General features: G+C 47.6%; 6 protein-coding genes and 2 pseudogenes across 15 annotated transcripts; 4 read left to right on the forward strand and 4 right to left on the reverse strand.

The window, feature by feature from the left end:
- Positions 1-13,382: 13,382 nt before the first annotated feature.
- On the forward strand, positions 13,383-45,891 carry Sys1 (SYS1 golgi trafficking protein). 4 transcript variants are annotated; one of them, XM_059261875.1, is made up of 4 exons: positions 13,383-13,577; positions 13,768-14,004; positions 15,739-15,806; positions 38,257-38,370. In XM_059261875.1, exons 2-4 carry the CDS (start codon positions 13,843-13,845, stop codon positions 38,300-38,302), a joined length of 276 nt encoding a protein of 91 aa, XP_059117858.1. In that variant the 5' UTR covers positions 13,383-13,577; positions 13,768-13,842; the 3' UTR covers positions 38,303-38,370. The 4 variants fall into 4 exon arrangements, with proteins under 4 accessions (XP_059117858.1, XP_059117857.1, XP_059117860.1 ...); XM_059261874.1 differs by lacking the exon at positions 38,257-38,370 and adding an exon at positions 16,740-17,255 and having other exon boundaries at positions 13,387-13,577; XM_059261877.1 differs by lacking the exon at positions 38,257-38,370 and adding an exon at positions 45,778-45,891 and having other exon boundaries at positions 13,388-13,577.
- On the reverse strand, positions 23,262-26,846 carry Tp53tg5 (TP53 target 5). Its single transcript, XM_059261878.1, has 5 exons — positions 26,710-26,846; positions 26,337-26,411; positions 26,013-26,143; positions 24,011-24,507; positions 23,262-23,383 (listed from the first exon to the last, which is right to left on the reverse strand). Exons 1-4 carry the CDS (start codon positions 26,755-26,757, stop codon positions 24,036-24,038), a joined length of 726 nt encoding a protein of 241 aa, XP_059117861.1. The 5' UTR covers positions 26,758-26,846; the 3' UTR covers positions 23,262-23,383; positions 24,011-24,035.
- Dbndd2 (dysbindin domain containing 2) lies at positions 26,923-48,510 on the forward strand. Of its 5 annotated transcripts, XM_059261880.1 has the most exons (5): positions 26,923-26,996; positions 38,257-38,402; positions 45,778-45,924; positions 46,118-46,255; positions 47,853-48,510. In XM_059261880.1, exons 3-5 carry the CDS (start codon positions 45,786-45,788, stop codon positions 48,050-48,052), a joined length of 477 nt encoding a protein of 158 aa, XP_059117863.1. In that variant the 5' UTR covers positions 26,923-26,996; positions 38,257-38,402; positions 45,778-45,785; the 3' UTR covers positions 48,053-48,510. The 5 variants fall into 5 exon arrangements, with proteins under 5 accessions (XP_059117863.1, XP_059117865.1, XP_059117862.1 ...); XM_059261882.1 differs by lacking the exon at positions 38,257-38,402 and having other exon boundaries at positions 26,940-26,996; XM_059261879.1 differs by lacking the exon at positions 26,923-26,996 and having other exon boundaries at positions 38,297-38,398.
- On the reverse strand, positions 40,328-40,945 carry LOC131909940 (large ribosomal subunit protein uL22-like; annotated as a pseudogene).
- A 7,218-nt stretch (positions 48,511-55,728) lies between the features above and the next one.
- Positions 55,729-67,093, forward strand: Pigt (phosphatidylinositol glycan anchor biosynthesis class T). Of its 3 annotated transcripts, none has more exons than XM_059261885.1 (12): positions 55,730-55,955; positions 56,064-56,241; positions 57,763-57,890; positions 58,176-58,276; positions 58,443-58,529; positions 59,043-59,130; positions 59,236-59,333; positions 59,425-59,590; positions 60,176-60,379; positions 65,549-65,714; positions 65,817-65,900; positions 66,460-67,093. In XM_059261885.1, the coding sequence occupies exons 1-12, from the start codon at positions 55,769-55,771 to the stop codon at positions 66,710-66,712; spliced, it is 1,740 nt and encodes a 579-aa protein (XP_059117868.1). In that variant the 5' UTR covers positions 55,730-55,768; the 3' UTR covers positions 66,713-67,093. The 3 variants fall into 3 exon arrangements, with proteins under 3 accessions (XP_059117870.1, XP_059117868.1, XP_059117869.1); XM_059261886.1 differs by having other exon boundaries at positions 60,179-60,379; XM_059261887.1 differs by lacking the exon at positions 60,176-60,379 and having other exon boundaries at positions 55,729-55,955.
- Positions 67,094-82,842: 15,749 nt separating this feature from the next.
- LOC131908723 (small ribosomal subunit protein uS5-like) lies at positions 82,843-83,720 on the reverse strand (annotated as a pseudogene).
- Positions 83,721-124,641: 40,921 nt separating this feature from the next.
- Positions 124,642-130,327, forward strand: Wfdc2 (WAP four-disulfide core domain 2). Its single transcript, XM_059259752.1, has 5 exons — positions 124,642-124,742; positions 125,249-125,392; positions 126,004-126,132; positions 127,694-127,840; positions 130,167-130,327. The coding sequence occupies exons 1-4, from the start codon at positions 124,664-124,666 to the stop codon at positions 127,837-127,839; spliced, it is 498 nt and encodes a 165-aa protein (XP_059115735.1). The 5' UTR covers positions 124,642-124,663; the 3' UTR covers position 127,840; positions 130,167-130,327.
- A 1,083-nt stretch (positions 130,328-131,410) lies between these two features.
- Positions 131,411-134,827, reverse strand: Spint3 (serine peptidase inhibitor, Kunitz type 3). The gene is made up of 2 exons (XM_059259753.1): positions 134,570-134,827; positions 131,411-131,694 (listed from the first exon to the last, which is right to left on the reverse strand). The coding sequence occupies exons 1-2, from the start codon at positions 134,643-134,645 to the stop codon at positions 131,504-131,506; spliced, it is 267 nt and encodes an 88-aa protein (XP_059115736.1). The 5' UTR covers positions 134,646-134,827; the 3' UTR covers positions 131,411-131,503.
- Between the last annotated feature and the right edge of the window lie 4,915 nt (positions 134,828-139,742).

Raw genomic sequence — 139,742 nt, forward strand, 5'->3', positions numbered from 1 at the left:
AAAATAGCCAACTCCTACAGCATTTGATTCAATGAGATACATGTAAGAGAACAATGTAAACATTTTATTTGTAAGTGTATGAATTTACAATAAACTGGGATGTATGATCCTTACAGCTATTTAAACAACTATTGAAAAATATTAGGTATTTGTTCTGGTGGGAGCTCCACCTCAGCCCCTGGCACCCTGGCATCCAAAGAGTCTGGAATGTTCTGGTGGAAGGTCCACCTCAACTCCCCTCTCCCCAAATCTCTTTCCACAAACCTGCCCCTCAAAGCCTGCCAAACACTGGCTCCTCCCCCAGAGATGCTCAAGACCACTCCCATAGGGTATTTAAACTGCATCCTAGAAAATAGACATGTTGTTTTCTGGTCTCTCTTCCCCGTCTCCTCTCTGGGGGGCTGGAGAATCACCCAGGAACGCTTTACCCATTAAACCGGGGCTTTTTCTAATTAGGTCTGATTTGGTCTGATTTGGATTGCTTCCACGGCAGAGAGGCCTAACAGGGTGCAAAAATCTTTTACTACTAACTTAAAAATGCAGCTTTAAAACGAGAGTAATTTGAGGAGAATACTGCCAGAGCAGATTGAAAATTCACAGGCCAGTTCATAGTTAGCAAAAGTTCTTTGCAAGACTGTCCCAACCACCTGAAACTATGGACTTCATTATCCCTTTTCCAAGTTCTGAGAATCTCTTGGAAGGGATATGAATATGTTTTGATGCAGTTATTCGTGGGTTTAAGGGAACTGAACCAGGGCTTCTTGGATTAGGAGCAGAGAGTATGTACGAAAAATCCCAATGAAGTGTGAATAGCTTTGGCAGAAACACTGCTCTGGGGAGGCAGACACGGGTGGATTACCTAAAGCTTGCTGCCGGTCAGTCTAATCTACTCATCCAATTCCAGACCAATAAGAGACCCTGTCTCAAAAAAAAAAAAAAAGTGATGGTCCACTCCTTTAATCTCAGCACTCAGGAGTCAGAGGCAAGCAAATCTTTGTGAATTCCAGAGTAAGACTCTGTCAGGGGGAAAAAAAAAAAAGAAAGAAAGAGCAGAATAGCTCCTAGGGAATGACAGCTGAGGTTGACCTCTGACCCCCCCCACACACACAAACACACAATTTGTAATAGCAAATTAAGGTTTTCCCAGTGTCCTACATGGAGCTGAAGTTTAAAAAGGCAAAACAGAAAACCAAAAAGAAAAGAAGAAAGAGCTGGCCAACACAAAACCTAGTTTTAAAAACCTCTATTATTATTGTTGTTATTATTGTGTGTGGAATAAAGGGGTGGTGCACATGTGTGGTGATGAAAATGTGGGGGTCAGAGGGTAGGAAGGTGGACTTGGTTCTCTCTTTCAACCTTTGTTCAAGATTCTGGATGGAATTCTGAAGTCATCAGGCTTGTACAGCAAGCAGTTTATGCACTGAGACATCGTACCAGCCCCTCACATAGTTCTTATAGTCAGAAGTTGGTCCCAGGAATTGCAAGGATGGAGGAAATTTGTAAGCCAGTTTTTCCCAGGCTCCTGGGGCAATTAGAACAAGGATGGAGTCGTACAGCACATAGTCAGCTGTGCTGGTTTCTGCTTCCAGTTCCTTATTTTCTATCCCTGAGTTGGAGGGAGTCCAAGAAACATCATGGGCCACATACTTATGTCATCCCCTAGCTTCATTTCAAGCAAAAGAAAGTGATTTGGAGTATCATGAGGCAGCCTCCTCCAACAGAACTAAAAAAAAAAAAAAAAAAAAATCAGCTGAGACACAGCCTGTGGCAGGGGTGTTCTTTCTTCTCTCAAAATGAGCTTAAGACTCCATCAGAGACTCCAAGCCCAAGGTTCTCCAAACTGTCATTAGCTGCTCCGTCTCCTGGAAGCCCTGAATCCCACCTTCTAACTTTCATTTCTCTTCCACAATGTCTAGTGTTCCTCCTTTTGAGCAATTGTCCCTGCCCCCCCCCACCCCCGTGTTAGAAGCAGACACTACCCTGCTGTGCCCCCATGTCCTCATATGCCACTTGGGAGTCATTGGAAGAATGCTGGCAATATGGTGCTTAGCCCAATACCTTGCCCATAAACCACTTTTAATCAAAGAAGTTTCCCATGTAAGCACATTGAGACATTCCTCTCCCCATTAACAGCCCCCACACAGCAAACAGGTCATGTCAACACTGTTTTCAGACAGCTAAGGGAGTGGATCATGGCGCTCTCTCTCCCAGAATGGTGCCAACTCTTTCTGATCTTCCTCACTCCACACAAACCTCTCCCCAGTTCCACATAATGACAGCCTGGACTTTCCAGAGTTTGTGGAATGTCCAGCCGCCGCTGCCTTGCATAACCACAGAAACTGGAAACATTCTGGTCAGAAGGTTCCTTCTAGACCACTGGGTCCAACAGTACCCCCATTGTGAGATAGGCAAACCAAGGCCAGCCCTGGGAGTCAGCCGCCACCAAAGGTATTTGCAGGTTCTGAAAATAGCTCCTCCAGTTACTCTCTGTGCTTTGCCTGAGTTTTTCCTCGTCTGACATCACGGATCTGGTTTTTCACTTGTTTGTCATCTGCTTTGCCTGTCAGATACAAGTTACGTGAGGCAGAGTTACTATTGCCTTGCCCACGGATGTATCTATCCATATCACCTGCTGGGGTGGTGGCGCACGCCTTTAGTCCTAGCACCCGGGGAGGTAGAACCAGGTAGATCTCTGAGTTCGAGGCCAGCCTAATCTCCAGAGTGAGTTCCAGGACAGGTTAAACAGAGAAATCCTGTCTCAAAAAAACCAAACCAAACAACAACAAAAACCATTCCGTCCTGCAGGGAAGCTCTTTAATCAGGAAGGCAAACAATGCAAAAATAGCTCCGGGAAGTCCCTGAAATTGACCAGATTCACTAGGCCCCGCCCTGCCAGAGTGAACAATGAAAGCAAAAGAGGAGAGCCGAGCTGCCCAAGAGACTCAGAAGATCAAAAGCTGCAAAGACGACTCTGAGACCAGAGCGGCTGTCTAGAAGAAACAGAAACCAGCTGAGCTTCCTGGAAGAGGTCTAGACCAGAGGCATTTGGAAAGGACACGCTCCCACCTGTGGAGCTGTCTGCAGGCTGTACAGTGTGCTCCAGGTTTCCCAGATTTTGTGAGCTGTCACCCGTGCTGGGGTGGGCCTTGGTCATGCAGCTGCCTTTGAGTCATTTCTGCTCCTGTGAGCAACCCCTCCCCTGTGTTCCTGTGAGTGACCCCTCCCCCTCCCCTGTGTTCCTGTGAGTGACCCCTCCCCCCTCCCCCGTGTTCCTGTGAGTGACCCCTCCCCCCTCCCCTGTGTTCCTGTGAGTGACCCCTCCCCCTCCCCTGTGTTCCTGTGAGTGACCCCTCCCCCCTCCCCTGTGTTCCTGTGAGTGACCCCTCCCCCTCCCCTGTGTTCCTGTGAGTGACCCCTCCCCCTCCCCTGTGTTCCTGTGAGTGACCCCTCCCCCCTCCCCTGTGTTCCTGTGAGTGACCCCTCCCCCCTCCCCTGTGTTCCTGTGAGTGACCCCTCCCCCTCCCCTGTGGTCCTGTGAGTGGCCCCTCCCCCCTCCCCTGTGGTCCTGTGAGTGACCCCTCCCCCCTCCCCTGTGCTCCTGTGAGTGAACCCTCCCCCCTCCCCTGTGCTCCTGTGAGTGACCCCTCCCCCCTCCCCTGTGCTCCTGTGAGTGACCCTAGGAAAACCATTGGCTCACCAAGTTAGACTTTGGTGGTGTCTGTACTTTGGTCTGTTTTGGGATCCCTGTCTAGGATGAGTAGACGTCTCCTCAGGAAATGTTTTGTCACATGACAGCACTGTGAGCTATACTCTGGGATAACATCTTCTCTCTCTAAATCCAGCTCTTGGAAATGTAAGGGACCTCCTCAAACACCTCCTTAAATGAAGGCAGATGCTGAGGCACACACCTTCAATCCGAGCACATAGAAGGCAGAGGCAGGAGGATGGAGAATTGGAAGCCATCCTGGGCTGCATAGTGAGACCCTGGCTAGGAAAAGAGATGAAAAAGGTTGGTGGAGAGGAGAAGTGGACTTCAACCGAAGATTAAAGGAAGACATACACACTATCGTGATTATCTGGGCTTGTAAACTTACCTATAGGTTTTTTCTTTCTTTCTCTTTCCTTCCTTTCTTTTTTTCTTTTCTCCTGAGACAGAATCTCTCCACATAATCCTGGCTGTCCTAGAACTCACTATGTAGATTCATCTGGCCTCAAACTTACAGAGATCTGCCTGCCTCTGCCTCCCAAGTGCTGGGAAGATTGAAGGTGTGCACCACCACACCTGACCCTTTTTCTTCTCTTCCTCCTCCCCATCCCTCCTCTCTCTCCTCCTTTTCCCTCCCCCCCTCCCCCTTCTACCTTGGGACTTGCTAGATTCCTGCTTTCACTGCCAGATGTCCTCTGTGTTAGCTCCAGACCTTCAAGCCTGCATGGTGTTTATTGAGAAGCTTCTCTTCCCTGGGTGTGTGCTTCTCATCCTTCTGTTAACTTACTTGGTCTCTCTCCTCTAGTCTGTACTTGGGGGACAACTATTTTTTTTCATGTTTTTTTTTAATTAAAAAAATTTTTTTATTTTATATACCAACCACAGTTCTTCCTCCCTTCCCTTCTCCTGCTCCCCCTGCAACTCGCCCCACCCCCACCCCCACCCCTCATCCACTCCTCATAGAGGGTAAGGCTTCCCTCTCTTAGGTAGTCCACAAAGCCTAGTATATCAAGTTGGGGCAGGACCAAGCCCCTCCCCACTGCATCAAGGCTGAGCAAGCCATCCCACCTTAGGGAATGGGCTCCAAAAAGCTAGCTCATGTACCTCGGAGAAGTCCTGGTCCTATTGTCAGGGGCCCCACAAACAGATGGAGCCACACAACTGTCACCCACATTCAGAGGGCCTAGTTTGGTCCCATGCAGGCTGAGACAGCTATTCTAACTGGCTTCTTCAATAAACATCTATTGTTCCTTGGCTAGGTCTACAACTGAGACCACAGTATGTATTATCAGTCAGTTTAAAGAGTGGACATCCAGCTTTTAACATCCCTTGAGCAGAGAATGTTAACATCACCCTCATCTTGATCTCATGAAGTCAGTAGTTTTGTAGTGGATAGCTGTTCTGTCCACGACCTTGAAGCACTGCCCCTAGAGATGCAGCAAGTAACTGTTCCACCTGCCTATGACCTTGAAATACACGTCCCTAGGGTGTGGCCTCTCAGTGACCCTTAAGACCTGAGAAGCGCATAGGCATCGCTCTCTTGGCTCCCTTATGGGACTTGGATGCGGGACTGATTCAGGCGGCCGGAACAGCGTTCCAGAACCTGTGTCAATTCTGTTCTGTACAGTGAGTTTTTCTCCTTAATAAATTCTTTTGCCCATTAATCAGGCTCCGTGGACTTCTCGTTATGTAGTTTATCTCTTATTTTACACATGTGAAAGGAGAAGTGACAGCCAAGCTGTAATGAAGCTTCCCCAGTTGACCTGCAACCCCGCCGCCGAGCGCCACTGCTGTTTACCACATCTGGGGCTGTGGTTCATGCAGCAAAAGCTGACGAGGACAGGATTCAGACCCACGCGTCTCTGATTCTATCTGCCTTCCCGTTCTGACCCACTGAATTTGCAGCCCGCTTTCTGCTCTAGATAACACACATGCACACACTCGCATCATTTTAAAGGGCTGGTGTGCTAAAGCACCTCTTTCTCTACCCTTCTCTACCCCCGAGCTACACCTCACGGTTGCAGTCATCCAGCAGCTGAGGAAAACAAAGGAAATCAATGAGTTGTCTTGGAGGCAAAGCTTCACTGGCAAAGTCATCCCTTGGATTCTGGCCCTGAGCTAATCCCACAACGCCGTCCTGGTGCTGAGTGCTTGACACAGACCATCACCTGGGCACTTGTGTGCGGTGGGCATGATGCCATGCAGTTCGCACACCCAGCTCCTGGAGCTGAGTGCAGTGGGGATCATAGGACAGTGACCCAGGCATTTCGCTGAGCTTCCCTTAGCCTCCAAGTTTTCCATGTTCCCCTCAAGTCCTCTTCCCCAATTCAGCTAGTCAAAGAGGAGGCCGTGCATGTGTGCTGCAGATGTTACTGAAACCATTACTCTTATTACTAAGAGCTGTTGGTGCAGAGAAAGGTACTAGGGAAGTGAGGTAAAAATTACAGCCAGAGAACTTGCTTGCCTAGTGTGCATGAAGCCTCGGGTTCATCCCAGCATCAGACTATAGGGAGCATAGCTCTCTACAGTCCTCCACCTGCCTGGCTCTGACCTTCGTCTTGTGCACATCCATGGTGACTCATCCCATGTCAAAGGTTCTTGCTTTTTTCTCCATCTATTTGCTGACACCCAGCTGTTAGAAACACTGACTACAACGTCTGGCTTGTCCTTGCCCTGCCTCACATTCCTCACCTTTCAAGATGAATTTGAAATGCTACTTCCTCAGAGACATCTTCTTCTAAGACCAACTTGTTTCCCTATTCAGAATTTTTTGTACACAGCTTCCTTTGAATTATTGTTAGTTTGGAGAAGGGGGCGGGATGACAGACAGTAGGAGTGCCATAACAGGCATGTGACATTCAGAAGCTGATCTGGTGGGGCAGTGGGCTCAAGGGATTGATCTCAGATCGTCGTGGGCTGTGCACACCGTTACCCGCTGAGCCGTCTCATTAGCCCTTCACACTTCCGTGTTCAGAGCTCTGTGTTTGTGTTTGTGCTCATGTCCTTGTTCTGTACACTTCCCCTCTCCCACTCTAAGGCCCCCGAGGAGGAGGAGGGGGAGGGGCTGTTTTCTGTTTTGCACTCATGCTGTGTCCCTCAGCCTAGCACAGTGCCAGCTACTTAGTAAGCACTCAGAAATCCTTGTAAGGACATGGCAAATGAATGAACAGATCTTCTTCCCTCCCCCACTGTCACCTCGCCCTCCCTTCCCTCAAATTCTGTTCCTCTGTTCACGTCCCCGGGGGGGGGGGGGGGGGGGGGGGGGGGGGTTGTGAGTTGATAGGGTCGGGTGCCTTTACCAGCTGCTCTACCTCACCAGCTCCTTCGCATTTTTCATCGCTCGATGTTAGATATTATATTACCGCCCAACTTGCTTGTCTGTGGTTTTCATGAGGCTCGCATTTTCCTCTTCATTAACTTTATTCATTTATGCCATCTGAACCAGTTCTTGGCAAACAATATATGCCCAATGAATATTTATCAAATAAAGGAACAATTTAAAAAAAAAAAAAAGAAAAGAAAAGTCTCTCTGTGAGTTTGAGGCCAGCCTGATCTACACACTGAATCCCAGTTGGACAGAGAAACCCTGTCTCAATAAATCAAAAAACAAACAAACCAAAAACCATAAAAAACAAAACAAAAATAATGGAAGAAAGTAAAGTCTGAGTGCTTAAAGCTAAGAGCATAGAGTCATTTCTAGGTGGGGACAGGGAGTTACGTCTATGACGGGGTTAGGAATGCTAAGACCAGGCATGATAGCACATGCCTGCAATCCCAGCACCTGAGCAGCTGAACATAAAGATGAGTGAGGTAAACCTGGACTACATAATGAGTTCCAGGCCAGCGTGGACTATACAATGAGACCTTGTCTCAAATCAGCTAAGAAATCGTGTCATGAGGTGGGGAGACAATCGTTTGAGAATTTTTTTTTTGTTTGTTTTGTTTTGTTTTTTTTCGAGACGGGGTTTCTCTGTGTAGCTTTGCTCCTTTCCTGGAACTCGCTTTGGAGACCAGGCTGGCCTCGAACTCACAGAGATCCGCCTGGCTCTGCCTCCCGAGTGCTGGGATTAAAGGCGTGCGCCACCACCGCCCGGCGAGAATATTTTGCTTCTCTTCTTTCCAAGGCGTCTTAGACATCAGTTACTAATGTCTGGAGTGGAGTCCTGTATTTAAGAGAAACGGTACCATATAACCAGAGGTCCCGCCACCTGTTAGCATGCCTGGCATCACCCACCACCATGGAGAGATGGTTTGCAGAAGACTATCAGTCATCAGGCTTAGAACACAGAAACCTGTTTCTCCACTCCTCTGGTGTACAGGGAAGAACTGGGAATGTGTGGTGTGAAGGCAGATGCATACACACTCCAGGTGTTTCTTGTGTTACTGTGGTTTTGTTTGCTTTGCAGCTCTGGGGACAGAATCCAGAACCTTGTGCTTGTTCATCTAGGACTTTACCTCTGAGCTCCACTTCGAGCCCTTGTGGTTCTGAATTTGATTATTCCTGCTGAGGAGACCCACCATACGCCAGCTGACTGAGTGTTTTCCTTCCCTGAGCTGCAGTTATCTGTGAAATGGGGACAATATTTATGCTCACCCTGCTGGGGAAAACAGACGAGGTTATGCAGGTGAGAGTTTTATGTGAACTGCAACGTCCAGGGCACTTCGTGAGGAAGAGGTGATTTCCATCCGATTGACTTGGGTTGGAGTTCAGCTCTGCCCCTTTCTGGAGATGTGGCTTTGGGCAATTAGTGCCATTCTCTGAGCCTCAGGTTCCTTCTCTGCTAAGTCTGAATATTAACAGTAGTTACTACTCACAGGCTTGTTTTAGAAGTCAAATAAGGACCAAATGAGATAACAGAAGCCTGTGGCGTACAGTAGATGCCCAGCAAATGTTCCTCCTCAAACACGTGCACACACATAGCCCTTGATGCAGCCAGAGTAACAAAGTGTTCTCAGTTTGGAGGAGCAAACAGGCAGCCAATGAGCTCGCTCTCTAGTTTCCATTCTAAGAAAGGAACTCACTGGCCAGAGGCCAGACTAGTCAGTGATGTGGAGAATAGGAATGAATGCCAGCCTCCCACATGGAGTTTCCAAAAAGTGTGAGCACAGTGTTGCATAACCCATCTCCGGAGAACTTCCACAAACTATTCCCCAAAAGGAAACGTGAGCAGAGCTATGGGGCAACCTCAAGAGGGAGGAGGGGAGCTGAGGTGTGGGGCTGGGACTGGGAAGAGAAGCTGCTGGCGGCCCTCTTGGTGCAGGCCTGTAATCTGAGCTGTGCCAGAGGCTGAGACAAGGATCACAAGTTCAAAGCCTGTCAGGAGTACAGAAAGAGTTCAGAGCCAGCCTGGGCCACTTAGATTCTGCCTTAAAATAAAAAGTGAAAATAGAGCCAAGGAAACAAGTCAATAGTAGAGCCCTTGCCAAGCATGAGCAAGGCCCTAAGTCCAGTCTCCAGTGCTAAGAGATGGACAGACAGACACAGAAGGAAGCATATTTATTGAGCTTTTACTATGTGCCAGGCTCCAGGTTCATTCTGTCTGATACTTATTATATAGTAAGATCCTTGTCTCAACTCCGAAAGCTTAGGTATTTCCACTCCCACATTCCAAAGGAAGAAATAGCAGCCGTAATTAATACTGCCAACATTTACACAACAGTGACTGCTTATCAGGCTAAGCACACATTTGATCCTCAGTACAGCCCACAATGGGAGTACTACTGTTATCCCTGTGTTATGGAGGAGAAAACCAATAAGACTCGGGGGGGGGGGGGGGGCAGGGAGAGGAGGGTGGTGAAATAAATTCTCCAAGGTTACCCAACAAGGTTGCAGTAGAGCCAGGATTTGACTTTAAACAATCCCATGTCACCTGAGTGACTGACCAGGGTAGATCAGAAGCTGACCCTAGTACTAATTGCTCTTACATGCTTGTAGTTAGGCCCCTGTGTGGGACTGATGTAAGTCACCAAATGACCAGACACTCAGAGAACAGTTTGTCCCAGCTTGTGGCTGTTCAACACTTCTGCTTCTGACCCAAAGTCTGAATTTTCATTCATAAGTTTGTAACCACAGACTTGGCAGTGTGGGAAGGACCCTTGGGGACCAGCTATTTTACAAATGGAAAAAAACCCTAACCCCCAGGGAGAGCCAAGGACACATCAAGGTCACAAAGAAACTTTCTGTTTGATGGAGGAGTTTGTTTGGGGTCAACTACAGATAATCTGTGGTTGCCAAATATGTAGCTCTGATTCACTCAATAAAGACGATGACGATGATGATGATGATGATGATTGAGACAAGATATCTTTGTGTATCCAAACTTTCTGAAGTTCATGATCCTATGTCAGCCTCTAGACTCCAGAGTGTAATGATTGTAGACATGTGTCACCATGCCTTGCTTGGGATTGGCTTTAAATGCATAGATTTTTTTTTTTTTTGGTGGAAGTATCATTCAATAGCACAGTGTTTGTATAATGTGTGAAGCCCTGGGTTTGATCTTTAGCACTGGACACACACACACACACACACACACACACCAGGCTTTTGGAGGTCAGGGAACAAACAAGTCACAGGAGTCAGCTCCCTTCTCTCACTGTGCAGGTCCCAGGAACTGAACTCTGGTCTTATGGCTTGGCAGCGAGTGCCTTTGCCTGCTGAGCTATCTAATCAGTCCTGAGACGCTCTGCTTTAGTAGAGGAATCCAAATATGCCGTTTCTCAAGGGGTTCTGACGTCACAGGGTATTGCATTTGGAAGTTGGAATCCAGTCCCTGGCTTTTCCTTCATAATTCGAAGTATTAGGGCCCATCAAGGGACTTGCCCAAGGTCATACAGCAAGCCTGTAACATTTCCTGGGCCCTTTGATCAAATTTCAAAAATAGGCTAAGGAGGCTGGTGAAGACAACCGTCATGGTTCCCTTAGCTCTTGGTTTCCTTGTTGGAGTCAGGTTAAGACATAGGATGGTGGCCATTTCCCGGACTCAGCAAGGTGGGAACCCAAAAGCTGAACCTTCAAAGGGAAAAGGAAACAGCAGAGCAGGAAAGGATGTGGCCAGCCAGTGGGGCTTTCCCAGAGGCAAGCGCTAATCTCCAAGAATGACATCAGACGCTATCTATCTACACAGTCCTAAAGCTACCTGTGAGTCCTATTTCAGGATGACAGGGAGCACTTTTCCTGTGGGGGACGAGATGGGGTGGACTGAACCCAGCTGTGACGTGAAGAGGGTGGATCGAGTATGGATAGACCTGCCTGTGGGAACTACAACAAACCTCTCCATTCTGAGCTTTCTCTAGACCTCCTCTCTCTCCTCTCCCTCATTCCTCCCTCGCTGCAAGGCTGAGTAGAGGAATTTACGCTCCTTTTCCTTCTCCTACAGCACCATGCTCTTTCCTCCCTTCTGTTAGCTGGAAAGAAAACTGATGTTTGCAGTCAGAGAGCCTTCATTTGAGTCCAGCCTCAGTTTCTCTCTCTCTCTCTCTCTCTCTCTCTCTCTCTCTCTCTCTCTCTCTCTCTCTCTCTCTCTCTCTCTGTTTGTTTTGTTTTTCAAGACAGGGTTTCTCTGTGTAACTCTGGTTGTTTGGGAACTCACTTGGTAGACCAGGCTGGCCTCAGAGATCTGTCTGCCTCAGCTTTCTGAATGTTGGAATTAGAGGCTTGCACCACTATGCCCTCCCTGCTCAACCTCAATTTGTTTACATACGACCATCTTGAGCGTTGAGAATTACATAGCTCATATGTGTACTCAGCAGTCTCACAGACACTGGATACTGTGAGGCAGTGAACCAGAGGAGTCCAAAAACTTGTGCTGAACTGTATTGAGGTACCTAAACTATGGTTGGGCAATCTTTGGGCTAGAGTCCAAGTAAATTATTATTTTCCAAATGATAAGAAAAGTCTGAGCCGGGCAGTGGTGGCGCACGCCTGTAATCCCAGCACTCCCAGGAGGCAGAGGCAGGTGGATCTCTGTGAGTTCGAGGCCAGCCTGGGCTACAGAGTGAGTTCTAGGAAAGGTGCAAAGCTACACAGAGAAACCCTGTATCAAAACACACACACACACACACACACACACACACACACACACACACACAGAGAGAGAGAGAGAGAGAGAGAGAGAGAGAGAGAGAGAGAGAGAGAGAGAGAGAGAGAGAAGTTGCATACCCTGGCCAAAGCTTTGTTTCTATACTTTTGTCTGAGGTTTTATCAGTTCGAAGTGATCACATGGCTATCACTGGCTCTTCAGAAACTCTGACTGGCAGGTATACGGGGCTTTCGTAAATTTAGTGCAGTGTAAACTAGACGTTGGAAAATGTTCATGTAGTCCAACTTCTCATTTCATAAACGGGGAAGCTGAGGTTAAAGAAGGGAGTTGCTCAGTGATCACCCAGCTAGCAAGTGGCAGAACCAGCTGAGAGCCCACACACTTCCTAGAACCATTCACTTCCCTTCTTTGTGCTCTTCTATGAAGTTGGGGAACTTGGATCTTTGGGAACAGAAATCGAATGAGTCATGGGTTTGCCTTTGCCCTTTCTCTGCTCTTGATTCACTCAGCAAATATTTACTGACTGTCCACTATTCAGTCTCAGAGAAGGCGGAGATAAAAATGAACATGGAAGTAGGCAAGGTCAGGTTTGATGCCAGCGGTGACTTAAGAAGCTGTGTTTTCGCTCCATTGAGTGGCCACCTCATCACCCACTACTCTGCCATTTAATGTAACCATGTATGAGTGCAGGGCAATGTCTCGTGTGTCCAGATCTTCCCAGCCTCACCCGGATTATAACGCCTGTTTTGTCGGGTGTATGGAACACACCTTTAATTTCAGCACTTGGGAGGCAGAGACAGGCAGATCTCTGTGAGTTCGAGGCCAGCCTGGTCTACAAAGCAAGTTCCAGGACAGCCAGGGCTACACAGAGAAAACCTGACATGAAACGAACCAACAAACAAAAAGCCTGTTTTGGCACTAACTTTGTCTTTAAGACAGTATGTTGCCTCCCTTCTCTGGCCTTTAGTTTAAACATCAGTATAATGAGAAAGTGGCCAAAAGAAAATATGCAGAAGAGCCTGAAAGTTCTGGATTAACGAAGGAAAGAAAACAGAGAATCTAACATGAAAATAGTCAATGTTTAAACTTATTTTTCCCCTTAACGGGGAGAGGTGGTGTGTGTGTGGGTGTGTGTGTGTGTGTGTGTGTGTGTGTGTGTGTTCCAGGTGGGCCTGGAATATAGCAAGTTCCAGACCAGCCAGGGCTACATAGTGAAACTGTCTCAAAAAAAAAGTTCTTTTTGGTTAAATTTAATTTGTTATTATTGTGTTTGTGTGAGCACAACAGTCAGATGACAGCTTGCTTGCAGGAGGGAGTCAGTTCCCTTCTTCCAACATGTTGGTTCCGGGGAGTGAACGCAGGTCCGGCAAGCCTTTAACTCGCGGAGCCATCTCGCCATCCCTTAAACAGAGAGTGTTTTTTATTTTATTTATTCCTAGACTTTCCACCCCTTTCCCTCCTAGGAATGGACCTGCTGTTTTTTTAAATCGTCCTCTAGGAGGACACGCAAGATTCACGGTTTTATGCCTCACTTCCGTTTGCCTTCAACCTTCCTCCTGCGCATGTGCACAGTTTACTTCCTGGCAGCTCTCGGGAGCCTCTTGGGTGATGTAGTCCGGGCTGCATCCACTGCGCCTGCGCGCTCTCAGTACGGCCCGTCGGCCGCCGTCCCCGGAAACGCTTCCTTTCCACGCAGCCGCAGGCCGCAGCTATTCGGCCTCTCTAGGCCGGCAGGTCCTCCGCTCCATGGTCCGGTCTGTCAGCGCAGTTTCGGGAATCCGCCGCTGAGGCCCGGCCGCGCTCGGACGCTTCGATCCTCGAGCCGGTCGCGGGTGAGTGAACCCGGGAGGAGCCCGGCGGACGGAACGGGCAGGGTTTCCCCTGACGCCGCGAGTGGGTCCGCCCGCCCCGCTTCCCCCACCTCCAGGAATGGTATCGCTCCTGGGTCCCAGGCCCTCCTCCCTCCCGCGGCGTTGCCAAGGCGACGGCCGGCCGGCTGAAGCTCCGTGTGTATCCCCGCAGGTAGCCCGGCGAGCGCGGGCCGATGGCGTGGCTACGCTGACCGGCGCGGGCGGCTGCCGAGCCCCGCGGGCCGGCATGGCGGGCCAGTTTCGCAGCTACGTGTGGGATCCCTTGCTGATCCTGTCTCAGATCGTGCTCATGCAGACGGTGTACTACGGCTCGCTGGGCCTGTGGCTGGCGCTGGTGGACGCGCTGGTGCGCAGCAGCCCTTCCCTGGACCAGATGTTCGACGCGGAGGTAGGCCACGTTCTCATGTTGTGGACCTGAGAAAGAAGGGGTTCCAGCGCCCCCCCCCCCACCTGTACAATGGAATGACTGAGGGCAGGGGGGAGGCGGATGAGTTCACTCTCAGGTGTGTCCAGTCCTGTGATAATGGGAAACGACGTACTCATTTACAAAGTTCACGCTCAGGAACTGCGCGTTTGCGTTAAGTGAAAAGAAAAAGAAAAAAAAACCTCTCGTAGGGTTTTAAATAATTTTCCAGTTTTGTGTTGGGTTGCACTCGTAGCTGGCTCTGCAGCATAGCCTGAGGTTGAACACACATGGCAGATATTACAGACCCAGGCAAACATGGTAAGTCTCCTTCCTGAGACTCTCCAGGAAAGTGACTACAGTTCTCTCAGCTCAAATTTTCAGGGGCCACGGTAGGAAAAGGACTAAAAGGGCATCTGGGGTGGTACGGTGGGAATGTTAGGACTTGGTGTCAGATGGGCATCATATTTAAATTCCACACTGTTTGCTGTGGGACTTGTGGTAAATGTTACCTCTCCTGTCTGCAAAATCATGCTATTGACATTAGGTGGTAAACTGTAGTGCAAAGAGCCTGCCTGTGTTTAGAGTCCAGTCTAGCTGAAGGAAGCTGACAAGTTGTTTTACCTTTCCAAGCCTTTTCTTCTTCTAGAAAGTGGGCAGAAACATCCTGTCGTGTCACCCATGGTAGAATGTTAAAAGTCTCAGAGGGGCCTAGCAATAAGAAAATGCTTTGTGAGCTGTGTGTGTGTCACACCTTTAATCCCAGCACTTGGAGGCAGAGGCAGGTGAATCTGAGGCCAGCCTGATCTACAGAGCAAGTTCCCGGACAGCCAGGGCTACACAGAGAAACCCTGTCTCAAAAAACAAAAACAAAGAAAATGCTTTGTAAGTTATAGTGGAAGCCTAAGAGGTTGTTGGGAGAAGCAGCTGTGATAGATGGTAATGAGCAAAGTTCTTATTTCAGGAGATCTGGGATGGAGTCCTTGCTCTTGTGAGTTACTCTTTGCATTGGCCTTTGGATAACTAATCATTTGAGAAGAGACAGTAGTAGTGTTGTGAGATCATGAATATCAAAGGCCTTTGCAAGGTGAAGTGTGGTTCAGATATTTAGTACTTAATAGTACTCTGTCAGTGGTAAGTATTGCACACATACTAGATGCTGAGTGGTAGCACTTTGTGGGAGCCTCCATCCTTCTTGCAAGGGTATATGGAAATCAGGCTTTGTTGCAGAGGCTTTGTTGCCTGATTCACACAGCCTGAGTTCTAGCTCAAGGTTCAGCGAACAGTTTTTGGTTGTGGCCATTCAGCTCTACCCTTATAGTACAAAAGCAATCATAAATAGATCAGAAAATAGTTGTGAACTGTGTTTCAATAAAACTTTATATACAAAAGCAGATGCCTGGTCTGTGGAGCCATAGTTTGCTGAACATCCTTTTAGACTTGACTCTTGCTATTTAGTCACTGCATCACCTCGGGCAACTTCTCTGAACTCTTGTGTCTTCTTTAGGAAAAGTTCCTTCCCACGTACCATGAGGCTCAAATGAGATCATGGCAGATGCGTGTGAAAGAACCATGTTGGGAAAGGGCTTTGGTACGGATGCAGAGGGTGTTGTCTTCTGTACTCTGGGATGAGTGCCTGTGTCATAGGCTGTTTGATAGGATCCTGGGGCTCGGCCAAGTCACTTCTCTAGCATATTTCCCTTTGTGATTCCCCCTCAGATCCTGGGCTTTTCCACCCCTCCAGGCCGGCTCTCCATGATGTCCTTCATCCTCAACGCCCTCACCTGGTGAGTATCACCAGCTCTACTGTACATCTTTTGGGATCTGACTGGAACTAACTTCCTACATTTAAGCAGGAAGCAGGCTGACACTTCTTGGGAATGGTAAATGGGTGGGAGAGCCTATTTCTGTGGACTGGCCCTGTCATGGGTTTCCATTGTGTTTTGAATTAAGTTCAAAGCTCACCTGTCACTGTGTGTGTGCTGCTGCCTGATGGTGTGAGTTGAGAGAAGAATTAGACCAGGAGAGTGGCTTCTAGGAGACCCAGGCTCGTTGTGTATATTTCAGGGGTTTGGACTAGATAACATCCAAGGTCACTCATGACAACTACCTATCTTTTGAGGATCAGTTTAGCATAGGGACCAAGATCTTAGACTGAAAGCAGATTCATCTGGCTTGGACTCTTCCACTACCTTACTGCTAGTGTAGTGACTTTGGGCAGTTTTATCTCATTTCCTCATCAGTAAAGTGGGGCTAATCTGATCACTTACCTCCTAGTTGTAAAGTACTGTGTTAATTCATAGGAAGTACTTCAAACAATCTCTTGTACATATTATGACTTTACATTAAAGATGGGAAAATGTCCAGATTTCTGGCTTCTCTTGAATAGAGGGAAAATGGATTGATTCCAGGCTCTAAGATTCACCTGGATGCAAGTAGCTTCTGTCTGCATTTTACACAGAACGTGTAGTTTCTGGTACTCCCCAGTCTGTCCCACCTGTCCCATTCCTGGGTGGCTGTGGGTCATCTAACTTGTCTTCCCCACACTGTCAGACCCACTCGTGATGTCACCCAGCAGCTCTCTCAGCATCCGGTAGGATAACCCTTGTTTCTCACTCCCTTGCTTGCTTCTGACCGCTGCTGCCATTCTAATTGTCCCCAAGAACCCACTGTGAGGCCAGCACCACCAGTGACAACTCGCTGCTGTCCTTTCCCCACAGTGCCCTGGGCTTGCTGTACTTCATCCGGCGAGGGAAGCAGTGTCTGGATTTCACTGTCACTGTCCATTTCTTTCACCTCCTGGGCTGTTGGCTCTACAGCTCCCGTTTCCCCTCGGCGCTGACCTGGTGGTTGGTCCAAGCTGTGTGTATTGCACTCATGGCCGTCATCGGGGAGTACCTGTGCATGCGGACGGAGCTCAAGGAGATCCCCCTCAGCTCGGCCCCTAAATCTAATGTCTAGAGTTGGGCCCTTCGGACACTCTGCTGGCATTTGGCCCCCTGTCACCTTGGGCTGCTCAGACCTCCAGATGGGGTCCAGCCCGAGTCTGAGAGGAACCCTGGAAATGTGAAGTCTCTTGGTGAGAGATAGTGAGGTCTTGTCACACAGGCAGGTAGCAGACATGATCACAGCTGCAAGAATGGCCTCTGCCTGCCGGAGCCTTGATATCTGGAGGCCAGGAAGGGACCTCATTGAGGGAAATAACAGATTTGGACCCATGCCACCCTTGAGCCATCACACTGCACCAGCCTGTTATTTTAAAAAAGGAAAAAAAAAATCAAGGATATCTGATTGGCGCAAACCACACTTCTGGTCGCCTGTCTTACCCTCTGGGACAGCTGGTACCTTTGCCATGTTGCCAAACCACAGTGATTCTGTGTGGAGAAACATTTGGTTTCTGGGTTCGTAGTCACAGAAAGAGATGTAGGTGCAAAGTACTAACTAGGCTGCTGACAGAGCACAGCAGATGAAGCATCGGCACGAGAGAGATGCAGAGCCTGTGCCCCGTTAGACACACACGTGTGTTTGTGTGTCCAAGAACCCGTGACTGACTTCCTGCAGTTCCCTGTGGACTCTACCCTGCTGCTGGCTCTCAACACAGTGGGCTACAGGACCCAGAGAAGAATCCCATCATCCCCCTCCCCCAACCTTAGCTTCATAATAAAAGCCACTGGCTGCTCTCTAGGAGTGACCAGGCACCAGCTCCCACTGGACCTCAGTTGTGGCAAGAGTTTCTTTTTCCTGTCTTATTTGAATTCTGCTGTGGGGGAGGGTGCCTAGCTTCCCATTGCAGGCTCCACTGATGGTGCTGGAGGCGATAGGAATTGGCTGTGAAGGCTGGAGTTTGCTCCTAGAGTGCTTTCCTCTGTGAGGCGCTGGCAGATGTCCTTCCTAGATACTTCTGCCTGTATTTATGATGTCATTATTACGACCAAGAGAGATGAGCTGTGCACAAGAGCTGTGAGGAATTAGTATTCCTTCTTTTCTGAGCCTCCGAGGTACTGCTCCATTCAGGTACAATACTAAATGCCACAGTAAGTATGGTAGCACCTAGTTACCCTAATACTTGGGAGGCTGAGGCAGAAGGATCATGAGTTTGAGGCCACCCTGGGCTGCATGATTAAACTCAGATGTTGCAGTGAACCCATCTCAAAAAACAAGAGCAAAATACTGTATCCTGTTCTCCGGCAGCACCTGCCTCTACGATGCCTAGGGCAAATGGCTGTTCCCCTGCTTGTGATCCCTGAGCATGTACAGTGGCCTACACTTACTGTGAAGCAGGCAGTACTGCTTTGGTGTCTGCAGCGTGCCCAAGAGAGCTGAGTCTCACAGCTAAAGAGGAGTTTTGCATCCTCTCTGGGAAGCCTTTCTTGCCTCTTGGCTCTCAGCCTTGTAGAATAGGGAGTTGGAGCTGGCGGAATGAAAGGCCTGGGCAGATGCTATGAGTGAGCCCCTTGGTAACTCAGGGCTGTGCCTACACTAGCTGCAGGGCCTAGGCCAGCTGGGTTGATGGATTTCCTTCTAGGTAACGCCTCAGGCATATAACTACAATGAAGGGCTTTAGAAAATTCAGTGTGGCTGCTGTCTGTCTTGAGCTGTGGAGTCTGTTGCTCCAGGCAAGAACATCTCGAGCATTTTCTTTCAGCTACTTATGCCAGCTCCTCCTGCGTAGCTTCTTTGATGAGAAGCCTATGTCTTTTGACTGCTGATTTGATTTTTGGCAATTGAAAAAGCACTGAGAGGAACCAAGGTGACTTTGTTTTTCCCTTTACCCCAGTAATATAATGGTTGAGCTGACAGTTGACTAAAAACTACATGGTCTTCCCCAGAGGGCATGGAGACAGGCATATCTCCGTAGCCTGCTGGCCATTCCGCCTAGCTGAAATGACAAGTTTCCATCTCATTGAGCTACTCTGGCTCAAGGCAGTAGGCAGAGTGATAGAAAACAACATCTGGATGTCCTGCTTTGGGCCGCACACATGCACACCCACACACTCAACCTGTATACACCACACGTGTAACCCACACAAAGTTAGGACTTTAAGATGTGTATAATTTCTGAAGCAACAACATGAATGGTTTCTAGAGATGAGTTCCAGTCGGTGCAGTGGCAATGACGTTTTGTCAATGTAATAATAATTGCATCTGTTGAGTGCTTAACAGGTGTCTTATCTAGCAGAGGGCCAGGGACTTGTTTCTTCTCATGTGACAACCTCAGTAGGAAGTCCCAGCATCCATATCTTTCTGTTTGTTTGGGTTTTTTTTGGGGTGGGGTGGGGGTAGACAGGGCTTCTCTGGCTGTCCTGGAACTCACTCTGTATACCAGGCTAGCCTTGAACTCCAGGAGATCCACCTGCCTCTGCTTCCCCAGTGCTAGGATTAAAGTTGTTATCCACCCTGGGCTCCATCATCTATACCTTACAGATGAGGAAACTGGAACTTGCTGCAGTTACTTGTCAGCCTCTGGGCTCTGGAAGTGACAATGGTGAGCTCATGCTGCAGATGTCAATCATTAGGGTGTGTAAGTTCTGATTGGTTCAGCAGTCTGTAACCTTATACCTTCAAATCTCAGTCTTTCTAAGTTAGGTTGACTAGAGCTTTATAGACATAACTAGCTACTCAAGAAAAATGAGTAGGCAGGATACAAATTAGGATCATGGGTTACCAAGTAACGTGGGAACGCAGGCCAGGTGTTTCTTTCCAGAAAACGGAGCCTACACCTAGATCAGAAACCTACCTCCAGCTTCCTAGTGAAAGAACAGATCTCTGTGGAGAGCTCAAGTCTTGACCCTGCCTCTCCCTTCACTCGACCTGAATTCAGGCCGTTTGGAGAGAAATGTGGAGAACTGTGTAATTGCCACTCAAAACAGTTTATAACTGTTATAACAGGGGTGTATGGCTCAAAGTACACTAAGGCCTCATTCTAGGCAGCCCTGTCTAGATCAACTACATGGAAGCCGGAATGCACTGGCAGACATCTTGGAGGGAGGAGTTTTGAGGGAAGACCTAGACCCTCCTAAGTCCTGAAGGGTTCATAACTCAGAAAGGCTCTTCTGGAGGCGGAGTTTCTTGGACTCTCCTCTGTGGCTTCAGAGTGACTTCCTTCTGATAAAGGGTAGTCACATCGTGGAGCAAAGTGATAAAGGCTAATGAAGACAGTACTGAGGCAGGAGAGTAATGGAAGCTGAGTCGCCTGGCACTCCCTACTTGAGTCAGGTAGCAGGAGAGAGGACTAGAGAGCTGCAGAGGGTCACAGGAGAATTGCTGGGTTGGAGGCCAGTTTGGCTAGGGTTAGGTGTGTGTCTCACTCTCCAACCCCCACCCCTGCAAAAGATAACGGTGTAGTGTTTCCATGTAACTGTACATTTCTTTCATACTTCAGATGGTGCAATGTCAGTGTGGTGATGGAGACTATACAGTATTGTTCAGGGAACAAGGAACGTCTACATATTCAGTATGGATGGACATATTTATCCAGTATTTCCCATTTACAGCTGGTTGAATCCCAGGGTACAGAACACATGCATGCAGAACCGACCCAGGGCTGTGGAGGGCAGATTGTCCTCATTTCTTTGGATTATGGGGGAATTTCTTAAGATATCACATTCAGCACAGTATTTGGCAGGTAGGAAGTGGCCCATGAGTCTAAGTTACAGCCTTCCTCCCACTTTCCCGCTTTACAGTAGAGGAGCCTGCTTTCTCCTGTCTGCGGTACCGCAGGGTGGTTATTATTATATACTCTCAATCCATGGAGGTGGGGACCACTGTTTCCTTTGTTTTGTGGGCTTGGAAGTTAACAGTTCACCCCAACATCACCCAACTGCCAAACCACACCCGTCACCTGCTCAGAAGCCTCACGTTCCATGCGTTTGAGTAAACTTGATCCAGGTATTTGGGATGTCTCAGGAAACTACAGCTAGTCCCCTGTTTGCAGGCACTTAGGCAGCGGCTCTCAAGGGAGAAGCGGAACCAAGACTGGCATGTTATGGTACAGAACTGTGAAGGAAGTTTAGGGAAAGGCTGAAGTCCCCCCAAACTGACTTCCCTACATAAGCCTCATCACTTCAAGTCCCCTGAAATGGGTGTTAGTGTCCTTATTTTTTGAGACAAGGTTTCACTATGTAACCTTGGCAATTGCTATATAGACCAGGTTGTCCTTGAACTCACAGAGATCCATCTACTTCTGCTTCCAAATGCTGGGAATTAAAGGTGTACTACTGCTCCCAAGCTAGTGTCCTTTAAAAAAAATTGAAATAGTGAGCTGTGGTGGCACACACCTTTCTTTAATCCCAGTATTCTGGAGGCAGAGGCAGAGGCAGGCAAATCTGAGTTTAAGGCCAGCCTGGTCTACATATCAAGTTTAACACCAGCCAACGCTATGCAAAGAAACCCTATCTGAAGAGAAAAAAAAAAAAGCTAGGAATCTGGCTCTGCATTTGTTCCCCTGTGCAAGCCTGCCTGCGTGCCTGTGTGCCTGTGTTTGTGTATGTGTGTGTGCGCACACATACACAAACACAAGCACACACACAAAGCAAAGTTCAGAGATCCTGTGACTTAAGTTGTTGAGTTGATGCTCGAGTTCGGTTTGATCTCACACACATTCACACATGTGCACCCCTCCAGTTTACTGTTAGAAAGCTATTTCTGGGATACTTTTTCCTCAGATAATGGATTTTACCAAACCCAGAAGAACCTCAGACTTAAGTGGTTAAATCTGGGAAAGTGGGCAGTGGGCTGTAAGCTGATGGCAGTCATGTCTAGGGCATGGGGAAGGCTGGAAGAAGTTCTGTTGGGAGGTACTTCCCACCCATGCCCTTCCTTCCCTAGACCATGTTAGACCTCAGCCTCAGCCCACCTCTTCTCTCTGGGTGCAGGGTGGAAGTTGCCAACCTTGTCCAGGCCTCTGAACAGGCTGCCATGAAGACAGAGCTTGCTGCCACTGAGGGATGGTGATCCAAGGTCACAAGTTCACACAGGTTGATAAACAGAAGGTTGGAAGGAGATTGAGTAAAAGTTTACCAGGGTTGATGGGACCCAGAATGGAGACCACCAAGCAGGAAAACAAAAAAAAGCTGGAAGAGTGGTGATTGGGGAAGAGGTTGCTGGGAAAGGACAGGGTGCCACAGAAGGGCCACACAGAGTGCTCAGATACCCCTGGGCTCCACCCATAGGAAGACACATGAACTGAAGGGGATGGCCTCCTCCCCAAGGCTGAGCGGAAGCAGTATAGTGGGGCAGTTCTGGTGCCGAGTTTGGCTCTGGCTGGCCCATGATCTGAGGCTGCCCCTCCAATATAGATGGCAGTGCCAGGCTTAGTAGGAGGGGCAATGTGAGAGGATGGTTAAGAGTCCTATCTTACATCAGTCCCCCTCCCAAATGAGATCTTACACCACTGCCCTGCCTCTCCAGAAGGGATCTGTGGCCCTGCCCTTCAGTGGCTCAAAGGCGGGGTACCTCACCTGCAGGCACACCATTGCTGCTAGCCTCAGAAGAATATAAGAAAGATTCCAGTCTTTATCCAAAGAAAACCTGGGTTCCCCTGACCGGTCTTCTCAACTGTGTGGACAAGGCCCACAGCTCCTACTGACAAGTAGTGATCCCAATCAGATAAAGTCAGCCAGGGCTCAGGCTTGAAGGTGACCATTCTGTTACACCTGAGCTGTAGGACACAGTGCCAACTCCCTACCCATCCTGGTTTTTCCATGATCTGTGACCCAGGAAGACCAGTTATTGACACCACATGCATTGATGGTCAGTGGTGAGCTGGATTCTGGGATGACTCCATTGGCCTAGGTGGGCCCTCCATGTGACTTTTTCCTCTCTTGGGAAAGCAGGATGGAGATAAGCCAGGAGACAGAGGGTAGACTCTGCTCCGATGACTTTCCTCTAAGCAAGCTGGGCTAAGTCACTTGCTGTCTAGGTGTACAAGTTTCTGCCTCTCCTTGATCACAGGGCCATTGTGAGGCACCTGTATCCGGGGACAGATGGTCTCTGACTTCATAGAGGAAGTGTACACTGCTCTAAGGAGCCAGCTTGTTGGGGGAGGGGAACTTGAAGGATTAAAACTTGGTAGCTTTTCTGTTCTGGTTTTAGAAAGTGACTTTAGGAGCCTAGGGATGGACCAGGGTAGCAGAAACCCATGACAGACACTCCCTCCGCACCTCCCCCCTGCACCTCCCCCAGGATGCCTGTCCTCCATGTTTATGTGATTGCCAGCCTTAGACAGGTGGAGCCAGTGGTAGTATTGTTCAGTGGCATATGGGAGATTTTATTTGTAGACTCACGAAATTCCCTCCTATTTAGCTGATTGCAGGATTTCTACTTCTCTTCTTACACTTCAAATTGCCATCCAGGGTTACAACACCTGCCAGCAGAGATCTCCATGTTAGTCATAAAAATCACCCCCAGGGGGCACCGTTGTCCAGTGAATGGGCACAGGGCCTGGGAGCTTGGGTTTTTGTGGCAAGTTGGAGCTATCTCATCAGGAGTCAGTCAGCCTCTTCCTTTCATGGATACCTCAACCCATGAAGGGGAGTTTCTAGTTGTCTTTGCTTTGTTTAAGAAGTTTTCTTTTAGCATAAGTCTTATTTAAAATATGACTAAATCGATTGAGTTGATTTGGCCTAAGGGGAGGAGATGCAGCAAAGCCCAGTGTGGATGCTCCCCTCCTCCCTAGCTTAAACACTGAGATTCAGGGCCACTGCGGTGGGTCCCACTCTCCCGGGATCTCCTGACAATGAGATGACACATACTGGATCCCACATTTCCATTGCACCTTCCCTAGAGCTCAGAGCCACACCAAGATGTATCCTCAGCCCAGCTGTTAACCTGCTGTGAGGTCTAGTCCATGGTTTCCTCTCTCTGGGTGTGGAGCCTCCCGGTATTGCCAACCACGGTCATGGAGACCCAAAGCCCTGAGTCTGGGGCTCAGATGTGGGCCTAGCTGAGTGGCTGCATCTCCCTGGCCTGGCAGTGGTACTGTCATACCCACCTCATGTGGATGGTGCATAGGCAGCTCAAAGGGACGCAGAGCAGAAACGGGTACAGGAGCGCTTGACGCAGCGTAGGGTAGACGATCTGCACATGATCCGGCGCCCTGGGAGGTGGATGCGTGTGGGAAGCCCCTCAAACCAGACTAACTGGTCAGTTACATCCAGTGGTTTCTTGTTCATCGTGGGAGCTCTGTGATGGTAGGTCTTCAGGAAGACAATTCTGGGCTTCTTAACATGTGGCTTCCTCTTCTGGGCTCTGGTATGCAAGCCACAACTCTTGGATATCTTGGGGACTTCAGACTTTGCCTGCTTTTTTCTCTGTGGCACTACTGCAGGTGACCCCTTTGACCTTTGGTTGGACAACCTTTGGTTGGACGTTTTTTCCTTAGGTTCCTCTATGGATTTTGCTTTCTTAGATTCCGGTTTCTTCTCAAGGGCTCTAATCCCTTGGAGCTCTTCATTATTTTGTTTCCCTTTCTTGCAGACATCAGTGTCCCTGACAGGGAGAGGAAAGGTTATCAGCAGAGCAAGGGTCCTTCTATCCCAGTCCTGAGCAGTTGCTATGTTGCTGGTTCAGGGAGCTCATTAGTGCTAGAGATAGGCTGAAAGAAATGTCTCTAGTGCCTAGGGGTAGACGGTAAGATTAGTTTTGGTAGAATGGATGTGAGACAAACATTGGCAAGGCAGAAGGCCTGACCAGTATTTGAAGAGCCTAAGGGTATATATGTTGTTGGCATCCACTGCTACACTAGGCTTCGGTCTCAGCCAAGAGGGAAGACTGTCCAGTGTTCCTTTCCAATTATATTCTAAAAAACCATAGGGTTCTGAAGAGACTTCTCCAGTACCCTCGCCTGAACTAGGTCAGAAGGCAGGATAAGGGCAAGGTGCCCCTCACATTGAGATTTACAGACCTTTTTTTTTTTTTTTTTTTTTTTTTTTGGTTTTTGAGACAGGCTGGCCTTGAACTCATAGAGATCCGCCTGCCTCTGCCTCCCAAGTGTTGGGATTAAAAGCATGCACCACCACCGCCTGGCTCAGGACAAATACTTTTAAGAGATGTTTCTGTGCTTTAAGAACTATGGTGGTCTGTGACCCTGAGCCTCTGGTTTAGGGCTTCCCGGTTGCTCAGAAGCCACATCAGAGAGAGAAACCTTATGAAGGAAGCCACAGCTTTCACACATGGAAAGAGTTCATCAGGAGTATAGTACCAGATTGAGCCAGGCAAAGCTCCAGGCTAACTGATCCTAGCTGATGACATTGAGGGCCACTAGGTGCCTTTTGTCAAGATCTGCCAAGTAGGAGGCAACAAAGCTGCTATAATCTGGAGAGCAGTCTTTGGAGATAGCCTGCTAGAGTCACATCATCTGGATGGGGTAAAACGTTTAATCTCCCAGAGCCCGGGATCTCCATCATAAAACTTGGATAATGTCATGTACCTAGGATTGTCGGGAAGAAGCATCTAAGTGGGATGTGTACATGTGTAACATTCTAAGCAGAGTGGCTGACACTTAACAAGCACTTATATAAATGCTCCCCAAATTCTAGAGTAACCCTTGAGTAATCAGATTCTGAGCAAGACACATGTATCTTCAGATTCAGAGGGCAGTCTATGAGTCTGCCTCTGGGTTAGGCTGTCAGGCACAGGAGGAAGAGAAAGCTCTGTGCATACACACTCAGTACCACAGTTATAGATGGCCCTTAACTAGATGATTGTGATCACTGTTACAGCCACAGCTTTGATCTCAGGCAGGAATGACTTCAAACAGGTACTCTGCCGATTGTCAGTTCAATAAAGATATAAATCCAAGATAAATCCCTTCATCTCTTGAGCTTCAGCCCCTGTTAGTAAAACAGCTTGTATAAATACTCGTTGTACAGAGCCCTTGTGTAAAGTAGGCCACTGTCCCCCCATTCCCTCACCATAATGTCTGCTCCTAGGAGAGACAGCTGTTGGATCCATTCTGTGTGTGTGTGTGAGGAGAGGGTGCGGACGGGGCTCACCTAGAGGAGATCTGGAGGATCTTGGGAACTCTGAGCATTGAATTCCAGCACCTTCTGGCCAGGCTATGCAGTTCTTGGATCCGGCTATTCGAGCTCTTGAGTAACTTCAAGAGGGACAATTTTTTTAATACCTGCCAGGGTCAAGAAACCAGAAAATTAGAGGCTTCAGTCCTCCTGGGATAGCCTTCCATGCCTTATCTGTGGCTTGGCTCAGCTCAGGGCTGAGTCTTCTGGCTCCCATGGGTCACTGGGTCCAGTACCTGGGGTAACATTTCAAGAGGGAGTTCGGCTCCCCTAAGCAGGGGCTAAAATGGAACATCTCACCATTTTAAGTCGGTTCCGCTCAATTAGTTTGCTGACAGGCTGATTTATCTTGTCCTGCAGTTTCTTATCTTGCATCTGAGGGATAGGAAGAGAGGGAGAATAGCATAGAAGGAATCCCCTTGCATGACTTATACTGTGTCTCTCCCATTGGGCTGAGCAGGGTTTGACCAATCCTCGACTGGAAATCTGGTCACTTTGGTTTTAGAACAGAACTGAGACCATTTTAACTCTGCCCTGAGACCATTTTAATTCTGCTGGCCTCCTTTCACCCTTCACCTTTCCCTTTTCTGAAAGGCTCAAAAGCCTGTCCTTGGTGTGACTGGATCCTCTGGTAGGATCCTTCCTATGCCTGGGCTCCAGTACAAAGTCTGACCTTGGAAACCACTCTATTCTTGGGCCTCTTCTTTTTAGATGGGCTCATGCTGGGGCTGGAGGAGCGAGACTGGACCCAGCACTGCCTGAACCCTGCCCCTCTCACTTCAGCCAGCACTTGGGCTGAGTAACATGTGATGGCGCTGGAGCTGCCAGGCAGGGGAGCTGTGACATCACTGAAATGTGTGACAGCATCAGGGCTGTGTCTCTGGAGGGTCAGAAGGCCACTCCTATCAGGAGAAACACAGTAGGTAACAGGCAGCAGTGTACATGATCACAACCTTTGAGGTAAGACAGTGGATGCCTCCTTTTAGAGGAAGAAGCTAAGATTTAAAAGATACATAATTTACCGAGTTCACATGGCTGGTTGGTGGTAGAGCTCGGAATATAATGTAGGTCTGACAAGTCAATTCATGAAAACTGGAGTTCCCAAACTGCTCCTTTATCCAGCCACACCACATACGTTGCCTGGCACCTGCTACATTGGGTGCTGTTTATAATTCCTAGAATAAAGTGAGCTTCCATCAGATGAGATCAGGCACAGCTAGGGTGACATGGCTGGGAACTGACTTACACTCTAGTGGAGGCGAATAGCCTCAAATAGTACGTGTGCTTATTAAAAGTTTTCCTGGTGGAAATCTAGAAATAATCTTATAATCTTATAGTGCTCTTTAGTATAAATTTTATCCTTCAGTTACTGTTTTGAGTTTTAAAAAATCAATTATTTTGTTTAAAAAATAATGTGTGTGTGTGTGTGTGTGTGTGTGTGTGTGTGTGTGTGTGTGTGCTGGTGGATGTGCCTGCAGAGGCCAGAGAGTGTCATCCCTTGGAGCTGGAGTTACAGGCAGTTATGATCTGCTTGGGTGCTGGAAACCAAGGGTCCTTTGTAAGAGCAGTACATGCTTTTTTTTTGTTTTGTTTTTGTTTTTTGGTTTTTTGTTTGTTTGTTTGTTTGTTTGTTTGTTTGTTTTTCGAGACAGGGTTTCTCTGTGTAGTTTTGGTGCCTGTCCTGGATCTCGCTCTGTAGACCAGGCTGGCCTCGAACTCACAGATCCGCCTGCCTCTGCCTCCCAGTTGCTGGGATTAAAGGCCTGTGCCGCCACCCAGCAAGAACAGTACATGCTTTTAACCACTAAGCCATTGTTCCTGCCCCTGTTTTGTTTTTGAAGGAATTGTCTTGCTGTGTTGCCCAGGTTAGCCTCACACTCGTCCTCCTGCCTTAGTGTCCTCACTAAGTTGTGTCACAACTCGGCTGATGTTTATATTACTTTTATCTTGCCTAAGTCTTCTTCCTGTGTATGGCTGGGATGTGGTTATGTCTAAACAAATGAGGTACCCACAGAAGTGTTGGTGTTTGCATTCGAACTGAAGAGTCAGAAAATGAAGATGTCGAACAACAAATGCTGAAGGTTTCTCTCATCCTCCACTGACCTGACTGGCTTTGCTTTACCAGTGTTTGCTCCAGGATTTTCTTTCTTTCTCCCACCACCCCACCCCACCCCACCCCACCCTTTTTTTTTGTTTTGTTTTGTTTTTTGTTTTTTTGTTTTTTTGGTTTTTCGAGACAGTGTTTCTCTGTGTAACAGTCCTGGCTGTTCTGGAACTTGCTTTATAGACCAGGCTGGCCTCCAACTCACAGAGCTCTGCTGCTTCTGCCTCCTGGGTGCTAGGATTAAAGGTGTGTCCAACCATGCCCAGCCTTTCAATTACTTTCTGAAGGCCAGACCGGTGGCCAGTCATTTTCTTCTGTAAAGGGCCACTACTGTAGGACTTTCCCGCTATAGTTGTAACTGCCTACTTTAGTTGTATATAAAGTAGACACCCATAGTACATAAGTGAATCAACATGGTCTTACTACAAGAAAACTATTTATAAATACAGCTGATGAGCTGAATTTGGCCCATGCCAACTGGGCCAAATCAATAAAACAATACACTTAAACCCACTTTGTCATGCTTACCTCTCCAGTGAAATACTCCCACTGAAGTTAATTTCAACTCAGTAGTTGGTGTCACTGGACTCAGAGTAGAGAGAAAATACTCAGGAACACGCCTTTATGCATCTTATCCACTGCTCCGCAGGTCTGCAGGGTAAAGACTCTCAGGATGACATACAAACGATGGCTTTCATGGTTACCTTTGTGTGTGCTCAGTATCAGTCATGTAATTATAAGTTTAGTCATTTAACCTTTGATGATGGCTGCACTTAAGAACCAGCTTGAAGAGTTTCTCAACATGGAGGGGTAGACTTCCTGAGCCTCTGAGTCAGATTTAGCATGTCACTCAAAGCAGATGGACCTAAGTGCATGGATCAAAGTAAACAGGGATAAGAAGGATAAAGATAGGGTATGTTGTATTAGAAAGTGTGATTGTGCAAGCCTGGAGTCCCAGCTTGGGAGCCTGGGGCAGGAAGATCAGTTCAAGACCAGCCTGACTACACAGAGAGACCCTATCTCCAAGACAAGACAAAACAGGGCTGGAGAGATAGCTCAGTGGTTAAAAGCACATCTCTTAAAGAGGACCTTAGCAGTTCCCAGCACCTGTGTCGAGCAGCTCACAGCCACCTGTAGCTTCAGTTCCAGGGGGTTCTAACACCTCTGGCTTCCACAGGTACCTGCACTCACATGCGCACACACATACATGTAATCTTTTTCTTTAAGGCAGGTGCACCTGTGCGCACACACACACACATACACGTAATCTTTTTCTTTAAGGCAGAAGTCTGGTTTGGGAAATACTTATCAGGATGAGATTTGGGCAGAGCCCGGAAGGAGATGGAGGCTGTGTAGTTGGCTATGTCAGAATGATCCAAAGAGCTTGTGACAAATAGCTTCTCAGGTGCTGTCCCACTCACTGACCAGTCTGACACCCAATCAAGTTTGGTTCCCACTCCATACTAGACTTTCTTAAAAGTCCTGTATCAGTAATATGAAGGTGTGTGGGGATGTTAATCTGCCTCAGGGAAGATAACAAGGGGTAATTAGGAAGGAAGATATCAAGGACAGTAACTTTGTGCCCACTCTTCTGTGGATCCGAGGACTCCTTGGCCTCTCTGCCTGCCCAGGTACCCTTCTCCTTGCTAGTGCCACTGTGGTGTTTGCCAAATGGATTGTACTAGACTGCACATGCTCTAAGGCCTTGGTGCCTGGTAGCTTCATGAGCTCTGTCAACTCCACAGGTGGGATCTGCTGTGGGCACCATGGACAGTAACTGTAGGCAGAGCATGCCCCCTTTCTGTGTGCTTTCAAGCCCATGGCCAAGGAGAAAGGTCCCTCTAGAGTGCAGGCCCCTCAAGGGCAGGAGTTGTTGTCTGTTTCACTTATTGATAACCCCCAGGACCTAGAACTGTGTCTGTTCGGATCGTAGACCATAATCAGGGTAAAAACAAAACAACTCTCCCCAAATATTTAACATTATCTATGACTAGGGTAAATGTCTATGGGAATTAGCGAAGGAAATAAAGAAGTTAGCCAAGTAAAGGATATGAGGTGGGCAGGGCCTGCTCAGGGCCTGCTCACAAGAGGGAATTTAGAGATAGGTGTGCAATGGAGTTCTAAGTCATTGTGTTTTACTGGGGAAGAGAGTGGGACCAAGTATGGCAGGGCGGACCTGGAAAAGTGAGCACGACTTACGTGCTCTGTGCTTAGGAGCCTGGCTGAGAGCCTAGGAGTCAGCTCTGAGAGCGCCAGGAGGGCTCAGTCTGCAGACACCGGCTGGATTGCGCTGGGGCAAGGCTGACAGCCTTTATTATTCCTTTGTAGTTCATCCATCTTTTAAAAGGTTTGTAAGAGTTTACCCTTACAGGAGGTTGAAGCTTATTTCAAAATTAAGTAGCTGGATATGGTGATGCACACCTTTAATCCCAGCACTTGAGAGGCAGATGTCTCTTGAGTTCAAGACTATCCTGGACTACACAGTGAGTTCCAGACTAGCCATAGCTATGTAGTAAGACCCTGTCTCAAAAAGAAAAAAAAGTTAAGTAGAATGCACAGTAATTTCCCATAACCCTCCCAGCCTTGTATGTGAGTAGCCCCCTCCTCACCCCATCAACATTACCAGTTAAGTCTCTGACAGACATACAGTGTGATACATTAGCATTATCACCCAGAAGCCATCCTTTATATTAGGGTTCCCTCTTGCTGTTGTCCACTGTATGGGTTTGGATGAATGTTTAATAACATGTCCTTGATATTACATCACACAGAATTGTCTATTTCCCTAACAATCCTGTGCTCTACTGTATTCATTCCTCCTTCTCCACCAAGCACTGGCAGACACTGACCTCTTTACTGCCTTCCAGTATGTCCTGTCAAATAAAAATGTCAAAATAAAAAATATGTCAAAATAAAAAATAAGTATCTAGCCACGTTTTATGGGCATTTCTTTAATAACAGCATTTAAGCAAACTCTTTTTAGTGCTGAATAATGTTATTTTCTGTAAGCATCAGTTTATTTATCCTTCACCTACTGAAGAACTTCTGTGACTCCAGGTTTGGGCAATTATGAATAAAGCTGCTGTGAACATCTGTGCTCAGGTGTTTATGCAGACAGACGCTTCCCACTCCTGTAGATAAATGCCTGAGACTGCAACTGCTGATCATCTGCTTAGTTTTGTAAGATGGCTCCGAACTGTCTTCCTAAGTAGCGGTAACTCAACCTTTACAGCTTTTGTTTTGTTTTGTTTTTCAACACAGGGTCTTGATACATAGCCCAACCTAGGCTAGAACTCACTATATAGTGCAGACTGGTCTCAAACTTGCAATCCTCCTGCCTTAGCCTCTAGAGTGCTGGGAATGCCAGGACTCTAGATGTGAGCCTTCACACCCAGCTTAGTCAATTCTGTCACTCTTTCTGTCACTCCACACCTTCTGAAGTTAGAGCCACCTGAGCAGTTCAGACCCAGGAGACCAGAGTACAGTAACAGTGGTTCATGAGCAGTTTTCCATATTCCATCTTGTTTGCTCTTTCCATTTACACAGGGAAAATACAAGCTTTCACGGGGGAGAGAAATCTACCCAGTGACATAGGCGGTAAGCCTTGAATAATAAACACAAGAAAGCTCTTAAAAATAGGAATAGTGAGTGGTGGCACACACCTTTAGTCCCAGCACTGGGGAAGCAGAGGCAGGAGGATCTCTGTGAGTTCGAGGCCAGCCTGGTCTCCAAAGCTACACAGAGAAACTCTGTCTCGAAAAAAAAAAAATAGGTATAGTGAAGTTGGGCAGTGGTGGTGCATGCCTTTAATCCCAGCATTAGGGAAGCAGAGGCAGGCAATGTTATGAATTATTGCGCAGGGAGGGGGAGACCCCAAGGGTATCCTGTGAGTGCAGGGAAACATGCTGGGCAGATGCATGCCATGCAGGTTTTTACATCTAGACTGCACATGCTCTGAGGCCTTGGTGCCTGGTAGCTTCATCAGCTCTGTCAACTCCAGGGGCTGGGATCTGCTGTGGGCACCATGGACAGTAACTGTAGGCAGAGCATGCCCCCTTTCTGTGTGTTTTCAAGCCCATAGGCCAAGGAGAAAGGTCCCTCTAGATGAGGCTTTTACATCAGGACACAGGGCAGTGCCAAGGGGGTGGGATTTTAAGGTCAGAATATTAACATTCCTCCATTTTGATTATTATAAAAGAGGTGAGTTATGGAAGCAAGTGAGGGGACAAGGGCGCTGAACTCTCAAGGCTACTTCAAGCAGACAAGGGGCAAAGTGGGGATGGGGGAACCAGGAGTCATGCATGGCAGGAGGTGGGAGTGAAGAAGCATTTAGTTAGCTGTCATCATGGAGATCTCAGGTGTCTGTTCCTTGAAGTTGCTAGGAAAAAAAAAAAATAGGTTGTCATCATTGGCCTTATGAGCTGGCCTAGTCATGGGAAGAGTGATAACTGCCAGAAAGAATGGAACAGAGAAGTGCCCTGGTTGTAAAGAAGAGGCAAGAGTGAATGAGTGAGACACGAGAACAGGTACGCCCTTCATTGGAACATCTTGGAAAATCAGGTTCCAGTTGCTGGGCAGGTGCCTGCCTGAGCCTGGAGAGATGGTACCAGCAGTGAATTGAAGGATGATGTGTTCTTTAGGAGTGCAGGAGCCATCACATCTGCCATTTCTCTGGAGGTGGGGGTGCATCCATCCCAGTTGGTATCCTCGGTTGGGGGTTGGCATCCTCAGAGCTGGTGCCAGCTGGTGTATCTGGAAAGCCCCTTGGCCCAGGCAGGAGAAGGAAACTGCAAAATATGCTTGAAAATGGCTGAGGTCAAAATGTCTCTGAAGACTGTTAATTTTTATCAGACCAGATTTTTTGATGCAGTAACAGAACTTTTCCCAGGGATATGTAGGTATCTGTAAGCCAGCTGGAATAGATTTTTAACAGGAAACTTACTAATGAGCTATCAAGGTGCTTGTAGTCTTGGGTCATCAAACACCATCAGATCTTAGAAGGATAAATTTAAGAAGTGAGACAGCTTTCCTATCTTCATTTAAACAAACCAGGATATACAGAGAGCAGTCAATAGTAAAAAGTTACATTCCTGGGAGAGGGGGACCTGTGAATGTTATATAGAGAACTGAGAAAGCAGCTAAAGCAAAGCCTGGCTGTCAAATGGAATCGGAGATCTGAGAAGGATAAATCATATCTGAATGTAGACCAAGCAGCTTTCGAATCTGTTAAAAATGACAGGGACCAGTCCATATCCCGTTAGCTATACCCTGGTCTCCATATCATTGGCAGAAGTATTAGAAGAGCATCAATCTTCAGCCCTTCAGGACCATGAGGTGGGAGTTTTCCCATAGAAGAGGGACATAGGAAAGACTGACTTTATTTTATCTAGGCAAAAGGGGTGCAATCAATTCTCCGATGTCCTGCTGTTTGTCCACAGTCTGGGTCAGGTCCTGGCAGCAGGTGTCAAATTTAGGCAATTTGCCCAGAGGTCAGTGTTGCCATCATCCAGATGAAGACATCTTCTTCAGAGACCTTGGGTCACTGTTAGAATCTGGAAGTCTCTGTCTCATATAATAATCTTTTTTGATTAACATTTTAAATGCCATATTCTGCAGATCTCTGAGCATTTAAGGACTGACTATTAGGTATGAATGGCTAACTGTCAGCCAGTATTCCCTAAGTCTCCCATATCTTAGCAGCTTCCATACGGCTAGGACTTGCTGTCTCCTGAGAAGGCAAAGAAGAGTAACAGGAAAGATCCCAAGGCCGAACGGGAACAGGAAAAAAAGGGCTTGTGAGTCAGGGTGCAGCCCAACTCTGAGAAGAGGACCCTCTGAGAAGAGGAAAAGGACCTTCTTGGTGGACCAGAAACTCCATCCTGATTGATTTATATATATTTATATAGAAATAATAATTTCTTAAGGTTATACAATACCTCCCTTGTTCTGCATAAAGGTCAAGTGTCTTATCTTATTGCAGAACCATTTTAATTAACAAACATCAATGGGCATTAGATAGCCAATTAGTCCTCTACGGTAGGGGGTTTCCTTTTGACCCAGCATTTCAGCCTATTCTGGATAGGGAACATGGGACGATGTATTCTCTTCTGGAACAGCTTCGAGCTGGTATTGGGACGTTGTTGTCAGGGCCCAAAAAAAGACTGAAAGGCCAGTCAAAGGCTGGGCAATGGGGCATTTGTCAGAAGCATTTGGTTATCTGACCTGGCTATAGAGGCAGGGAACAATTATGTTTGGCTGGACTGGTCTACATCACATAGACAAGAATCTCTGCCAGCATCTGTAACAGGGAAAGTGCTGCAGGTTGTGGTCCACAACTGCTGCTTCAGTGTTTCTGCCAGCCTGCTGAAAATAGACTAGAGATGAGAGTTAAAATGTATGAATTTATTTGGAGCCTTTTGGCCCATGGTCTTAGTAATTGGGAAGAGCAGGAGTCCCAAGACCAGGAGAGAGAAAAAATACCATCCTTAGAAATAGACAAGTAAGGAAAAATAAAAGTTTTAGATAAATTAGTATCATTAATCAATACTGAAATCCATATCACAGAAGAGCAGACAATGGATATCTGCAAGACAGCAGAAATAGACTCATACCCTTGAGTTCTAGCAGAATTACAGATTTATGTTTTTTTTTGTTTTTTTTTTTTTTTTTTTGGTTTTTTCGAGACAGGGTTTCTCTGTGTAGCTTTGCGCCTTTCCTGGGACTCACTTGGTAGCCCAGGCTGGCCTCGAACTCACAGAGATCCGCCTGGCTCTGCCTCCCGAGTGCTGGGATTAAAGGCGTGCGCCACCACCGCCCGGCTACAGATTTATGTTTAAAAGTATATATAACTGGTATTTATATCCTGAATCATTTATCCAGAGACCCAGTACATGGCATTTTAAAAAGATTTAAGCCAGGCGGTGGTGGCACACGCCTTTAATCCCAGCACTTGGGAGGCAGAGCCAGGTGGATCTCTGTGAGTTCGAGGCCAGCCTGGTCTACAGAGTGAGATCCAGGACAGGCACCAAAACTACATAGAGAAACCCTGTCTCAAAAAAAAAAAAAAAAAAGATTTAAAATCTCTTAAGCATTACTGTTGCCACATTATCCTGGCATAGGAGCGTGCTGCCCTTAGTAAAGATGGTAGTGAGGTCATATGACCTGCCTGTTTTGACCTTATTTAAGATGGCAGCTTGGCCATGTGATTGCCCATATTTAAGATGGCACTGCCTGACTACATAATCATATCTTTTTTTAATAAACTGAGCAGATAAGGAACAGATAAATTGAAGCATTTAAAAGTTTGTCAGAAAGAAATATAGATGGCCATATCAATCATACATTTCCGTTTGCACATAGGAAATAGACTTTGTGAAAGAAAGATGGAGAAGTAGCAGTGCAGCTTGGTGGGAGAGAGGGACCCGCCCCTGGGCTGTGGCATGGTGTGAGCAGTCTGAGGGGAATGAACCCAAGCAGTGGTGGGGGCGGGGTGGGGCATAGGCGCATTTTTCCACGAGGAGGTGTAAGTCCTAGTAGACTGACCTCCGGTGTCCCAGAGGGTCAGTGAGGGCCAATAATAATGGCGCAAGATAGCCAAAGGACTGTCGTAACAAAGGCTATGGGCTGTGGAATTGAGTGTGCACAAGCTGTCTCCATATGCTGTTGCATAGGGACGGATGGGGCTTAGAGCCTGAAAGATGTGGTACCAATGAGCAAAGCTAGACGAATCCTCACTTGTGGGAAAATGACCAGAAGGGAAGAGAGGAATCTTACCAGTTCGGTGGGATGAAGAGTCCCCGGCAGTGCTCCAGCCTGAAAAATGGCAGGTAGTACAGGATCCCAGAGCTCCTCAGACTCCCTGTGGGCAGAGAAAGCAGTGGGATTGCCTGGCGACATTGGGTGCCAATGTTATGAATTATTGTCCAGGGGTGGGTGGGTGGGGGGAACCCCTGAAGTATCCCGAGTGTGCAGGGAAACATGCTGGGCAGATGCAGTGGCAGGCTGGGCAGATGCATGCCATGGGGGCATGGCAGCAGCAGCAGAGGCCAGTAATTCACAACCCATGAATGGACGCTGCATCCACGTGGAGAGTTTATTATAATAGAGAGATGAAGAGAAAGATAGAAAAGAGAGAGACAGAGAGAAAGAGAGAAGAAGGGAGAGAGAGAGGTTTAGGATGCATACCTCGTGGGAGGAAAAGTGGAAGAGAGAGAGAGAGGAAGGGAAGGAGTTTTTCCTTAGAATGAGGCTTTTACGTCACAACGCAGGGTGGCACCAAGGGGGTGGGATTTCAAGGGGTGGGTCAGAATATTAACAGGCAGATCTCTGTGAGTAGGAGGCCAGCCTGGTGTACAGAGCAAGTTCCAGGACAGCCAGGGCTACACAGAGAGATCCTGTCTCTAAAAGTAAAAAAACAGCCAGGCAGTATTGGTGCATGCCTTTAATCCCAGCACTTAGGCAGAAGGGGCAGGTGGATCTCTGTGAGTTCAAGGTCAGCCTAGTTTACCAATCAAGTTCCAGGACAGCCAGGAATGTTACACAGAGAAATCCTGTCTCTAAAAACAAACAAACAAAAAAAGTATAGTGAATAGTGAATAGAACATATCATTTATTATCTTAATTCTTTTTCTATTCTTTGAAGACTTCATACACATACACAGGGTATCTTGGTCATATCCACCCCATTGCCTCCCTCTCAACTCCCCTGGGACTCCCTCCCTAATTCATCTCCCTCCCAATTTAAACACCCTCTCTGTTCTTGTAACACATTGAGTCCACTTGATGCTGCCGATATGCTCATGGGTACAAAGTCATCTCCTGGGGCCTGGACCACCTACCAGTGGCCCCCTCTGGTGTATGACTGAAAATGGCTCCCATAGGCTTGTAGTTTTCCATGCTTAGTCCCCAACTGATGAGCTGTTTGGAAAAGATTAGGGGGTGTAGCCTTGTCAGAGAGGGTGTAGCCTTGTAGGAGAAGGTGTGTCACTGGGAGTGGGCTTTGAGGTTTCAAAAGCCCATGCCAGGCCAGGTGTCTGCTGCTGCTTGTGGTTCAGGATGAAAAACTCTCAGCTGCTGCTCCAGTACCATGCCTGTCTGCTTCCCACCACAATGGTAAGGGGTGAGTACCCTCTGGAACTGTAAGCAAGTTAACTGTTATTGTAACCCCAATTAAATGCTTTCTTTTATGAGTTGCCTCGGTCATGGTATCTAACACCACCCCAAAGGAAAAAAGACTCTTGGTCATGCATCCATGCACCATAACACTTGTGTGGTTTGTCCTTCACTTTTGCTGAAATTAAAATATAATTACATCTTTTCTGCCCTCCTATGTCCCCTCCCACCTTGCTCCCTCTCAAATTCATGGCCTTTTAAAAAATTATTGTTACACACTATATATATGTATACAAAAATACAGCTTGCCAGTATATGACTTTAAGGCTGACCAGTTGGTATTGGATAACCAATTTAGGGGCTCATTCCTAGGAAAGACTATTTCTCCCACTGTCAGCATTGCTTAGGTTGTTTTGTGTCAGCGGGCCTTGTGAGATTTGTTTGCCCTTTCCGGGTTAGCATGCCTGTTGGTGTTGTAATTCCTCAAATGTCTCTTAGGCAGCCGTGCTGTTGGAGTTTCATGGGTAAAGCTTCCTGTCATTTCCTGGAGACACAATCTCAGATTTCTGGTCCTTTGGCACTTACAATCTTCCTACCTCCTCTTCCTTGATGTGCTCTGAGTCTTTCTGTTTTTCGAGACAGGGTTTCTCTGTGTAGCGCTGGCTGTCCTGGAACTCACTCTGTAGACCAGGCTGGTCTTGAACTCACCAAGATCTGCCTGCTTCTGCATCCTGAGTGCTGAGATTGAAGGTATGTGCCATCACAGCTGGCCTTCTGAGTCTTAGGTATAGGAGTTGTGTTGTAGTGAAGTCATGGATCTTACAGAACCTATCCCACTTTACTAAACTAGTTTAATTCCCAACTGCATTCAGGACCTTGGCTCTGAACAGTATAATACATCTGGCAACTCTGAGAGATAATCTTTCTCAAACCAAAGAGGAATTGAAAATATGTTCAATTTTCTTTGAATCTATAATCATTTCAAAATTTTACAAATAACTTTAGGCTGGCAAGATGGCTTTTGGGTAAAGATGCTCGCTGCAAAGCCTGACAACCTGAGTTTGATTCCTGGAATCCACATGGTAGAAAGAGAAAACTGAATCCTGCAATTTGTTCTCTGATCTCCACATGCGCACTGTGGCAAGCTGTAAGTAAGTAAATGTAAATTTAAAAATATTTTTAAACAGTGAGGAAAGGCCCCTGTCTCCACAAGTCTACTGGCAGGTACAGGTTGAAAGCACCTCACCTGTGACTGAATACTGAACACACAAAGGTGGAATGATTGAGAACAGAGTTCAAGAGCAGAGTCCACAGTAGAGTGTGATGGCACACACCTGTAATTCCACAGTCTTGGGGGCAGAGGCAGGAGGATTGCTACAAGTTCCAGGCTGGCTAGGACTGTATTGCAGAATGCTCATAAAACAAACAGAACAGAGTCAAAATCTTTGTGGAATTCTGTATAGAAATCTAGCGGTGGTGGCACACGCTTTTAATCCCAGCACTCGGGAGGCAGAGGCAGGCGGATCTCTGTGAGTTTGAGGCCAGCCTGGGCTACAGAGTGAGTTCCAGGACAGGAGCCAAAGCCACAGATAAACCCTGTCTCAAAAAACAAACAAATATATATATATATATATATATATATATATATATATATATATATATATATATTCTGATTTTATAGGATACAGATAATAAAATAGTGATAATGAGGAGCGGGGGAGACCAACCACTCAGTCAATAAAGTGCCTGCTGTGCATGCATGAGGGCCTGAGTTTGGAGCCACAGCCCCCATGAAAGAGCAAGGTGTGGTAGCCGGAGTCTAACCCTACTGCTGGTGGCAGGGAAGGGGCTGCCACAAGTGGATTCTTGGGGCTCACTGGCCAGTCAGGCTAGCCAGTGTGTGAGATCCAGATCTGGAGAGAGACCCTCTCTCAAAAAATAATGTGAGTAGGTGATGGAGGAAGATACCTGTTGTTGACCTCTGGCCACACATGCACACCTGTGCATAGCACACCTGTATGTACATACTTGTATTCTCATATGTACACACACACACACACACACACACACACACACACACATACACACACACACACACACAGAGCAATAGTGAAGCAAACCAGTTATCTATTCCCACATTTTAACAATTCAACATCTGTCTCCATTAGCTTGTTATTTATAGCCCTAAATATTTTTGTTTGTTTCTTTGGTTTTTTTATTCTATTTTTATTTTTCAAGACAAGGAGTCTCTGTGTAGCCCTGGCTCTCCTGGAACTCTCTGTTGACCAGCCTGGCCTCCAACTCAGAGATCCACCTGCCTCTTCCTCCAGAATGCTGGAATTAAAGGCATGTGCCAACACATCTGGCCTACATCATTTTTTACTCTAGATATGCAATTGTCTTTTTTTTTTTTTTAAAGTAGAGTTTCATTTAGCCCAAGCTGGCCTCAAACTCACTATGCAGATGAAGGGTGACCCTCTGATTCTCCTGCCTCCACCTCCAAGTGTTGAGATAACAGGTACAGGTACCAGGCCCAGTTTTTATGCAGTGCTGGAGATGAAACTCAAGAACCTGTACATATCAGGCCGACACTCTACCTGCTGAGTGACATCCCCAGCCCTATTGTGATTCTGTTTAACTTTTTCATGTGTTTCAGCTTACGTAGCCTCTGCCGAATTGTCTTCAAATCCACCCATTTCTCCCTTAACTGTGTTGAACTTATTGATGAGTCAAAGGTGTTCTTCAAATCCTGAGCATGTCTGTTTCTAGTGTTGCATATGATGTGTGATAGCTTCTTGCTCTTTGCTAAAATTCTGCTCATCTATATTGTATACATTTTCCACAAGAGCTTTCCATGAATGATCATTCTCTTAAATCTCTGTCAGACAGCTACAGCATCTGGGCCTCAGGTCTGGTCTTCCTGATTACTATGACTCTTTTTTTTTTTTTTTTTCCAACAGTCTTGTTTCCCTGCTCCATCATTTTAATAAACCTTTCCAGCATGATAAACATCCCTCCCACCAGGGTGGATGGACAGGCAATCTGAGACAATGCTTAGACAGATGACCAGAAGACCTTTACTTTTTCTGCATTTATTTTATGCGGAATTTATTCCCGTGCCATAAGTTTTTGTTTCTTCAGTTTCTTCTGGGATATCTTCTTCTTCTGCGCCACCTCCTCTTCTGGCTTTGGAACAATTTGTTCCTTTTCAGTGAGGATCATCTCGATGTGGCAGGGGGAGCTCATGTATGGGTTAATCCGGCCATGAGCTCTGTAAGTCCGTCGGCGCATCTTAGGTGCTTTGTTCACCTGGATGTGTTCAATGACTAGAGAATCCACATCCAAACCCTTAAGTTCAGCATCACTCTCTGCATTCTTAAGCATGTGCAGCAAAAATTCAGCACTCTTTTTAGGTCACCAGCCCTGTGTCCAGCCCCACTGTTTGGCCTGGGCACACCTACCGACTCCACCGTTATATCGCCGGAAAGGCACACATTGCTTCTTTAAAGTGACATCTTTCAGATATTTGGTGGCTTTTCGGATATGCATACCCTTGATGGCCTGGGCAGTTTCACGGGTGTTCTTAAAGTGAACCCGAAGATTTGAACCTCTTGATTTGCATGATTTCGTAGGGTTTTCTGGGTCAAGCGAGTAGCGAACCATCTTCACAGGTCACCTTAGGCCGCCTACAGGAAGAGCCTGATTACTATGACTCTTGACAAAGGGTTGTTGTTTTTGGTTTTGGTTTTTCTGGAAAGGGTTTCTCTTTGTAGCCCTGGCTATCCTGGAACTTGCTCTGTAGAGCAGGCTGGCCTTGAACTCAGAGCTCCACCTTCCTCTGCCTCCCAAGCGCTGGGATTACAGGTGTGTGCCACATTTTCGGTTTTTGAAAAAATGCTTCCATGTGTGCACTGTGATTTTTGACCAGTCTGTGGACATAGGATGGTAGGCACAATGCCATTTGTACCTGGAAATTTCTGTCTTGTGCTAGGCCATTGGTGTGAGGGCCTGAGTTGTCTCTGTCACTGTTCTGTCATCTGGATTCCCACAGATCATCTGCCCCTGTCTGAGCCACAGTGGGCCGAAACAGTTCAATAACATTTTAGCTAGTTCTTCTAACTCTTCTTACTTTCATGCATGGAGATTTCATATCCCCTCAGAAGGAAATCGGTGCCTGCATTCTGTGTCTTCTTAGAGCCTCCTGTCCTTTGGAATTCACGTTAATTAGTTGCTTTGCAACCTCAGTTCTCTGAAGGTTGACAAAAGCTTTGAAGACTGTCCAATTGTCATTAGTGTGGTAATGCTCTTCCCAGCCTCTGCATCCCAGCTGGAAGCCAGAGCATCAAGCCATCTACTTTTACTGTTCTTTTCAACTCTCTTGGCCATTCCATTCCTTGCCAGCCTGGGTCATTCTTCTGGATGACACACTTCCAGTGTAGCTCACTGAATTAATTTCACCTTGGATGTCCCACTCTGCCAACCAGTTTTTGGCAGGTATCTGGCAACAAGAAGGGACAGACATCCCTAATCTTTCATCATCTTTGATTGAAAATAATCTGTGGACCAACTGATTGTTTACAATCAGTTATAGACTGAACTCCCAGTTTATACTTTCCTCTCTTCTCACTACTACACTTTATTAGTTAAAAAAAAAAAAAAAAGGAAAAGAAAAGAAGAGAAAGAAAAAGTCTCCGGAGTCCTTCTTCCAGAGATGAGTTTGAAAATGGGGCAGGGTGGGAGATGGTGTTGTGAATCGGTGATATGTGACCGCAGTAGCTGAGCTCCAGCCCCGTCCTCCAGACATGGCCCCGTTTTTCTGTGGTGGAAATGAGACCAAGTATCTACTCCGTTCACTAATGAGACTAAAACTCAAACAGGACAAAAGAGCACACCAGGAGCTGTGGTGACAGCCGTCCGTCTCAGGAGGCGGCCTGCCCAGGCCCACAGACTAGCTGGAGGACCTTGAACAGTCCCTCTACCTCCCTGTAGCTGTTTCTCTGTATGTAAAGTGGACATACTAGCATTTACCTCCAAGGATTAAGGGTTAATATATGTAAAGCACTTATTGTAGCACCTGACACCAATAACTCCCATAGAAGTGCTGACAATTAGGACTCCCTTCCTAAATGTCACAAGTACATGGTAGGATGCAGCTCTGTCCCTTTCTCAGAACCCATCCCAACCAAGAGAGCATTTCCAGTGTAGCCGGAGGCCTGCACTAAGCATTTTGTATGAATTATAAGAGGGGGGATTAATTATTCCTAATGGACAGGATCGAGGATCGGAGATGTGTTTGCTGAGGTGGGTTTACGTCTTAAGAGGGGTCTGACAGCAATCAGCACCCACACTCTCAGCCCCTTCACTCACTGCTGCCCCTGAACTAGCTCCACTGGTCGCGGAGGAGGAACTTGCTTGCTGTAGTTACTTCACAGGGTTCTTCTCAAGTCTCGTCACAGAAGAGCCAGTGCCTTAGGATTGCTGGAGTACGATCTCTGTAGGGGAACCCAATCATCATGCTTCTCACAGCCATCCCTTTGCCCATGCCCTTCCTCTTCCCTGCTTTTCAAGACTTCACTTAGAAGCTGAGCATGGAAACATACTTGGGAGGCAGAGGCAGGCGGATCTTAGTTTGAGACCAGCCTGGTTGACCTAGCAAGTTCCAGGACAGCAGAGCTACACAAAGAAACCCTGGGGGTGGGGGGTGGGGGGAGACAGAGACATAGAGAGAGACAGGGAGGGGAGGAGGGAGAGGAAGAGAGACAGAGAGACTGACTTGCCACACCAGAGCCTAGATTTGACTTTAACAAAGGAGGGGATTAGAACACTTGTGCTCTGCACTGTCCAAGCTGACTGCTGTGTGAAGAATGTAGCTAAACTAGAGAGGACACAGGAGAACCTGATGGAGGCTACTACAGTGGTAGCCAAAGCCAGAGAGTGGTAGAAACAGGAATGGTGGATTGAAAAGATACTTAGGAAACAGAATTGACATGAAATGGAGGAGTATTTCAATATGGGCTTCAAAGGAGAGGGAGATGATGGCTTCCAGACAGCTTGACCCCCAACACAGATTTCTAATGAACACACACAGACAGACCTACAGACAGACAGACAGCAAAGGGATGGGTGAGAGAGAAGAAGAAAAAAGGGAACAGGCTTAATCCAGGAGCTGCTATACTGGACACTGCTAGCACTGGTCTGAGCCAGGAGGTGCTGTAAAGTGGGCAGTTTCCATCTGGACCGCCACCCACGCCTGGCCGGACGTCTGGCATCTCTGCTAACACCTCGAGGTGTTGGCTCCCTGCCGGCGTGTAGGGTGCGGCACCGGCTCATCCCCTCCAGCCCAGACCCGCCTAGTGCGCTGACCAGTAGGGCGGCGGCTCAGTATGGTCCTGGGGCCAGCTGAGCGAATCCAAGGTCCCGGGGTCGTTAGCCGCAATGCACCTGTCTCATTGGGCGGCAGCCGACCCTCGCTTCCCCATCCCGCACCTCCTGGAAAAGTACGCGCGTAAGCGTGGCCAGGTTGTTCGAGGTGCGGAGAGGCGGGCAATGGGTGCGTGCGCGTGGTCGTTGCGTGGGCGCTGCTCGCAAGTCGGAGCGCATCAAGTGTGCGTGGGCCAGAGCCGGCGCGTGTGCCCGCCGCTGCTGTGCGCTGGGCGGGGGTGCCGCAAGCGCTTAGGGGCACGCGCAGCACCGCGCAGGCGGTCGCGACCGCCCGAGCAAGGAGGGATGCGTGCGGGAACTTTTCGCCCGCCCCGCAAGTCCGGGTCGCGGCATTCCGTGGGGCTGTCCCCCGCCGCCGGCCCCGAGTGCCCGCCCCGCCCCCACTTCCGCCTCCCGCCTCTTCCTCGTTCCCGGCTCCCAGGGCCGCCGGTCCCCAGGGAGCCCCGCAGGCATAGCCCCACCCGGCCGGCGCTGCTCGCTCCCACGCCCCCGCCGCCGCTTGTCGGGAGCGCTTCCAGTGAGCCAGCAGGCTGCGGGCGCTGCAGGTAGGGGGTGCGCGGGTTGGAATCAGGTGTGGCGGACCGGGGCCACGCAGCACGGGAACGCGGGGCGCCCTCCTCCGCCCGCCCCGTCTTCGCCCACGCGCCGGTCCCCTTTTAGGGAATTCTTTGCCTCTTGCTTCCTCGGGCGCGGGTGGGGCCAGGGCAGAGGGCGTTCTCCATTTTCCTGGCTCCTGCCTGGGTCTCAGCAGCCTGTCTCCAAATCTCCACTCTTCCTAGTACCTATGGTCGCGTAAACAAGTACTTAGCTCCCGATCTCAGCTCCGCGGCCCCTGGTGGGCAATCTCTTCAACCTGGTAAGACCACAGCGTCAGGGGGAGGGGAGAGGAGAGAGGCGTCTGGGTGGCCCCGGTCCGCGGCAGCTCGCCACCCCTCCCCGCAGCTCTGCAGACCGCCCCTGGGGCCCTGGGTATTTTTAGCGTTGTGACCTGGGCGGCAGCTCTAAGAGTCTTTCTCTGGAGTCCGCGTCAGCGTCTCCCTTCTCCAAGGCCAGCCGGCGGCCACATCAGCTCCTGGCACTTCCTTGGCCATGCCTGGCTCATTGATTTTGGGTTCCTCATGAGTTACCCCAGTGCTTGAAGACCTGGCCAAGAGCTGGGATACACTGTGTCCAGATGAGGTTTTTGGAGGATGACAATTTGGTCCTCACCCTAGACATTTTCCTGCTCCTGGGGATGGGTTCAGAGCAGTGTACCAGGAATGAGAGTGAACGTACAGGGCTGTGGTGGTCTGCAAAATTCAGCACTGGGAGTCCAGAGGCCTGGTCTGCACTACCCAGGCCCCACCCTTCTAGTTGGTACTTGGTAGCAGGGGAGGTGGTAAGCCAGACAGATGTGAGAGAGAGGAGGAGGACAACTCCCACAGATCGGAGGAAAGGTGGCCAGTTCTCTAAGCAGCTTTTCTTCATGGAGTCTTGCCATGCAGGGTTACAAGTAGGTAGGATAATGCCTTCAGGTGGGAACCTGGGGCCAGAAAGATAGTTTTCTCAGGGGCAGAGGCAAGCCGGGAAGTTTAGGTCTTTGCCTTCAGAGAGAGGATTTGGAGATAGTGAGGACCATGGTGATGGTGTGTGTGGAGAAAAAGAGAAGTGTGGGGGAGGAAAGCTGCTGGAGTCTTTCTTTGGGTTTTGAAGGGGTGGGAAGAACCAGAGCTGCAGCACCCTGTTCTTCCCTGGCCTTCCGAGGGGAGCGGGGTCCATGAAGTGGCCAGCCCCTCCCGGCCTCTCAGAAGGGCATTGTCGGCAGTTAGGCGGCCATTGGCAGCCTGGATTAACAGCAGGCTCTTGCGGTGCCTGGAACCGACATCCCCTTTGTGGAACCAGGGCCTGCGGCCCTTCCTCTATGAGCTTGAAGTCTGTGGGATGAGTTTTGTTTCACAGAAGGGAAAGAGGCTGCCAAGGCCAGCGCGCTCCAGACTGGAAGCAAAGGCCGGGATGCTGGCTCCCACAGGGCTCCTTGTGCCTAAGCCCCCACTTCTTTCTCTCTCATCCCCACAACTGTCTTTGTCTTACTTCTTTACCCCCCAGGGGCTGACATGGACCCAAATCCACGAGCAGCCCTGGAGCGCCAGCAGCTGCGTCTCAGGGAACGGCAGAAATTCTTTGAGGACATTTTACAGCCAGAGACAGAGTTTGTTTTCCCGCTATCCCATCTGCATCTCGAGTCACAAAGACGTGAGTTTCAAGTCCTGAGGAGTAGAATTAGGGTGGGTTGGGGAAGATGTCCCTCTGGCTCTCAAATCTTGGGGGCTTTCTCCCTTCCTGTTTTTGTGGCCCAGTAAACTGAAATGGGGACCTTACAGGCAAGTCTGACCGTCCTCTCAGCTTTAGCCTGGTCTGCCTGCCCTAAGCTCTCTCTCATCTGCAGCCCCCATAGGTAGCATCTCGTCCATGGAGGTGAATGTGGACACACTGGAGCAGGTGGAATTTATTGACCTTGCGGATCAGGATGGAGCAGATGTGTTCTTGCCTTGTGAGGATTCACCACCAACTCCCCAGATGTCTGGTATGCCTCTCTGCTTTGGGGACCTGGGTACCATTTGGCCAGAACTGGATATTTGGGCCCAGAAATGAGGTTGCACATCTGAGCTAGGAAAGACTCTTAAGTAGAAGCTGGAAGTGTGTGTCTCTGCTAGAGAAACAGCTGGCTGTTCTGATTTAGGGAAGTTGACCCTCAGGAGGAACTGGTCTACGAACGGCTAACTAATCTAGCTTTTAAATTTTTATATTTGTGAAATTCATGTAATTATTATAACTAAAATAATGTAAAACGTAATGATCATGTTAGACAACCTAAGCGATTTTAGTCATAATACTAAATTTTACCAAACAGTTTACTGGGTTCTTAATATTGCACATATTTTCTCTCGATCTTTTTTTTTTTTTTTCCGAGACAGGGTTTCTCTGTGTAGCTTTGCGCCTTTCCTGGAACTCACTTGGTAGCCCAGGCTGGCCTCGAACTCACAGAGATCCACCTGGCTCTGCCTCCCAAGTGCTGGGATTAAAGGCATGCGCCACCACCGCCCGGCTTGATCTTTTTTTTTTTTTTTTTAATGATTTATTTAAATTCATTTTATGTGCATTGGTGTGAAGGTGTCAGATCCCCTGGAACTGGATAGTTGTGAGCTGCCATGTGGGTGCTGGGAACTGAACCCAGGTCCTCTGGAATTGCAGCCAGTGCTCTTAACTGCTGAGCCATCTCTCCAGCCCCTTTCTCGATCTTTATAATGTTCTATGAGGATAGGGAGTAGACTCTTCATTTCATAAAGAAAGAAGTTAGAAGCCGGGTGGTGGTGGTACACGACTTTAATTCCAGCACTCGGGGCAGAGGCAGATGGATCTCAGTGATTTGGAGGCCAGCCTGATCTACAGGGTGAGTTCCAGGACAGCCAGAGCTACACAGAGAAACCGTGTCTCCAAATTAGAGGCTAGGGATTGAGTTCAGAAGCATAATATATATAGTATGCTTGCCTGGCAGGTACAAGACCCTGAGTTTGAATCTAGCACTGAAAAGAAAAGAAAATTAGGCTCAGAGAAGTTCGGTCACGTAGGCAGGAAGTGGAGAAGCTGGTATTCAAACTTTTATCTGGCTCCCAGTCCTGGAGGCTTAACGTGTAAGACACACACTCTTATTTAAAACTGCTGCCGAGACTTCTAGCTTCGTCTAATGACAGGCCTCAGGAAACAGAAGCAGGATGATGGTGAGTTTGAAGCCAGCTACAGAACAAGATCCTGTCTGCAAAAAACCAAATTGCTATTATTTTCTGATGGCCTCAGATGTTCGACAGGCATTCTTAAGATTTTACTGTAAAAACTTAGAAATGTAGGTATCCTTTTCACAGGAAGGACAGAGTCCTTCCTTGATAGGAAAAATGACTTGCCTACAGCCATTCAGGAAGAAGAGCTCTTGGGTTGATTCCAGCACATAGGATGGTATAGTGATATGGAAGGGGCTGGAGGTCCTATCCTGGCTCCTTACTGCGTGGGAAGTAATTCTGGACAGGTGCCCACCCTTCTTTGTACTTCAGTTTCTCTGGCCAGATACATCTCTGAGTTCTCTAAAGCCCTGTGTGTGGTCCTAACCAGCTCTTCTCTCTGGGTAGGAGTGGACAGCCATCCAGAGGGGCTGAGCCTGCCGGTACCCACGCCAGACAGGACCACATCCCGAACCTCCTCCTTGTCCTCTGACTCGTCCAACCTGCGCAGTCCAAATCCAAGTGATGGGGGAGCAGACACACCCTTGGCACAGTCTGATGAGGAGGATGGGGATGATGGAGGGGCAGAGCCTGGACCCTGCAGCTAGCAGTGGACCTCTTGAAGACTGATCAGTCTGGCTGTTCTCAGTGGGAGGAGGTCCCAGGCCCAGCAGAGCACATGGAGAAGACCGGACACTTTCCTGGCCATCAGCACAAAGGGAGGAGAGGATGGCGGATGGTGGACCTGAGAATTAGCCTTCCCCCGCTTTCTGCTAACTTTCTCCTGCTACAACCCTCCCACCAGTGGTTTTCTTCTGTGGTAGGACTTCCAAATGAGAAGCGGGAAGATGAGGTAGGACAAGATGCCACTGCTTTCTTAGTACCCCTCCTGCCCCCACATGACCTTGTAGTCTTCCCACTAGAGTCTCCTAAGTCAGTGTCTCTGAAGGGAGTTCTGAGGAGTTCCACTTGGCACGCTGTGGGGTTGTACTGCAGTAATCCTGCCTCTTTAAGTCCTTTTCGGAAGAGGATATAGTATAAATAATAAACTATAATATACCACTCATTTCAGCTCATTCTTCATTGCAAAGTTACCAAAGCTACCGTCCTTAACTAACCTCTGCCACATCTCCATCATTCATTTACTCCATCTAGTCAAGAAAAACTTAAGACTTTAATATCTCTGCGAGGCAGTTGGAATAGAGTTCTGAGTAAGATGAAGTACTTTATTGTTTTCACAGAGTTTACTGTCTGTGTTGGAGAAAATCGGGTAAATATAATTCACAGTATAGTAAGTAGCATGATCAAGTCCTCTTCTGGTATCAGGAAACAAAATTGAAGAAATAATTTAAGCTGAGATCTGAAGGACAATTGGGAGTAGCCAAACTGGGCAGAGGGAGAGGGATCCCATCCAGGAAGAAGCTGCAGCTTGTAAACAATAAATGGAAAGAGAAACTGGATGTGGGGGCATGCATGCATGTATTCTCAGCACTTGAAAGGTGGAGGCAGGAGGATCAGGGGTTCAAGGACAGCTGTGGTGTCATGACATTTGAGGCCAGCTTGGGTTTCATGAGACTCTGTTTCAAAAATAAAAAATAAAATTAAGCAGAAGAAGAAAAGACTAAGAGACTAGCGTAAAGAAGGTTAAATGCATTTAGTTTGGATAAATTGTTGGATTTGAAAATATACAGGGAGAGGTAAACTTGACAAAGGTCAGATTGTGAAACGCTTTGAAGCCTGTATTAGGTTTCAGTTTGACAGCTAGTAAAAGATCATGACTTAAGATACAAAATTATTTCCTCATACTAAAGAAGTCCAAACCATGGGGCTGTGGAGAAGCTCCATAGGAACTGAGCACTGAGCTGCTTTTTGGCTTGTTTTCCCTAGCCACCCAAGGCACATGACATCAGTTCTTGCTCGTGTCTCCTATTTAGGATGGCTGACAAAGCATCAGCCAGCATGGCTTTGAAAATGGCAGAAAACGAGAAGAAATGGAGAATGGGCAAAGAGGGCACAGCCTGGGGTCTGCTCTCACCTGAAAGCTGTAAGAAATGGTACCCCTTCTGTTTCATTGCCCAGAATTTGGTAACAGAAAATGTTTGCGTTTAGACATTTTCTAGACGCTTTGACACAGCATTTTCTAGAAGAGAAGATTCTAGCTTTTGGAAAGACAGTAACCTTTTCAAATCACTGAGTTGCCAGTGCGTTTAGATTCCAGTACCAGCTGACATGAAAAACACATCTGGGGGAGCCTAGATACCCCTTTTCCTAGGGCACTCTACTGTCTCAACCAGTCAGGGGTTTCTACTAAGGAGCAAGAGGATAGTAGCCATTAGCAGTGTGCGTGGTAAGAGGTCATGTTAAAGAGTTTGGACTTTATTGGGAATAATGAAGGATTAGAAGTGGTTGTATTAATCTCAGAGATGTGAGGAGAGCCGGGTGGCAGTGGTGCACGGCAGAGCTAGGCAGATCTCTGTGAGTTCAAGGTCAGCCTGGTCTACAGAGCAAGATCCAGGACAGGCACCAAAACTACACAGAGAAACCCTATCTAGAAAAACCACACACACACACACACACACACACACACACACACACACACACACAAAAATTGAGGAGAAAGACTACCGACCCAAATCATCATGGCCAAATTAATTAAAGCAAGCAAGCAATTAAAGCAAACTTTTTCTATTTGTGTATACAGGCTGTCTCTCCCTATGGGAGGGGTTCAGAAGGTCAGCTTTGGACATGGGGAAGATAAGGTTTTTATAGCTCAGGGGTATGGGGTTTCCAAAGGGGGATTTGGCAGGCAAAGACCATAACAAGGTGGTCATAACAAGGTAGTCATAACAACAGGTAGTGATTGCAACCTTTTGAAACAAAAGTAGGGTTGCAAAAATGGTCATTACAACTTTTTGAAACAAAGACATAGTTGCCATTTCCTGGATCAGGCAGTGCAGAACCGTGTGTAGTGAAGGTTACAGGTGGGGCACAGCCCAATGCTTGAGAAACAGGTTTAATCATAAATAGGAATGAACCTTACTTGTCTTTACTGTAAGATGGCTTTCAAGCCTAAGATGGAAGCAGGCTGGTTCATCAGTTGGACTTGCTTGTTTAAAACATAATTCTGGCTGCAGTTTAGAGAATATACTGGAGAAGGCAGGCTCTAGACAGACAAATAATAATACAGTAATGTATGAAAGCAATAATGGTGGTCCAGTAGGAAGTGGTGATTACCTTTTTTAGGCTGGAGCAGGATGTAAACAAAATATGACATTAATTGTTCCATAAATATTACATACTGGCATTTAACAGCTGTAAAACATACAGTATTGGCCAAAAAGAGAAGAAAAAAGAAAAATTCGATTCTGTCGTGGAGCTTAGTGTAGTGGAGCCCAAATACAAATTTGCAGCTATGACTAGTGGCACAAAGCTGCCAGCCTATTCAAAGAGGTCCCCAGGGAGTCTCCCTTGAGGAAGTGACATTGGAGCTGAGATCTGAATAACAAGTAGGAACAAGCCAGGGAAGAAAGAAATACTGGAGGCCCCTTGTGGCATACTGATTGGAAGGGATCAATGCCTGGAAACCAGATGATTGCATTCACCTAAATAAGAGATAGGAGCCAGGGTAGAAGTGCTGGGGTAGACGAAGGTGGAAGATTCAGACTTCAGAGGCTAACCTGGAAACCTTCCTAATGGGTGAATTAGAAAGGAAGGGGACAAAGGTACCAGCATTGTGTGTATCTCATCCTATAGGACGGTTTGCAGGGTTTGGGCTAAAGATTGTAATAAATTTGTTTTAGATGTATTGAGTTTGAGTGTTTTTGATACATCGAAGACAACATGACAAGCAGACACCTGGGTCCATGAGTGTGGAATTTGAGTTAAAGGATTAGACTGAAAAACTAAACATAACAAGTATGCATTCATCAATGCATGGGTGGGAAGTGAGGCCATAGTGAGAATGAACTTGCCCAGGAAATGTCGAATGAAAGAAATTTATTTATTTGTTTGTTTGTTTACTGTGTGTGCAGAAGAGGGTGCCAGATCTCATTACAAATGGTTGTGAGCCACCATGTGGTTGCTGGGACTTGAACTCAGGACCTTTGGAAGAGCAGTCAGTGCTCTTAACCTCTGAGCCATCTCTCCAGCCCAAATGAAATAAATTTTAGGACGCAGCCTTAAGGATCTCTAGTTTACTTTTTACATTAAAAAGTCATTAAACGTGCTTCCCTTCACATATCAAACTACTACCTGCAGGACCGGTGGTGACCTTTAGCCTAAATCCAAAGCTCTTCAGGCTGAGTGACAATCTGCTTACAGTTTCATTTTTTTCCCTCCATGAAGCCATTGTAAGTTACTATTCCTAAGGATACTGAGAAATTGGTGGCATCTCCAAGGAAGCTAGAGTGTCCTTCAGCTTTTCCCTGTCTCTATGAACTTGTAGCATAAATACCTTCTGCCCAAAGGTCTCTGGGTCCAAGCTGAGATCATCTATTAAGTTAGGCCTTAGGTTAATCCCTAGAATTTCTCTAAGTTGCCTATGACTTTGCTGCATACTGACAAGAGTCCCTGTTTGTGCCCACCTTCCCTGAGCATAGCAAAGCTCTACCTCTCTTGATGGGCCTCTGAGCCCAACCAATCTCTGACAGGGCTTTTGGGGACCACCACCACTCTTCAGGATGAATGATGAGAAGCTGTACTTGCTTGGTTACCATCAACATTCCAATAAATCCTTAGTTTTCTAGACACACAATGCTAAGATTGTGGAGTTTGGAGCAGGAGCCTCTTCTTGGGGGAGGGATCTCTAGCACTCTTGAGAAATAGACCTGTTTGTAAGTCCCTGGGAAATCTCCAGTTGAGCTAGTATGAGTCCCAGCTCTGTCTGGAAAAGACTAGGGTCAATGGGACCACAAGACCACTTCCTGGTTGGGACAATGACCTCTCCTTCTGCCAAACCACAGGGGTCTGGCTAGCCTTCAGAGGCTTCATCTACAGCTGACTGTTTCCTCAGGCTACACAGTATCCTTGGAGACAACATGCCGATTTAGAGCCAACTCCAAATTAAGGAGCCCAGCGTTCAGTCTTCCAAGCCACAGTGTGGCTTCTTTCTATTGCAAGGCTTACTGGGTAGACATCGAATAGACTCTGGAGAGGGAAGAAGACTAAACTCATCTCTGCAGAACCTTGTGCTGTGGAGGAAACAGAAGGGATCACAGGTCAGGAGAGTCACTAAAACCTTACCTTGTAACAGTCCCCAGGAGTGTGCAGAATCCTTCAAACAGCATGGTAATGGGAGGACAACAGTACTGTGGTATCATGTCTAATTGTTCATTTAGATATGACTGAGTATTCCTACAATGTGCTGGCATTTGTACAGACAACAAAAATACCAAGGCGACCAAGAGCTCTTCTAGAACAGACATGCCCCAGATAGTGGACGTAGAACACAGTGAAGGCCACAGTACAACTGCACTGGTGTGCTACAGGAGCAGGGCAAGTCTTCCCAGGAGGTGGGTGCGCTCTGATGATGAGGACAATTTCAGGAGGAAACAGCATAAACTGAAATAACCATGATGGCATCTTCCTTTGTAAGAAATCATTTGGAGGCTGGTAATGTAGCCACTTTTTCTGGCTCCAACACACACTGTGAACTTAAATTATTTCAGTTTCCATACTTTAGTTTCCTTATCTATTAAATGAAGATGGCCCTCAACTGATAAAGTCATTTGAAGAGATAGGGCTATTAATCTCCAACATGTTAACAATGACCCTGAAAGGTAGGGTTATTTTTTGTTTTGTTTTTTGTTTTTGTTTTTTGTTTTTGTTTTTTTAAATTGTTCCTTTTATTTGTGTATGTGTATCCATGGAGGCCAGAAGAGGGCACCAGATGCCTTAGAACTAGAGTAGTAAGCAGTTGGGCAATCAGGGTGGGTGCTGGGAACTGAACTCAGGTCTTCTGCAAGAGCTGTAAGTGCTTCCAACCACTGAACCGTCTCTCCAGCCCCCTGAAAGTAGGTTTTTACAGATAAGCAAAAGTGACCCTCAGGTTGGTTGATTCATACTTATGCAGATTAGGGCTCTGAACCCTTCCCTGACATCTAGTCTCTCCCTTGCTACTGCAAGTCTAATGGAATCAAAAATGCTAGATGTGGGAGAATGAAGTAATTTTTTCAATAATTATATATATTTTAGTTATGTATGTATATGTGTATGCATATGGATTTGTGCACATGAATTCAGGGGCTCTCAAAGGCTAAAGGCATTAAATCTGGAGCTGGAATTAGAGGTGGTTGTGAGCCATTGTGGGTGCTGGGAACCAAACTCAGGTATCTGGAAGAGCAGTGAGTACTCTTAGCCAACAAGTCATCTCTAAAGCCCTAAAGTCATCTTTTAACAATTCATTTTTGTTGGAGTCTATCTTGGCAGGCCTTCTTATGACCAAGTTTGGGCTCTTCCTGGAAATATAGTTGTGAGATTCACCCAAGAGTCTGTTGACAATCCTTCATGAATGTGTTTCCCGGAGGGCAAGTGGAAAAAACAAATCAGTTTAATATTGGAACAGCCACAGATCAATAATAAAGTTAAAAAAAAAGTATACAAAAAAGGTAACATCTTTCATGAGAGAAGACACATGAATGAATGACAAGAACATGAACAAGTGCTCAGCACCATTAGTGAGGAAAATGCAAAGTGTCCCACAGTGAGACCATCCAGATAGCTGAGTCCAAAACCTAAAAATACCAAATGTTTAGTAGGATGTGGAGCAACCAGAACTTGGTTTTTGGGTTTTGTTGTTGTAGTTATTTATTTACTTACTTACTTTGGTTTTTTTTGAGGCAGGGTTTCTCTGTGTAGTCCTGGCTGTCCTGGAACTCCCTCTGTAAATCAGGTTGGCCTTGAACTCAGAGATCCTCCTGAGTGCTGGGATCAAAGGTGTGCGCCACCACTGCCCAGCTAACTTGCATATTTTTAATAGACAAATAAAATGACAGATTTTGGAGAAAGGTCCATTTCTTACTAAACATTAAACACATTCTCTTTTTGATTCAGCCTTCCTGCTCCTAAATATTCTTCCAAGGGACATGATAGACCTAAATCTACACAGCAACTTGTATAGACTATAATCAACTTTGTCCACTATAACCCAAACTGCCAAGAACTCTGAGGCCCACTAACAGAATGGAGAAACTGGCTTATCCACACAATGTTATCACTGCATAGCAATAAATAGAAAGTCTTAGACACGTGGGAACATGAGGCCACACAGCACTGTGTCCCTGGAGACGACAGGATGATGTAGAGCCAACTCCCATGAAGCTATGCTTTCAGTCTGCACAATGTGGTTTCAAAATCATTTCGTTCGAGAAAGAACAGACAAAAAGTTACTACGTTTAGTCCTAGAACAGATCAATCTATTACAAGAACATTAGTTGCCCTTGTTCTGGAGCTAGACATTGAGAAGGAAAAGGTATTAGCCACTTTCTAGGAAGTGGGACTTTTGTTTGGCTTTTATGTTTTAAGTTTGGGGGTTCCCTCCCAACCCACACTGCTATGCTGGGTATGAACTCAAGGTCTCATGCATGCTAAGCACTCTACCACCACTGCGTCAGTTACATCCCCAGTCCCAGATCTAAGGAACATTCTATATCGTGTAAGATTGGGGGTTACAATGGTATATTAATCCAAAGCCCAGATGATTTTACAAGAAAGAAATGTGAATAAAACCGAACTCTTGAGAATGGAGTACATCTCTGTGTGAAATTTACTCTGTAGTGGCATCAAAGCTAAGATAGGTGAGTGGACTTGCTGGTGTTCACCCATAACGTGTTAATGGAATGAATGTACATGATTGGAGAAAAATGTTTAACAGCTGCTCATTCTTTCAATTTTGCCATACAGTTTAAATTACTTATAATAAAAGACCACGGGGATGGGGTTGTAGAAGTTGCTCGCTAGGTTTAGAGCCAAGTTAACAGACACGACGTTTGTAGCTCACACCTGTAATCCCAGCCCTCGGTACTGGGGTTTCTCAGTACGTTCCTTCAACTACGAAATGGCCATACTGCATATTGAGCACTTCCTAGTGGGTGGAAACACCTCGAGGTGCGTGGGCCCCCAGGCCAGCCGCCTCTCCCCGCCACAAACCCACACCCCTTCACGCGGGGTCGGCAATCTCCAGGATTTGTAGCCGGTCACAGTGTCCCTCCGGTAACCACACTGCGGTTTCCGGGTCGTCACCGGAAGTCCTTCCTCACACGCTCTTCCTATTGGATGCCGGCCTTGGTGGGCGCGGGCGCTGCTGGGAGGCGGAAGCGGCCGCAGGCATGGCGGCGGCCATGCCGCTCGCTGTGCTGTTGCTGCTGCTGGTGGTACGGGGCTGCTGGGGCCACGCGGAGCGCCCACGCGACAGCCTGAGAGAGGAGCTTGTTATCACTCCGCTGCCTTCCGGCGACGTGGCCGCCACATTCCAGTTCCGTACGCGTTGGGATTCGGATCTGCAGCGGGAAGGAGGTGAGTTCAGGACCTGAGAAAAATTTCTGACACCTCACTGAGTTGGTAAAGCGAGCGGTATCTGGGGGCGGGGCCTGGGTCGCCACTCACCTGCCCTGGTTTCTTCAGTGTCTCATTACAGGCTCTTCCCCAAAGCCCTGGGGCAGTTGATCTCCAAGTATTCTCTGCGGGAGCTACACCTGTCATTCACGCAAGGCTTTTGGAGGACCCGATACTGGGGGCCACCCTTCCTGCAGGCTCCCTCAGGTGCAGAGCTCTGGGTCTGGTTCCAAGACACTGTCACAGAGTGAGTTCCCATTTTGGCGACTGTTACAGGCCATGGAGGGAGTGTGGCAGGGGAAGGTGTTGTTATCTTGCTTTGCCCTTGGTGATTAGCTACTGTAACGGGTGGCGATCCCACCAAGTTGATTTTGGAAGTAAGGAATGGTAATACAGGGCTGGGGAGATGCCAAGTCATAAAATATTTGCCACTCAAGCTTGAGGATCTGAGTTTAAGTTCCAGAACCCACCTAAAAAGCCGAGCTGATGATGCAGGTCTGGAATCCCAGGACTGAGGAGGAGGTGGGAGACAGGAGGAACAGGTTTGCCAGACAAGCCAGTCTAGCTGAATCAGTGAACTCCAGGTTCAATAAGAGACTCTAATCACCGCCCCCCCCAAAAAAAAAAAATAGAGAGGGAATGAAGATGACAAATGTTGACCTCTGGAGCTGTGTGCATCAGTGTGCATGCATGTGCAACACAAAGAATTACATTAACACAGAGTGATGTTCTTTACTTTGCTGAGTGAACGTTCTATCCTGAATACTTTCAAGTCTGAGATACTATATGCATTTCTCTAAAGAGGCAAATAGCAGGTGATTGGTGCCTATTATTGGCATGTAAAGCCACAAATAATTGGCAAACTAGGTGGTTTTTTTTTTAAGACAAATATTCATTTGTATTTTAAAAAATAATATTGGTGCCTAACAAAACATTTGTGGGATAGCACACTGACTGAAGGAGTAAAACCATTGATGAAGCACTGGCGTGAGAAGGGTGTTTCAGGATGTTTCATTTGCCTCTTTTAACTACCCATCAGGATCCATAGCACAAATATTACCAGGTTTAGAGCAATGACAGGGAGAGGTAGTGTTGTGGCAGATCCGAGAAAGCGCTTGTGTGACAGTCTGAAGTGGACAGCCACCACTCAGTTCCTATGGATTGCTACCATATGACAGTGGAGGTCTAATGTACTCAGACTGTCGCTTTCAAGAGAGATCAGACTTTAGCATGAAAATTGACTTTTAAATATCAACAAGTAATTTTAAAATTTACTGAATGCTATATGGGTCGGTATTATGCACACCAAATGAAGCATGGCTCTTAGGGCTGCCGCCACCTAGCCATCTCCTAAAAGAGAATTGAGTAGGGTCTTGAGTGCTCAGACACACAACAGAGCAAAGCAACAGTGTGCTTGAGGAGAGCAGAAAAGGCTCCTTGGAGGAGGGGGACAAGAATGGGGGCAGAACTTTGAAGGCAGCAGAAATCCATGAGCAGAGTGTTCCCAGGCAAGATGAACTACTTGAACAAAGACCTGCGGAGCTGCCAAGATGCTCAGAGAAGAGGCTAAGGAGGTAAGGTGAGGCAAGGGCATCACTGAGCAGGGGTCGTGATGTTCTGACTTCCATCGTCTGGTCACGGTGGAGATACGGCCTCGTTGTACCATGGACTTGGCAGTTAGCTGTGGCTGTATGAAGGAGGTCACACAAGATCTGGAGTTTCAAAGGTGTAACCACGGGACAGTAAGTCGGTGTGTGTCTCTGTCTAGTGTGGACAAATCTTGGAAGGAGCTCAGCAATGTTCTCTCGGGAATCTTCTGCGCATCCCTCAACTTCATCGACTCCACCAATACTGTCACTCCCACTGCCTCCTTCAAACCTCTGGGGCTGGCCAATGGTGAGATAGCCCGTGAGGTCTGTCTTCCTTGTACCTTCTACCCCAACATTTGCCTCCTTCGCTGTGGCCTCCTCTCCCACAGCTGAGCTAGATCCTAGATCCCATGGGTGTGCAGGTAGCTTCCTAAAACTCCTGTCTGCATTGCCTACTCTGACTGGAGGTGGGACCACTTGGCAGTGGTACTAGAGTGGCACAGGGAGAAGATGGGGCCACCCACATCTTTGGAGGGTGGCTCCTGGAGAGTAGGACCCAGGTATACTCTCGGTAAACCTCTGTCTCCCTCAGACACCGATCACTACTTCCTGCGCTATGCTGTGCTACCTCGGGAGGTTGTCTGCACCGAGAACCTCACCCCATGGAAGAAGCTCTTGCCTTGTAGTTCCAAGGTGAGTGTGGGTGGGTGGGTGGGTGGGAGTCCCACAAGGTGAAGGGAGTTGGCAGGTGTCCCTTCACAGCCTGGCAGCCAGAGTGTATTTAAGAGAATCTGTGCCCCATGTCAAGTGCTCCATGTAGGGTACTGACCAGCCCTGTATCTCTTCCTGTCTCCTCCAGGCAGGTCTCTCGGTGCTATTGAAGGCAGATCGCTTGTTCCACACCAGTTACCACTCCCAGGCAGTGCATATCCGTCCTATCTGCAGAGTAAGCCGTGGGGAATGGGGATAGGTGTTATCCAGAGGCTCTGAGAGACAGTACAGGTAAATCTGGCTGATTCTGGCTGAGTGAGTAGCGAGAGGCAGAAGTGGTACTCATTATGTGGGGCATTGGCTGTGCACCAGGGTAATTGAGTGGTTGCCTGGGAAGCACTCAATAAATCTCTATCGTGGAGCACAAAGTCAGGAACAGCACCGTGTGATTACAACTACTGGCTCAGTCACTCGCCAGCTGGCGTGACCTTGAGGATATCATTTCATTTCCTTGAACTCACTCTCTCATCTGTCACATGAAAATAATAGATTCTACTTTGGGAGTGGTTGTAATAGTTCATCAAACTGATGCTCATAAAGCTGTTGACATGGGATCTGGCTCAGGGTCAAGTGTTCCGTAGGGAAGAGTAGCAAGTCAGTAGAAGTGAGGATACACAGACAGAGTATGTCCAAGTTAGTCGTTGGGGCTGTGTGGATGGATGACGGCTACCATTGGCCCTTATGACAGGATGCTCATTGCACCAGCGTCTCCTGGGAGCTGAGGCAGACGCTTTCAGTTGTGTTTGATGCTTTCATCACGGGGCAGGGGAAGAAAGGTAAGCTGCCTTGGCACGTCATCTCTGCCCACCTGTCGAGGTCCTGCTCTGTCTGCACGGACCCAACCACCCCAGCCCTGGTTCAGCCCTGTTCTTTCTTCTCAGACTGGTCCCTCTTCCGCATGTTCTCTCGGACTCTCACAGAGGCCTGCCCACTGGCATCGCAGAGCCTAGTTTACGTGGACGTCACAGGCCACAGCCAGGTACCCAGGTGTTCAGCTGCACACTTACCCTTCTTCCCCAACGTCAGCCTGCCCCTCTGCTTGCTTCTGAGTGCTGCTCTTGTGTTGCCAGGACAATGGAACACTGGAGGTGAGCCCTCCTCCCACCTCCACGTACCAGGATGTCATTTTGGGCACCCAGAGGACCTATGCTGTCTATGACTTGTTTGACACAGCCGTGATCAGTAACTCCCGCAGCCTCAACCTCCAGCTCAGATGGAAGAGACCGCCAGAGAATGGTGAGTCGATTGGGGGAAGGGTGCAGACCCTCGGATTTATGTCTTTTCTTCAAGTTCATAGGGCTTTAGACCCAACTCTGCATTCATGTTACTGGTTCTAAACCCACCTCTTCTAAACTTAATGACTGGGTCAGTTCCTACCTGCGCTGGGCCTTAGTGTCTATAACAGACAGGGACATTAATACCTAGTGATGGGATGTAATAGAGTTCATTCGTATATTTAGCTGGTGAAATAGTTTTGAACTGGTGCCATGTGCTAGGCATAGAGTGATAAATAATACTGTCTTATTTACCACTTTTACAATGTAAAAGAATAGCATTAGTTCATTACAGTTGTTTCCAAAAAGAAAGGGAGAAACACCCTGAGAGTGCTGCTGTGGGCAGGAAGGGGACACAGTGTTGCACACGTGAGCACGAGGTAATAGTCATCATCTTATCCTTGTGATCGAGGAAAGCTGGATGATTCCAGAGCCCATGCGTCCCAGTTCTTATGGCAGAGCTTTCCCTACCTTTCCCTGCTTTGGGACTCTGAGTATGGCTCAGGGAGCTGGGGAGGGAATTCAATGTTGATTCTTTTTCTCTTAGCAGAAGCCCTGCCCGTGCCTTTCCTGCACGCGCAGCGGTATGTGAGTGGCTATGGGCTGCAGAACGGAGAGCTGAACACACTGCTGTACAATTCCCACCCTTACCGGGCCTTCCCCGTGCTACTGCTGGATGCTGTGCCCTGGTACCTACGGTTGTATGTGCACACCCTCACCATCACCTCCAAGGGCAAGGAGAACAAACCAAGTGAGGAGCTAAGCCCCAGCCATTACACACACACACACACACACACACACACACACACACACACACACACACCCCAGTTCACCTCAGCTCCTTCTCTCTTCAGGACTGACCTCCAGACTTCCTTCTTAGTACTTCCCAAAGTACCCCTGAAGGCCTGTGAAGGTGGAATAGAGGGTTAAGAACGGTTTTAAAAATACAGCAGAAAGCTTCCAGAAGTAACTTACAAGGCAAAAGCCATACTTTTGTACCTCTGGAATTTGTGCTGCCAATGGTTTTTAGAGCATTCCAAGGGCAGCAGCTTCCTTCCTTCTCACTTCCTCCTCCCTGAACCTGTGAGCACGTCCTTCTGATTCATGACAAACAGAGTCTACAGAATGGGTTGTGGAAGCTGAGAAGCTGGCAGGGGGGGCGGATATATGTCTCTTCGCTTTCTTGGGAGAGTAAAGGGGTTGACCCCTTGTCATCTTGATACACAAACACATCACTGTTAAGCCAGAATTTTTTCTTTCTTGTTCTTCCCCTAAATCATTTATTAATGTCAACATTCCAAATTTGAAAGGTCCCAGACATTTGAAAATTCCATCTCTCAAAAATAGCCAGTTCCTTTTAAATTTCAAAGTCTTAGCCAGGTGGTGGTGACACACACCTTTAGAGTTTCAAGCCAGTCTGATCTACAGAGTGAGTTCCAGGACAGCCAGGGCTACACAGAGTGAGTTCCAGGACAGCCTGTGCTACACAGAGAGAGTTCCAGGACAGCCAGGGCTACACAGAGAGAGTTCCAGGACAGCCTGTGCTACACAGAGAGAGTTCCAGGACAGCCAGGGCTACACAGAGAGAGTTCCAGGACAGCCTGTGCTACACAGAGTGAGTTCCAGGACAGCCAGGGCTACACAGAGAGAGTTCCAGGACAGCCAGGGCTACACAGAGAAACCCTGTCTTGGGGGGGAAATAATTTAAAGTCTTTCAACTGTGGGCTCCTGTAAAACAAAAATAAGTGCTTCTCAGTTCAAGACAGAACTGACACAGAACCAGACACAGTCACAATCTGAACAATGCAAACCCAAACTCCAGCGGTATAAACAATACAATGTCCAATGTCTAGGATTCACTCATAGTCTTCTGGACTCCTCCAAAGGGCTTGGGTCACTTCCCTGGCTAACCCCCTGCAGCACACAGCTTGTCCTCTAGGCTCCAGCTGCTCCCCTCCACTGCTGCTGCTGTTCTTGGTGGTCATCCCATGGTGCTGGCATCTCTAATGTGCTGAGATCTTCTACTGACACTGGGCTACATTTTCACCAATATCTTTCTCTTGGGCTCTCTTCAGGGACTTCAACCCTGTCACATAGTGCCAAGCCTCAGGTGTTCTCCATGACACCTTCATACCTTCAAAACCAGCACTACCTAGGTGACTCTTTGGTTTTTTGAGACAGGGTTTCTCTGTGTAGTTTTGGTGCCTGTCCTGAATCTCACTCTGTAGATCAGGCTGGCCTTGAACTCACAGAGACCTGCCTGGCCCTGCCTTCCGAATGCTGGGAATAAAGGCCACCACCACCGGCACCTAGGTGACTTTTTTTTTTTTCTTTTTTCAAGACAGGGTTTCTCTGTATACCTTTGCTCCTTTCCTGGAACCCACTTTGTAGTCCAGGCTGGCTTCGAACTCAAAGAAATCCACCTGCCTCTGCCTCCCAAGTGCTGGGATTAAAGGCATGCGCCACCACTGCCCGGCTTTTTTTTTTTTTTTTTTTTTTTTTAACATGGGGGAGACGTACTGCCAAGAATCCTGTCTGCCCTCCTTTTTTATTTTATTTTATTTTAAAATTTTATTTATTTTTATTTCACGTACATTGGTGTTTTGCAATGGGTGTTGGGTCTCAGGAACTGAAGTTACAGACAGTTGTGAGCTGCCATGTGGGTGCTGGGAATTGAACCAGGGTCCTCTGGAAGAGCAGTCAGTGCTCTTGACCACTAAGCCATCTCTCCAGCCCCTAGGTGACTTTTATATGACCAAACTTAGTTGCCTAGCACAAGATACAACCTTGGCTGCCTCTGGAACACAGCTTCTGTGTGCTGACTCTAAGAAAACACTTCCTAGAAGACATCAGTCACCTCAGTGATGCTGTTTGCTTTATAGTCACTGCTAGTTCTTCAGCCCAGATGGCCAACATTTATTGTCCCAGAAAAGCAAAGGCTTTACTTTAGTGGCTCTGGTCTCTTGTTACTCACGGTCAGTTCTTCAGCTCCAGCTGACCAGAACCACAGATTCTTCACACAAAAGGCTGGGCAGAGTCTTTGCTTCCCTCTAAAACATCACAAGCCAGGCCTTTATTGTCTGCACTGCTTGCAACCTTCTTATCTTCCAAGCTCCCACAGAACATCCCACTGAGCTCTCAGGACTCGGTGACTTTTCTAGCCCAAAGTCCTTCCACAATCCTCCCAGAAACAACACATCTGTCACAGCAATCCCCGACTCCTGGTACAAACTTCTGTCCTAGTTTAGGATTTCTGTTGCTGTGATGAACACCATGACCAAAAGCATATTGAGGAGGAAAGGATTATTTGGCTTACTCTTCCACATCATAGTCCGTCACTGACAGGAACTCAAACAGGACAGGAGCCTGGAGGCAGGAGCTGATGCGAGGCCATGGAGAAGTGCTGCTTACTGGCTTGCTCCTCATGGCTTGCTCGGCCTGCTTTTGTATAGAAGCCAGAACCACCAGCCCAGGGATGGCACCACCCACAATGGGCCTGGCCCTCCTATCAATCACTAATTAAGAAAATGCCCTGTAGCCCGTACTTATGGAAGCATTTTCTCATTTAAGGTTCCCTACTTTCAGGGAACTCTAGTTTGTGTCAAGTTGAGATAAAATTAGCCAGCACAGAGGGAAAGTTTAGAATTTGGTTTTTTTTTTTTACACACCTTTAATTTCAGCACTCAGGAGGCTGAGACAAGCAGATTGCTAAGTTTGAGGTCAGTGGTCTATAGAGAAAGTTCCAGGACAGCCAGGGCTACACAGAGAAACCCTGTCTTGAACCCTGCCCCCAAATAAATAAATTAAAAATTAAAAAAAAGAAATTTTGTTATTTTTTAAGGAAGTATTGACAGTTGCTGATGCTTCCTCCTGAGTGTCTGGTATAGCTCCAGAGCGCTGTTCTTTGGAGGCGAGCGGTACTGGTACTGATGACGAAGAAGGAGGCTGACATCAATCCCAGGGACAAAGTGAAGGACTTTTGTTTGGTTGTTTGTTTTTTTGTTTTTTTGGTTTTGGTTTTGGTTTTGGTTTTGGTTTTGGTTTTGGTTTTGGTTTTTTGAGACAGGGTTTCTCTGTGTAGCTTTGGAGCCTTTCCTGGAACTAGCTCTGTAGCCCAGGCTGGCCTTGAACTCACGGAGATCCACCTGCCTCTGCCTCCCGAGTGCTGGGACTAAGGCATGCGCCACCACTGCCCGGTCTGAGGAACTTTTAAGTCATGTTTCCTATATTTTCAAAACTGTATTTCAGACACCTTCTGTGGATATTTTATACATTCCTCAGGGGAAATTTTGTACCTTTTTTTGCTACTAGAGTATTGGGAATTGAATTTGAAACTAGGGCCTTCTACATGCTAGACAAGTGCTCTCTGTTAAATTAGACCCCCAGCCCTCTTTGTTTTGTTTGTTTGTGGTTGTTGTTTGTTTGTTTGTGGAGATAGGGTCTCCCTGCCTAGCCCTGGCTGGCCTGCTGGGATCGCTGTTATGCTCACCTTTCTTCTGACCTGTACACTTGGAAACAGAGTCTTGTGAAGCTGCTCAGACTGGCCTTGAACTGTCGTCTATCTGCTTGCCTTAGCCTTCCAAGCAGCTAGGAGCACAGGCCTATTCTTTCAGGCTCAGTTGTGTTTTATCTTTGACTCTAGAGAATTTTGAACACACCCAAGCACAGTAGGTTCCCACCTGCCTATCACACCTTTAGTAGTCTCCAACTTCCTAGCTTTTTTTTTCTCGAGACAGGGTTTCTCTGTGTAGCCCTGACTGTCCTGGAACTTGCTCTGTAGACCAAATTGGCCTTGAACTCACAGAGATCCACCTGCCTCTGAGTGTTGGGATTAAAGGCATTCTCCACCACCACCACCCAGCTTTTTCTTTTAAATATTGGTGCTGGTGGTGGAGGTGGCTGGAGAGATGGCTTAGCAGGTGAAAAGCACTCGCTACTCTTTCTTCTAAGAGGACCTAAGTTTGGTTCCTAGCATCCACATCAGGCAGATCACAACCACCTGTAACTCCAGCTCCTGGGGGAATCTGATGCCCTCTTCTGGCCTTTTTAGGTACTACATTCATGTGCACATACCCACTCACAGACATACATACATAAACATAAAACAAAACAAAAATAAAATAATAATTTAAAAAGAACTACTGAAAAACATGATTGTGCTGGAGATTGAACCCAGAACCTCGTGCTTGGTAAGTGCTAACACCAATCTATAACAGTTCGCAGCTTTTTGTTTTAATCTTATTTTTTAATTCACTTACAAAGTAAGAGGTCTTCTTATGGCTCTCTCATACATACTTTTTAAAAAGTGCTCTTTGCTAAAACTGGGTCGTCTGTTATATAACGTGTGTAAGGAATGTTCGACATTCTAGATTTGTCCTTGTGCCACTGTTTAGTGTGAGCTGGTGTTAGATTTAGAAACTTGATTAGATTTATGGCCTATATTTTTGGCAAGAATTCCCAAATGACTCTGTGAACTTCCTCTTGTATTACATCAGAGAGTGATGTCTGGTGCCCCAGTTTAATCAATTATTTACTTATTTATCTATTGGTTATTTATGGGAGGGTCTTTGTTCTGGGATGTGTGTGAAGAGGTCAGAGGACAGCTTGCAGGAGCTGATTTTCTCCTTCACCATTGGGTTCCAAGGGTCGAAGCAAGCAAGGCTGTTGGGCTCAGTAGCAGGTGTCTTTACCCATGAGCCTCCTCCCTACCGAGATGCCCCAGTTTTAGTGATGTGAAGATTGATGGTCTGCAGCGTTCATGGCAGCAGCCTCTTTTGATATCCTGGAAACATGTTCTCCCTTTTCTGAGAACTCATTTCTTCCCTGGCTTGACTTCCTTTTGGTCCCAAGGCAGAGGGGGAGGAGGTATAGTTAGTGTGATTTTAGGAACAGAGTCTAGGTGGCTCTTGCTTCCATCCAGGTTACATCCACTACCAACCTGCCCAGGACCGGCAGCAGCCCCACCTCCTGGAGATGCTGATTCAGCTGCCAGCCAACTCCATCACCAAGGTCTCCATCCAGTTTGAGCGGGCCCTGCTCAAGTGGACAGAGTATACACCAGACCCCAACCATGGCTTCTACGTCAGGTAGGATCTTCCCCAATAGGCTGCATGTCCCCCACTTTTGCTCTGACCCTTTGGTGGAAGGAGTCAGTAAAGAACTTAGTCCGTATGTCTGCTTTTCTGCAGCCCATCTGTCCTCAGCGCTCTCGTGCCCAGTGTGGTAGCAGCCAAACCAGTGGACTGGGAAGGGAGTCCTCTCTTCAACACTTTGTAAGTGTGACCACGCCCTCCTGCTCTTAGGTCCTCAACTGCCTACTGGGCCTTCCAAAGTCATGTGAGATTTAATCAGCCCTTGTGAAAATCCTAGTGGTCTGTGAAATGTGTGAAGATGTAAAAAGGGCTTCCAAGTTGCTGCTGCTTAAACAAATAGGAGAGACTAGTAGCATTAACAGCAGGAGAACTACTTACTGAGTGGCAGGGACTTTAGAAAGCACCTGACATACAACCTGGCTGTCCCCCTGGCTCATAGCCCGAAGGGTAATTGTTCCAACTTAGAGTGGTGCTGGGGGCGGTAGTATAATAAGTTACTTATTTTTGTGAGGACACCTGTTTAGGCTGAGACTAGGCTAAGGCAGTAGGCAAGGTAAACCCTTTCCTTCAGTGCTGGTGGCTCTCCTTTGAGCAGGCGCACGCACGTGTGTGTGTGTGTGTGTGTGTGTGTGTGTGTGTGTGTGTGTGTGCGCATCTGGAGTCTGAGACTCAAGGTGGGGAGACAGGCAGGGAGGGAGGAACAGCCAGTCCCATCTCACCCGCTGTTTCCCATCCCTAGGTTCCCGGTGTCTGATGGCTCCAGCTACTTTGTGCGACTCTACACAGAGCCCTTGCTAGTGAACCTGCCTACCCCTGACTTCAGCATGCCCTACAACGTGATCTGCCTTACATGCACTGTGGTGGCTGTGTGCTACGGCTCCTTCTACAACCTCCTCACCCGGACCTTCCACATTGAGGAGCCCAAATCGGGTGGCCTGGCCAAGAGACTGGCTAACCTCATCAGGAGGGCCCGTGGTGTCCCCCCTCTCTAATACACCCCTTCTTTAGCAGCTACAGCTGCACCCCCACCCGCTCACCCCCGTCCAAGGGAGCAGGGGCAGGACTTTTTCTGCCATTCCTTCTGTCTCCAGAGTTAGCTTTTGAAGCACACTCCCCCTAGCCCTGGCCTAGAGCTGTGGTGTCTGTTTTGGTAGCCTCGAGCCAAAGGTAGCATTGAAATGCACATTTCCCTTCTTCATCTGGAGTAGCCACACTTCTGCCCACAAGTGGCTAGTGCTGCTGTAAGTTGGACAGCCTGCGAGACATTTTCATCATTGCAGGATGCTCTGATGGCCCAGGTAATGGGATGCAGAAGAGCTTGTGTTACTGTGTGGAGGGTTGAATTTACTGTTGTAATAAAGTGGCTGCCTTCCTAGGTCGTTGCTTCCTCCTTGAAGCTTGGGAATAGTTCTCGGCTAAAGCTTCTATATGAGTGCTCTGCCCACCCGTGCCAGAAATTCCTCCTCATCTTGTGTATTCTCCCCACCCCTCTCAAAGTAATTCTCCAACTTTGGGTTTGGCTGGGAGGTTTTCTGTAAATAGAATCTATGATCATGAAAATGAATCCTATCAGCAAGGGCAGAGGCGGGAACGGCTGGGGCTCACTCTGGCGCTTGGAGATGTTTGATGTTAAGGACCACTCCTTAGACCACCCACAAGCTCTGAAGTCAGCCCATTGGCTGCAAGCTTGCCCCTGCCCACCTCCCCTTGTTAGAGAACTCTGGGATCCTAGAGAACAGGTCCTTAGGCAATGAGCCCCTGCTTTTCCTCCAGCACACTTGAGCTAACTTGTTCTGTCCACCCTACCCCACTTTTTCTCCCAACATGGCATAAATGCACTGCTCACTAACCACGCACCCCTTAACTGCCTGGTACACTCTCTTCCAAAGCCAAATGAGACATTGCTTCCTCTGGGAAGTCTATGACACACCAGGATGTCATCAGTGCCCTCTGCTTGTCCCACAGGCCCTTGCACTTATCTTGTCCCTTGTTATCTGCTCGTGCCTGTCAACTTCATTAGACAGAGTTTGCTGCGTAGGGTCTTTCAGGAGGACGTGGCCCATCTCAGTCAGCAATGGCGAGCATCTGCGTGAATTCTGGTCAGGGCCACTGGCTGAGCCATTTTAGGTCTTTTGCTAGCCTAGGCAGGTGAAAGGAGGGGAAGGTGCTGGGTTAGTCCAGACCGGGGCAAAAGCAGGTTGGTCTACACATTTTTCCTTGCCCTTTCTCCCCAAGTAGCAAATAAGCAAGCTGTGAAAGGCATGAGTGTAGCTGGGCCAGGAGCCGTGCTTACAACCTGTAATCTCAGTGCTCCAGGCTGGAGTAAGGATTGTGAGTTCAAGGCTCAATCAGGCTACGTAGACCCCATCTTTAGTAAACATAGAAAAAAACATTAGCACACATCTTTTATCCAAGCACTAAGGAGGCAGAGACAGGTAGACTAGCTAGGAAGGAGGACCCTAGGAAGGGCACATGGATTGCCCAGCAATGGAGAAATGGATGAGATCTACCTGAGCAAACTGGGGGTGAGGGAGGGTAATGGAGGGCAAGGGACAGGGAATGAGAGCTTAGGGGAGCTGGAAGTTTGAGCTGGAATGGGAACAGAGTGGGGGAGCAAGGAAAGAGATACCGTGATAAATGAAGACACCATGGGAAGAGGGAGAAGCAGAGTGCTAGGGAGGTTCCCAGGAAGCCACAAGGATGACTCCACCATAGACTATTGGCAATAGTTGAGAGGGTCCCTGAGCTGACCTACTACTCTGGTGATCAGATGGCTGAATACCCTAACTGTCATCATAGAACCCTCATCCAGTGACTGATGGAAGCAGATGCAGAGATCCACGGCTGGGTCCCAGGCGGAGCTCCAAGAGTCCAACCAATTAGAGAGAAGAGGGATTCTATGAGCAAGGCATATCAAGACCATGATTGGAAAGTACAGAGACAACCAGCCAAACTAGTGGGAACGCATGAACTGTGGACCAATAGCTGAGGAGTCCCCATGGTACTGGACTAGGCCCTCTGGATAAATGAGACAGTTGTTTAGCTTGAAATGTTTAGGGGGCCCTCCAGGCTGTGGGATCGGGACCTGTCCCTAGTGCATGAGCCAGCTTTTTGGAGCCTAGTGCCTATGGTGAGACACTGTGCAGCCTTGGTGCAGGGAGGAGGGGCTTGGACCTGTGTCAACTGAATGTACCAGGCTCTGCTGACTCCCCATGGGAGACCTTGCCTTGGAGGAGGTAGGAATGGGGGGTGGGTTAGGGAAGGCTGGGGGGTGGGGTGGGAGGAGGGAGGACAGGGGAATCTGTGGTTGGTATGTAAAATGAATAAAAAAAATCTCTTAATAAAAAAAATGGACTTCTCAGCACCAGTCAAAAAGAAAAAAAGCCAGCCTGATCTAGTAAGTTTCAGGACAGCCAGGGCTGCATAGCAATACCTTGTCTCAAAAAAAACAGAAAAAAAAATTTAGGTGAATGGCTCTCAAAAACTAAATGGTCTTGGCAGCCAAGTGGTGTGGGATGATGGCCAAGTCAGAAGAACATGAAGTAGGCCTGATTCATCATTAGAAATGACCTCCACATGCTGACAGCACCTGTATGTCGTGTTCATTTCTCCAAGGATTCATTTCCCCAGCCGCCTTCATCTGCTGCCCTTCCCCATTTGGACAGCCAGAATCCCCACAGCTGAACTTCTCACATCCCTGTTCCACACCAGATGTGTTCACCCATAGTCCTCTATGTCTGTCGGTGACATTCGTCCTCTTTCTGTCTGTCCAGCCCCTTGAGTCGTCTTTGATCTCCATATCCTGCGTGCACTTCAAAATAAATTCAGAATCTGACGCCTTTGTGTGTGTGGGCGCATATCGAAGCTAGATGTCAACAGCAAGTGTCATCTTGCACTTTTTTATTTTAATTATTTTCATGTGTATGAGTGTTTTGCCTGCATGGATGTCTGTGCATCACATGCATACAGTGCTCACAGAGACCAGAAGAGGTATCATATCCTCTGTGGTGAGTTATGGATGATTGTGAGCCACCATGTGGGTGCTGGAAATGAAAGCCAGGTCCTCTCAAAGAACAGCCCGTGTTCCTAACCCCTGAGCCATCCCTCCAGCCCACCACCTTGTTTTTTGAGACAGCGTCTCTCACTGCCTTGGGATTGGTCAAAGCTGGCTAGGAAACGCCCCCATGAGATCTGCCTGTCCACATCTCCCCAGCACTGGGATTACACATACATGTCACCATGCCTCCTGTACATGTCTTCTAGGGACTGAACTCTGGTCCTCACGCTGACTCAGCAAGCCCTTTACCAGGCCAGCCATCTCCCAGCCTTCCGGCCTTCTTTTCCCTTCCACTATCAAGTTTTCTAAGGGGTGTTCCTGGTCACACCCTATCTCTAGCTCCTCCTTAAGCCCCAAGCTTGTTCCTTTCCTGGTTATTCTCCACTCCAGCTCTCCCTGCCTTGTCACATATGGGAATGACCTAAGGTCACACAGAAAGCTCCCTGCTAAGCAAGTCAGGCCAAGCAGTTGTCTGTCAGCTTTGGGGTCTTGGTGTGTGCTTCGGGAAGCCTTGCGTGAATATGTAAGGAGTGGGTCAAGTCCTGTGTGAATGTGTATTATTGACAAGGACCAATACCTCAGGCTGGTGGGAAGGGGCAAAGCCTTCCCCTGGTCCAAGTGTGAGTGTTGACTGAGTGTGCTAAAACTAGCAACTGCTGCTTCCTCATCCAGAGGACTGCAGCCTGAGACTTCTCCCCTACAGAGACCTCCTACCGAGACAAGCTCACCCCAACTGGTTCTGCACGGGAGAAGCAGGCTGAGGTTCCGGGTTGCTGTGTAGTTGGTGCTGCTGCATGCCTTGCCCACCCAACCCTAGCTTCCCTGTACCTGTGTCTGCCCTTTCTTTACTCCCTTGTTGCCCAGTCATTTCCAGGACCAAGCCGAGCCGCACATGGTACCCTGGCATCCCCGCTCTGCCAACACCGGAATGACCATCTATCCCAGCGCTTGGGGCAAGAGCATTTCCTTTAAGCTCACTAAGGCTTCTGGTGTGGGCCTGACGATAGCCTTCTCCAACAGAGTTGGCACAAGGCAGTGGCATCTGGGGAAAGAGCTAGAGGTGCCCCCAGTCAGCCCCTTGGGGTGTAAGATGGGGTGGCTGGAAGCGTGAGCGAAAAGTGCTTCTGTCCCTGACAACTCTTAAGAAAGGGTTAGGAGGTAAGTGAGGAGCCTGCAGATACGAAGTAGCTGGTAGAAGCCTTTCACAGCTTTCCCCGTGCCTTGTAACCCACTTCCACTCTGTTTATCAGACATCAGCGTTTATTACATGCCTGCCAGGACCCTTGCAGGACGCAAAGTGGGTACTTTGTGGATTATAGGAATACAGGAAACTCTGCCTCTGCTAGCCTAGCACCCCCAGCATTAAGAATATAAGGAGTACCAGTTAAAACGCAAACAAAGCATTCTGTGTTTCACACTGTACGCCTTGGAGGAATTAAGCTGCCAGGCCAGGGTCGTCAACAAGTGATGACACATGCCTCTTATTGAGCATATGGTGACCAGGTCCTGCGCTAAGGACTTGACATGTAACTTGTTCTCATAACAATCCCACGGGGTATGTTCGTTTACAGATGAACCTAAGGGCTTAGGGACCCATAAGCTGTGAGGGATGAGACAGGAATTAGAGCTCAGATGGCCTGATTTGTAACCTGTGCTGCTCACGCAGTAACCCTTTCGGGGGGAGTGACCCCTGTGTCCTTTGTAGAGAGGAAGGTGAATGACTGTGCTAATCCGGCAGATGAGAATGTTTTGAGTCAGGAGGTCCATTGGGTCGGAAGGAGGCATGGAGAACTGACCTGGGAGGCCGTCTGGTGGCAAGAGCTGCCCCTGCTAGGTGCTCTTAGGAGGCTCACAGGGAGCAGTGCAAGGCCCTGTGCACCTCGGGGCTGGAAGGGCTTCGCCCTGGCCCTTTCCATCCACAGCAGGACAGAACAGGAGGCACAGAAGTCTGGGTTGAGGCAGAGCCCCTGCCTGGAGCAGGAAGCGCAGGAGAGGGAGGAAGGGCGGACCCACCTTGCTTAGATTATCTCATACTTTCCAGTCTCTGCCTGGGCCTGTGCTCTCCCTCCACTGCCCTGCTCATTTTGTTCTACGTGCACGAAGACCTCACTGACTTCTTCCCACTCCTTCGGTGATCACATCTTTAACCGGGCTTCTACAGTCGCGCAGTAATTAGTTCGCTCACTGCTGATGCATCTGTATTTCTTTTTCCTATCCATTCTTTTTTATTTTTTGGTGGATAGGGGGGATTGTTTCGAGACAGGGTTTCTCTGTGTAGCCCTGGCCTCAAACTCAGAGATCTGCCTGCCTTTGTCTCCTGAGTACTGGGATTAAAGGTGTGCGCCACCACCGCATAGCCTCTGTCCATTCTTCTAAGCAGTCAACAAATACTTTATCTAGCACTGACTGTATGCTAAGCATTGTTCTAGGCCCTGGGGACCCGACCAGGAACCACACAGGGAACTTCCACACTCAAGTTCAGCAAAGGAGGCAGATAATAAACACAGGTGTTATAAAGAAGAATAAAACAGGATTCACATGAGAGGGCATGTAGGAAAGGCCTCTGAGGGGGTGATCGGCGAGCAGGGATGACCAGCAAGCAGGGATGCTCCTGTCTATTTGATTTAAGGGTTTCAGCTTGGGCTAAAGCCACAGTGGGTTCCATTCACTTTGCTTCCCCACTTTAAGCCTAGGCCACTGCTCATTACTTGCTTAACATGTTCTTCTTGGTGTGATTTCACAGGATCCAAATTGGTCTTTGTAACATTGAAGTGTGTCCCCAGACACCAGTGTCATCCCCAAGGACAAGAGTGTCATGGAAATGACAGTGTGTCCCCGTTTGTGGCTTCTGTCTGATCTTACATAGCTGTTTCCCTTATAGTAAGAGCAAATGTCTATACTAGGTGCAGGACCAGAAGTGATGATTGGGCATGGGAGGGCCCCCCCATGCCAGGTCAGGGCAGACCCCTGGTCATTGTCAAAGAATGTAACAATGGCGCTTGTTCAACCTTTAAAAGGAAGGAAGCTGACACATGGATGAGCCTTAGGGATCTTATGCCAACTGTGGGGGGGGGGGGGGATGGAGTCCCACCCAGGCTCGTGGAGACTCCCTGACCTTCAGCCACTCCCTCTGCATGCTCTTCTAGCGCATGTTTCCTGCTAGGCAGGAAGAGCCTTCAGGGGCTTGGAATGGAGCCGCAGGTGGCAGAGAACAGTAGGCCCTGCTCAGAGGACAAACATGCCAACTCTCCAGAGTGCCGTTCCTCCTGGCTCCTGGGAGACACCCCCGCCCCACCCCTGCGAGGAGGGAAATCTGCCTTTTTGTTTTCATCATCTTTCTGAGGACACAGGACAGTGACCTCGAACTCACAGAGGTCCGTCTGCCCTGCCTCCTGAGTGCTGGGATTAAAGGCATGGGTCACCACTGCCAGGCCTATTTGAGGGCTTTTCTAATACTATCACACCCACCTGGCAGAGAGCAAGTTGCTGCTTAACTCTGGGGTATCAGTGGCTCATAGTTCTGGGCCGGGATTAGGGGGCTGGGACATACACCTGCCGCTGAAGGAGAAGGGGCCCCATTTCAACCAGGCCTCTGGGAAGAATCTTGCTTTGCATTTTCTAGATGAGCAAGGGGATATGAGTGGAGTCAGAAGAATGGGACTCCTTGTCTTGGAGGTGGGGTCACTCTCTTTGGAGGGGCTTGCGGGGGGGCTACTGAACAAGTTTCATACGCCAGCACTGCCTTCTCCAGAATCCCAGTCTTAGACTCACGACTGTAGATGAGTCTGGGAGATCTCGAACTGGAAGTGACTCCTTGGGGCCTCGGTTTTCTGCAAAGTGAGTGGGATGGATGGCATGGTCCCTGAGGGAGACAGAATGCCTCCTCTCCTTCTGTTATTGTTGGTCTCCAGCCAGAGCCTTCCAGCTAGCTTCTCAACATCCCGGGAGAGACAGCAGCCCTTTGTCTTGGTTTATTTATTTAATTCGGGAATAATGTGTTTATTGTCTTGTATGAATGGCCGCACTTATTTTAAAGGCTCCAGCCATACCGACGGGTATAAACAGGAGCACCAGCTGTGGGATGGCACAGATCTGCTCTGTGGTTTCCTCTCACCGAGCTCATGTTCGGGATGGGGATCTGCCCTGTCCATTTTCCTTCTTCCGTCGGTGTCAGTGTGTTCGCTTTGATTTCTCTCTCCTGAATCTGAGCTCTGTTGTTCTTATCCCAGCCCCACAGCGCAGTCTGAGGTTTGCTCCTGCACGCTGCTCTCCAGCCTGAAGGCACTCTGGGGTAAAGGCTGTAAATCTCAGCTTGGTCAGATTTAGAGTCATCTGGGAGACACACGTCTGGATGTATCAGTGGTAGCAGGGAGGGCGTTTCCCGAGAGACTTAACTGAAGCAGGGTGACCTGCTGTAATGCTGTAGTGGATGACTGTGAGGGTGGAGGGCACTGGGGTCCTTGATGAAGCAGACAGGAGAAAGTGAGCTGAACACTAGCATCATCACTGTTTCCAGACTGTAACTGTTACACCATCAGCCACCTCACACTCCCACCGGGCCTTCTCCATCCTGACAGACTGCATCCCTTCAAACTGTGAACCAGAAGAACCCCTTCCCTGGGTCGCTGTTGCCAGGCACTTTGTCACAGAAATAAGAAAAACTGAACAGTGCAAAGGGGATTCCACTGGCACGTCTTTTTACTGTGACGTGCTGTCTGGGCTGTTCTTGGGGGAGCTTTTTCCATGTTCATTTTTTCAGTTGACTGCTTTGGGCTGTGGGCTATGTGTTTTCACCGGAGTTCCCTGGCACTTTGACTCATTCAGTCCAAACCTCTAGCCCCGGGAAACCACAACCCTGTATCTTTTTATCAAAGCTGAGACATTAAAAGATTGGGTGGTAACAGATTTTCTAAGGACTCATCTTTTTGCACTCAATCAACTGACACTTTCCTCTGGCTTAGGGGCTGTCCCGTGACAATTATACCGTGTTCACTTTCTGTTTGGAGCTCTGAGCTGATACGGGCCCAGTTCTGGTTATCTTGGCACCAGCATGCTCTGAGAAAGTTACACAGCTGGCCGAGGGTACGTGTAGGCGTTCCTGGCAAGATTATTGATGTTTTTAATTCTAGGGACCAAATCCAGGGCCTCCAACATACGAGGTGTAAACTCCACCACTTACACATCTCTCCTCTCTATAAAGACCACGAGGGTATATTGTATAGGCCTCTGTGTCAATAAGAAAGTCTTTTTTTCTTTTTTTTTTTTATTAAAGATTTTATTTATTTATTATGTATACAGCATGTATGCCTGCAGGCCAGAAGAGGGCACCAGATCTCATTATGGATGGATGTGAGCCACCATGTGGTTGCTGGAAATTGAACTCAGGACCTCTGGAAGAGGAGTCAGTGCTCTTAACCTCTGAGCCATCCCTCCAGCCCCAATAAGAAAGTCTTTTTTTTTTTTTTTTGGTTTTTCGAGACAGGGTTTCTCTGTGTCGCTGTGCGCCTTTCCTGGGACTCACTTGGTAGCCCAGGCTGGCCTCGAACTCACAGAGATCCGCCTGGCTCTGCCTCCCGAGTGCTGGGATTAAAGGCGTGCGCCACCACCGCCTGGCAAGAAAGTCTTTTAAAGAATCTTTAAGTTGGTTAAAGATTTAAGGGTGTGCACATGAGTGCAGAGCCCACAGAGGCCACTAGCAGGAGTCAGCTCCTTGGAGCTGGAGTTACTGGACGGTTGTGATCAGTGCTGGGATCCCAAGCAGAGCCTGAGCCCCCTCCCCCCCCCCCACTCCACTTCAACTCCACCCCCATTTTTAAGAATCTTGACAGTCTCTGCATACTCAGAGGGGCCTGAAAATGGAGATGAGCCCTTCTCTAGCAGATTTTTGCTGTGGCTTTTGTTTAACGGAGAGAAGTTGAATAAGATTCACAGAAAACCCACCAAACTTTAGGAAGTGTTTATGGAAGAGCTGTCATGTTGGACTGAGCATCGGGACCTTGGAGGCCCAATGGATTCTCTTGGCTCTACTAGGTGCGAGCTGTCCAGGCGCTTTCCAATGCGGGGTGAGGTTTGCCGCCCCCTCCTGGTCTCACGGGGGAATGGCAGTGTCTCAAGCTTGGCCAGGCGCGCTAAGGCGACCAGAGGCTGTCAACCATCACCAAACTGGCCTTTCCCGCCATCAAAGGAGTGCTTGGGCTGGCTGCGCGCCATCTTGGCGGCCTCGGTTCCCCATTTTTGGTAGAAGTCTCACGTTTCCATCCGTAGCTGGTTGGTAGGCGGCTCGGAGGAATAAGGTAAGAAGAGGTGGTTGTAGCTCAACTCACAAAACAGGTGCAGGCTCTTTGCCCCATCTGCCGGGCAGAGAAAAGAGGCCCCCTCTGTCGGCCTGAGATAAGATCCAAACTTTTCTCTCGGGAGCTGTGAATTATTTATCGTTTTCAACTCTAGTCCTCTGTGTTCTGTAATCTCAAACACCTGCTTTAATGTTCGGAGAGGGGCGGGGGGCGGGTTGCTTTTATAAATTCCATTTTGCACACTCAGAGATTCAGAGCCCAGGACACTAATTCGCCAAAACCCCAGGTCCACTTGACTGTGGAAAATGCTCTTTTTCCTTTCTTTTTTTAAGTTCCAGGACAATTTTATTAGAGTTTGAGACTAACAACAGGCAGGCAAGCTGTAAGCCTTGGCAGCTGCTCAGAGGAGAGAAGATGGAAAATCACGTGACTCGGAGCAGCCTCCCTGGACGGAGGTGGGAGGGGGTAGCTTCAGAGAAACAGTGAGAAAACCCAGAGCTCTGGAAGAAGACAGAGAAAGAAGAAACAGTTACACTTTTCTGAGTAACTCAGAACCATGGGGCGGCCTTAGCTGAGCAGTGGCAGCCCAGTAAGTGACTGATGAAACCATTTGACATGGTGGCCATCTTAATACTGTGAAGGAAAGTTCCTGGAAAGAATTGCACGTTCCTCGGAACCTTCTGCAAGGCTGATGAGCTGATTAGAACTTCAATGATGTGGAGAGGTTGGAATGTTGTAAGTCCAGGATCAAACTCTCTCAGGGCATCTTTTGCTCCCTTAATGGACATTTATTGTACTCCTCTGCACTTGACTTAACGTCTCTGTGACCATTAGGTAAATCCTTTGGAATGTATGAACAGATCTCTACCTAGTTTCCAACCAATCACAGGGCTAAGAAAGTCAGCAGCTAGCATCTGAGGCCTATAGCAAAGTTCCCCTGCTTGCCGTACCCCTTCCCTAAGGTCCCTATCAATGCCTTTGAAAAGCACTTTTGTTTGGTTTTCTTTTTAAAGATTTATTTGTTTATTAGGTATGCAGTGTTCTGCCTACATGCATGCCTGTAGGCCAGAAGAGGACACCAGATCTCTATGGATGGTTGTGAACCACCATGTGGTTGCTGGGAATTGAACTCAGGACCTCTGGAAGAACAGTCAGTGCTCTTAACCACTGAGCCATCTCTCCAGCCCCTTGAAAAGCACTTTGATTTATGACTTTTTTGTTCTGTGACTATAAAAACGTCACCAGACTGTTACTATGTTGTGTAACTGGCCCCAGAAATTAGCACAACTGACGCCATGTTAGAGGCACCATTCGGACTTCAAAACCTAGCACAAAGGCCCTAACACCTGCCAAAATGGGAACAAAGGCCTGATCCATCAAACATCTGGTCCATAGTTTGGGAAAGTCCCTTTTGGCTTCTGTAGTTCTGCTGCTTGAAGTGTGACAACCAGGAGGTGGCTTTTGTGCATAAAAGATCAAGGGCTGGAAGGCCGTTTAGGCAATAAGACTTTCTTTTCAGCTTTAGGAGTGTCCATGTCGTGGTCTCTGGTGGGCTTACCTCATAACAGTTGGAACATGGAATTTGGGGTAACCGGAGTGTGTGTGTTCTTGGGCTATGGACACTTGAATTTGGATCGATAATAAGCTACCTCTTTTTTTTTTTTTTTTTTTTTTTGAGACAGGGTCTCTCTAAGTAGCCCTGGCTGTCCTAGAACTAGCTCTGTAGCCCAGGCTGTCCTCAAACTCACAGAGATCTGCTTGCCTCTGCCTCCCGAGTGCTGGGGTTAAAGGCAGGTGCCACCACACCCAGTAATGAGCTGCCTCTTCTCCCTTTTGAGATGAGGGTGGTGTTTGGTGTTTACAGTACTAACCTCCACAGCCTGCAAGAGTTTGTTTCTAGTTAGGATAGGAAAAGTGTTTCTCTCTCAAATATAAGCTGGTGAGTTTGCTGCTTGTTAATGGGTCCTGTCAGTTTAATCACATCAAGACTTGAAGGCACTAAGCCAGGCAGTGGTAACAACAGCAGGCGGATCCCTGAGTTTGAGGCCAGCCTGGTCTACAGAGCAAGTTCCAGAACAGCCAGGGCTACACAGAAAAACCCTGTCTCAAAAAACGAACCAACAAATGAAAAGGACTTGAATGCACTAGGTGTAGAGGCACACACATGTAATTCAGCCACTTAGAGGCTGAGGCAGGAGGATCATGAGTTCTAGGATATCACTGTGAGGCTCAGTGGTGTGTGTCAAAAAGCTCAGGAGACACACTTCCTGAGCAACGACAGCACAGTGGCCTGGTGGCTCTCGGGTGCAGGTTCTGATCTGGCAGGCCTGAGCAGCTCCCTCTCCTGCAGCCGCTCCTGCAGCTCCCTCTCCTGCAGCCCCCTCTCCTGCAGCCGCTCCTGCAGCTCCCTCTCCTGCAGCTCCCTCTCCTGCAGCCTCTCCTGCAGCTCCCTCTCCTGCAGCTGCTCCTGCAGCCTCTCCTGCAGCTCCCTCTCCTGCAACTCCCTCTCCTGCAGCTCCCTCTCCTGCAGCCACTCCTGCAGCTCCCTCTCCTGCAGCCTCTCCTGCAGCTCCCTCTCCTGCAGCTGCTCCTGCAGCCTCTCCTGCAGCTCCCTCTCCTGCAGCTCCCTCTCCTGCAGCTCCCTCTCCTGCAGCCACTCCTGCAGCTCCCTCTCCTGCAGCTGCTCCTGCAGCCCCCTTTCCTGCAGCTGCTCCTGCAGCTCCCTTTCCTGCAGCTCCAGCTTTCTCTTAGTGACAGCACAGGACAGTCTTTGAGCAGCAGGACTGAAGGAAACCTCATCAGTGCTGACAAGTCTACAGAGAAGATGCCTTTCCCGTGGCTTGAGGAACTGCAGGACCCTGGAGCCTGGGAGAGCAGCAGAGGACACACACACACACACACACACACACACACACACACACACAGAGCGCACACACAATACATACAAGTACACGCAATACACACAAGTACACACACACACACCTAGGCAGCGTTGATGGGAACTGCTGGGTAGGGTGACATTAATAATTACTCCCATTAACCGGTGCACAAAGTGTGGGTCAATGCATTGGAGTCTGTGCAATAAGTCGTGTGTGTGTGTGTGTGTGTGTGTGTGTGTGTGTGTGTGTGTGTGCTGTGCATCTGTGCGTGTCTTTGTGTCATTCTTACAAAAGTCAAGTGACCTGCACTGAGATGCAAAGAGGCATAAAGCTGGAGTTCAGCTGGGTCTTTCTGTGGGGTAGCGGCATCTTTGGCTTTTTGAGGCTTGCCTCCTTCTGGTCTTGTCCCCTCTGCTGCTTGGCTAGGCCCCAGAGTCCAGCACTTCCTGGAGGAGTGGGGAAGGCATCTTCTCCCTGCCCTCTGCTTCTTCTAATCCTGGCACGCAAAGCTGTGCTCAGTGCTGACACTCCAGAAGAAACTGGACAGAGAGCACCCTTGCAAAGACCCCTCCCACATCTGCAAGGTGAACCTGGCTCTTCCAGGTCTGTGCAGTGCTTCTCCAGAGCCCTTTGACCCCAGCAGCCAGCAGCCTGAGGCAGGAAGAGACAGGGTGACAGAGACATCCGACCCCAGCTCCTCTCCTTCCCCAGTCCCCTCCCATCACGTCAGTTCCCTCTCTGCCTAGGTCTGGAAAGCCTTGGCAGCTCTCCAGTGACACAGAGCCTGCCCAGGTGAGCTTTTGCTTGGCCTCTGCATAGTTCTTGTCCTTTTGCTCACCCTAGTGGCCAGCTAGGGTGATATCAGCAACTCTTGGGAGGTAAATCTTGGCTCATCTCTGTGGTCAGGAAAATGAGGATGTTTCTCGGAGGGACTCAAGAGGCAAGGAAGAGATTGAGTAGAGCCAAGCTCTGTTTGGACATTTAAACTTTTATTAATTGATCCATCCATCAATTAATTCTTTTTTTTTGTTTGTTTGTTTTTTTTGTTTTTGTTTTGTTTTTCAAGACAGGGTTTCTCTGTGTAGCTTTGCGCCTTACCTGGAAGTCACTCGGTAGCCCAGGCTGGCCTTGAACTCACAGAGATCCGCCTGGCTTTGCCTCCCGAGTGCTGGGATTAAAGGCATGCACCACCACGGCCCGGCCAATTAATTCATTTTGAAGAGTACTCTTTTTCTGCAGCCCAGGCTGGCCCTAGACCTCCAATCTTGGCCTTGGTCTCCAAGTGCTGGGATTCTAGGTATGCACTACTGGGCCAAGCTTCCCTCTGGAATTTTCCTGCTTCCAGGAAAAAAGTGGGAGGTTTTAGCTCTAAGCACACTTCAGGAATCTAAAGAGTTCATCTTATCAAATGTTCCTCAGAAAGCTCTGTGGGACCCCAGCTTCCATCTGAGGCTGTTGGTATTCTCTGTCGCTGCCCATCCATGGCCACAGCCCCTTCCTTGAACCTCACTGTGGTATGATAAAAGAAATAAAATAAAATAGAAGAAAAACAAGTATTGGGTCTCTACCCCAAGTTCCCAGAAAGGTTCTCTGGGAACTCACCATTTTTACTGATTTGCATATGCTAATGAGATGACTCAAAGCTTGAGCCCCACAGACAGGCGGATGTGGGCTGGCTGCTGGAAAGCCTGGCCAGGTGATTAAAGCTTTTGCAATTTCAGGCCTGCCCTCCATGATCTCCAGGAAGGCCACTGGGTCCCTGAGACCCAGTTCAATTACCAAGGGCCGATGAGGGACTCAGGCATGCCTCCGTAACAAAACCTCAATAAAGCCCCTAGCCTGTGGGTTTGGAGAGCCTCCAGGTTGGCAAACGCATCCCTGTGGTTGGAGGGAGGTGCACCCTGGAGATGGCCATCCATTGCCCCATGCATCTCTTCGCTTGAGCTCTTTTAGAACTGTGTCCTCTAATTGTAACCTTGACACTAAGCCGGTGTCTTCCTAAATTTGATGAGATGGCTTGTGGAATCCCAAATTCTCAATTGTTCAAAACTAAGAGTAGCCCCAGAAACTCACAGTGGTACCTTTTGAAACATCCGGCTTCCCAGTGGCTCAGTTTTCATCATCCAAGGTCGCAGCACCATGCGGTGACCACTGCATCGGAGATGGAATAGTCTATGGGTTCCAGATGCTCCTTGGGCCCTCATGATATGGGATAGGAGCTGTGGGGATGAGCTAATAAGCGGGCTGGACGTGGGGCTCTGTAGTCCATATCCAGGGACGCACCCAGAACAGCTTTCTTTGTATGACTTTATTTAAAAGTGAAGCCTGATGATTACAAAAGGCCCAAAGCCACATTCTCATAAATAACATGGATTGTAGTCCTTACAAAAATAGGATGTCTTCACAGTACACTGCAGCCATTTCCCCAATGGCAATAAATAGTTCTCAAAAATGTCATTTATCTGCTAAAGCTGTGGTCTGTTCTATAATAAATATTTATTCACTTCAAAGCATCATTCATGTGTATGCACGTACAGTGTGTATACATGTGAGTGTGTGTATACTTGTGCATGTGTGTATACATGTAAGTGTGTAAACATGTGCGTGTGTGTATACATGTGCATGTGTGTATACATGTGCGTGTGTATATACATGTGAGTGTGTGTATACTTATACGCGTGTGTATACATGTGCACATGTGTATACACGTGCACGTGTGAAGCACAGCTCTGAGGGCTCAGTTCTCTCCATTCACTGTGGGTCCTGGGGTCAAACCCAAGTCGTGAGGTCTGTGTGGCTAGCCTCTTTACTCCCCGAGCCATCTCATTGGCCGTCTTTATTTAGCTGTTTGAGTTGCAAGAGGGAAATACGCTTCGGACAACTAAAGGAAGGATGGAAGGACGCATAAACAAGGTTTTAACTCCCCTCGGTGTTCCGTCGCCCTGTCTTTGCAGGACAACCAGAGTGAAGAAGACAGAGTGTTTTCTCTCCTCCACAAAAGCAGGGTTCTGTAGAGTTTCATCTTTCAAGTGGAAAGGTACAAATGTCCATGTGAGAAAGAGAACAGGGCTCCTCTGGAACCCACCAGCTGCCTTCTGCCTACACCCTCCTTCCAGAGTCCATGCAGGATCCTGTGACCGGATTCTTCTTCGAGGCCAGCTCTGGGCTCTGTGAGAGGTTCACATATGGGGGTTGCAGAGGGAAGGAGGACCAATTTGGGGGGTGTGGTGGTTTGAATAGGAATGGCCCCCAAAGATTCATGTGTGTGAATGCTTGGCCTACAGGAGTGGTGCTATTATGAGGTGTGATCTTCTTGGAGTAGGTGTGGCCTTGGAGGAAGTGTGTGCTGTGGGATGGTCTGTATGTCAAGTGTGTTTCTGATTGGTCAATAAATAAATCACTGATTGGCCAGTGGCTAGGCAGGAAGTATAGGCGGGACAAGGAGGAGAATAAAGCTGGGAAGTGGAAGGCTGAGTCAGAGAGACACTGCCAGCCGCCACCAGGACAAACAGCATGTGAAGATGCCGGGAAGCCACGAGCCATGTGGCAAGGTATAGATTAATGGAAATAGATTAATTTAAGCTGTAAGAACAGTTAGCAAGAAGCCTGCCACGGCCATACAGTTTGTAACCAATATAAGTCTCTGTGTTTACTTGGTCGAGTCTGAGCGGCTGTGGGACTGGCAGGTGAGAGAGATTTGTCCTGACTGTGGGCCAGGCAGGAAAACTATAGCTACAAGTGTGTCACCGTAGAAGTGGGCTTTGAGGTCTCATATGCTCAAGCTAGACTGCTCAAGCAGTCTCCTTCTGCTGCCAGCGGATCAAGAGGTAGAACTCCCCCCCCCCCCCCCCCCCGCCAATTTAATTCACTTTATTTTTCTTGTATAAAAACTCTTATGTGGTGACCACAGCTGGAGCCTGGGTCCTCTGAACAGAGACTCTGGTGTGGGTTTTCACAAGATGGTCAGTGAATTTCTGATAAGGAGACTTGGTGAACACAGTTTCTTTCCAGAGGTCAGGGGTCAGGTAGCTGTAGGTCTTGGAGACGGCATCAAAGATGGCCTTGGCAAAGTTGCTCAGGGTGGCAGTGCAGCCCCTGGCTGATGTGTAGCAGTCATCAATGCCAGCCATCATCAGTAGCTTCTTGGGCACAGGAGCAGACGATGCCAGTGCTTCTGGGGGCAGGAATGAGACGCGCCAACACAGAGCCACAGCGGCCTGTCACTTTGCACGGCACAGTGTGGGGCTTGCCAATCTCGTTCCCCCAGTAGCCTCTCCGCACAGGGACAATGGAAAGCTTGGCCAAGATGGTGGCCCCTTGGATGGCAGTGGCTACTTTGGAGCACTTAACACCAAGACCAACATGACCATTGTAGTCCCCAACAGCAACAGAAGCCTTGAACCTGGTCCTCTGGCCAGCCCAAGTCTGCTTCTGCACTGGCATGATCTTTAGAACCTCATCCTTTAGGGATGTGCCCAGGAAAAAGTCAATGATCTCGGATTCCTTAATGGGAAGGGAGGACAGGTAGATCTCCTCCAGGGACTTGATCTTCATGTCCTTAACCAGGTGGCCCAGCTTGGTGACGGAGATCCACTCCTTGTCTTCAGCTTTACCTCCACGAGCCCCGACCATGGCCATGACCTTGACCATGACCCCGGCCCCTAAGACTGCTGCCGAATCCTCCCTGGAAGCCGCCTTGGCCTCCTAATCCTGGGCCCTTGGGTCCTCCGTGCCCTCCCACTGCTCCTGCTGCACCGGTGTCACCAGCCATTTGGTGTTTTCCCGAAGAAGAAGAAGAAGCAAAATATAGAACTCTCAGCTCCTTCTCCAGCACCACGTCTGCCTGCACACCACCATATCTTACCATGATGATAATGGACTAAACCTTTGGACTGTAAGCTAGCCTCAATGAAATGTTTTCCTTTATAAGAGTTGCTGTGGTCATGGTGTCTCTTCACAGCGACAGAAAACCTAAGAAGCGGGGGTGGGGGGGTGGGGGGGGTGGGGAGTGGGATGGGGGGGAGATGGGTTTAGGGGAGCAGGACCTGGAGTGGCTGAAGGGAAGGCCTAGGAAGAATGGAGTCCAACTCCACCTGCATGGAGTCGCTCAGATACCAAGGGAACTTCTCCTGCCTTGGGAAGAGGAAGTGGTCACATGAACTGCGAAGCTATAAAATGTGACAGCCAGTCAGGAGGCCAGTTCTGGATGTGATCAGAGCCATCTCACACTCCCTACTTACTGATGACACAGAGGCAGCTGCCTCCACAGGAGTCGGCCATGCTCCCAAGTCTTTCCCATCCAGAACTGGATTCTTCCGTGTCAGCCCTGAGGGCTCATTTCTGGGACAGTGAGGGTCCAGGTCAAGGGCGAGATATTCCCACATTTCTTTCCCTTGCCCAACCTTGACACCCGTGCTGCCATAGATGCAGAAGTCCAAAGCCCCAGGCCTGGTTGTAAGTGTCTTCTGCAAGGCCCAGCCTTTCTCTGCCTCCGCTTCAAACTGTCCTTCATAGCAGACTCTGTTTTTCTGTTTTCTCCAGGTGATCACTCCAGGGTTTATTTGGTTCACATTGTGTTATCCAGTGTATTCCACGTATCATGAGAACAAGAGCCACGTGGCGCTCTCTCTCTCTCTCTCTCTCTCTCTCTCTCTCTCTCTCTCTGTGTGTGTGTGTGTGTGTGTGTGTGTGTGTTGTGTTGCATATGTGTATACCAGTCCTCTCCCATGCAGGTGCAGGTGGAGACCCGAGACTGAAATCAGGATGTCTTCTTAAATCACTTCTCCATGTCATTTTTTGAGAGAGTCCCTCACTGTCCTAGTTAGCACTGTCAACTCAACACAGCCTAGAGTCATCAATCTGGGGATGAACATGAGCCTGGGACATGAGCCAGCTTGCCCCTTCACGATTTCTCCTTCAGGTTCCTGCCCTGACTTCCTTCAATGACTGGCTACAATCCGGAAGTGAAAGACACATAAATCCTTTCCCCCACTTAAGTTGCTTTTGGTCAGAGTGACTTTATCTCGACAACAGAAGAGAAATCGGACCATCCACCGACCCTGAGAATCACTAATGAGGTGAACCAGACTGGCAGGCCAGCAAGCCCCAGGGACCTGCCTGTTGCTGACTCCCAGGACCAAGGCTAGAGGCACACATGCCACACAACACTTTAGCTGAGAATCCCAACTTGAGTCCTAATGCGTCATCTCCCTAGTCCCTGGGTGGGTTTTAAAAAATGATATTTTTTCCCAGCATAGTTTTAAGCACAAATAGTCCAAAAGTTTGTTTGTTTTGTTTTGATGAATACAAGCATAAGCAACACTCTTGGCACAGGACTAACTCTGGTGTTAGGGGTTTGCGGCCAGGACTCTAGCCCTGGCTCTCATCCTCGCCTTCATCTTCCATCTGTGCCCTTCCGGTGTTGGCAGAAGTGGAGTTCTGGCATCCAGTTCTGAGCATCAGCCACACCCATTACATCAGTCAGTGTTGGTCTAGGTGTTTCTCTGGGGCTGTGGCTCTTCCCCCTTTCCAACCTTCAGTCCAAGCTCAGGCTGGCCTGGAACTCACCACTGAGCACAGACTGGTCTTGAACTTCTGATCTTCCTGTCTCTACTTCCCAAGCACTGGAACTATAGGCATGTTCCCCCATTTCTAGCTCGGACTCTAGTTTCACCCCATTTTCGTTCATTTTGTCTTTTAAAGAGAGAGATGGAGTCTCTGTAATGCAGACTGGGTTTGAAGTCTTGGACTCAAGACGCGCTCCTGTTTCAGGTTCCCCAGTAGCTGGGCTACAGGTACGAGGCGCTATCCTTGGCTTCTCCTGTTCTCTAAAGGAGAAAGGAACGAGTGTGAGGCTCAGGGCAAACGGAGCCTCGATGACCACACAGCAGGCTTCACAAAGAGACATTACTGCTCCCACTTTACAAAGGCGTACGTGGAGGCACGGGTATGTCACAGAGCTGGCGTACAGTTTTCTCAGGACTGCCACAACGATGTGCTATTAACTGAGTGGCTTAAACAATGGGGATCTGTTCTCCCACGATTCTGAACGCACAAGTCCGAGATCAAGGCACGGAGGTGGTCGTGCTCTTTCATATACCATGTTCTAGTTTCATTTCTGCTGCTGTGACTAAAATACCCTGACAAAAAGCAATGTAGAGAGAGGGTTTATTTTAATTTATAGCTCCAGGTTGTAATCCACCACTTTGGGACAGGCAGAGTGATAGGGTCAGGAAGCAGCTAGTCACAGCCACACTCAAGAGCAGAGAGATATTAATGCATGCGTGTCACATGCTTGCTTGTTTACGCTTAGCTTGATTGCTCTATTCTGATACAGTTCAGGATTCCCTGCATAAGGAATAGTGCTGCCCATGGCGGGCTGGGTCTTCCCACATCATTGACTTGATTAAGACAATCTTCTACAGACATGGCCAACCAGTGTAGACAATCTGTCATTAAGGCTCTCTTCCTAGGCGACTCTTGTTGTGTTAAATTGACAGTTAAAGCTGTCTTACTGCTAGGGAAAGTTGTGTTCCAGGAGTCTCTCCTAGCTTCTCAAAGTCTGTTGATTCACAGCAACATAATTCCAGTCTTCATAGAAGTGCCTTATCTGTCTCCCAATTTGCCCCCTCCTTTTTTTTTTTTAAATTAGGACAGTGCTAGGGTCCACTGTAATGAGTTCACTGTAATATGATTACTTCAGTGAAATGTAAATAAGGTCGAATTATGACATCTAGAGATAAGGACTCCACTATGTCTTTTGGGGGGGGCATGGGGATACATATCCATCCACAGTAGCTGAGAAAGGCCTGTGTGGCAGACTGAGGTCTTTGTCCTCCAGTGCAAGGAAGATCGGGTGGTCTGGGAGCTCATTCTCCAGGCATGGTGCAAGTGTTCAGTGCGGGGTCTGTTTTATTCCGGGGCTCCCAAGAACGGAAGGCAAAGGCGGAGACGGGAGGTGAGGAAGGAGTGGAAAGGCGGCCTGCCGCAGCTGTAACTGGGGCTTAGCCCTCAGGCATGCTGGGAGATGAGCAAGACACACCTGTGTCGGGGGCATTTTCCTTTTTTGGAGCACAGACTCCTGAAACGGGCCCCCGGTCTCACAGGCTCAGGCATCTTAAAGGTCTGTGTTGATGATGCGCTGACACAGTTTGAACACTGTAAGCCGCAGCACCAGCTCGGAAACGCACACTTTGACATTTTCCCGGTGTGTGGTCTACTCCACTAAAGAAATGAACAAGCTGCATTTTCTGTAATGTCAGCTCCTGGAAGTAGGCCAAGGAACCCTGCCCCCACACACCAGGCATGCTGCACTCTCTTCTGAATGTGGATCCCAGACTTCCTTGGGGAGAACCCTGACACCCTTTTGCTTATAGGATAGCTTCACCTGGCCTGGGCCTGGAAAAGCCCATCCATCTCACACTGTCCTTATTTGACCCTAGCCCTTGCTGTTTTAAACTCCGCTTAAGAAGGCCCCGCCTGCCCTCTGGTGGCAGTAGATGGAACTGGGCCTTCACTGTCACCTGGCATCTTCCACATTACGAGGGGAGTTTAACTCTTTGGATACCTGCTACTTGTGCACCCTCCCTTCCTCCCTTTGTCCCTTCCTGCCTCTCTCTCTCTCTCTCTCTCTCTCTCTCTCTCTCTCTCTCTCTCTCTCTCTCTCTCTCTCTCCCCCTTCCTTCTTCTTCCCTTTCTTATTTTATTTGTCAGTGCTGGGACTAGATTCCAATGCGTTACACACACCAGGAAGCCTTCTAGAGTCAAGGCTAGTATTTTTTTCCCTTTCTTTTGCTGAGAAAGCAAGTTTCTAAAATGCAGGCTAATGTTAGCATAAATATTATGTCATCAATTCCTGCAGCGAATGAGCCAGACCCAGTTTCCTGTCCCATGCAGTGAACTTTCTTGTAGATATTGAATGTGTGGTGTGGGTTCAAGTGGGGAGGTGAGGCGGGAGGATACAAGATGTGACATCTGAGCCCTGAGGGGCAAGCTAAGGGTTTGGGGTATTATCCGAAGATCAAGGGAAGTGCCAGGACCCCTGGGAGGGAGTGAAGGGGGCAGGGCCTGAGGCAGACAGTAGTCTCTGCTCACCAGAGAGCAGTTAGGGGTGTTTCACTGGTAAGTGGCATGGGGCGGGGGTAAGGGACAGAAAAGGCAAAGGGCAATGGTTTTTCTGGCCTGGGCAATAAGGGGAGTGGGCAAAGGGCATGTCTTTGCAGGAAGGACCCGAGTTCATGTGTGTGATGTTGAGACTAAGGTACCCCAAGGAACATCCAGGTGGGGATGTTCATAGACACTGATTCATTTGTTCACACGCTCAGGACCCTTTATTAGGAAGAGCACATACATGAGGGCTGAAAGAACAGTCAAGACAGTGCAGTGGTACCCACCTGCGGACCAGCTCCTTGGGAGGCTGACATCACAGGTTTACTTGATCCTAGGTATTCAAGACCAGCATGTTCAACGTGGTGTTATTTGGCTCAAACACACACACACACACACACACACACACACACACACACACACACGCTGTGGGATGGTCTGTATGTCAAGTGTGTTGCTGATTGGTCAATAAATAAATCACTGATTGGCCAGTGACCAGGCAGGAAGTATAGGCGGGACTAACAGAGAGGAGAATTGAGAGAACAGGAAGGCAGAAGGAAGGCACTGCCATCCACTGCCATGACAAGCAGCATGTGAAGACGCCGGTAAGCCACGAGCCATGTGGCAAGGTATAGATTTATGGAAATGGATTAATTTAAGATGTAAGAACTAGATAGCTAGAAGCCTGAGCCATTAGGCCAAACAGTTTAAATAATATAAGTGTCTGTGTGTTTATTTTATAAGTGGGCTGTCGGATTGCCAGGGTTTGGTGGGATCCAGAGAGAAAACTCTCCAGCTACACATACACACACACAGAGATCCCAGGGATTCCAGCTTGACTGGCAGAGGCAGCCAAACCACTGCTCCACAGTTTCTGCCTCACTATAAATGGAAGCGATGATGTGAGCACCTGCTTCTTGGGTTGTGAGGACCCCAGTGCACTTTACAACTCAGTCCAGTCAAGACTTTAACAATAGTGCCTGGGTGCGGGGTTACTCAGTGGCCATGTTTCAGGTGAGCACATCCCATGTGTCCTGGGCACCGGTTAAGTCACTGGGTCACAGTGGTGAGCGTAGGACCTAGTCTCCTGCCTCTGCTGTCCCAGAACTGATGGCCTCGCTGGGGCAAGAACATAAGCAGTGAGGGTAAGATACATGTTTCAGATTGTGGTTGTTGTTTTTAAAAAATGATAAGCGTTGCTGGTTACCGTGCGGAAAGGTCATGAGGCACGAGCCACAACAAAACCCAGTATCAGAGCTTTATTAGGAGGTGGGGGGGGGGGAATGGGACAAAAGAACCAGGCCTGGGAAAGAAGCACGTGCAGAGAACAGAGACAGAGATAATGAGGGGAAGAGAGAACAGAACAGAGAGAGGAGAGAGGGGAAGAATCTGTGTCTGGCTTTTTAAGGTGCAGGTGGGCTTAGGGAGCTATGCCATGCATGTGCAGATTGCATGACCACGCTGTGCACGTAATCACCAGTGCACACTGATGACGTAGGATGCAAGACCCCTTGCTCAGCTCCTGAACTGCGCATGTGCGGTCATGCAGCTGGAGTGGGGGCAGAATCCTAGCAGTGGTAGCTACCATGAAGAAAATAGTACAGGCCCCGCACTGGAAAACAAACAAACAATCAAACGTGAAATTCTAGGAGGCTGACAAATGAAAGCCAATCATGGAGCAGATGAAAGACAAAACAGAACAGTGACAGAAAGTTTCTAAAACTCATTTGTTTCTTTATTTAGACAGGGTTTCCATGTGGTCAGCCCAGCCTCATGCTTGTTGTGTAGTGAGGGAGAATGACCTTGAACCCCAGGGCCCTGAGGATAAGGAAGGGTGAATACATAAAGCTTGAAAGTTCCTCATTCTTCAGTGTAGAAAAAAGCAGGCAAGGGCTAGACCCCAGGCCAGGCTCAATTACAGATAAACCAAGAAGCCACACAGGGCCTGGAGGTCACATGATCTTGTTTCAAGGCTCTCCACTGCTGTGAAGGTGAAGGCAATGTGGCACCCAGAGAATGGAAACTGGTCTGTCTGCAGCAAGGATGCCCGCTCTGTTCCGAGGGACCCAGGTTTGATAACCCGTCACCCACACCAGGCAAATCACAAGCGTCTGTTACTCCAACTCCAAGGGATCTGGTATCTCTGGCCTCCACATGCTCCGGCACTCAAGTGCACATGCCCACATACAGACATTACACATAATTAATACATAATTACAGTACATCTTATAGGTTAAAAGAGAGAGAGAGATCTGGAGTGAGGATGAGCAGAGGTTCTTTTTCTTCTTTTATTCTAAGTCCTAAAAATTTAACCCTGGGCCTTGAGGTGATCTAAGGTCTCCCAATAGACTGAATGTGATGTAAAGGGTGTGTGTGTGGTGGGAGTGGGTGGTGTGTGTGTGTGTGTGTGTGTGTGTGTGTGTGTGTGTATGGTTTGGTCCCTGTTATATAGAAAACAGCAACAGAGCAAAGGGTTCTCTTTCACAACAAAGGTGGTGTCGAACACAATAACTTTTGCAGTTGGGTAGTAATGCAGACACTTTGCTCTAAAGGCCCATTTTGTTATTTATGCCCCTCAGGCTCTCTTGTGAAACAGCCCACAGTCTTCCCCAGCTGTACCCTGCCCCAGGGGACGGAGCTGAGCCACCCGCTCTCAGAAAGCATGAAGCCTTTTATTTTTTTCCTCTGTGATGTGGGTTGATAAAGTTCTCTGCTCAGTATTCTGAAAGCACAAGGAGAATAGCCATACATACAGACAGTATTCAGGAAGAGAGAGGAACTTAGGTTTTTGTTTTTGTTTTTTTAAACAGAGATTAAAAAATATATTTTGCAGCCAGGCAGTAGTGGCACAGCCTTTAATCCCAGCAGAGTCAAGTGAATCTCTGTGAGTTCAAGGCCAGCCTGGTCTATAGAGCGAGTTCCAGGACAGCCATGGCTTCACAGAGAAACCCTGTTCCTGGTGCACCAAGTTTAGTAGTCTGCAGAAATCTGGAGTGGCAGTGCACACCTGTAATACCATCACTTGGGGAGCAGAGGCAGGCAGATCAGTTCAAGGTCACCCTTGTCTGTACAGCAACTCAGAGGCCAGGCTGGGTGACACAAGGACCCCATCTCAAAAGTAAACTGAGGGGCTGGAGAGAAGACACAGCAGTTATGAGCTCTTGTTTCTCTTGCAGAGGACCTGAGTTCAGTTCCCAGAACCCACAGGGTGGACCACAACCACCTGTAATTGAATTCCATGGATCCAGCACCCTCTTCTGACCTCCATGGGCACCAGGCAAACCCATTGTGCTCAGACATGCATGTAGGCAAAACACTCATGCACATCAAATGAAATAAATAAGCCTAAAAAAGTTAAAGTAAAATAAAAACACCCCTAAGTCTGTGTGTGTGTGTGTGTGTGTGTGTGTGTGTGTGTGTGTGTGTGTGATGTGTGTGATGTGTGTATGTGCAGGCACAATCACCTGTGAGTGCACCATGGAGACCAGAAGAGGACATGGAGTGTCCTGTTCTGTCACTCTCTGCCTAACTCCCTTGAGACAAGAGGTTCCTCACTGAAACTAGAGCTTAGCTTTTTTTTTTTTTTTTTTTTTTTTTTTTAAATATGATGGCCAGCAGTCCTGGGGATCCTCCTGTCTCTGATCTGTTCCCCTAGTACTGAGGTTATGGGAATGAATAGCATGCCTGACTTTTATTTATTTATTATATAATAAGCACATAAGCCGGTAACATAGCCGTTTATTGTCAGTATCAAGTGTAATGTAGTGTACATAATTGTGTGTGGTATACTTTAAAAATTATTATTTTATGCATATGGTGTTCTGCCTGCGTGCATTTCTGCACACCACATGCACTGCTGGTTCCAGGGGAGGTCAGAAGAGAGTGTCTGATCCCCTGGAACTGGAGTCACAGATGGTTATGAGCCAACCCGTGAATGCTGGGGCTTGAGCACAGGTCATCCAGTGCTTTTAACCATTGAGCCATCTCTCCAGCCTCAGCCATGTAACTTTGGTTGGCTATGTAGAGTTTGCTGCATAGACCAGCTCAGGTCCTTGTGCGGCACAGCAAGGGCTCTTAACCATATCTCCCCAGCTTTTACCCTCCACTTTACACACTCTGTCTAGGGCCTTTCAGCAGAGCCCTGGCTTGGTGTTAATAATGAGATCAATGGTCAGTGTTTGACCTGAGCCTCCTATTCCCCCACTGCCCCCTCACCTGGTAAGGTGGCAGCACACAGGTCTTCCTTCAACACTTAGCATCATCTGGGGCCTGACTCCTTCCTCTGAGGGAGATTCCAAGGGATGTAGCACAGTAGCTGGAAGCATGGGCTGGACAGAAGCCAAGGAGCGACTCCTGGCCTTGCGGGTGCTGACCGTGGGACTCCAGCAAACTGCCTTCTCTCTGCCACCTTGGCTTTGTGGTCACATGAGTGTTCTATATAAGCTTATTGGGCAGGTGCCTGCCACAGGGGGAGTAACTGACTAAAATCATCTCTTTTTATCCTGCTCCCATCTATCATGAACATTCACTTTTCTTGACAAATGCTGAGTCAGCACAGGTGTCTTCTACTCCACCCCTATATTTCTATGCCACAGAAGAAAAATGGACCATCAGAGTGTTCTGGCGACTTATTAAAGTCACACAATGGTAAGAACAGCGACAGAGTTCTTAGGAAGTCTTGCCTATCAGTTTTTTTGGAGGGGTTGAGCAAAAGCAACTTAAGGTCTTAGCTATAGCTCAGAGACCCTTGGGGTAGGCATGGGAGTGTTCTAGCTGGCTGGGTCTCTCAGTGCATGCAGAGAAGAGACTTAGCATCCAGGAGCTGGGGGTGTCTGTAGCTAGAGTTTTCCTGCCTGGCCCACAGTCAGGACAAATTTCTCTCACCTGCCAGTCCCACAGCCACTCAGACCCGACCAAGTAAACACAGAGACTTATATTGCTTACAAACTGTATGGCTGTGGCAGGCTTCTTGCTAACTGTTCTTACAGCTTAAATTAATCCATTTCTATAAATCTATACCTTGCCACATGGCTTGTGGCTTACCGGCATCTTCACATGCTGTTTCTCATCATGGCGGCTGGCAGTGTCTCTCTGACTCAGCCTTCCACTTCCCAGCTTTTTCTCCTCCTTGTCCCGCCTATACTTCCTGCCTGGCCACTGGCCAATCAGTGATTTATTTATTGACCAATCAGCAACACACTTGACATACAGACCATCCCACAGCAGGTGTCCCCATTCCCTATGCCTCTGAATTCAAGTTGGCTCTCCTATGGTTTGGGAACTCTGGAGCAAACCATAGGCTTATCTGGAAAGCCTTGAAATGCATGCTTGGTTTAAAGAGATCCTGGGGAAAGTGGGTGTCTTAGGGTTTCTACTGCTGTGAAGAGACACCATGACCATGGTAACTTTTATAAAAATAAACATTTAACTGGGGGCTTGCTTACAGTTTCAGAGGTTTAGTCTATTATCATCATGGCAGGGAGCATGGCAGCGTGCAGGCAGACATGGTGCTGGAGAAGGAGCTGAGAGTCCTACATCTTGCAGGCAACAAGAAAATGGTTTCAGTGTCACTGAGTGGTATCCTGAGCATAGGAAACCTCAAAGCTGACCCCCACAGTGACACACTTCTTCTAACAAGACCATAACCACACCAACAAAGCCACACTTCCTAATAGTGCCACTTTCTATGAGATTATAGCGGCCAATTACGTTCAAACCACCATATTCCACTCCCTGACCTGAAGGCAGACTTTTCTTTTTGGGCCACCAGCTCACAAAAAATGACATGGAGACTTATTATTAATTATGAAAGCTTGGCCTTAGCTTAGGTTTGTTTCTAACTAGTTCTTATAGCTTAAATTAACCCATTATGGTGGTATTTTATTTGTACTGAAATGTGATTTTAATTGTATGTTAATAAATAAAGTTGCCTGAGGGTCAGAGCTAGTAGAGCCATAGCAAGAGCCGGGCGGTGGTGGCGCACGCCTTTGATCCCAGCACTTGGTAGACAGAGCTAGGTAGATCTCTGTGTGTTCAAGGATACAGCCAGCATTGGAGACACACGCCTTTAATCTCAATCCCAACCATAGAAGTCCCGGAAGTCTCTACAGACAGGCAGTGATGAGGCAGTCATGTGTTTGGGTTTACAACCAATGAAAAGTCAGAACAGAAAGACTGTATAAAGACAAACACACAGGAAGTAGCTCTCTTTCGGAGAGGTCTCTTGGCTTAAGAGGCTAGCTGCAGGGTAAGGCTCTTAGCTCTGATCTCTTGGCTTTCTTCTTTGCATTGGTTCTGTGTTTCTTATTTAATAAGACGGTCGGTTACATCTACAACCCATATTTTTAAATCTATGTTCTTCCACATGCTCATTACCTCATCTCCATTATGCCCATCCTGGTTATTCCACACCTGGCTGGTTCCACCTTTCTTCTTTTTAATGAGATCTCTTTGTCCTCAGAAATCCCTCCTAACCTCTTGCCTTGCTGTTGGTCATTTAGATTTTTTATTAAGCCAATCAATAATACAACTCCACACAGTGTAAAGGAATATTCTGCAACATTTCCCTGTTTTTGTCTAAATAAAAAAGAAAGTTTTTGAGTCTAACACAGTAAAACTATATACAATAAGAACAATTATCAGGCAAGAATTACATTTACAATGTCCAGTTTATTAGTATTTGGCAAATTCAGAGAAAATACTCCATTATCTATCATACCTTAGTCCAAAGTTTTATATCTAAACTATTTTTGTCATACTTGTATTATCATCCTAAAAATATTATTTTAGACCTTAAAACATCTTTTTAGATAAACAATTTTAACTTTTTTGTTTCTCAACCTTATAAACTTTACATTTCTTATGTAAATTTCTTTTCTGAATTTGGTAACAAGAAAAACTGTAAAACCCTAACTATCTAGTCTTCAACTCCATTAGAGACCCAAGAAGGATGAAATAGTACTTGAATAAACAGGAAATGCAGAGAAAGCAACTTCCAAAACTATAGAAACGACAGAGACATCTGGCCACCTGGACAGTCACCCCAAGGTTCCTCTAATGTTGGGGCATCCATCTTCTGCCTACTGGCTTAGAATATCTGAAAGACTTTTTTGTAAAGCAGGAAAATTCTGAAGAAGTATCCTACCCTGTCTTGGCAAAGTTCAGCAGTCACTTTTCTTTGTGTCCTGTGTGTCCAGTTTGGACAGCATACTATCAGCAGTTAAGGCAAGGGCTAGCTTTTGCCACAAAGAAAGCAAATTCCATACAGGGGTTCTTTGTTGCCCATTATGCTTTTATGAAGGAGATTGGTACTGCCAGAAACAGATGTGTCTCACTGTCATGAAGAGCCCTATGTTATTAAAACATTAAAACGCCATATTCTGTAGGTCTCTGACATGTTTGAAGATGATTTATTTATTTAAAATATGTCTCTGATTGACCTTGAAAACATACCTAGCATGACTATAAGTTTGGTTGTTATAGATGGCTAACTATTAACCTGTATTTCTTTATTATCCTAAATAGCTTTCAAGGACTAACACTTTATATTACATTTTTTTTTCAGAGCTGAGGACCAAACCCAGGACCTTGTGCTTGCTAGGCAAGTGCTCTACCACTGAGCTAAATCCCCAACCTTTACATTACATTTTTAAATGAGCTGTATTGGTACAATACCTTAAACAAGAATAGAAACATATATATGGTGTAACAAAAATAACCTTAAATTTTAATCAATATACAAAAACCCATACCAATGTAAAATATTTGAGACTAGTGGTTGTTCAAAAGTAGACCAACAGGGGCTGGAGAGATGGCTCAGTGGTTAAGAGCACTGACTGCTCTTCCAGAGGTCCTGAGTTCAATTCCCAGCAACCACATAGTGGCTCACAACCACTTGCAATTAGATCTGGTGCCCTCTTCTGGCCTGCAAGGGCACATGCAGGCAGAACACTGTATACATAATAGATAAATAAACCTTTAAAAAAAACTTTCCATTAAAAACAAACAAACAAACAAAAAAAAAAAACAAAAGTAGACCAACAATCCACTCTTTTATTCCATCATTTCTATACTATATTTCCCTTTTTTCTCTCCAGAAAGAAATCTCTGAATCTAATCTCCTTTGTTTAGGTTTCTCCCTGACTATGAGCAGTAACAATTTGTAACCAACCCCTCTAAATGATGACAGACATCCATAACCCACTGAATGACCAAGAACCACCCACCCCACCTCTTAGGAATGTAGGCATTGTGTTTTCTAGACTGCTTCCTGCTGTCTGGGAGTGACAGCATCTTTATGGAACCTGAAAAAATTGAGATAATGGTCAAGTCCCAGGAGAGCTAGCCATAACATTTGTTGTCCAGTCTGTGTGTAATGGGAAAGTGCAAAGCTTACCTGAAGTCCTGGCTAGAGGAGTCTGTGAGGCTGGACCATCCCAGCCAGCAAGTATGGAATGTGCAGTGTGCACAAGTGAGTTAAAGATGATTTTTGGGGGGTTGGGGATTTAGCTCAGTGGTAGAGCGCTTGCCTAGCAAGTGCAGGGCCCTGGGTTCAGTCCTCAGCTCCAGAAAAAAACAAAAACAAAACAAAACAAAAAAAGCAAAGAAAAAAACCAAGAGGATTTTTTTGTTTTATGTTTGAACAGGTAAAAGGCATCTGTCAATTTTGTAAGTCCGTTTGGTCTGCATAACTAAATTGTAATATAAATCTCTGTCCATGTCATATGAAAGGATGGCATGTAATAATAAATCATGAGGACTCTATAGTCAACAAGGTTTATCATGTCTCATCTTTTCTCTGAGCTGTTCCCATGCAGAGGGATCAGCTTACATGTCACTTGTCCTGTAGTCTTTCTTGGCTTCCTCCCCCATGTCTGTAGCCAAGATACTCAGGAGGTCTTTCCTAGTCAAATCTGATATCTATTAACCTGGAAGGAATCCACAGCCTTCCATTTCCTGTGGAAACAAAAGCATAACCTCTTCCCCAATGTAATACATTTTTTTACTTCCATTTTAAAGTTAAGGCATTTCTGAAGTATATAGGTTGGTTTAATTCAGCAGTCCCTTCACAATCAATATCTCTCAGCAGCTGTTGCCTATCCATTAGCATTCCAAAAATTCAAAATTAACAAAGTACCATATAAGATCCAACTCTCTGTGTTATATTTCCCATCCTTACCTGTTTTTTTTATATTACTTTACTCTTTCTTTAAAGACTTTATTATTGTTAAACTATTTTCTTTCTATAATTTTTTTTCCTGTCTGGACCTTGCTTTACTGGGCACCTGTAGCATTCTCTGACTGCAGGAGTCAAACCTTAAACCCACTGTGCAGCTTAGCTTAGCTCAAGCCCACAGGCAGCAGCCAGGAGACCTGTCTCTGTGCAATGCAGCCCGCCTGATAAACTGTGGAACTAGGAAGCCATATTTGGCTCTACGTTTGTGTTTTTGGAATTTTTCTTTTTAAGCTTTGTTAGGTCCTTTGTGGAAATACATGTACCCACTGTGGATGCCATATGTAAACAGATTTTCTTTGGACCACCAGCTCACAAAAAAATGACACAGAGACTTATTAACTTAGCTTAGGCTTGTTTCTGACAAGGTCTTGTAACTTAAATTAACTCATATTTTAAATCTATGTTCTTCCATACGCTCGTTATCTCATATCCATTATGCCCATCCTGGTTATTCTGCTGGTGACTCTGCATTTCTTTTTCCTAGTGAGACCTGTCTATCCTCAGAAATCACACCTGACCTCTTGCCTAGCTATTGGCTGGTTCGCTCTTTATTAAACCAATCATAGTGACACATTTTCACACAGTGTAAAGGAATATTCTACAACATTGGCCCCCATAAACTTGTGACAATATCATAATGCAAAAATGCATTTAGTCCAACTTTGAAAGTCCCCATAATCTATCACAGTTTCAACAATGCTTAAAAATCCAAAATTTAAAGTCTCTTCTGAGATTCATGCAATCTCTTAACTGTAATCTCCTATAAAATCAAACTAAAAAAAAACCAGATCACATACTTCCAACATATAATGACACAGGATATACATTACTGTTCTAAAACGTACGGAAGGGAGCATAGTGAGGAAATACCGGACCAAAGCAAGAGCAAAAACAGCTGGACAAATTCCAAACTCTGCATCTCCATGTCTGATGTCAAAACACTCTTCAGATCTCCAACTCCATTCAGCTTTGTTGACTGCAACAGACTTCTTTCCCTTGGTCTGGTTCCACTCCCTCTTAGCAGCTCTCCTTGGCAGGTATCCCATAACTCTTGCATCTCTAACATCTTAGGTTCTCCAAGACAAGCCAGGCTTCAGCTTCACAGCTTCATTAAATGACTTTTCTAGGCTTCCATGCAGGAACACCCCTAACACATGCCTGGCCTCAGTGGCTTTCCTTAGGTGCTGGGGTAAATTCTATAACCCTTCTCTTCCATCCTTAACTCTAAAGCCAGAACTACGTGGCTGAAGCTGCCGAGTTCTGCTGCTAGCTGGGGCTGGAACATGGCCCCCTCCTTTCATTACATCTTCACCAGCTGTTTTTGACTGTTACCTTTATTGCCTCAGCTTGGGTGTCCTGAAACTTGCCCTGTAGGCTAGGCTGACCTCAAACTCAGAGATCTTTCAATTACAGCTTCACCAGATTTCTGTTTTCCATAGTTTTCTTCACTGTCTAAGCTTGTCTGTTCTTGAATTTGCTCTATAGATCAGGCTGGCCTCAAACGCAGAGATCCACCAGCCTCTGCCTTCCCAGTGCTGGGATTAAAGGCATGCACCATTACACTGGGCTCTAAATTTTTCTTTAATTCCTTTTTACAAGTTGGAAATTTAGCTGGGTGGGATCTTGCCCTGAGGTCATCACTCCCTTTACTCAATTTCTTAATCTGTTTATCCCTTGAACACAGGGTTTAGCTCCATTTGACTTCCTGGTGCTCTTTTCCTCCTCAAAATGTACATTTTGTAATTTACTCAGCTCAGCTTGCTCCTTTTCATTGTAAATCTTTATTAGAATTGCCACTAATAACAACATGGCAGAGTCTATACTAGGCTGTTTTGAGATTTCCTCTACCAAAGGAATTAATCCAAAAATTTTCACTTTAGCCTCAGACAAAGGCAAAAGGCAGCCACTTTCTTCACCGAAATATCACAAGAATAGTCTCTAGTCCACATTAACATTCTTCTCTTCTGAAACCTCTTGAGTCAGCCCCCCCACAATTTATCAAATCACATTCAGCACCACTGTCTTCCATGCTCCTACTAGTATGGTCCATTTAGCAGTGCTTAAAGCATTCCATGGCTTTCCTAATCCAAACTCCATATTACTCCAAACAAAGACATGGTCAGGCCTATCACAGCAATACCCCAGTCCTTGGTACCAATTTCTATCTTAGTTAGGGTTTCTATTACTGTGAAGAGACACTATTATGACCATAGCAACTCTTTTTTTTATTAAGGAAAATTTTTTATTCATTTTACACATCTATCAAAAATCCCCCTCTTCCCTTCTCCCACCCCCCAGTCTCCTCCTCCCAACCCACCCCCTACTCCCCCCTACAAGAAGGCAAGGCCTCCCATGGGGAGGCACATCCAGTAGAGGCAAAACCAAGCCCTTCCCCCTGCCTCAGGGCTGTGTGAGATGTTCCATTGTAGGTAGTGGGCTCCAAAAAGCCCATTCATGCACCGGGGATGGATTCTAATGCTACTGCCAGGGGTTCCCCCAAGTAGATTAAGCTACACAACTGTCTCGCCATGCAGAAGGCCTAGTCCAGTCCCATGCAGGCTCCACAGCCATTGATCCAATTTTCATGAGTTCCCACTAGTTTGGTTTGGTCGTCTCTGCAGGTTTCCCCATCATGATCTTGATGCACTTGCTCATAGAATCCTTCCTCTCTCTCTCCTACTGGACTCCTGGAACTCAGCCTGGTGTTTGGCTGTGGAGCGCTGCATCTGCTTCCACCAGTCACTGGAGAAAAGCTCTGTGATGACAGTTACAGACTGATCTGATCACTGGGGTAAGCCAGTTTAGTTCAGGTACCCTCTCCACTATTTCTAGTAGTCCAAGCTGGGATCATCCTTGGGGATTCCTGGCAACTTCCCTAGCACCAGGTTTCTCTCTATCCCCATGATATCTCCCTCTATCATGGTATCTCTTTCATTGCTTTCCCACTCCATCCCTATTCCAGCTCAACCATCCCATTCACTTATGTTCTCATCCCCTATCCCCTACCATCCATTGCCCACGCCTCATCCCCAGTTTACTCAAGGATATCTCATCTATTTCCCCTTCCCAGGGCAATCCATGTGTCCCTCTTTGGGTCTTCCTTGTTAGCTAGCTTCTCTGGAGTTGTGGGTTGTTGTCAGGTTATCCTTTGCTTTACATCTAGTATCTACTTATGAGTGGGTACATACCATGTTTGTCCTTCTGAGTCTGGGTTACCTCACTCAGGATGATATTTTCTAGTTCCATCCATTTGCCTGCAAATTTCATGATGTCATTGTTTTTCTCTGCTGAGTAGTACTCCATTGTGTATATGTACCACATTTTCTTAATCCATTCTTCAGTTGAGGGCATCTAGGTTGTTTCCAGATTCTGGTTATTACAAATAATGCTGCTATGAACATAGCTGAGCATGTGTCCCTGTGGTATGATTGAACATTTCTTGGGTATATGCCTAAGAGTGGTATAGCTGGGTCTTGGGGAAGATTGATTCCCAATTTTCTGAGAAGCTGCCACACTGATTTCCAAAGTGGCTGTACAAGTTTGCATTCCCACCAACAGTAGAGGAGTGCTCCCCATACTCTACATCCTCTCCAACATAAGCTGTCATCAGTGTTTTTGATCTTAGCCATTCTGACAGGTGTAAGATGTTATCTCAGAGTCGTTTTGATTTGCATTTCCCTGATGACTAAGGATGCTGAGCAATTCCTTAAATGTCTTTCGGCCATTTGAAACTCTTCCTTTGAGAATTCTCTGTTTAGCTCTTTAGCCCATTTTTTTAAATTAGATTGTTCATTATTTTGATGTCTAGTTTCTTGAGTTCTTTATATATTTTGGAGATCAGCCCTCTGTCAGATGTGGGGTTGGTGGAAATCTTTTCCCATTCTGTAGGCTGTCATTTTGTCTTATTCACCATGCCCTTTGTCTTACAGAAGTTTCTCAGTTTCAGGGTGTCCCATTTATTAATTGTTGCTCTCAGTGTCTGTGCTACTGGTGTTATATTTTGGAAGTGGTCTCCTGTGCCAATTTGTTCAAGACGACCACAGCAACTCTTACAAAGGAAAACATTTAATTGAGGTGGCTCACTTACAGTTCAGAGGTTCAGTCCATTATCATCACGGCGAGGAGCATGGCAGCGTGCAGGCAGACATGGTGCTGGCAAATTAGCTGAGAGTCCTACATCTTGCAAGCAACAAGAAAATGGTTTCAGTGTACTAGGTGGTATCCTGAGCATAGGAAACCTCAAAGTCAGCCCCTACAGTGACACTCTTCCTCTAACAAGGCCATACCCACTCCAACAAAGCCACACCTCCTAATATTACCACTCCCTATGAGATTATGGGGGATAATCACATTCAAACTATCATAGCAGGTGTCCAGAAGCAGCAGAAACAAAACTTCTTTGGAGGGATTCACCCTTTAGGTACTCAAGAATCCTCACAGACAAAGCTGGAAGGAGCCTGGCCAGGTTCACGGTAAAAAATACAAAATAGGCCGGGCGGTGGTGGCGCACACCTTTAATCCCAGCACTCAGGAGGCAGAGCCAGGTGGATCTCTGTGAGTTTGAGGCCAGCCTGGGCTACCAAGTGAGTTCCAGGAAAGGCGCAAAGCTACACAGAGAAACCCTGTCTCGAAAAACAAAAAAACAAAAAAAAACAAAAACAAAAAAAATACAAAATAGAAAGGAAGCAAGGCATGATCGAGGAGAGTCAGGAGTGGCAGAGGGGGAGCAAAAACCCCAAATACTTAAGGTTTTAGAAATGTCAGAGAAGCTGGGAGAATAAGAATATGTATGTTGAGTATCATTCAGTAATAAATACCTGTGTGGTTAAACTATTAAGGAAAGCAGGATCCTAGTAAGCACAAAACACAGGTTGTTGGCTGTGAGGAGGAGGGAAAGGAAAACCATGAGAGGCACCGGGAGGCTGGTTTCACAAGGGCTTTCTGTGCTGTTTTTCTCTGTATTTTCAATATATCTTATAATTATAAATGGTACTGTACCGCCTACCACTTTATAAAAACAGTAACAATGTAGTCCAGGGATGGTTCCTTCTGATTTGTTTGCATAAGCAAGTCCACCTCTTCTTCTCCTCCTCCTCCTGCTCTTCCTCCTCCTTCCAAACTAATGGAGAATATTCCCCACCCCTCCTACCCTCACCCCTGCATGTCCCCCAGTGCTTCTACACATTCCCAGTGAATTCAGATGCTGTATCATCAGCGTGTACATTTCCAAGGCAGGTGGAGTAGTCTTATTCATCTTCCATCTCCTCCAGCCTCCTAGGATTCCCCAAAGGCCCTTCAAGCCCATCTCTTAGGACTATTTCCTTCCCCCTCCAAGCCATCAGACCTTAGGGGCAGGCAGGGTTTATGTCTTAATCATGGCTCCTGTCCATAATACCGGGTCCTCTGTAGGACTCACTGTTTGCCCAGTGACTCAGAGAGCCACTGCGCTCTCCTGAAGCCTAGAGGTAAACGTGTTGGTTTCTGCTTTCTTTAGGTTCCAGGCTTTAGGATCTAGAGTGTCCTTATTAGACCCGGGTGTTCAGTAGCTCTCCAATAGCTGTAGCCCCTAGCTGAGTCTAGGCACAGGAGGAGAAATGCTTTTCAGAACCAATCAAAAAGACATTTGTCCTTTAACATCTCAAATTTAGCCATCCAGCCAGGTGTGATTGGCTCGTGCTTGTAATCTCAGCACTCAGGAGGCTGAGATGGGAGGACCATGAGAATAAGTCCATCTTGGGGCTATAAAATGAGACTCTGGAAACAAACAGAAAAAGATCCCCCAAAGCAAAGAACAACAACTAAAAGGCCCAAACAAACGACTAGACGTAGAACATATCCCTAGCCTCCAATTCAGCCACGTTCTCTCTCCATGGCCGCCGCCTCAGCAGCTCCCGTCACCAGAGCAGCCTTCTGGTCCTCTGATTCTATCTCCGGAATGCATCCGAACCAAGCTCCTCCATCATCTGCCTCCTCCCCGGCCCCATCCCCTGCCCTCATCTCTCCTTCCATAGCTCTTTCCCCTTCATCCCAAACCATCATGAAGCCCTCTGATCTTCTCTGAGCTGCTGAGACTCAGTCCCAGCTCAGCAACCCTGGCAAGCCCCGCCTGACTTTCCCCGAGTGCCTCAGTTCAGTGCCCTTTGGTCCCTTCCCCTAAAGGAAGTACAGAGCCTCATTCTCTGTTTTCTTGTCCACACGGGACAACAAACTCCTAGCGGCCAGTGTCTGTGTTTCCTGCATACAGGAGGGACTCACCAATTCAGATTAGAGCGGACTTGTGTCAGGGACCAGGTCAGGCAGCCAGCGAGGCTCTGTTGAGTCTCTAGGCTTGGGAGATAGAGCATGAAGTGAGCTCACTATTGTGATTCAAGCCTGCGCCCTGTTCTTAGAGAGCCCTCAAGCCAGTGGAGAAAGCAATCGTCTAAATGTAATTGTTGGCCCTATGATGAGTGATGCTATTTGGCAAGAGGCAGAAAATGAGGCAGGTCCTGGTGGAGCAGGACTGGACCTGAGGGCTCCTCTTGTCCCTCAGTTCATCAAAATGACCTGAGGCTGCTCTTCTTCTTCTTCTTCTTCTTCTTCTTCTTCTTCTTCTTCTTCTTCTTCTTCTTCTTCTTCTTTTTCTTCTTCTTCTTCTTTTTCTTCTTCTTTTTCAGCAAGTGTCTTAGTTTACTGAGAGTGGGCAGTTTATAAAGAAAAGAGTGTTGTCTTGGCTCTCAATTCTGGGCAATGGAAAGTCTAAGATGGGACAGTTGTGTTTGGTTGCTGCCTCAGCTCACAGTAGGAAATGGAAGAGGGGTGAGTCCAGGGAAAGGGGTGGGCCACGGCAAGCAGCCTTGCTTCATACAACTTGATCCTGTGGATTAATCCAGTCCTGCAGGAGGAAGACTCCCTCCAAGAGAATGGGCATTGATCCTTCCTCTTCTTTTATTATGATTATGATTATCATTATTTTGGTTTTTTGAGACAAAGTTTCTCGTGTAACAACCCTGGCTGTCCTGGAACTCGCTCTGTGGACCAGGCTGGTCTCAAAATAAAAATCCTCCTGCCTCTGCCTCCTGAGTGCTGGGATTACAGGCATGTGCTTCCACCACCTGGCTGCATTGATCCATCTTAATGACTTACTCCTTTTTTTTTTTTTTTTTTTTTTTTTTCCGAGACAGGGTTTCTCTGTGTAGCTTTGCTCCTTTCCTGGAACTCACTCTGTAGCCCAGGCTGGCCTCGAACTCACAGAGATCCGCCTGGCTCTGCCTCCTGAGTGCTGGGATTAAAGGCGTGCGCCACCACTGCCCAGCTGACTTACTCCTTTTTTTTTTTATTTTTTATTTTTTTATTTTTTATTTTTCGAGACAGGGTTTCTCTGTGTAGCTTTGCGCCTTTTCTGGGACTCACTTGGTAGCCCAGGCTGGCCTCGAACTCACAGAGATCCGCCTGGCTCTGCCTCCCGAGTGCTGGGATTAAAGGCGTGCGCCACCACTGCCCAGCTGACTTACTCCTTTTAAAAAGTGTTTATTATTATTATTGCATATGTATGATGTATATGTGTGGTTCACGTCACAGTGTGCACGTGGAAGACAGAGGACAATTTTGTCAGGTTGATTCCTTCCGCTTTTTTGTAGGTTCTGAGGATGGAACTCAGGTTTCTAGGCTTGTGGAGCAAGCTGAGCCATCTTGCCAGCTAATTTAATATCTTCTAAGGCTCTCCTTAAGGCTTCAGTGCACAAACTTTGGAGGGAAAAGTTCAAGGAGTATGATGCTAAGAAGAGCTGCAACTGGGTGCCTGGGACTATCTATCAATCTGTGTCCCCTGGAGACAGAGCCAGAAGTCAATACAAAGAAAGAAATATGTCCCGGGCACTGTGAACTGGTCGGCTGTGTATGAACAAATATCTTAGGTCTAGGCCCGAGGCACCTGCATTGCAGGCGGGTGAGGGCTTGGAGGAAGCCAGGAAGAAGGGACACAGGACATTTACAAGCTCTTTAATTTGTATTTTTCAAGTCACATTTATTTGTTTGTTCATTTATGTGTATGTGTGTGTGTTCATCCATCTGTGCCACCTCAGGTGGAGGTCAGAGGACAACTTTTGGGTGTTAGTGCTCTCCTTCACCATAGGGGTCCCCAGAGGGACTCAGGGTGTCAGACCTGGTGGTGGCAAGTGTCTTCTCACCTGATGAGCCTTCTCTCCAGCCCCTACCACGCCTTTAGACAAAAGCTATTAATCAAGTGTGAGATACCATTTGATTGCTTTGAAAAAACAACAACTCATTATTTATTGACCTTATAAGGCCAGAAGAAGAAACTGAGGCCTAGGGAGCTCAAATAACTGGCCAAGGGCAATAGAGCTAGAAAGTAGAGCTGAGCCAGTGGTGGTGGCACACGTCTTTAGTCCCAGTACTCGGAGGCAGAGGCAGGTGGATCTCTGTGAGTTCGAGGCCAGCCTGGTTTACAGAGTGAGTTCCAGGAAAGGCTCCAAAGTTACACAGAGAAACCCTGTCTCAAAATACCAAAAAAAAAAAAAAAAAAGGAGAGCTAAACTCAAGACCCCAAGACCTAAACCTCAGGCTTTTACCTTTTTTTTTTTTTTTCTCACCCAGTGCTGAGGACCGAGCCCAGGGCCTTGTGCTTGCTAGGCAAGAGCTCTACCACTGAGCTAAATCCCCAACCCCTCTCTTTACCTATTTTCATGGGGTGTCACCCTAAAACCAGTGTCACACAGCACCGTTTGTCCTGCTAATGGGTCTAAGGTGAGCATTTGGGGAAGGCACAGTGGCAATGGCTGAGCTCCTCTGCCTGGGAAGACTCCAATAGCTAGGAGGGCTCAGTAGCTCCACCCGGAATCCTTTAGCATCTTCTTCACGCATCTGCCTGGCACCAGGGCTGGGGTGATGGGAAGACGCGGCTCAGCGGGAGCTGTCGGGCTTCTTTAGACTAATTCCATGCAGGCTCAGGTCCCAAGAACTAGTGTTCCGGTGAGAAGAGTAGGAACTGCCCTTTTGTGAGCTTTTGTGAGTTAGCTCAGAGTCACTGACGCTCACATGTACTAAGCAGTCACAAACCTTGAGTCAAGGAAAGGGGAGACATTGTCTCTCCCCCCCCCCCCCGCCCCTTGTCTCCCTCTCTCCCTCTCTCTTTCTCTTTCTCTCCTTCCATCCCTCCTTCCTTCCCTCCCTCCCTCCCTCTCTCCCTCTCTTTCTCTCTCTCTGGCAATGTCTCATATATCCCTGGCTAGCCTCCAACTCTCTACATAACTCACCTTGAAGTTCATAGCCTCCTGCTTACGCTGCAGGCGAGTACCACACCTGGTTTGTGTAATGCTGCAGGTGTGACCCTGGGCCTTCTGCATGCTAAGCAAGCAATCTACCAATCAAGCCCTACCCCTAGTCCTTAGCCTTCACCTCTCAAATAATCGTACTTGCATTTAAAAACTCCCACATCACTCTTGGGCATAGGAAATCTCATCGGTCCCCAGCATGCTTCCTTTTATTAAGGTTGTGGCTTTTGCGAAGTTAATGTGTGTCCCCAGCCTCTTCATCACAGGAAAGGCCAACAGGATGAATTGGCACACTGGTAACACACAAATAAGCAACCACATCCTTGTAACTTCATCTTAGGGTGGCAGTCCAATGCAGTCAGATCCGTCTTCTAGATGTAACAGACTGACCAGCACCAAATACTTCCTGTTCCTTTGACTAATAAAAAGGCTCATTACCATCAATCCTGTGCTAAGACGACAACCAAAAGCTCCTTAGGATTCTTCTCCTCTGTCAATAGCTTCTCTCTTGTAATTCGTTCTTTAGAGCAATCATATGATTTTCAAAAATTATGAACTGGACGATTTTGTAACCTCACTTCCCAGTTGAAACTGGCCTGTGACTTCCCATTGCGTGTAGAAGGTGCCCTGTATGGTCCGACATGGCCCTCAGAGCCCTACACAGCCTCGTCCCTCCCTTGTTCTCAATTTCGTCTTCTGTCTCTCTCTTCCAGCCACCCTTGTTTCTTGCTGCCTCTGCAGCCTGGAAAATTTTGGACCTGTTTTATCCTTTTTCTGTAACACGTAGCCCCTCCCTAGATGGTTGTGTGTTTATTTGGGGCTCAGATCAAATGTCACCCTCTCAGAGATTCCTTTCCTGGATTTTTCACCCCCAACTTACAGTAATATGACTCAGTTTGTTTTCTTTATGGCATTTACCCATGTCAGCGATGCTGATCTCACACAGTATTTTATTTGCTGATCTTCATGGGTATGTGGTCTATGGGAGCAGAGATCTTATCTGGTTTATCTCAGTTGTATTTATGGCTGTGCAATGAGACACCCCAGAATGTGGTGACATACAACAGTTTGTAAAAATTATGTTCAAATGCCAGGTGGTGGTGGCACACTTCTTTAATCCAAGTACTTGGAAAGCTGAGGCAGGCAGATTTCTGTGAGTTCAAGGCCAGCCTGGTCCACAGAGCAAGTTCCAGGACAGGCAGAACTACACAGAGAAACCCTGTCTCAGAAAACAAACCAAAAACAAACAAACAAACAAAACTCCAAAACAAACCAAAAAATTATGTCCAACTTGTGGTGATATTGTGTTCCCCAAAATATTGTGCACCCTAATAAACTTATCTGGGGTCAGAGAACAGAACAGCCACTAGATATAGAGGCCAGAAAATGGTGGCACACACACCTTTAATCCTAACATTCCAGAGGCAGAGATCCGTCTGGATCTCTGTGAGTTCAAAGCCACACTGGAAACAGCCAGGCATGGTAACAAGAACCTTTAATCTCAGGAAGTGATAGCAGGAAGCAGAAAGGTATATAAGGTGTGAGGACCAGGAACTAGCCTGGTTAAGCTTTTAGGCTTTAAAGCAGCAGTTCAGCTGAGATCCATTTGCATGAGGATACAGAGGTTTCCAGTCTGAGGAAACAGGATCAGCTGAGGATCCGGCGAGCTGAGGAAGCTGTGGCTTGTTCTGCTTCCCTGATCTTCCAGCATTCACCCCAATAACTGGCCTTCTAACAATTCGTGCTACACCAACTGAATTAGTCTCTTTTCGTTTTTTGGGCCATGTCTTCCAGGGACGACTATTCTGTTGAGGTGATGTAGCCTCAGATTCCGCATGGTCTCTTACTCTGCTGAGGCTCAGGGTTAAAGCTTTGGTTATTTCCTTTTCTATTCCAGTTGCAGGAGCAGTTTTAATCACAGAAGTAACTGAAGACAGTTGTAGCCGCTGATCAGCTCTGTCCCACCAGCCACTTCCCAAATAACCGATACGGAGACTTAATATTGATTATAAGTGCTTAGCCAATAGCTCAGGCTGGTTACTAGCTAACTCTTACATTTAAATTAACCTATTTGTATTCATCTACATTCTGCCACGTGGTGTTGCCTTTATTTCATCTTGTACCTCCTGTTTCCTCTGTGTCTGGCTGGCAAATCCTCTGATTCTGCCCTTCTTCTTCCCAGCATTCTCTCTGCTATGAAAATCCTGCCTAGCCAACAGCCGATTTTATTATTTTTTATTAGCATTTTTATTAACAATGAGAGCAATACATATTTACAGTGTACAAAGATTGTTCCACATCAGTCTTATTCCTCCTCCCAGTCATCCACAAGTTTCCTGAGTCTCCAGGACTCTATGGGGGTGGATTTAATTAAATAAGAGGCATTCTCATAGAGAGTTTATTCATTTTATTTAGTTACTTGATATGCGTATGGTGTGCATTAGTGTTTACATGTGCATGAGTCTCTGTGTGTGTGTGCAGGTGCATGTGTGTATGGGGGAACAAGTGGAAGCCAGATGTTCATGTTCAGTGTCTTCCTCAATTGCTCTCCACCTTGGGTATTGAAGCAGGGTCTCTCACTTGAGCCCATAGCTTGCCAATTTCATTAGTTTAGCTGGCCACCTTGCTCTGGGGTCCTTTGTCTCCATCTCCAGAGATTAGAGGCAGGCTGCCACACAGGCCCAGTACTCACATGGGTGCTGGGGACCAGAACTCTGGTCCCTCTGCTTACATGGCTAGATGCCCTTTACCCGCCGAATCATCACCCCATCCCTTCAAATGACTTTAAATGTATTTTGTTTTTACAAATTATCCCTTAAAGCCAGTGTCTCTCTCCCCAAATAAATCACCGTCAGAGTAAAGGAGAAAATCAGGCTAGGTGGTGGCAGTGCACACCTTTGAGCCCAGCACTTGGGAGACAGAGGCAGATGGATCTCTGTGAGTTCAAGGCCAGCCTGGTCTACAAAGTGAGTTCCAGGACAGAGAAACTCTGTCTTGAAAAAGCAAAGTAATAGTAATAATAATAATGATGGAGAAACTCAAAATGACATCGGTCCCATTTGCCTTAAGCCCTGGTACCATATGGATGACAATCAGCTGCCAGTTAGCATGGCAGATGATAGATCCAAAGCAATTGCTGCATCTGCTTCATTTCCATTTCCAAACCAGCCCTAAAGAGTCGTATTTGGGGCCACACCATCCTTACAGGCATCAGTAGAGCAACCCTGTCACCTGGTAACCGTTGGCGAGAGCTGAGGTTTGCTCGTCCTTTTTCTGGCTTCTCTCCTTCCAGTTTCATCTTGATCGATTTCCTGTCATGCCAGGCATACTTCTCAAGGGCTCCTTGTGTGAAGCTGGTTTTCTGCAAGTGATGGATGATTCATGATTTCCCTGTGAGTGATGAATCATGACTTCAGCATTTGGTCACCGTGGCTCAGTGTTTTCATCCTTGGGGCTTTCAGCAGAAAGAGTTCCAACAGCAAGCAAGTCACCTGCACGACCCTCTGCCCCACTGACTGTCTCTCCTCTGTCTCCAGGCTCCACATACAGCTGGTCTCCTGCTTCTTTTGTGGTTTTTCTAGACAAGACAGGGTTTCTCTGAGTAGATCTGGCTGTCCTGGATCTCACCTTGTAGACCAGGGTGGCCTTGAACTCAGAGATCTGCCTGCCTCTGCTTTCCAAGTGCTGGGATTAGAGCTCTGCCACACCATGTCTGCTGGTCTCTTGCTTCTTGGAAATGAGAGGACATATATGTTAATGAGGTTTCAAAGGCACAGGTCGCAGTGATTCTAATGTGTGGTCATGTTAGAGAACGCTTAATTGCTAATCCCAGCCATCAAGTCTTGAATATTTAATGAATTAGGTTTTTATTTTTTTCCAGTGTATGGGCTCAAACATTGGGTTTTGAATATGCCAAGCAAGTGTAAACAAGCTACACTCCAGACCTACTGCCCTAGCCTCTGATTCTAAACAGGCAGAAGTCACACCAAGATTCTAGGAATGGAGACGTCAGTTTTACTTGTTAAAGAAACAAATAAAAACTGTTTTCCTTTTTTTTAAAAAAAAAATGTTTTACAGCTGGGAAGTGGCAGCATACACCTTTAATCCCAGCACTCGGGAGGCAGAGGCAGGCGTATCTCTGTGAGTTCAAGGCCAGCCTGGTCTACAGAGTGAGATCCAGGACAGCCAAGGCTACACAGAGGAGCCCTGTCTAGAATTCCCTCCCCCCCGCAAAAAATTTTAGTTATTCATTTATTTGTGTGTGTGTGTATGTGTGTGTGTGTGTGTGTGTGTGTGTGTGCTTGTGTGTGCGCTATTACCCACACATATACAAGTGTGTGCATGTGCCATTGGGATGCGTGAGGCAGTCAGGGAGTAAGTGAGTCCCACCATGTGAGTTTCATCATATGAGTCCCAGGGATTGCACTCAAGTCTTCAGGCTTCACAGCAAGCACCTTTACCTGCTGAGCCATCACACTGGCCCCAGTTCCACCTCTTAAAGGGTGAATAGCTAGGTCATACTGCAAAAGAACTATGGGATGGGAGACGTTGTTGCCATAGTCTTTAGAAAACACAGTCTTGCACGTTGCAGCTTCAACAACCTTTTCTGTATCGGAGGTGTTAAGGATACAATAAATATTTGTTTAATGAGTGAATTAAACGGGGGGGGGGGAAGCTTCCCATAAGAAAATACTCAGCACATAGGTTTGAAACAGTTTTGCTTTCTTAATCCTGATCTTCAGGGTTAGAAAATTAAAAAAAGAAAACTTCACTGTGGCATGTAACATAAATTCTGTATCCCAGATGATCTGACTGACTGCAAGTGTGTAACAGACTATTTGTAAAAGAGGATTCTGGTGTCAGCTAGGTTAGAAGACCTTTGATAGGATAGATACCTTCTAGGGAGGTCTGTGCCTCACAGAGCAAGGGCTGTATCTGGGAATAAAGTCAGGATGGCACAAGAGATTGGACTAAGCCTGGAGAGGTGCCTCTGAGGTTAAGAGCACTGGTTGCTCTTCTAGAGGACCCAGATTTGATTCCTAGCCCCCACGTGATGGCTTACAACTGCTGTTAACTATAGTCCCAAGGGATCTGGCACCCTTGTCTGGCCTCCTTGGGCACCAGCCATGCATGGGGTGCACAGACACACATGTAGGTTAAACATGCATACACATACAATGTTTAAACATTTTTAAAAACAAAACAAAACAAAAAGAAATCTGCCTAAGGAGGTCAGTCTTTGTCCTGAAGGCAGCAGAGGGCCAGTGAAGTTTACAGACAGGGACTTCCCTGTCCAAGGGCAGACGGATTCTTACTCTGGAGCTGGAATCAAAACAAGACTGCTATAGAGTTTTTTGGATACCAGAGCTAAGGTTTTCATCCTGAGTGACACCTTCAGGTTCTGGGTCCTGGGAAATGGATGTAACCTTTCTTTTTCTCTGAATTTTTTCCTTGTCTTCACTTCACAGAGCAGACAAGAATGGTCACCTGGAAGAATCTTTCTAAAGCTTAAGAGAGATGATCTGTAAAATGTGGTAGCCAGAGCAGGAACTGGATACAATGAGTTATTTTTAGAATGAGTTATTCCATTCATCCATTCAACAAATATTGCTCAAGTGGTTATGACCAGAATGCACCTGACACAGGTCTCAAGAACATGACAAAGAACCAGAAACATTCCTGGTGACCTACAGCTAAGATTCTACAAGGGCAGTGACTCACCAGTGAATCCATCAATGTGCGATGTGGCTGTTGGTGGTGAGCGCCGTGGAGGGAGGAAAGCTGAGGGAGAGTGGGTGCTGTTTCCCACTCAGCCATCAGCCAAGGCCTCTAGAGCAGTGGTTCTCAACCCATGGTTTGTGACCCCTTTGGGGTTGAATGACTCTTTCACAGGGGTCAAATATCAGCTATCCTGCATATCAGATAGTTACATTATGACTCATAACAGTAGCGAAATTACAGTTATGAAGTAGCAACAAAAATAATTTTGCTTGGGGGTCACCACAACATGAGGAACTATGTTAAAGGGTCGCAGCATCAGGAGGTTGAGAAACACTGCTCTAGAGGAAACAATATTAGGCTGAGCCCAGAACATAGGGAAAATGAAAGCTTGTGATTTTCTGGGAAGAAAGAATTCCAGGCAGAGGAAGGGACAAGTGCAGAGACCCTGCGGGAGTGATGCCTGAAATGCTGAAGAGGAGTGTGGAGACCCGGAGAGCCGGAGATGGCAGCACAGGAGACCAGGAAACGGAAGTTCAGAAGGAGATGGGAACCAAGCTGGGTGGAGTACGGGAGCTCACGTTAGGATTTAGGATTTTACTCTACAGGTGAGAGTAGCCGCGGGGAGAGTTAATCATCGAAGTGACATAACCCGGTGACAGCCCCCAGCTGTGGAGAGCAGACTCTGAGGACAGAAGTCACTGCAGTGTCCTGATGGGAGATCACTTTTCGCTCTCCAGTTACCAAGTACTACTCAGAGCTCTTTGCTTTCTCCTTTCCTCTCCCTTGTGATCCTTCCTTTAAATTTCTTTGAGCTAGGGTCTCATGCAGCTTCACCTCTCCCCAGGTTGGCCTCTCTATGCAGCTGAAGATGGTCTTGAATTTCTGATCCTCCTGCCTCTCCCTCCCAAGTGCTGAGATTACCCCGTGACTGGTTTATGCAAGGCTGGGAATGGACGATAGGGTTGAGTGCATGCTAGACAAGCACTCTACCAATTGAGCTACATCTCCAGATCTGTGCTTCTCTCTCTCTCTCTCTCTCTCTCTCTCTCTCTCTCTCTCTCTCTCTCTCTCTCTCTCTCTCTCTCTTTCATTCCTAGGACCCAGGATATAGCTGTCAACAAGATAAGCTCTTGGCTTTTTGACCTTGTATCACACAGTGGGATACAGCCAGATAAAGAAGCATGCAGAACACTCAGGGCTCCTCACTTGGTAAGAACAGCTGAGGGGAAGAACCAGGAGATTATGGACCGAAAAGCAGGGGAAGCTGTAATTTAAAATTGAACCATCAAAAAGTGTTTCACTGAGGAAGTTGAATAAGTATTGACAGCTTCTGAGGTTGGGGAGGGGCCGAAGCTTCGGGCAGAAGGGAACCCAGAAGCCCCGGAGTGAGCTGGTAGGGCTGCCCAACCCTGATAGACAGTTCTGGGAGGAGAAAGAGCAGCAGATGAGGCTGAGGCTAGTGGGATGGGCCGCCACAGGCTTTGGCTTTTTTACTGATGGGAGCTGCTGGTGTGTGTGAGCAGAGACGTGCTGGTCTGGAGTGCATGTAGAAGGATCCCTCTGGCTGTGTGCAGAGAAGCCTGGTACAGATGGGAGGTGGGTGCGTTAGTTACTTTCCTGTTGCTGTGGTAAAATATGCTGATGAAAGCAACTTAGGGGAGAAAGCGTTGTTTGGGTTTACAGTTCCAGAGTATAGAGTGTGTGTGTGTATGTGCACGTGTGTGCATGTGTGTGTGTGCATGTGTGTATGTATGTGTGCTTGTGTGCACGTGTGTGTATGTGCATATGTGTGTGTGTGTGTGTGTGTGTGTGTGTGTGTGTATGTGTAGGGGTGCAGCAGTGGAGTAGGGGTACAGGGGACAGGACAGGCATGACAACAGACAGGGAAAGCATGGCAGCAGGAAGCTACCTGATCACATTTTCATCCTCACCTGGGGGAGAATAGGAAGCAAGCAATGCTATAAAACCTCAACGTCCAGTCCTCAATGACGTACTTCCTCCAGCAAGGCTCTGCCTCCTAAAGGTATGCTCAGATACACGAGTCTACGTCTCTCCTCCAAACCACCACAGTGGGGTATGTCTGTGCATGCAGTGTGATGGTACCAGACGGGGTAGAAATGGTAAGAGATGCATTCTGGATACTTTTATATATCTGAAGCCAGAGACAGTGGCCTGTGATGGGTTAACAGACAAAGAGAGTGACTGTGAGACAGAGTAAAAAAGGCCCCATCATGGGACCCATGGTCCATGAACCTTGGAAACCCAAATTTTCTGTTCTAACTGAGAAGCTGGTGTGGCTCTTTTTCACTCTCTGCTTCCTTTAGGGTTTATAATGGGATTTCTCAAAGCCTCCATGTGAACAGAATGCCCGTTTCCGAACAATGTATGACCTTCCCAAGGTGGCAGTAATGAGCCCTCTGCCATCTTTCTGCAAGATGACACAAATGAACTCACTGTGTGTGAGCAGACCATCGTGCCTAGTGCAGTTCCAAGTGCTAAAAACAAGCTACTCCTCTGCCCTGTCTGTCAGACTATATGAGCTTTATGCCTATTGTCCGAGCTAGACTGGAGCCCTCTACCCAGGCCCTGTTGCTCTGTGCTCACTTGCTGTGGCTTGGTTCTTTATTATTTCTATCTTGAGTTCTTGAGTTCTGCAGAAGAAACTGGGCTGACCTGTAACAACTGAGAAGGACCATCAGGCCTCTGGCCTGAGGACCTAGAGAAAGAGAGTTGCCATTTCCTGAGACAGGATAGGCAGGTTAAAGCGGTGGGGATCAAGAACATGCCTTAGGGGGCTGGGGAGATGGCTCAGTGGTTACAGCACTTGCCCTGCTAGTCTAAGGATCAGAGTTTGGATGCCCCAGAACCCACAGAAATGTCAGGGGACGGGGTGATCGGCCTGTAATTGTATTTGTGAGCTCCAGATCTAATTGAGAGACCCTGCCTCACTGAATAAAGTAGAAGAGAAATTGAGGATGATTTGCACACACACACACACACACACACACATACACGCACACATCCCACACCCCCAATATGTGCCCCACCCCACATGCATTCCATATACACACATAAAAATGGAAAAAGAGAAAAATAATGTCATTTGGGGTGATGTGTATTTAGGATACACAATGGGCACACAGTGGCATGTTTAAGGAGGATACGGGGCAGTTATCATCTGAGCTTCGGGTAAAAAGGGCCTGCGTGGCAGAGGAGGTAACAGGAATGCGGAGAGGAGGGGCCTGGAAGGGGTTTAGAAGGAAGACTGAGTTTGGTGTAGTGGACAAGGACAGAACGGGAGACTCCACAGTGCCACAGGGATGGCGGCCGCCTGGCCTGGAGGTGTTTACACGAGATCACACTACTCAGTTTCCCATGACCGTGACAAAATTCCCCGGAGAAACAACTTACAGGAAGACAGAGTTGGTCTGGTTCATGATTTCAGATAAAACCATCCGTTGATGACATCATGATCCCGTCACCTCTCAATTAATGCCACCTGTGGGGGCCAAACTTTCAACACACAGGCTTTGGGCAACAGACAACAGTTGGTGGAGAGAGAGACCAAGGAGTTTCACAGACTCAGAAGAGGGGTGGGGATGTAAAGTGATACAGACTGCATTCACCCTGTGCCTGGCACACTGATGGCATTTCACAGGTATAGTCACAAGCAACTCTTCAAAGGTGCTTCCAGGGGCTGGAGAGATGGCTCAGTGGTTAAGAGCACTGGCTGCTCTTCCAAAGGACTCAGGTTTGATTCCCAGGACCCACAGGGCAGCTCACAACCACCCATAACTCCAATCACAGAGGATCTGACATCCTCTTGTGGCCTCCTTGGGCACCAGGCACACATGTGGTAGACAGACATATATGCAGGTAAAACACTAATACACATAAAAATAAAAGAAACAAACAAAAATGGTGCCTCTAGGAAAGGTGTTATAGTTTTATTTTCATGTGAGATAACTGTGGTGGTATTGTGTTCCCCAAAATATTGTGCACGCTAATAAACTTATCTGGGGTCAGAGAACAGAACAGTCACAATATTAAACATAGAGGATAGGCAGTGTAGCATACGTCTTTAATCCTAGCATTCCAGAGGCAGAAATCTACCTGGATCTCTGTGTGTTCAAGGATACAGCCAAGCATGGTGACACATGCCTTTAATCCCAGGGAGTGATGGCAGAAAGCAGAAAGGTATATAAGGTGTGAAGACCAGAAATTAGAAGCTTTTGGCTAGTTAAGCTTTTAGGCTTCTAGCAGCAGTTCAGCTGAGATCCATTTGGATGAGGACTCTGGAGCTTCCAGTCTGAGGAAACAAGATCAGCTGAGGAATTGGCAAGGTGAGGAAGCTGTGGCTTGTTCTGCTTCTCCGATCTTCCAGCATTCACCCCAATACCTGGCTTCAGGTTTGATTTTATTAATAAGACCTGTTAAGATTCGTGCTACAGATAACAGATCCAGGGAAGATGAGAGAATTTCTGGACATTTTTATGGAATATTATTTTATCTGGGCAAAGATGTGTTACATTTGTTTGTGCTGCATTTGTTTAACCATGTAAAGATGGGTTGCATTTGTTTCACCTTGCCTGCCTAAGGCACCTGATTGGTCTAATAAAGAGCTGAATGGCCAATAGCAAGGGAGGAAAAAAGGGTCGGCAGGACTGGAGGGCAGAGAGAATAAATAGGAGGAGAAATCTAGGCTCAAGGGGAAGACGGAAAGGAGGAGAAAATGAGGGAGATGCTCAGGCCCAGAAGCCAGGTAGACACCAGCCAGCAGACATGAGAAGCAGAGAAAGTAACATATACAGAAAGAAGAAAGAAAGGGTAAAAAGCCCCCAGGCAAAAGGTAGATAAAGAAAAGCAGGTTAATTTAAGTTAAAAGAGCTAGCCAGAAATGAACCTAAGCTAGGCCCAGCATTCAAAACTAGTAATAAATCTCTGTGTCATGATTTGGGAGCTGGGGGGTGGGGGTGGGAAGAAAAAGCCTGTTACAGGACATCACCAACAACAAACAGCAGCAGAGACAGTCTCCTGTCGTGAAGCAGGGGAGGAAGTCACTGAGTCAAGGAGAATCTTCAAGGCGAAGAGAGGGACAAAGTGCTGCTACCACAGTAGGGTCTGTACTTGGTGCCAAACCCCGAAAGTCTGGGGAGTTTCGTCCCCACGTGAGAGCTGAGCAAAGTGGAGCTCGGAGGGTGAGCCACTTCCAAGGTGGCACAGCCAGTGAGGGCGGAGTTGGCATCTACGATGGTTAAGACTCAGAGCCAGCTGGACAGTTTTATCATCTAGGAAAGAAACCTCTTGGTGAGTCTGTGAGGGACTTTCCAGATTGGGTTAAAGTAGGAAGACTGATGGTCAGTGTGGGTGGAGTCATTTCACGGAGAGGTCCTACGAAGAAGCAAGTGGGCTGAGCTGAGCATCCATCACACTCTGCTTCCCGACAGAGGAGGCTGAGTACCCTGGGCCTTCAGGCTCCCACCACCATGGCTGCCCCTCTGTGAAGGGCTGTAGCCTTAGACTTTGAGCCCAAATCAACTCTCCTTTCCTGAAGTTACTCTGGTTGGGTATTTTGTCAAAGCCGTAAAAAGAGTAACAAACACAGGATTTGAACTCAAGACCACGACTCAGACGTCTCCTGTGAAGAAGAGGTTTCAAAGTCGCTTTTGTTTTGTTTCGTTTTGGTTTTGTTTGTTCGTTTGTTTTTTTGTCGTTGCTTTCTTGAGACAAGGTCTCACTGTGTAGCCCTGGCTATCCTGGAACTTGCTACGTAGACCAGGCTGGCCTCAAACTCACAGAGATCCTCCTGCCTCTGCCTCCCAAGTGCGGGTTAAAGTCATGTCTTTAAAAGCCCAGGAGATCCAGACAGAGAAGTCAAGAGACTTCAGACACAGATGCTGTGCTTCGTATGGACTTTTTACATCGAAACTCTGTGGGAAAATTTTTGCTTTTGTATAAGGGATGTGAGCGTTATTGTATTTATGCCATGAGGGCTCTATCTGTGAGCCTAAGAAGGAGGGAGACTGAGAAAAAGCCATTAGCTGTAGAAACGAATGAGGGACTTGGTGCGGACCCTGGTACAGGGTGCCAGATGTCACTAGCTGCCAGCAACGGAAAGTAAGCCCAGCCATTGTGGGCAGAGAAGGTGTGAAAAGGAAAGGGGTGTGTGTCTGAGAGCTGCACAGACAGACGGACAGATGGTACTGTCTACACCAGTCACAAAGTCCTTTGCAAACAGGACCTGCCATGCTCTTTGCAAACAGCCGCGGAGGGACTGCGAACATTGACCACCTCCCTTTACCTGTTGACTCCAGACTTCACGATTACGTCTAGCCCAGAGGCTCCTTGAGATATGCATCAAGATACAGCTGGCCTCTTGTTTTCCACATGCCCTGACTAAGAACGTGCATTCTTTTCTCTGTCTTCCATGGGCGACATGGTCCTTTCATCCTGCACTCTCCAAATGTCCCTACGAAGGAGCCTCTGTGACTTTGTTCTTCCTGGTCAGGCCCCCTCCTCCCACCTCCCTTTGAACAGTGACTCAGAAGTCTCTGAACCCGCATGCCCTGAATGCAACTCCTAAGGCTCCAGAAAAATCTTATTTTTGCAGAGTCTGAGTTTGGGTGATGCCGGGGAATTTAGGGAAGTGGTATAATGATGCAGTGGGCCTGCTCTCTGTTCCTAATCCAACCAGGGAAAGGGTCTACCGCTGGTAGGTAACTACAGTAGCACCAGCTGGCTTGGCTTAGGCCACAGAACTGAAACCTTGGAAAGGAAGGTAAATCTGGGAGAATGGAGACCTTCCCAGGACACCTGTGAGGGAGCTCCAGTCCTTTGTTCAGACTGAAGGCTTCAGGGCAGCATCTGATTGGCTACTTTCTGTCTGGGGGTAGAGAAGGCACTCTGGCTGACAACCTTGCCAGCTATCGTGCTTGGGAAGAGCACCCCAAACCAAAATCAGAGTGCTTTACCAGAAAAAGGATAGACACATGGTAGATAACCAAACAAAATAGTCAATATATCTAGTAAAAGAGGTGTCTATGAAATGAAGTTTAACAGAGTCCATAAGTTCAGGAGGAAAGCCCCCATTGTACAGTCAAGGCAGCCTGTTTGCTCCTGGGAACTCCTTAAAGTGTCACATAAACTTGTTTGCGGTCTTTTAGAGTGGGCATGTCTGCAGGTGACTAACAGCCCCTCCCATGGTAAATCTTTCCTGCTCACCTTTCTGTTCTATTTCCTTCTCTTATCAATATATTTCATACTCATGGAGTCATGCCCCAAAGTCTGGATGCATCACCTATTTTTTAAAAGATTTTCCTTAGTTGTGTGTGAATGGGGTTTGGTGACAGTGGCGAGTACATCATGCATGCGTCACTGACAGAGGTCAGGCGACTACTTTATGTGGTTGGTCCTGTGGACTCTGGAGCTTGAATTCAGGTTGTCAGGCTTGCAGGGCAAGTGCTTTTACCCTCTGATTTTTCCTCCTCTTCTTCTTTGGCAGGTTCTCACTGTGTAGCCCTGGCTTGCTTGGAACTCACTATGCAGACCAGGCTGACTTCAAACTCAACAGAGATCTGCCTGCCTCTGCTTCCTAAATTCTGGGATTAAAGGCGTGCCCCACAATGACATGCAATTTTTTTTTTAAAACTTGGGAGTGTATGTGTAATGGGGTGGGTGGGGGTAATACTGAAATAACTGAAGCCACAGGGAACAATTGATGGTCTGGGTTCCCAGCAGCAAGTCACTCTGCCTCATTGGAGCACAGTTTTTTCATTTGCAAAATGAGTGATACTTCTTAACCCATAATATTGCTAAGTAGACCCAAGCTACTCTCCATTGAGCACTAGGACGTGCCTACCCCACAGGCCACAGATTTGAATGTACTTAGGCCGATGCTAGGAGAGGAAGCCACGGACGATGGAGCACATGAGACAGCAGAGTGACAGCTCTCTCATAGAAAGAAAGCATGCCAGCTTAGCTCTATGTCACAGCGTCCCCAGTGTGGCCATTTCACCAGCAGCATCTGGAATCCTGTTACGAGTGTACACTCCAGACCTGTTCTGGGGGTGATCTCATATAGCCCAGGTTGGCTTCATACTTGCTATGTAGCCAAGGATGAGTTTGAATGTCTGATTCTCCTGCCTCTGAGCATGCATCATCAGGCCCAGTTTATGCAGTGCGGGGGATGGACCCAGTGCTTCCTGTGTGATAGGCAAGCCCTCTACCAACTGAGCTACAGCCCTAGATCCCCGTGAGCTACACTTCAACCAGCCCTTCAGGGGACGGTGGTGCAGGCCCAGTTTTGAGAGCTACGTTCTAGCTGCGATTGCTTTATGAGTTTGAGAACTTGCTGCCAGATCCTGTACTATTTCTAAGAGAACTGAAAAGGTTATTTCTTTTATGTGAAATTCTCCACTTTTAAACTTTGGCAACTAATTCAAAATTTAGAAATGTACTGACTGTGTGGGCTAATAATAGACGTGCTCCAGCCGAATCTGCCACTCCCACACCCCCCACCCTCCCGTTTTTGCTCTTCTCTTTAATCCTCTTAACAATCCTACAAGATGCTACAACGATGCCCATTTTGTGGAAGAAATTGTAGCCCCTCGAGGTGAAGCTCTGTTCTGAGTCACAGCCCAGAAGCTATATGCACCTCGATTCGCTTGCACTCTGGTGTTTTCAGTTATGAAGAAGCCTCTGTTCTTTTTACTTGTGCAGAAGAGACACTTACGACAGCTTAGCTCAGAGCCTAGCTCCGACGCAAAGCTGAATATCTAACATCCCTCAAGAACGTTTTCCCCATCTTCTGCCAGCCCCCCACTCCTCAAGCCTTGAACTAATCTGTATTCCAGAAAAGAGTGCCATTCAACAAGGGAGCCCTGAGAGCCTGGGAGGGCTTGAACCTGACGACACCCTGTGCAAGGAAACTTGATAAGTTCTGGAAGAAAGCCGTGTGCAGCGCTGCCCAAGGATAAATGTCCAGTAGCCGTCTGGTCTGCAGGCTAAACCAGCTGTTCACCCAAGTGCCCTCTGTGTGCTCTGGCTTTCAGGAGCCTGTCCAGGGCTGTGACCCCACCTAGCTCTCACCCTTCTTGCTGTTGACTTTCTCTGAGCTCAGAGTAAATAGCCTCCGCCACTCCCCAAAACGGCATGTCTCCAGTCCCCAGCCTGCAGAGCTGGAGGAGACGTTTTTCAGCCATTTTTACCAACATCCTTCACTGGCTCAGCGGTTGGATGCATCCATATCACCAAACCCTACTCAGGCGACATCCCAGTTTTCACTGTTGCAGATAACTCTCACCCCCAGCGGAAAAGTCCCCCTCGGGCCTTAGAGTCTCGGATTGCTGGAGCTAGAGGCAAGCTTGCAGGTACTTCTTGTGCAATGCGCTTGGTCATTGTTTTGGCATTTGCTGCTCTGAATCCTGGAGTTTGATATACATAGCTGTACGAAAGTATCTCCACGTCTCCCACAAACACCCAGAACCACATTAGTCCCCTGTACAAAGCAGTGGCTCCCACATCTTGACATTTTCCCCATCAATATTTGTTTTAATTTTTTATTACATTTTAAAGAGATAATATATTTTTATCATATTCTTTCCATCCCCCAACTTTTTGTAGATCCACCCTCCCATCCTCTCTCCCCACCCAACTTCATGTTCTTTCTCTCCTACCCGGCCCCCCAAATGAAAATAAAATCAAACAAAAACCCAGTAACACACACACACACACACACACACACACACACACACACACACACACTACCAAAACAGAACAAAAAGTGCACCAAAAATGCAGTCCATTTTGTGTTGGCCCACTACTCCTGGGCATGGGGTTTGCCTGGGAGTGTGGCTGATACACCTGGTGAGACTCCATCAGAGAGAACAGATTTCCCTTACCCGGCAGGTATCAATTTGAAATAGCTTCTTGGTTAGGAGTGGGACATGATGCCCACTTACTTCCCTTCTCAGCACAGGGATTTTGTCTGGTTTGAACCCACGCGGGTCTTGTTTGTGCTGTCGCAGTCTGTGAGTCCCTATGTGGATCCTGTGATACACACGTCTGTTACGTCTGGAGGACGCTGTTCCCCTGCAGCCATCTGACACCTCTGGCTCTTACTGCCTCTTGCTGGGACTGCAGTGGGCACCAGTGTTCTCGGAGTGTCATCGTACTGCCCAAGGGTGGCAAGAGAAAGATGCCAGAGAGCTAGCAAGGAAGTAACAAATCCTGGGGCAAAGCCAACAAGGAGCCCAAGTCTAAGTCTGTACGTGCTCAGAAACCTAGTCCAGCGTGACAGAGCTCTGTAAGAAAGGTCCCAACTAGAAGCTTATCACTCTGCTCTGGTCTCTGAGAGACTGAGATTTGGGGTTCCCTGGGCAGGAAGCCCCTCAGGAGCTCCTTAGTAAAGGACTTATCAAACTGCTTCAAGACACTGAACCCCAGTAACTTACACCAGAAATACAAAGTGTGGAGAAGGCCCAGCCACTGGCAAAGATGTATAGACAGGTTCAATGGGCTGTACATTTAGAAAAATAAATATATTAAAAAAACTAGAGTGATGTTTGCCTAGAACACATGTATATTCTGGTGTACTTTAAATCTTGTGAAATACCCACTGCCACAAGGATAGCTATACACTGTATTGTTTAGGGGACAATGACAAGAAACGACAGTCAGTACGTGTTCAGTTCAGGCAGTTTTGTCATCAAGTATTTTCCATCAGCGGACACGGGACCCAGGAGCATAAAGGGTAGAGTGTACTCAGCAGGCTCCATAACAGTAGGCATTTATTTATTATTTGTTGGATACTCATGGCTGTGTATGTAGTAGTCATATGCCCGGCCCTGGGGTTCCTGTCAATAAGTATTGACTCCATAGTTGTTCCAGGGCAGGAGCATGACATTCTTGTTCTCATCAAATGTGACTTTAATCATTATTCTTTTTCTCTATCTGTTTGTAGTCCTGAGGTTTGAACCTAGGGGCCTCACACATACTGGGCAAGGGCTGTATCCACTGAGACATATCTCTAGCCCCCAGTCATCATTTTTACAGATGACAAAAATGGCTCTTCAGAAGAGAGAGATGTTTCATCCAAGGTCCTTCGAATGGGAAGTGGTGGAGGTGGAAGTCAAACCTAGACCCTGTCACCCCAAGATAGGAGCTGGACAGCCCCCCCTTTTGATTATGGTAACTGAATACAGTGATTCACATTGTGGTGAGTGTGAAGCGAAAATAAATCCACTCAAGACATAAAAGATAGGAGAAGCGTTTGTTACCTGCAGAGGCCAGGAGAACAAGGGAGTAAACTCCAAAGTGGTATTCTCAGCAACACAGGAAGGCTAGAAAGGATGAGGAATTTATTGTGGAGACATATACAGATCCATATGGGGAGGATCTCAGGCAAAGGTCCACTCCTGCACATGGCCAGTTTGCACTGCTAAGTTTTACCTGATGATAACGGGAAGGATATCCAGAAGGTGCTGTTAGCCAGGAAATCTGCCCTAAAGGTGCCTGTCCTTTACATAGTCATCAGCGTTACTCTCTCTGTATGTGTCATACAGCGGGTGCCCAGCAAATGCCTGTAATGGGATGGAGGAAACAGCCTGGAGGAAGAGATGTGTATTCAAAACCTTACCTGAGCAGCTTTGGTTCAGAACCTAGGTTGGGGGTTAGCCTCCCAAAGTCCAGCCTGTGTGTCATATGCAGTTGGCAGTAATAACTCTCTCGTCACAGTAGAGAAAGATGTCACGAGACTCAGGTGCTCCTCGTTCTGCCCAAACGGAGTGTGGCAGGAAGAGGCAGAAATGTGTCTAAAAGGGCTGGAAATTGCTCGGCTGTTTCTCCTCCGCGGGCCTGATCCTGGTCAGATGGGCTCCTTTGTGAAGGACTGCTTTTTCTGCAGCCTCGACTACACCAGCCTTCTACTAATCCTTGAACAGGATTCTGACCCCTCTGACCCCAAGTCTCAGCACTTAATCCCCCAGCATCCATTGCCTCCCTGCAGCCTTGCCCTTTCCTCCTTATTCCTGGACCCCAGTCGCTCCAGCGAGGACCCCAGACTTTCTAAATGAGCCCAGGAGCCCTGGGCCTGGGCCCTCTGCTCCTGCTGCACTGCCTTGCCCTCGGGCTCCAGAAAGGTAGGAAGAGGGAGGGGTGGACAAGTGTCCGGCTACAGCTGGCTCAGAAGCTGTCTCGGTTCCTGGTTCCCATCAGAGCCAAGAACGACACCTGATCCCGGGGGATTGTGAAATGGCATGAGGTGGCAGGGCGCCCGCGCTGCCCGCTGTGCTTCCTACCCGCCTCCTGCACCCCTCGCTCGGCCCCGCCCCCGGCGCGAGCGGTTAAATCCCCCCCACCCTGGCTGCCGCTCACACCTGCACCATGCCTGCCTGTCGCCTCTGCTTGCGGGCCGCAGGCCTCCTTCTGGGGCTGCTGCTGTTTGCCCACCTCTCAGATGCAGGTGAGTGCAGCGGGAGTGCAGAGCCCCGAAGGGAGTCTCAGAAGTGGGAGTTCTGGGGCGAAAGTGGGAAGGCCAATGAAAATGCAAATTTTGGGAAGTCTGGGGCCTACAGCTAGGGATTCTTGAAGCTTAGGATCTGGGGTTCAGTGTTCTGGAGGCGGGGAGACCGCTGAAAGCTGAAAGTTGGAGGGGCGGAGGCTCTCTCTGTGCTGAAGGCGGAGACCCTGTGGAGCGGGAAGCTCCCAGGATGACTGAAGCTGGCAGCCAGAGGCTCAGGTCCCCAGAGGACTGGGGCTCTGAAGCCAAGCATCAGAGAGCCCCCAAGTGTCAGAGACCCCTGGCCCGGGGGTGGGGCCCCCTGGGGGGTGTTAGGAGGGTCCCCGGGACCAGAGCCCCACCAGAACTTCGTGGGGTTGAAATTTGAGGATCTTGGAGCAGGAGTTGGGTATCCTGGTGGGATTGGGCTTTGGTTCTCCCCGACAGTTCTTCGCTCCCACCATCCCTAGGTGCGGGAGCAGAGAAACCCGGCGTGTGCCCCCAGCTCCAAGAGAGAACCGACTGCGCAAAGCAGTGCTCCTCGGACGACCAATGCCTCAACAACCAAAAGTGCTGCCAGGCTGGCTGCAGCTCTGTCTGTTTCGACCCTAGTGGTAACCCCTCAGCGACCTGGCTGGGACAAGGCGGGGCCGCCGAGGGCTGCGAGAGGCGGGAGCGCAGGGGCTCGGGGAAGAAGGTCACCCCAGACGCAGGGACGCGGGAAGGTGGAAACCCGATCCACCTGTGCCTGCCCTGGTCCGGCCTGGGGTGGATGCAGGGGGACAAAGGCGTCACCGAGGCGCGGCCCAGGGGGAGGAGGTACCCCCATTCCTGGTTGGGCTCGATTCTCTGGTGCATGACGGGCTTCCGGGCACGCACAGCGAGACTTTGTTCCGGGGCCCAGGAGCAGTGGCTCACTTGGCTGGAGACTGTGGGCAATCCCTGGGTGGCGTCAGGGCTGGGACCCGAGCCCTGGAGACCTCTTGCCTCCGGAGTCCCTCCCTCAGGACCTTCCACCGTCTGGCCTGACTAGACTCCCCAGATTTCTCCCTGAGGGCGGGAAAGAACTTTGCCATACCCTACGTCTGTGGAAGTGAGCGGCCAAAAGAAATATTCTTGCACGAAGTCACACCGCCATCCCGTGGCGGGCAGAGGTTCCGTTTCTTCCTCTGACACTTCTTGGCTTCCCTCCTTTACCTTTAAAACCATCTCCTCCCACCTTCAGGACTGAACGAGGAAAAGCCCCGGGATACTATTCCATCAGCCAACCAGACTTCTCCATCAGAGGGAGGTCAAGTCTCCACCGTGCCACCGCCACCGCCACCGGCCGTGGCAGAGGAAGAAAGTAACCTTGGTATGGAATCCAAGCTTCTTTTCCAAGAGGGAAAAGCTGAGGCTGAGAGGTGGAGGTGGGGACAAGATGGGAACACAGAGGTGACAAATACTGGTCTTGCTCATGGACACAGACCCTACCCCCTGTTTTGTCTTTACTGTTTCCCCCAGAGATGCCAGCAGAGGCTGGGAGCATGTCTAACTTAGGGATCCTAAGGCGATATGAGCAGAAAGGTGGAGGGAGGACTTGAGGGGCAGCTTTAGGGTGTGGAGGTGCTATTTATAGGTGGGCCTGGAAAAGGATGACCAGGGAAGATGGCGTTGAGCCAACTGGCACAGCAGCCTGTCATGTGGATGAAGAGGCTGCTTTCTTGTGTCAGCTGGACAAGCTAGCTAGCGGGTCAGCGGGGAGCCCGGAGGTTTGAATCCCAGCCCTACCATTTCCTAAGGGTGTGAGCCTGAGCAGCTTGTCCTTTGGAACCCTGCCTGTTCATTTGCAAAGCGGGCATGATGAGGTCAATTTGTAAGACTGGTGCAGGAGGAGCTAAATGCAGCCACCCTCAAAAGCATCTCCTCCGTGAGTGGACATGCTGTACAAGGCAGCTTGCTTTGGTAATAAATCTCCTTATTCTCATTTTGTCTCAGGGTAGCCTCCAACAGCATCTGTATTAGCAAAGTCAGGACGCTGGCAAGCTCTCCTCTCACGGTCCTTTACCTGCTTACCCACTTCACTGTCTGCCTCTTACCTTTCGCTGGGCCTGGCTCTGTCTGGTACTTCTGTCGAATGGAACATAGTGTTGGGGTGTGTGGGGTGGTGGTGGTTTTAACTGCATGGGTGATCGGGTGTGTATGGAGATCTGTGGTGATGAGTGATTGTTACTGGCAGTGACTGTGAGAGCAGGGGCAGGGAACATGTGTCACCTCTTACCTGTGCACTGTACTTTACAGCTTAGGAAGTAGCAGAGAGCCGGTGGCTAGTGCATTCACCCTGGAGCCAGATCTCCTGTGGTTCAAATCTTGCTTCAGTCCTGCATGGCCTCAGGCAAAGCACTTAAGAGCATAATTGCCTCAGTTTCCTTCTCAGCGATGCAAGGAAGTATTAACAGAACCATTCACCTCTTTTAAGATTATTGTGAGAATTGGATGAACTAGTGCCTAAACAATGCTTGGCTCCAGCAGGACTAGTTAGTGTTAATGCTTGTAATCACTCATTGTTATCAAGTAGTTCAGTTTTTCAGGGTGGTGTATGTGGGGGATAATTGCTTTTGTAACAACCTCACAACTGAGTGACAGGGATTCCATGTGACAGCTAAAGCTCTGGGAGATGTGGGCCCCAAGGGTAGAAAATGGCAGAACTGGGACTCAAACTGAGGTGCTGTGATTTCAAAGCCATCTGAGAGCAGGAATTAGGGGTTTGCGGATAATCTCTCCAAGACCCCTGAGAAACCTCAGGTTCCCGACATCAGCTCAGGTAGGCAGCTCTGTTGTGGGGCAACCAGCTTCAGGGCAGTGCTCAGCCATGCTTTGCTGATTGTCTACCTGTGTCCCTCAGCTTACCTCCCCCTACTCACTTGTCTACCCAGAAAAGCAGGGCACCTGCCCCAGTGTGGACTTCCCTAAGCTTGGTATCTGTGAGGACCAGTGCCAGTTGGACAACCAGTGTCCTGACAACATGAAATGCTGCCGCAATGGCTGTGGGAAGATGACCTGTGCCACACCCACATTCTGAGGTAGGTGGGAACAGGAGAGCAGGTTCAGAGATGTCCAAGTATGGGGTACTTACAGCAAGTGGTAAAGAAAGATCTTGGAAAACACAGTGATGATAAATCTGTCTGTATATTCACTTTCCTTAACTCAACTAATATTTATCTACAATATGTGGATGATGTGTGATCAAACAAATCAGACAAAAGAGGCTGGGTGATGGGTTTTATTGTCTAATGTGTGAGAAAAGAAATAAACAAGCCGATTTTGGTAGTATGTTATAGGGAGGTACATGCCATGGGACAAAGAGAACAGGAGGGAGGTATTCCTGGGGGAGGGGAGACAAGGGACATTACTGTAACCTTTACATGGGACAGTAGGTGCAGTACTCACCAAGAAGGTGGGAAATGAGAGAAAACGTGAGCATGTCAGGGCAGGGGGAGCAGCAATATGAAGGCGAGAACATCACTGAGGTATTTAAGGAAGAACTTGAAGGCTGGGTAGAAATATGAAGGGAGGTCAAAAGGTCTGGGACGGACCATGAGGGCCTTAGAGGCCGTTGTCTTGACCCTGAGGTCTGTCTTCAGAAAGAGACTTGCCCTGACGTTTTCAAAGGGCCCTCATGAGTGCTGTGGCGTGGCTAGACTGTTGAGGGCAGAGAAAGATTCCTAGACTCAGCTGTGAGTGGACAGATGAGATGAGCCTGACCAGGGTGGAGGCAAGGGACAGCGGTGGCCAGTTCACCCCTTCATGAAGAAGAATGATGGGGTTTGCTGATGAACTTCCCTTTTGTTTAGGAATTGGAAAGGGGTAGCTGTGTCCTAGGGGAGGAGACAATGTGGGGTGGGGGAGTCGATGGCCAGTGGGGTTGAGGAGAAGGTATCTCTTTGCATGTTGAGTGAGACACAGAGAAGCTGATCTTTATTTACTCCAAAGGCTCATCTTTGTGGACAAGTGTTGTTGAGGTTGTTAACTTCCATTGCGTTTATTAGTTGTGTCTGAAATGGATTAAGCATTTACTATGAGCAAGCCAGGACTAAATTTAGTACCTTTAGTGCCTCAGACCCTGAAAGGAAAAGTTTGGGGAGTCACCCTTCCCTTTGTATGTGATTAAAAATAAAATACTAATAAGTTGGGGGCTAGAGAGGTGACTCAGTGGTTAAGAGCACTTACTGCTCTTGTGGAGAACACATGTTTGGTTCCTGGTACCCATCTAGTGGCTGACAACCATCTATAACCCCAGTTCCAGGGGCTCTGATGCCCTCTTCTGGCATCCAAGGGCACTGCACACACCCAGTACACATAGATACATGCAGGAAAAACACATATACGTGTAAAACAAAACCCTTAATATAGCATTATGTCACACAGTAAGTGTTAAAAAGGGAGAAACAGAGATAGATACTTGGTTGGCCCATTAAGTAATGCAGCAGTGACTGTCTGAGGTTCTGGACAGAAAGGAGACTGCTCCCCTGAGCTTGCAGTGCAGTGGTTGAGGCAGAAGAATTGATGGCTCAACCTGAGCCACCAATCAGTGCCCACTGCCTCAGAAAACAGCTGAGGAAACGTCACTCAGGCTTGAGGAAGGGAGGATGGCGTAGGAGCAGTTGGAGAAAGCTTCCCAGGGGGTGACCTTGAGCTGGCACAAAAGGATGAGGCATTGATTCATGGTTGGTGAGATACAGAGTAGGGATGCTGTTCAAGGCAGAGGAAGAAGGATGAGCAGGAAGTTGGACAAGCCTTTGGTGGCAATCACAGATTGCTGGGGGGACCCGTTAATGCACACAGAGTTAACCGAAGCCCGAGACGGGCCATGTATCCAACGTCTCACGGTGGTTATTTCAAAGTATGCTTTTCAGTGACTAGGTGGGAACCACAGTCTTCCTAGGACCCTGATCCCTGCTATGATGCCAACTGTCTCTAATCTCCATGAATGCCAACTGCACAGTAGGCATTGCAAGCAGGAAAACCATGACTCAGATTTCAGCTCTGACCCTTACCTAGCCTCTTCATCTCCTCAGACAATTCTTTTCTTACAGAATGGCAATAAATGTCAGGAAGGTAGCAGGAAGATTCCTAGGGAGATAAATGTTTATGGGTCTCCAGGGAGGTCCCAGTGGTTGTTTGGGACCATGGTACACCCAAGTAGGTCCTTGGTTTGATCTGAAGCATAAGAGATGGGTCTAGAATCTGCTGGGAAATGCAGGCGGAGCCCCCAAGAAGGTAGTGCATTGCTGTGTATACAAGTGTGATGGAGGTAAGTAGGAAGCTGTGTCAGGATTTAAACTGCTGACACTTGTGTCTAGTATGACAGATGTTACTGTTGATGGTGCCATGGTTTTCTTCCTCCAGCTTCAGCCACCACCAGCCCGAGGAATGGGAGAGGATGCTTCTGCTGGATTGTGCATCTGGTGTCGTTCCTGTGGCCTCTCTTCTCTCTAGCCTTTGTGTTTCTTCCTGGACCCTCAAAAGCATCTCCCTTTTCCAACCAATAAAGTGATCACTTTCAGCAATGGAGAAGCCATAACACCCACTCTCTTCCTCTGTCCCCGTTTCCCATGGCTTGGTTTAGGTGGGTGGGAAAATACAGGACAACTGGGTCATCCAGGTTCAAAATCCAGGGGAAGGTTAGTTCTGAAGTCAAGAACAATGATTCAGGTGTGTCTCTGGAGTGTTAGCATTTCTCTGGTGGATCTTTGCACCAATCCTGTGAGGCTCCTTAGTCTCCAAGGATCATAGAGCCAACATGGCCTCTTAGAGGTCGAGGAACACCTCTGAAATCACTCAGATTCACCCATGGGTGTGTTGCATGTCTATCTGCCAGACATAGTGCTAGGAGAACATGCTCATGAGGCTTCGTGGCTGCTCAGAGTCCTCTGAGAAGTTGATAAGAGGCCAGGGGTCTGCTGAGGAGCTGTCAGTAAAGTGGCCACTGCACAGGTGTGAGGACCTGAATTCAGATCCTTAGCAGCCGTATATAAGACCTAAGTGCAGCAGTATACCTTTAACCCTACCACTGGGGATGGGGGTGGGGTTGGAGATGGGTTCATTCCTAGACATTTTGGGACAGTCAATCTAACCAAATGGCAAGCATCAGGTTCAGAAAGAGACAACTTGCAGGAATCGGCTCTCTCCTTCTACCATGTGGGTTTCAGGGATGGTATTCAGGTGGTCAGGCTTGGTGGCAAGCACCCTTACCCATGGAGCCATCTCTCTGGCCCCACCCTGTGGTTTAAAAAGAAGTCCCTGCCTAGCTTTGTGCCTCATCTATCCTTGAAATAGCAGAGCAGACAGGCTTCACGGCTTCCTCCCCTCCTTTCTGAGATTAGTAATTGTTGCTTAAGGAAAACCAAGGGACCCTGGGACCAGGGCTCTTCAGTTCTCTTCCCATGTGACAGTACAGGCCCTTTTAGTTCACCTCGGCTCTCTCACTTTGAAGTTGTTATCCTCAGATGGGTGGAACAGTAGTTCATGCTAAGATACGAGGGGCACTTCTAAATTTTCCCAATGTACTTGTATTTTACAAGGAAAGATTTTTAATCAGGATGCTAACATTTGTGCAATTTCTGAGGTAGAATTGATTTTAGGGAAGTGTGTTTAGAGGAATGCATTTTTTTATTCACACACAAAAAGCCTTAGGGGACCCCTGGGGAACTTGGCTTCTTGGAGGGCTGTGCAGGCTTCTTAAATCAGGAGCGTCTGCAGGTTAATCGGCATTCGTTTCTGTTCAGGAAGTTGTTCTCATTGCCTCCACAGCCTCGGTAGCCAAACCGCTCACACCGGCCAGATTTGGTGTTATAGTACCACCGCAGTACCATGGTTTGACACTGGCCTTTTTCCACGGGAAGGCTGCACAGAGGTGGTAAGGGCTTCCTGGACACTTGAAGAAGAAGAGTGATTTAGGGTGCCATGTCCATCACCACCCCTTCTGCTACTCTTCCCTCTGCTGGAGGCTTCCATGGCCACAAGGTGCAAGGCTGAGGCCTTCCATGATAGGCACTTCTTCCCACCCAACCTTATCCATCTCCACAGAAGCCGAGGTTTGCACTTCTGCAAGTAGGGAAACTCCCTTGCCTGGGATTTCGACTCGGGTGGACTCACATCCTGGCCTTGCCACCCACGGCGGCATCAGGCTGTGTAGCCATTGCTGCTCCAAGTCTCCAGTTTGTTGTCTGTGACGCCAGGGAGCTGAGCCCTGTGTCTCCTTTGCCCCCTCAGATTTGATCTGCTGCAGTCAGATCCTGCAGGCTTCTGCCTCCTCTCTCACAGTCCGTTCCAGAACGGACAGACTGCAGGGAAGGGTGAGCCTTGAATCTGAGAGCAGGGTTTCAAGTCGGACTCAGACATATGCTAACTGTGTGGCCCTGAACAAAGGACCTATCTCTTCTGCATGGAGTTTCTTGAGTCTAATGTTCACATTTTGGGGCTAATTGAGAGGTTAAAGACAACTAACAAGGGCTGGGGGAGGTGGAACATGCTTTTAATCCCAGCGTTCAGGAGAGACAAAGGCAGGAGGATCTCTGGGCTGGAGGCCAGCCTGGTCTACAGGGAGAGCTCCAGGCCAGGCAGAGCTATATAGTGAGACCCATCTCAACAAAACACAACAACAACAGGAACAAAATCAAACGAAAACAGCCAATAAAAAGCACCGTTAAGTCCAACAACTCAAAAATCAGTGGATAATGGTGAGCTGCCCCTAAGCATCCTCTTCTTCCTGAGCAACGAGACCCAGCAACGCAAACCTCCATACGGACTCTGCAGCCCTAGTTCCCAATGCAGGCCTGCCTCTGAGTTCTCAACAAACACCCAACAATTAGCAATAACCATGAGCTCCTCTAAGGAGTGCTAGAAGTTTCTTTGTATTTGTTACTATGTGAGATGTGAGTGTTTTTATCTTTGCAATTACTATTTTGTATGTGGATGTGTGTGTGTGTGTGTGTGTGTGTGCGCGCGCGCGCGCGCGCGCGTGCGTGCGTATGTTGTGGAGGCCAAAGGACGACTTAGGTGTTGTTTTCTCTGTCTTTTTTTTTTTTTTTTTTTTTTTTGAGTCCTGGTCCCTCACTAGGCTGGGACTCACAAAATAGGTGAAGCTGGCTGGACAGTGGCTCTCTGCCTCCCCAGCTCTAGGATGCCAAGCATGCCGCACACCTGGTACTTTCCCTCCCTTTTCTTTTGATGTAGATGCTGGAGAGCAAACACAGGTCTTCATACTTTCAAGGAAAGCACTGTACAGGACCGTTTGTCTCCTCAGTCCCTGTAATTACTCTTTACGGTAACTTTGGGGCAAGGGGAAGATGCCAGGGGCTTCGTGTGTGCCAGGCCAGTTCTCCACCACTGAAGTGCATCTGTGGGTCTCTTCACTCCAGGTATCATGGCTTATCATGCCACATGAGGAAACTACAGAGCGATGAAGTGCCTGTCTTAATGCCAGGAAGTGGGAGAACCAAGACCCAAAGCCAGCACAATCCAGTGGCAAAGGTCTGCCAGTTCTCAACTATCTCCTTTATTGTAGAAGAATGGGTGGATGGACACACTTTTGGTGGAATTTGGCAGCAGCCTAGGCAGGGCAGAGGTTCAGGTTCTCTCCTGTCCATGCCCTGTAAGGCTCGTGCTGGGTACAAAAGTCAATGGACAGGAACAAATTAGCTTATCCAGTCAAGATGAAAGTGGATTGGGGCAGCGGCGGGGGGTGGGGGAGCATGTTCATATGGCATGTGACATCCTGGTCACAGTAGCATCCTCCTTGACCCCAGGTGACTCAGTAGGAGGTGGAGTCCCACCTGCTTTTAAATGTTGCCAGTCTGCTTTCCCTCTCCGTTGGTTCTATTAAAGCCAAGAGGAAATCACTTAATTTATTTATTTTGTATGTAATAAAGATAATCCCCCTTCTCCGTGTGTGTGTGTGTGTGTGTGTGTGTGTGTGTGTGTGTGTGTGTGTGTGTGTTTTCTGAATGTGACCAAAGTATTTCATGAGAAGCTATTGAGAGCTGTTACACTAACAAATAAGTACACATCAGATTTTATCAACAAAGCAGACACAACCATTGCTCTTACGAAAAACCTGGCATTCGGAGAGACCAAACAACACTTCTGAGGCATAGATTTTTGTAAGTAGTAGGGCCAGCACCTGACTCCTGATGCTACTGACTTGGGGAGCCATGCTAATAAGTGTTCCTCCACTGAGCTATATGCCAGCTCTGAATATTTGTAAAGGGAATCCTGCTGTTCACAAAAAGTCTGGATACACCACATTGCTGTTGTCGTCCTGGTGGGGTGTGTGCATTCCTCCCCCGTCCCCGTCTTCACCCCTGCCTCCCATCATCATGGTGGGGTGTGTGTCCCCCTCCCCCATCTCTGTTTTCCCCCTCCCCATCCACCTGCACCTGTAGACTTTAAGCTGCAGCAGAGACAGCGGCCCAGGAAGAAGGTCAAAGTTGAGCTTACACCTCTCCTCCTTGGTCTCACTTTGGCTATCACAAGTCCAAACTTTAAAGTCCCCTTTACTCTTCCTATGGCTCCTTCACTGTCTATTATGCTATGATGTATGCTGTGTGCCTCCCCAACCCCCCTAGAATTTAAAGGCAGTGTCTTTGGCTGGTGGCTGAAACTCCAGCTCCTAGGATGGTGCCTGGTACATAGCAGACACCTGACAGTGTCTGTCAATAACCTGAACTGGCTGCCTGTCCTGCTGGATGATGAACAGACTCTCACTGCTCCATTCCTGGTCTATGCTGAGACCCCCATTTCATACCAACCTCTTCTTGGTTCTGAGCAAAGCTCTTGGCAGAAGGTGAGGATCAGGAAAAATGAGAAGGAGGCCTGGAGCTGCATGGTGTCTGCCGGCAGTGGACCAGCCTGCAGCTGTCTTATTTAGGGAGGGAAGAGATTGGAGGAGGGGCTGACCCTGCATCCTGCTCACTAGCCCCTAACTGCTACTGCTCACAGGGCTGGCTGCTGCTGGAACAGAGAGTCCCAGCAAAGCACAGTCTCTCTCTCCTGGACATATCTGATCTGACCTCCAAAGCCAAGTGCTGTGGATATCGCTCTGTATGCTGTGAATGTGTTGCTCTGATTTGGTTGATAAAAAAAAAAAACGCTGATTGGCCAGTAGCCAGGCAGGAAGTATAGTATAGGCGGGACAAGCAGAGAGGAGAATTCTGGGAACAGGAAGGCTGAGTCAGGAGACACTGCCAGCCGCCCTCGCCGCCGCCGCCATGAGAAGCAAAATGTAAAGTACTGGTAAGCCACGAGCCATGTGGCAAGGTATAGATTAATAGAAATGGGTTAATTTAAGATATAAGAACTAGATAACAAGAAGCCTGCCATGGCCATACAGTTTATAAGTAATATAAGTCTCTGTGTATTTACTTGGGTCTGAGCAGCTGCGGGCCTGAGCGGGACTGGAGAAAACTCCCACTACAGCCAAGAGCCACCATTTTAGTACAGAAGCCCCTTCTTCAACAAGAGTGGAACAGCAGTTATTACCAACTCTGTGCCTTTGTGTTTCCAGGCACCACACAAAATACACTTCACACACTGTTTGTCCAGGAAGTTTACACAGGACCTGACTTGGGTTCCTAACATCCAAATTGGGCAGTTCACATTTCCTGTAACTCCAGCTCCAAGAGAATCTAATACATCTGGCCTCAGTGGGCAGCTGTACACAGGTGAACAGTCTCCTCCATATACATATACATCATTGAAAGTAAAACAAATCCTTGAAAAGAACAAGCCTGAGTTTCTCTGACTTTCTATCTAACCATATGTCCTCTTCTTTTCAAATGTAATCCTGCTATAATGCTACCAGCCATCCTGTGACACAGTTAATAGGGGTTGGGGTAGCAAAAGTCAGGACAATGGGACCGCCTCATCTTGGACTTTCAGTTTCCAATTTTTGAACTAAGTAAACCTCCTTTTAAAATAAAGCATACAGTCTCAGGCATTTTGTTATACAACAGAAAATATACAGAAGCACCCCATTTTGCAAGATTAAACTACCGTGACCACCGTCATACAGAGAGCAAGTTTCAGAGCTGCGACCATGTCCCTGGTCTGTTTAGTTCCAGTGATTTGTGGCACTGGTTCATTAAAGAGACATTTCTCAAGTCTCTTGCATTGATTGTACTGTCAGGTGCTGCCTCAATCATACCTGGGTGCCCCCAAGGAATTATGGGAACAACACACACTTGATCCAGAAGTCTGAAACTGTCACATGGTTGGAGAAGGAGCAGAGTCAGTGTATTTAAGCAGAATAACAAGAATGCAGTATAAAAACAAGGTGTGGTTTATACTTGAAATCCCAGTACTTGGAGATGGGACAGGAGGATCACAAGTTCAAGGTCACCCTTGGCTAAAGAATGAGTTCAAGGCCAGCCTGGGTCATATGAAACCCTGTAAAAAGAAAGAATGAAAGAAAGAAAGAAAGAAAGAAAGAAAGAAAGAAAGAAAGAAAGAAAGAAGAAAGAGAGAGAAAAAGAAAGAAAGAAAGAAAGAAAAGAAAGAAAGAAAGAAAAAAAGAAAGATCCCCACCTCCATATGTTTACTTTTAAAAATCAATGTATCCTTTTGTTTAAAAAAAGGATTTATTTCTTTTTGTTTTTTTTGTTTTTGTTTTGTTTTCTTGCTTTTTTCCCCTGACAGGGTTTCTCTGTGTAGCCCTGGCTGTCCTGGAACTCGCTCTGTAGATCAGGCTGGCTTTGAACTCAGATTCGCCTACCTCTGCCTCCCAAGGGCTGGGATTAAAGTGTGTGCCACCACTGCCTGGCTTACTTTTAATTATGTGTATATACATGTGTTGGGGGGTATGTTCTTGCTAGGATGGGTGCCTGGGGAGGCTAGAGGCATTGATTCCCCCTGAGCTGGAGTTATAGGTGGTTGTGAGCCTCCAACGTGGCTGGGAATCAAACTCAGGTCCTGTGTACAGGCTCTTAACTGCTGAGGCCCTCTCCAGCTCCTAAATTTGTGCATCCTTTCAATACCTTTTAAGATCTTTGCTCATTTTTCCTTTCCTTTCCTTCCTTTCTTTATTTTTCTGTTCTTGTTCTTTTTGTTTTGTGGTATGGAGGACTGAACCCAGGAGCTCAAAAACTCTACCACCTGAGTTATTTTCTCAGCCCCATCTTTTGCCAACTTTCTTACCATATTATTTGTGTGGTATTGCGTTCTAGGAGTTCTTAATATATCATAACAATAGTTATTTTTGATATGCATTATTGTCTTTGTTTATTTATTTTGGGATAGGGTCTCACTATGTAAACCAGGCTAGCTCAGAACTCAGAGCTCTGACTGTCTCTGCCTCCCATGTGCTGTGATCAAAATTCTGTGCCACTATGCCTGGCTATTGTCTTTGTTATTTATTTTTATTTATTTACTTATTTTGAGGCAAGGTCTTATTGTGTGATCTTGACTGGCTTGGAACTTGCTGTGTAGACCAGGCTGGCCTCAAACTCAAAGAGATCTATCTGCCTCTGCCTCCCCAATGCTGAGACGAAAAGTCTGTGTCACCATAACCTGGTTATTTTTATTTACTTACTTTTAATACTTTTTAATTCTATAAAGATTAATTTTTTAATCAAAAATTTTTATTTTATGTATATGGGTCTCTTGCCTGTACATATATCTGTGTACCACACTCATGCCTGCTACCTAAAAAGGCCAGAAGAGGGCATTGGATGCCCAGGAACTGGTGTTACAGACAATTGTGAGCTGCCGATATGGGTGCTGGGGATTGAAGGCAGGTCGTCTCTTGAGTAGCAAGTGCTCTTAACCACTGAGCCACGTCTCCAGCTCTTGTCTTTATTTTTTGGAGGTAGTTACTCTGATTTCAGCATTATTATTTAATAGCCTTTTTCTCTTTAATCACTTTGACTGTATAGCCCAATACTTTCTGCTATCCTTTTGTTTCTGAAACTGAGCTATTATTTCTTCTCAGGTATTTCTTTGTTTATCATGACAATGCATGTAAGTGTGACTTTCTACATAGTGGTTCATGAAGCTTCATGGATCTCCTAATGAGTTTATCATCAAAATTACTCGGTCATTCCTCCATCTATACATTTTTATCCACACATTAGCTTATCTTTTCAATTGATTAAGTGCAACAGTGTCTCTCTAGAAAATCCTGGCTGTTGTGGAACTCATTCTGTAGACCAGGCTGGCCTCGATCTCACAGAGATCCACCTGTCTCTGCCTCCTGAGTGCTGGGATTAAAGGCGTGTGCCACCACATCCAGCCTAGATTCAGGAATGCATTTATTTTGAGTAGGAGGTTGAGAGAAGCAGGCAATTCTCCCTAGACTTGAATCAAGTAGATCTGAGATGATCATGTTTCTGACATCTCCATGTCCTTTCATCATCACACTGATTATGTGTTCATTTTACCTAATAAGGTAACACACTGGCATAGATAATGAGGAAGAAATCAGTGGCAAAAGGAAGAAAACATTGTGCATATTGTAAACATAGTGAATTGCTAGACACCATTTAACAAGAAAAGCAGATATGAAGGGTGGGTCTTCAGAGCAAAAATTAATAGGAAGAGTCAGGAATGGGCTAAAGTATAGATGTGATGAACTAAAAGTAATGTGCTCTGCATTTGAGAAAATTTACCGAGAACATATTAGAGTAGGGTATGATGGCATGTGTCAATAATCACAACACTCAGTGGAGACAGGAGGATCAGAACACTCAGTGGAGACAGGAGGATCAGAGTTTTAAACCAGCCTAAGCTACACAGAGAATTTGAATCTCAGCTACATAGTGAGACTCTTATAGAGATGGGAGAGTCTGATCAATCACCCACATTGCATATTTATTTCCTCCTGGCTGCAGGGGAGGCTGGGAGAACAAATATGCAGATTACTTACCTACAGTCTCTCTGCAACAAGCCCATGTTCTCTGTGGTATTGGGAATGGGACTCTGCAGGCTAGGTGTCCCTTCACTGGCTTCTTCTGGCATCTCCAAACCTGCTTTCCTTTATTTCCCCTTAGATACCATCTCCTGGTGACCACGCCTTTCCACACTCAGTGCTCCAAAAATCATTAGAGCCCTGAGAGGTCAGGATCCAGCCACAGCACATTCTGGAAGATAGAGTCCAAGTACACACATCCCACTCTCTGTTCTTCCATGAGTATCAGTTTTACTTAGGTTCTTTCCATGAACTCAGAGATTCTTCCAATAAAATGACCCCTCTGCTTCCAAATCTAGAAGTAAAAATACCTCAACTTCCCCCTTCTTCCCCTTACTCTCCAAAATTCATGGGACTATAAGCCCCATGTTGTGAATGCTTGATTTTGTTTCTGTGTTATTTATTCATTTTCTATGTGCATATCCTATGTGTGTCACACATACTTTGCTCCTGCATGCAGGCCATGACACACATGTGGAGGTTGGAGAATAACCTTGAGTGTTGGTCCTTGCCTCCCACCTTGTTTGAGGCAGGGTTTCCTGACATTTACTGCTGCATACACCAGTCTAGCTGGCACACAAACTTCCAGGAGTTCTCCCATTTCCACCTCCCATCTCTCTCTAGAAGTACTGGGATTTCAGACAATTGCTATTGTGTCTGGCTTTGTGTGGATTCTGTGGATTCAGAGTGAGCTCTCTTTATCTCCCCAGCCCCGCTGCTTCTGTGTTCTCTACTGGATCTTGAAGAATAAAGATTGGGAGTCTGGATTTCTCAACCCAAACAGAAATCGTGGTTTTAACTCTAAGCATAACTTCCCTGGTAGAGAATTCTTCAGTTCCAGGAAAGAGAGTTAGATGCTGAATATTAGAAGCAAAGTAACAGATAGTCCCTAAAGTCATCTGTGTTTTTTGTTTTGTTTTGTTTTTGTTTTTCGAGACAGGATTTCTCTGTGTAACAGCTCTGGCTCCATCATGCCTGGCCCCAGCCACTCTTTAGGTCTAAATTTTAGCTGATTTTGTTAT

This window comes from Peromyscus eremicus, chromosome 4 (assembly GCF_949786415.1).
Source record: "Peromyscus eremicus chromosome 4, PerEre_H2_v1, whole genome shotgun sequence".
NCBI lineage: Eukaryota > Metazoa > Chordata > Mammalia > Rodentia > Cricetidae > Peromyscus > Peromyscus eremicus.

Coding starts and splice junctions, on each gene's coding strand:
- Sys1 (XM_059261876.1), top strand. CDS start 13,675: ATGGTATCGCTCCTGGGTCCCAGGCCCTCCTCCCTCCCGCGGCGTTGC. Junction 14,005..15,738: donor ACCAGATGTTCGACGCGGAG/GTAGGCCACGTT, acceptor ATTCCCCCTCAG/ATCCTGGGCTTTTCCACCCC. Junction 15,807..16,739: donor ATCCTCAACGCCCTCACCTG/GTGAGTATCACC, acceptor CTTTCCCCACAG/TGCCCTGGGCTTGCTGTACT.
- Pigt (XM_059261885.1), top strand. CDS start 55,769: ATGGCGGCGGCCATGCCGCTCGCTGTGCTGTTGCTGCTGCTGGTGGTA. Junction 59,131..59,235: donor CACGGGGCAGGGGAAGAAAG/GTAAGCTGCCTT, acceptor CTTTCTTCTCAG/ACTGGTCCCTCTTCCGCATG. Junction 65,901..66,459: donor AGTCCTCTCTTCAACACTTT/GTAAGTGTGACC, acceptor TCCCATCCCTAG/GTTCCCGGTGTCTGATGGCT.
- Tp53tg5 (XM_059261878.1), bottom strand. CDS start 26,757: ATGAGCCCATCTAAAAAGAAGAGGCCCAAGAATAGAGTGGTTTCCAAG. Junction 26,412..26,709: donor AGAATAGAGTGGTTTCCAAG/GTCAGACTTTGT, acceptor CCTATCCCTCAG/ATGCAAGATAAGAAACTGCA. Junction 26,144..26,336: donor AGCGGAACCGACTTAAAATG/GTGAGATGTTCC, acceptor TGACCCTGGCAG/GTATTAAAAAAATTGTCCCT.
- Spint3 (XM_059259753.1), bottom strand. CDS start 134,645: ATGCAGCTCCAGGCCTCCTTCTCATTTTTCCTGATCCTCACCTTCTGC. Junction 131,695..134,569: donor TTGCTCAGAACCAAGAAGAG/GTTGGTATGAAA, acceptor TTCTTCTTCAAG/TGTCCAGGAAGCCCTTACCA.
- Dbndd2 (XM_059261879.1), top strand. Junction 45,925..46,117: donor GCATCTCGAGTCACAAAGAC/GTGAGTTTCAAG, acceptor TCTCATCTGCAG/CCCCCATAGGTAGCATCTCG. Junction 46,256..47,852: donor ACCAACTCCCCAGATGTCTG/GTATGCCTCTCT, acceptor CTCTCTGGGTAG/GAGTGGACAGCCATCCAGAG.
- Wfdc2 (XM_059259752.1), top strand. CDS start 124,664: ATGCCTGCCTGTCGCCTCTGCTTGCGGGCCGCAGGCCTCCTTCTGGGG. Junction 124,743..125,248: donor TGCCCACCTCTCAGATGCAG/GTGAGTGCAGCG, acceptor CACCATCCCTAG/GTGCGGGAGCAGAGAAACCC. Junction 126,133..127,693: donor AGAGGAAGAAAGTAACCTTG/GTATGGAATCCA, acceptor TTGTCTACCCAG/AAAAGCAGGGCACCTGCCCC.